At 36.3% G+C, this 144,179-nt stretch overlaps 3 protein-coding genes and 1 long non-coding RNA gene across 5 annotated transcripts in view; 1 reads left to right on the plus strand and 3 right to left on the minus strand.

Moving 5' to 3' along the window:
* Positions 1–6,357: 6,357 nt before the first annotated feature.
* LOC123540913 (uncharacterized) lies at positions 6,358–85,818 on the minus strand. Its single transcript, XM_053525809.1, has 30 exons — positions 85,712–85,818; positions 79,274–79,318; positions 72,770–72,865; positions 72,080–72,176; positions 70,794–70,846; positions 70,165–70,261; positions 68,377–68,493; positions 67,876–67,967; positions 65,263–65,414; positions 63,870–63,997; positions 63,454–63,559; positions 62,823–62,980; positions 61,855–61,943; positions 61,327–61,464; positions 58,726–58,777; positions 54,165–54,311; positions 23,940–24,019; positions 22,380–22,476; positions 21,542–21,594; positions 20,884–20,980; positions 20,380–20,496; positions 17,870–17,961; positions 16,066–16,217; positions 14,606–14,733; positions 14,199–14,304; positions 13,585–13,742; positions 12,732–12,820; positions 12,214–12,351; positions 9,158–9,320; positions 6,358–8,371 (listed from the first exon to the last, which is right to left on the minus strand). The coding sequence occupies exons 3-30, from the start codon at positions 72,841–72,843 to the stop codon at positions 8,288–8,290; spliced, it is 3,054 nt and encodes a 1,017-aa protein (XP_053381784.1). The 5' UTR covers positions 72,844–72,865; positions 79,274–79,318; positions 85,712–85,818; the 3' UTR covers positions 6,358–8,287.
* LOC128549533 (uncharacterized) lies at positions 47,289–51,323 on the minus strand. The gene is made up of 2 exons (XR_008367782.1): positions 51,250–51,323; positions 47,289–50,469 (listed from the first exon to the last, which is right to left on the minus strand). It is a non-coding gene; the product is annotated as an uncharacterized LOC128549533 (long non-coding RNA).
* Positions 85,819–109,589: 23,771 nt separating the features above from the next.
* On the minus strand, positions 109,590–114,701 carry LOC123543272 (perlucin-like protein). Its single transcript, XM_053526394.1, has 5 exons — positions 114,360–114,701; positions 113,982–114,079; positions 113,181–113,274; positions 110,648–110,888; positions 109,590–109,937 (listed from the first exon to the last, which is right to left on the minus strand). Exons 1-5 carry the CDS (start codon positions 114,553–114,555, stop codon positions 109,877–109,879), a joined length of 690 nt encoding a protein of 229 aa, XP_053382369.1. The 5' UTR covers positions 114,556–114,701; the 3' UTR covers positions 109,590–109,876.
* A 19,325-nt stretch (positions 114,702–134,026) lies between these two features.
* LOC123543270 (adenosine deaminase-like) overlaps positions 134,027–144,179 on the plus strand; it is a 16,353-nt gene continuing 6,200 nt past the window's right edge. For both annotated transcript variants that reach the window (XM_053526395.1, XM_053526396.1), the window contains exons 1-5: positions 134,027–134,063; positions 136,785–136,913; positions 140,276–140,532; positions 142,750–142,880; positions 143,485–143,556. In XM_053526395.1, coding sequence (XP_053382370.1) covers positions 136,795–136,913; positions 140,276–140,532; positions 142,750–142,880; positions 143,485–143,556 — 579 coding nt within the window. In that variant the 5' untranslated portion in view covers positions 134,027–134,063; positions 136,785–136,794. The remainder of the gene's footprint in view (positions 134,064–136,784; positions 136,914–140,275; positions 140,533–142,749; positions 142,881–143,484; positions 143,557–144,179) is intronic.

Raw genomic sequence — 144,179 nt, forward strand, 5'->3', positions numbered from 1 at the left:
AGCCAGGGTGGCTGTACATGTATGCACAAAACACACAGAGTAGTGAATGATTGTATAACTAAGATACCCATAGTGGAATGTACATGTATGTATACCCAGGATAATTTTCCTGTATAACTAGGATACCCATTTTATCTGTATCTGTATCAAGGCTACCTATTGTTGTCTATATGTATAGCCAGGTTTTCCCTAGATGTCTGTATGTTAAGCGAGTAGAGTGGCATGTCTGTATACCCTCGATACCGATAGTGGTATCAATATTAGGCTCGGATGGGATGGAGTGTCTGTAAACAAATGATACCAAAAATGGCCGGACTATCTATCACTTATACACAGTTTGCCTGTCTTTATCCTAAGAACATCCATAATGGCATGTATGAAAAGCCAAGTTTGTCTGCCGATATGCTAAAGATATACATGTTTGCCTTCTCTATACCGCTAGATACATTTAGTGCCCAGTCGTTATACCAAGTATACTATTGATGCCAATTTAAGCTATCCTGTCTGTAAACCCAATGTATGTTTTAAATAGTATATTGTTTAATTATCCGTCAAAACACTGCAAAACCTTACATAAAACCTTTTGTACATTCTCCAGTATATTAGAAAAACTGAACATACTGACCTCTTGACGGCCATTGTGAAAAGTGGCTGTCTTATTGGTTGTCTGAGATGGTGTCAACCTAATTTAAAATAGTAATGTTTTTCAATCACAATGCTGTGCTAAACTACATAAAACAACTATGTAAACTCTATAACGTATGCAAGAAACCTTAACATATTGTCATTAGGCAGCCATTTTGAAAAATGAGCGCCATTTTGGTTATCTGAGGTTGCCTACATGGCGTATGGTCTTATAATCAATTGTATTTTTCAATCTTAATATTGGAATAAATTACATTAAAACTTATGTAAACGTTCATATATATGCATTCTTTTGAACATACTTACCTTTGATGTTTGTTTTGGTCGCCATTTTGAAAAAATGGCAGCCATGTTGGCTGTGTGACATAGGTTTACAGTTTGAAATAACCGGCAGATATCTACCTAATACAAAAGAATTACCTTGCTTTTGTGAAAACAACTACGCAATTATGCTAAAGATAACTGTTGGTCAGAAGTCAACTCAACCCATCCACTTCTAGCAGTATCTACACATAAAACACATACGATAGCGATATAAACATTTGCGTTTATCATGAATAGAGTATCCCACATATCATTTGTTACCTTTCTGTTTTTCAAATCATGAAAATTATATATAAAACAATAAATATTGTACAGCTGTACATACATGCCAATTTTTATCGTAATTTTGTACGATTTTGTCGCTTACATATATATTAGTTAATATGCAAATGAGCTAATTTGCATATAGTGATTTTATTTCATAGTTAAATTGATTGGCTTCAATTAAATACCATTTTTGCTCACTTATGTCATCAAAATGGCAAAGATATGATGCCATATAAATGAAATTAGTAAACTGCACTTAATGACCTTTGAACTAATTTCTTGACCTTAATTTGACCTTAGAATTGTGACTACTTATATCATATACTTCACATATAACACATAAAACTTTCATCTTCACGAAATGCCTACGTAGGTGTTTTCCATCCACATATATGAAAATAATTGGTAAACTATAGAATGCAACTAAACAAAATAATAGCAGACTCGGTTTAATTGAGTCGGTTTATGAGAGGTAATGTAATGTGAAATACCCCTTACGCCCCAAGCACCGCCTTACGGGGAATTTATCACAGTGTAATTGAATGTACTTCATGATCCCAAACGACAAAAAAAATAACAACACTGAGTCCATCAAATGTCCTATCAGGCTCAAAGATTATTATAACTCTGAATTGAGCATTTCCAAGGACTTAGAGCCATTAGTGATTTTGTATTTCCTTTAGTGTGGATTGCCAATGGACTTGCACTGAGTTTTAAGGAAAGATATAAACTGACACATAGATCAGATCGTCAGACGTAATTGTACAACTTTACTAACAAACTGTCTTGTAGATTTGACTCCTGCAACAGAAGGGGGAAACTAATTATACAAAATCTCTAACAAATCCTGGAAACTCAAATGCCGTTAAGACTTTTGAAAAATATATAGACAAATTTAAAACATTTATAAAAAAAGTTTTGAAATACATTCTATGAATTAAGAATATGCACCAAATGAATTTGCGGAGAATACCTCTATTATAGAAACCTGGCTTGAACCAAGTAATCGCAAACACAATATGTTTGTGTTCCGTCTTCCACTACGTTTTGTAAATGGTAGTTGATATCGCGTAAGAACAGCATCTAGATAATATAAAAGTTGATGAGTCTGCAAATCGAATGTTCCACTTCAATGCGTGCAATTTAATGGAAGTCCAGATTGACCTACCAAAACTCCATATTGACACCACCTTCAGTATGTTGACCGACACTACATATTTTACGAAAACCATCCACTGCTTTTGGCAATGACCATCAGACACTCTAAAACCTGTTTTCAACATATTGAAATCACAGAGAAAGCTGATATGGTTATCTAATCAATCTGATATAATCAACTACTTTCAAATGCTGTACATAGATAGGGAGTTACCGACGCCTGTGTTGATGAAGTACAGTGTACATACTAGGTTGCAAAAGTTGAAAAAAAGTACACTAAACAAATTGCCCCTGTACTGAGGTATCATTGATGCGTTTTTTTTTTGCTCAAACACAATGCTGATGAAAACAGAAGTTTTGTTGTTTGAATCAAAGCATAATTTCAGGTAAATTGCTTACTTATCGAGGAAAGCCAGTGGCACAATCAACAATGAATGTTCAGTTACATGAACATAAAACAGCAGTTCAACTCTGTATGCAGGTATCTCTTATCATTTACCTGGTTATATCACAATTAGACTATTTCATGGTATTTATAACACCACAAAAAAGTTAGAAAACGGCAGCTCGCATTTAAACTAGGAGTACAATAGTAGAATTACTCCTGTATTGAAGGAGTCCCATTTGGCTACATGTGAGATGTGAAAGTAAAGTAAAAACAATTCTTATTCGAACCTGAAGGGTCCCTAGCCTATGCCAATAACATGCCAAAGTAGAGACCTTTGATCAAAAGGCACAGTGCAATTTATAATGCCAAACATTTGAACCTTGATATACGACAAATAGGGCAACCATCTTGTCACGTATTGACAGGATGAGCTTTTGTGATCACCCTTCGTCCGTCGTCCGTCCGTCGTCCGTCCACAATTTCCTTGTGAACACGATAGAGACCACATTTTGTATTTGATTTAAATCAAACTTGCACTCAATTTGTATGGGCATAATATCTCGGTTCCCTTCGAAAACTGGCCAGATCCTATCATGGGTTCCAGAGTTACGGCCCCTTAAAAGGCCAAAATTTTATATTTTTTGCTTGTGAACACAATAGAGACAACATTTTGCAATCAACTTTAGTCAAACTTGCACACAACTTGTATTGGCATAATATCTCGGTTCCTTTCGAAAATTGGCCAAATCCCATCATGGGTTCCAGAGTTTTGGCCCTTTAAGGGCCAAAATTTGCCATTTTTGGCTTGTGAACATGATAGAGACAACATTTTGTAATCAACTTTGATAAAACTTGCACACAACTTGTATTGGCATAATATCTTGGTTCTTTTTGAAAACTGGCCAGATCCCATCATAGAGTTCAGAGTTATGGCCCCTTAAAGGGCCAAAAGTTGCTATTTTTTGCTTGTGAACATTATAGAGACAACATTTTGCAATCAACTTTAATCAAACTTGCACACAACTTGTATTGGCATAATATCTAGGATTGTTTCGAAAACTGGCCAGATCTCATCATGGGTTCCAGAGTTATGGCCCCTTAAAGGTCCAAAATTTGCTGTTTTGGCTTTCGCAGCCATATAGAGACTTCATTTATTGTTTGATTTGATACAACTTGCAAAATATCTTCAACTACAATAAATCTTGGATTCCATGATGAATCTGTCAGATCCTATCATAGGTTCTGGAGTTAGTTTATATCTTATTACCACCCCTGATTTTAATCAAAATGAATTTATATCAGTAAGTACTTATAAGGCTCATTTAAAATTTCATTATTGTTATTAGTTGGACTCAGACAATCAGGGTCGATAACTATGGACTGATTTTATGTCAAATTACCTCCCTTTATTTCAAATTTAAATGGGTATACCTCCGTAACTAATGAAGATACCGATCTGAAATTTCATTTATGCCATCAGATGGACTTGGACAATCAGTGAAGATATATATTGACTGAATTAATGACAAATTACCTCCCTTTATTTTTTATGTAAATGAATACACCTAGCAGCTTCTAATGAGATTGGTTTGAAACGTTATTTATGCCTTCCATGGTTAGAAATTTCTACTTTTACTTACTTTTCTAATATATTGTTGTAAAGGCTTGTACTCTGTTTCTTCTACATGCATATACCAATACATGATTACCTCCCCTGATTTTAATAAAAATGGATTTATTTCAGTAAGTATTTATAGGACTCATTTGAAATTACATTAATGTAATTAGTTGGACTGAGACAATCAGGGTAGATAACTATGGACTTATTTTATGTCAAACTACCTCCCTTTGTTTCAAATAAAAATGGGTGTATCTCAGTAATGAAGATACTGATTTGAAATGTCATTCATGCCATCAGATGGACTCGGGCAATCATGGTAGATAACTTTTGACTGAATTTATGACAAATTACCTCCCTTTATTTTATGTAAATGAATATACCTCAGCAGCATCTAATGAAATTGGTTTTAAATGTTATTTAAGTTTCCAGGGTAAGGAAAAGTCATGCTAGTACAAAAATGCAGTATTTGAGCCTAGGACCCTAGCACTGTTATAAAAAAATGTTTACCCTGATGATATTTAAAGTGAATGCCTATGTGATCTATGTCAAAACTTGATCTTATCATTAAGAGCAATTGTACTCAGGTGAGCGATATAGGGCCATCATGGCCCTCTTGTTTTTTAATATGGTTTCATAACTCCATTCCTTGTATATAACAACTGTATAACAAATTATCCAGTCCAATTATAGATATAAAAAGTGTTTGGAATGTTGCATGAGGCGATGGGGTGAGACTAGTGTTCTTTGAATGAGGTTTGTCACTCTTGTTTGTTTTATTTGTTTGTGTCTTGGGCAGATATATGATGTCAGAGTCATTTTAACACATTCTGTAAGTATTTTTCGTAATGCGTTAGGATCAATATGTACGTGAAAAAGAATGTATACATGTAATCAAATTAACTGTATGTCTGCTAGTGATTTTATAGCAGTTGAATGCTATGTGTACATATCACTTTGATATCTTAGGTCTTTAAATTTATAAATTAAAACAAAATCATTTAAATTATCACAAAAACATGATAACATTTATAGAAATTTACTATGTGGTAGGAAAATTAGTGTATATTCATCTTTATTCATCTTTGAAGTGTGTCAGAAAAAAAAGTTATATAAAAGTATGTGGTGAAAACAAACAAAATTAAAACATAGATAAAAGTATTTTAGTCAGAGAATGATTTTTCTCTTAAATAAGTATTAGGACATGGCCGGATGTATCTTTTATTCTTAAGATATATTTTAATGTTTTTAGTACTGAGTCCTTACTTTGTAAGAGTCCTTCGAAATCAAATGTCAGGAAATGCTGCTTAATGCAGCGAAAACTACGTGTGCACCTAATGAAGAGAAAAAAAAACACAAAACATTTCATGTGAATCCATAAACATTAACAGTATCTGGAGTTATAAAACAATAAAGTACTAAGAAATGAAATAACAAAAACTTGATACGGAAACTAGATAATGAAATGATTTTGGAAGTTAGGAGCTTTTATTTACATACTTAAATAATGGGTTACATACATTTTCGGCAAATATTAAAATACTCTATTTGGCCAACTGTATGTATGGCCATATATATATATATATATTTCTGGTTTAGGGTCACAGTTGCCCAATTTGGAATATATGGCGACTTTTCCAACTTTTGATGGCTAAGAAACATCTCGGATGCCCCTTCATGCATTATTGTAGGCATGGCAAGGTACCTCGGCAGAACCACCGACCTTCCGTACACCAGCTGTATGACTTCTTAACAAAAAAGAAATATACCTTCAAGCAAGGTTTCAAATATACATTGTTTAATACAAGTCATCGACATTAATCAATTGGCCACGGAAACCCGCTAGAAAATATGAGTATTATTTATTGAACAAAATTCTAGATGTAGCCCATTCATCATCGGTACACCCTTAAAGAATATAAACAGATCGAAATAGATCTAGATCTAATACACAATATATATCTAATGGTTGTTTTCTTTTTAATATTAATCATACATATACAATATCAATGTTTATATTTACTATAAAATATGATCTAATTAAAATGATCAAAAACTCTCTTTTACATGTAATAAAAATACACAATCCCTTTTATTTTATATAACTGTTAATTTTCCCGAAATGATTCGTCAAAATACAAAAAAACATGTGCAAGAATACCATTAAAGCAAATTGTATAAAAGTACGTAAAACAAATCATATTTACAAAAAAGATGTATTCGACAAACTGAAAATAATATCTTACAAACTACAAATTATAAAAAAAATATTTAAACAAGAATGGTGTCTGCATGGTATGACACATGTCCCCTGAAACTACTTGACTAAAATTTCCATTTGAATTTGCTGGAAAATGTAGAAGGAGTTGAGTGCACAATGTATCTGACTGGTGTGGATGAAATACGGTTATGTCATAACTAAAACAAACAGATATGAAAGTCCCGACAACATCCACATGCCCACTTAATGTTGACAGTGTATATACCATATTTCATTTGGATTCAATTATACCATAATTCATTTGGATTCAATTATACCATATTTCATTTGGACTCAACAGACACTGTAGGAAATGATACAAAAGATACGATATAGTTTAAGTAAGTCCAAAAACGGGGCATAACTAAAGAATATAATAATCGGCTGTAAAAGTCCCGATTATATAGGCTACAATTGTTATATTGATCAGTCCAAAATCGGACCATAACTCAAGAAATAATGATTGGACATGAAGTCCTGCCATTATGCGCATGTCCGCTATATGTTTAGCAGGTTTTCTTTGAAATTGATATTAACTGTAGGACGAGTTGAATATATAAAAAAGTGTGTCGGACCAACTGAAGGACAGTCCAAACACTATGTATGTCTCTCTAAGGAAGATTGGGCGAACAGATAGCTTGTATTTCTTATATACATCTTTATGTAATATAATCCGTTGGATGATCATTTTAAGAAAAAAATCAAAAGTTCACCATCTACATTTTATAGGCCAAAATATAAAATTTCAAATCGATCATTATTAGGTTTTTGATCGAAATTCAATCAAACGAACAATGTTCTCTCAAGTCCAGAGCTCTAATCAATGGTCTAAGAAAGCAATACATTTACAAACCGCCTACATACGGTTATATACCATCGCCACCAGAATGGAAGTTTTCAATAAAGGATATTAAACCTTAAGAAGCGTAAATATTTTCTAAATACGTTTTAATTTACCTTTTAAGAACAATATAATTCTTTCGTGACAGCAAGGAAAGTGCATCAGCAATAGCTCTGGCTTAAAGTACATTTAGATAATCTCCCTTTTACACTTTGCAACAATTAAAGGAAAAACTCAAGAAACTTGACGTAATGATAGAGGACAGCTAAGGTACTTTGAAAACGCAACCCCTATCTTTTTTAAAAGAAACTTTTAAACACCGTTTATAAGAAAGAAATGCATTTTCTCATAATTATGCTCATCCAAAAATTGAAAACGACACAAAATTCATTCAAAAAAGTGCTTCCATCAGAATCAGATTCGGTAAGTAAGTTTTAATCACTTTAATGAATTCCTTTTACTTTTGGATGTCTTTGGAAAGTTCTATGGTTAACACAACTTGTATTTGTATCACTTCGGAAGTTTATCAGGGAGATGTTCTAATACTTTTTCAATAAAAACGATGAATTTATGTAGCGGAATATAATTTCTTTTTCGAGTTAACCCATCTAAGATGTATCCAGATCTTAATGACACAACGAGAGTGGTCATTTCATCATGGTAGGATCATGGTAGGATATGGTATTCAAAACGCCGACGATAATGTATTTACATGTTTGAGTTACTGTACTGTGTTACTTCAGGCTTATGTAATTGCTGCAACATATATGTAAAATGGAGCTGTATTTAATTCTTTGATCTCTTTTCCAATCGCACAAATACCGGTTTGGCTGGTTTACCTAGGTTAACATCGGACACAGGCATCGGAACCTATAAATAGTGTAAGTAAAATACATACGACTCAAGCTAAAAGAGAAAACATTTAAACTATATATACGTTTTCATGTTAAACAGAAAACGATTTATCTTTTAAAATGTGTGGATGATACAGGGATGAAACTAGTAAGGAACTTAAATCTTCTGACATACATGAAAATGATTTTTTTTCTCTTCTCTTCTTATTTATCAATGTTACAAGTTGTGATCATAGTGTTATGTACTTACTTAGGCTGAATATAAAAATATTTAACTAGAATCTAAAAGATGGATTAATTGCGACTTGTTCAAAATATGAGAGCAACCTAAAATTTGAAATAGATAAATTGCGACTTGGTCAAATATGTTAGCAACATAACCAAAATGCTAAAGAACGTAAAACGTTAACTATTTCATGTGAAAATTTCGTCAAGATCAAATCACGAACTGCACGGATTTTATCAAGTCAATGTCCAATACATCCAATTACATATTTCACAAAATATATATTACTTTGTATTCCCGTCGTGCCGAAAAAAAATAGATTCGACCCCAAAAGAGAATGGGTGTAAATGAAGCAGTGATTGCATACGGGAGGTACACACACGGATAGCCGTCAACACCGTAACTCTAATGTAAATGCATCAATGAGACGGAGATGTATCGAACAAGTAAATGGCGATAAAACACTTTAGACTAGGTTATGTTGGGAATTGTGTTGCCATAATTCATGAAATAATTTGAAAATGAAAGCTATCTTCGCAGAAATATATGTCAAATACAATATGTAGTAACGCATACTTGTAACTTATCTGTCCTGTGCAATCTGAATTTCTGCAGTAAAACTACAACAGTGGTCTTGACCTCCAGCAGGGCTAGCCTTTTCCCAATACAATTCCTTGGACCCTGACCAAATGGCATGTAAGCATACTGATTTATGTTGGCTTGGTTTTCAGGGGCAAACCTGTAAGAAAAATGAAAAGGCTTTCCTAATTAAAAACTATTCTCATCCTATTCTCATCTAATAGGTAACAATTATAGAAGGAAGTTATATGAATAGACACCAAAATATGATTTTCCAAAGAATTTAAACCAAAATCGGGAGCTGTATTTTGTGGGCCGGTCTTTTTTGGACAGTTCTATCTGTTTGTAAAGATTGACAGTCGAAGATTTATGGTACGATTTTTTTATATTTATAGAAAGGATCCTCATAGTTGTTTTTTTTGAGCTACTGTGAAATGAGCCGCGCCACGGGAAAACCAATATAGTGACTTTGCGACCAGCATGGATCCAGACCAGACTGCACATCCGCGCGGAATGGTCAGGATTCATGCTGTTCGCTAACGACTTCTATAATCAAAATGGGCTTTGAGAGCGAAAAGCATAGATCCTGACAAGACTGCGCGGATGCACATGCTGGTCTGGATCCATGCTGGTCGCAAACGCACTATGTTGGTTTTCTCATGGCTCGTCTCAAATGTAAAAACAATGTATAACTATGTATAAGGACTGAATGTTATTTTTTGTGTATACCATACACTTCTGGATAGCGCGATTCTCGGATTTGCCAAAAGTCCCCATGTGGGTTATACCCGTATGAACATAGAAGAAATTACATTCAACCCTTAATAATAAACGTTTAAATGCACTTTTTGTTCCATTGTAAAAATAATTAAAGTGAAGAGAAGGAGACTTCAATCCATTAATATAAATTACGTCATGACGTCTGAAAAGCAAGTAACAATATGGAAAGTTTCATTGTCTGTAGTGCAACATTATGTATCATTGAAATATTCTGTTGGATCGAGAAAGAATGGACAGAGTGTAGCTATACTGGTATTCAATTTCAAATCTTTTTTTTGTAATTTATATTTTATTTCCAGAGAAACTCCTTTTACATGTTCACGTAATATAGCATGAATCTTTCAGTAAATCGATAGCATGATATGTTGAATTACAAACAGATTACTGCACATAATACATAGTGACAAAGTCAGTGAATAACAACAACAACAGTCGTGAATATTCTATTGCCAGCAAAGATATCATCTAATATTATAGATATTCCTACTTATAGACAGAACAAGATAACTGAAGGGAGATAAAAGCTGTTATTAATGATACATACTTTCTGACTAAGTTGTTTCCCTTTGTAGGGCTGTGTTAAAAAGCTAAAAAATTAATATAACACAAAGTTTGTTATTTTTATTCTTTAAAGTTTTAAATTATCTTTATAGTAATATTTCTTCTTTTTAATAACAATTTAATCATGCCTTTACTAATTTACCTAACCCATTCTAAGACTATGTATTAAGAAAAATATTTTGCCAGTGGTCAGGTTATAAAGTACAGTGAATATCAGTATCTTCAGTTTGTTTAAGACAATAGAAATATTCACCGAGTTAAAGAGAGACAAAAAAAAAAAAAAAAAAAAAAACAGCAAAAGGTAACAGAATCTAGTTTGTAAGACAAGGTTGTTAGTTGATACTGTAATATCTTGAACACAATACAATAGGAGTACTCCAGGGAAAAAAAAAAAAAAAAAAATAGAAAGGAAAAGAAAATAGAAAGGCAAGGGGGTTTAGCGCGTGAGTCTTCTATCTGTGTGACCGGGTGTTTATTTGGAGGCAGTGGGCAACCTATTTTTAAACTGATACAAACAATATAGAAGCGCTTTAACTTTCAATCTTTTGATATAAGCGCATAAAAGGTAGAAAGAAGGAGCATTTATATAAATCTGGTATAATAGTAACCACAATAATATCTTTTCAAAGAATTTCTAATCTATCAATGGGAGGAAATGTCTCCATTGACTTTCGAAATTTTGTAACTTAAAAGTTTTAACTGTATTGTATTTATTTACTTTAAATAAGTATTTAATACATTTTTTCAGTCCTTCCAGGTTTGGCAAAGCATTTTTCATTTTACATGAATAAATATATGATTTACATGAGATAAGGACAAGGTTAAGTACATCTGGAAACAGTCTGTTACCAAATAAAATATCAGTATTTGTCCAGTTTGCACCTAATGTAATTGATGAACACTTACTTTGAATCCAATTTCTAACATTTAACCAGAATGTGGTTATAAATTGACATTCGTAAAACAGATGTAAAATAGTTTCTGAAGCTCTATGACAAAAGGAGCATTGGTTATCATGTACAATACCCATTTTGAAACAAAGATGATTAGTTCAATTTCAATTCTTGGTATTCAATTTCAACTCTGTTTTGGTAAAAATGAAAACGTATGACATGGTGCAGGCTAACATATCGATGTGGTAGCCGTAAAATTGCGTATTTCGGCTCTTGTAAGTGTTTCTGAGAAGTTTAATCAACATTTACCATTCAGCATGACAAACATATAAAGTAGGAGATACCCATGACATATTTCGTGAAAGATCACAAAACTTCCTTTTCAACAGTTATTTTTCATCTTGTTAAAATTTAACAGAAAATAAAAAGTGAATTCAAAACAGAACTGTTAATATTACAAGGTACAGCTACATTACCAAACACAGCTATTTAAGATACTCAGGTAGGGACATAATGAAAAATAAAACTGCAAAGAATTTTAATGTCTTTGTCTTCTACATCTGCCTATGTTTTCTTCATGAAAATACATTACTTGATTGAGACATCATGTTTTATAAGACTGACTGTATTAAGCAAATTTTATAAACTGACACTTAAATATTTATATGTTATTTAGACAATTCTAGCTATATTACAGCTTATAAAACAAAACATTTCACTCATACAAACAGATGAAGCAATAGCTTGAACATAAACTCCATATCCACGAGACTGATGGGTCATGGACTGGTTTTAGCACGGGTTTTATTGGATACCTACCTTTCTGGGTCATATTTATACGGATTTTCCCAATATTCCGGCATGTAATGCAGTGCCAGTATTGAAAACGTGCAATCCATCCCTTTCAGTATTTGTAAACCGTTTATTTTAACATCTTCCAAAGCCAAACGGTTGATCCTACAAAATAATCGACTGCAACTGTCAGTCCGCAAAAAAGACATATTTATATATCACGGAGTATGAAATATGAACAACCAACACTTACAGGTAGTTTTCTTAAATTCAATTTTAAATTTTGTTTTGAAAAAAACAAACAATGTTAACAAGAATCCTATAGCTCCACATTTGATGGCAAATCGCAGACGTTGAAATTGTGCAGCAATACTGTAACCCGAGCCGGGATCCTCGAAATACTGACCCGATACCTTATCAACTGAGCTTCTTGTTTGTGAAAGAGTAGTATATTTAAACCATCTAAACAGAAAATAGATGTCATAAAACCAATTAAACATTCATTAAATGAACGAGTTATTCATACATTGAACCATCAAACGAACCTTTGTGCTGGTGGATGCATTCTCAAAGTCTCGTATACAACCATGTCAAGGTACCTCAACTTGAATACATTGTCATACGTCGTCTCTGACTAAATAGACAACAACAAACATTTATTTTGTACCCTTTTTTCAAAATAAAATTGTCTCCGATTACATCACCGCCCTATATGAAAGAGATGATAAACAAAAGCAAATTGTTTTCAAAATATCATATTTGAGCACAGCCCTAAGCAACCAAGCTTTCAGTCGCTTTTAGGAAGTATTAACTTAAAAATGTAATTTGTAAATTAAATCGGAAACCCCTTAAAAGCGTTGAAAACGCAATGAACTATATTATACATGTATTATATCAGAAGTACTTTTAAGACATGACTTTTTATATTAAAAGTGATATGTAAGGGAAAATGTTGAATCGCATGTAACTTATGTGATTGTTTATTATTAGGATTGATATCAACTTTCAGTCACGTTCACCAACAATTCCTCAGGCTTCTGCAAACCTTATTGTACAAAAATGATGTGAATTATCCCTGAAATAAAATTGTTTGTTCCGATGCGAAGGAATTATATCACTAGAACGCAGTTTGAGAGATATAATAACACGCATCTGGACGACAATGATCGATTTCATTAAAGAGCAATTCACTGTTTGAGATACTTTTTTCAGTTTTAACACGACATAAAGGATTATTACCTACATTCTGAAATCAAACCATCAAATATTTGCCAGTCTATGTTCTTTTTCAATGTTCCGCTATGACTTTTGAACTTGTGACATTCTAACAATTATTTTGTTGCCTAGTAACAGTGAAATAAATCAAGCAGATCGTGTTAAAACAAATCCGTAACTTACTTCTCCAATTTCGGCGTCTATCTCCTCGATGAGTTTTTCCTGACATTCTGTATTAGTAACAAGATCATAAACGATCCAAGATAAAGTGGTCGCTGTTGTATCATATCCGGCTACCATAAATACAATAGAGTTTATTAAAACTTCTTCATCAGTCAAACCTAAAATTAAATAACAGATATGACAGAAATATGTAGGTATGCATGATTATAGTCATGTCTCCTTCCATGACTTTACGTTATAAATCGCCTTATGCTCATGAAATAAAAAACTAGATATCTAATTCAGCCCAAAATATGATACAAATAGTTACTTATAAACGACTAATGGAACAAGCAAATGCAAATTAAAATTACAATAAAAGGTGTTTCCGAAATGAAAACAGACTATATAAACCTAAACGTGTTCGTTGTCTGCATAACATTATGAAATCGAGTAGAATATTTCGCCAAGATTTAAGACAAATTCATGAAAGTCTTATTACTGTTTGAGTAGTTTTGACAAAGAAACGTTCAAAACATTGGTGCCAGCTGTGGAACACATTCCAGCTATAGGTTCAATGTCAAAATACTTTTTTTAACTTGACGATCGGCAAAAGTACAACCAAAGACTTTTACCTCTCTGTTTCATTCCTTCAAAAGTAGTTTCTTCAGTGTCAATCTCATTTTCACATAATTCCCCCTTATGTGTATTTATCAAAAGCTGAAGCAGATCCCGATGTTTCTGAAATTAATACGGGTTTAGGAAGAGCGTTGATACATGATAAGTCCGCCAGGTAAATTGGCAACCAGTTGGCAAATATTTAATTTGTGAAGTAACAATGTTGCAAGTGTGAGAACAACTTTACCACTGTAATGAATATGTCTCCTTAAAAATCAGGATTCGACCGGAAAGGTATTATGTGCTTTTCACATCTTACTCGTCTTCTTTTTATAGAATTACTTATGTAAGTGTGCAATTGTCTGCACTTGATGAATTTTTAAAACGGACAGAATAAATGTTATCAATATATATATATACTCACTGATTGAGCCTGTTTTCTGTCGGTGAATGCCTTTTTCATTGTTGACATGTAGAAATCAAACGCCTCGTTTGAAGCAATGTTTGTTTCTAGAAGTCTGCCAAATATGCTTGACAGATCGGGAAAGAACACTGAAATGATTAAAAAAAACTGTACAATATAGAAAATAACTAGTTGAATGCTTTAGAAAGCAGGGCAAAGGACCAAAGAGTAGCATAAGGAAACTGAAAATTCAAATCTTCAAGTTCTATACCGTGACATTTCCCCACCATTTTGAAAGTCGTCCTCGAATTTCAGCGTGTACTTTATAAATTTAAGCAATTACAGGCGAAGGAGACTAACCAGTGTATTTCCGTCAATTGTCACAGGATGAGAAAAATGTGCAGCCAGACCGGAACTCGAATCTGATGCCTCGGAATACCGTTCCAATGCTGTACCGACTGAGCTATGCGGTCACGTATACATTTTCTTCCCGGTCCAATATTCAACTTCTATACCGTGGCAATTCCGTATAAGGGACGAAAATTCTAACCGTTAATCGCAAATTTTAGTATGAATATTAACTGGATATCAAGAAAACTTTCACAATAACCACTTATTTATGTGAATATGTGGATGGCAGAAGTTGGCACTAACAAGACACTGATGCCAGTCAGATGCTTTTGGTTTCAAATGAAACTAACTAACGCGCTTTGAAGGATGAGTTAAATGGCAAAGGACGGACACGTATATTCTGTTATTTCTAAAATGTTAAAAAGTCAACAAAGTTTGACCCTTTTATAAATTATCAAATGTGAAAGGTAGAAATTGCATTTGGCATACCTCAGTGATTTTACTTGAAATGATATTGTTTCGCAATTTCGAAATATTGTGGACTATTATCAATTGAATAAGTTTGTTAAGTTTAACAGCTACACATATCCGGCGGTCCTAAACATTCAAGTAATCGGGGTTTGAAATCCTTCTATCAGCTCCGCGAATGAATTTTAGTATGAACAATAAATAAATGAACTTCCCTCCTACAAGCTGTAGATAGAATCCTCACAACGCAATATGACTGATTAGAACGCTACGGAGATTCTGGACATTACACTGTGTTTGGAAAGCCTCTTTTAGACAAGGGCAGGTACTATGTAACATACCAGAAGGTGTAACATACCAGAAGGTGTAACATACGAATTTATGGTGCAAAATGCATTAAATAAATGGTTTGTAAAATTAACCATTATGATTTTTTACAGCAAATAGAATTGAAAACCTTTGATGTTTCAACCAACATCGGTGGCATAAAAACAAAGATTTTAACTGAACTTAATGCCATATTAACATACATAATATTTTCATAAAAAGATGACAATTAGTTTTTTTTGCATCACTACTGTACGTTAAGTTTGTCGCTGTTATGTCTCGCTCTTAGATAATTTTATGGTGTGCAGTTAACGCAGATGTAATCTAAGGTATACTTTGTATAAGGAATAATGGATTCCTTAAGCCTCTGAATTCAAGAAATTCCCTGGCGTATTTGATTATGAGATTGTCAGGATCTTTCTGGGCGTCGACATCAAGACCAAAACCAGTACTGCATATTACATCCAATGTATAGCCGGACAAATTTCTGAAACAAATAAATGTGGTGCACAGTGAGAATGTTAAGGAGTATATACCATGTTTTTATGACCCCTATGTTACTTATGTTGCAAGTTCTATCCGACTAAAGTACTTGATCTTCTAAACGAAGATCTAAGAATGACCCATTCACATTCGTCCTCTGTATTTTTTGGATTTCCAATATTGCTGTTTTTATTTTCGCAAATCTATTTTTATTTGAACCAATCAGACGACTTGTTCGATGCAAAGGAGTAAGAAAAATGTGCATTCAGTCCAGGGCTCGAACCCGGGACCCATCGCTTACAGAGCAAGTTTCCGACCGACTGAGCTACCCAGCTGTCTTGCAAATTATGATTATCAACAAGGCAGTCTGAAAGACAGCTAAATCCCCCGCTACTGGTATGGATAGTGAAAAAGTAAACCTTTGACCTTGAGCTGTGACCTTGACCTTGGACCGACATGGTTGACCCATGAATTCTGCACATCGTCTAGATGAGGTGATCATTTGACCCAAGTTTCATAAAAATCCTAAAAGGGATTTGGGAGAAACAGAGCTCAAATCTTTGACATTGAGTTGTGACCTTGACCTTAAGTTGACATAGCTGACTCATGAGTTCTTGATGAGGTGATCATTTGACCCAAGTTTAATGTAAATCCTTCAAGGGGTTTAGGAGATACAGAATGAACAAAAAATGGAAGGCTCAAACTTTTGACCTTGAGTTGTGACCTTGACCTTGAGCCGACATGGCTGACTCATGAGTTCTGCACAGCGTCTTGATGAAGTGATCATTTAATCCAAGTTTCATAATTATCCTTCAAGAGGTTTAAGAGATACAGAGCGGACACGAAATGGTAGCCTCAAACCTCTGACCCTGAGTTGTGACCTTGACCTTGAGCCAACATGGCTGACTCATGGGTTCTGCACATCGTCTTGATGAGGTGATCGTTTGATTCAAGTTTCATGATTATCCTTCAAGGGGTTTAGGAGATACAGAGCGGACACGAAATGGAAGGCTCAAACATTTGACCTCGAGGTGTGACCTTGACCTTGAACCGACATGGCTGATTCATGGGTTCTGCATATCGTCTTGATGATGTGATCATTTGACCCAAGTTTCAAGAAAATCCTTCAAGGGGTTTAGGAGATACAGAGCGGACACAAAATGTTACGGAAGGACGGAAGGACAGAAGGACGGACGGACGGAAGGACGGACGGAGACCATTCCTATAACCCCCCACCACTTGTGGTGGAGGATTAAAAACCAAGGCTAAATATAGATTTTAAGGTTGCAAAGTGCTGTAAGTAAGCCTTTTGATTGGCTAATGGAAGGGTCGTCAGAACGAGGATATCAACAGCTCGTCTTCAGATCCTTAGCGTAGTGTAATAGGAAATGTACTTTAGTCAGATTGGTTGCAAGTTCAAATGCATTATAGCAAACTTTCCGGGAGGACATTAATCTTTGAACCTCGGAAATTGGCGGGATAAACGAATTTCAAGTTATCAACTGATCAATTTAAACGTAATTATCTTATTTAAAATGTCCCACTTAAAGAAAATTGTACTTTAATTCATGTATTCGTTCATGTAAACAGTTATATGATGAAAATATTAGATTTATTTATTAACGAAGCATATCGTCAGTAACAGACTATACTTACGGTACGATGTTAAAACCTTCTGGATTCTGGTCAGTCTTTTCAGATAACAATTCAAGCAGTGTCTTCATGCATTTATGGATGTAGGGTTTCATCTAGTAAATATAGATAAATACATAAAATACATGGAGCAACCTAAATCAGCTGCTTATTGCCTTTATAAGAAAAACTTTTTTTCTGTGATAGTCTCAATTTCATTTGTATAGTACCAGTAACATATCTGCATGAAAAATACCAAGCATCAGCTTGTTTAAATCAATTTTCCAGGTTTTATGGCATTTTCAGTAACGTGGGTCCCTGCGCCAATTTTCGTTCAAAATTGATGTCGCGACATAATTTTTAACCAGTTCTTCTAGCCAGAGCTAGTTTTTGCCCTATTTCATAAATTTTCACTATAATTTGCAAGCAAGTTACACACCAACACTTTGAAATATACCAAATGTCCCCTCTGAAAGGTATAGATGGGCAAAATTTAGAGTGTAAATGTGCATTTTTAAAAAAAAAAAATACAACCAAAACAGTGAAAATGTGATTTTTTGGGTTTTTATCAATTTTTGCAGCAAAATTTCAATGAAATGCTCATTTTTACCAAATTCTGACCAAACTAGTTCATTTATATCAATATCTGGACAAATCTCAATTTTTGCCCACATTTTCTTATAGGTCACAATTAGCTAAATAGTTTTCCCTATATATTCTATATAAAACTGACCTTTTATAAAGAGCTACCAAACATAGCTAGACCCATTTCAGAGAACAAATCCTTACCTCATTTTAAAGAGTTATGATAAAACTGATACAAAATGAAGAGATAAGTAGGGGTCATATATTTTCTAAGAGAGATTTCTCTGGTCACATTTGCTTACTGTAAACTGACATCAAAATCACACTGCTGTGACCTGGAAGTACTACTCATACTAAAATTGAGCTTCACTTCATCAAATACAACCTGATCTCCCATTTTTCCTACCAAAATGTCAAAAATACATCCACAATGAATTTTAAACAGAAACTAGCTTCAATTTAGACCTATGTTGCCATGCCAAGTGAAAAATTAGTGTTCAAATACTTGGCAACCATTACGTGACTAGACCAGATGGCTCCCACGCTGGTTTCTTTAGTTTAATTAAGCCTTGAGAGAGAGAGAGAGAGAGAGAGAGAGAGAGAGAGAGAGAGAGAGAGAGAGACCTATTGTGTTCAAAACTAGAATAAAATAAACAACAGATCACAGAGTGATCTTGGCACCAACCATTGAGCCATTTTTTGAAGACTAGCTCAAGGTCAAAATCAAAGGTCAAAGTTCATTTCGGTTAACAAAACTGTGCATAAGGTCCATGCATGTGGTCAAAATTTGAAAGCTGTAGCATGAGAATGTGAAAGTAGGTCACTAAATCAATTTCAAGGTCAATGTTCATTTTGGTACACAAAACTATGCACGTGCTTCAAATTTGAAGGCTAGTAGAGAAGTGTTAGAGAACCACTGGATGATGCAACATTATAAATATCAAAGTCTTAGACTTTGTGGTTTGGACAAGAAGGTTTTCAAAGTTTTTCCCTATATAAACCATATAACACCCCCACCCCCAACTCCAGGGCGGGTCATATTTGATCCAAGGGGAATAATTTGAACAATCTTAATACAGGACCACTAGATGATGTCACATACAAAATATCAAAGCCCTGTGGTTTTGGACAAGAAGTGTTTGATTTTTTCCCCTACATAAATCTATGTGAATTAAGAAAAAATAAACAAAGGGCCATTACTCACTCAAAAATTGTTGAACCAATCTGATTTTTAGGGGGACACAACTATGATACCAACAAATCATTCTGTCAAAAATGGTCAAAATCCCCCAGTAGTTTCTGTGAAGATGCGATAACGAGAAATTGTTAACGGACGGACGGACGACAAACCACGGACGCAGAGCGATTTGAATAGCCCACCCCAACCATCTGATGATGATGGGCTAAAAATGCTGAGGCCAATAGATTGATCATAACAGATTACTACCAGTTTCTCCATTAAAGGTCTATCGTCTAAAATCCTTCCGGCAACCAAGAGATATCAAGACAACAGTTACACTTGTGGTCGAAAAGAAGTCAGATTCTAGTAACAGGTAGGTATCTTTCTAATACAAGTTATCTTTCAATGATGCATCTCTTGATAGTATATAGAGTAAGGGATAGGAGAAACATGTTTTTATTATTGATATTAGTTTTAAAATCTTTGGCTGGATCAATAGTTTTCAGCTAAAATGTATTTTCCTACATTATAGAAAAAAATGTTAAATAACCTTAATGTATTTCACAACACAGGTTACAGTGTATTTTTGCTGGTAGAACTTGGAACATAAATTTAAAGCATCAAAATTCGGTTGAAATTACATCTTGCATGAACAAATGACGCATGCAAACGCATGTACTGGGCACGAAATCAAGAGCATAACATGTATAACAAAAAGAGTTGTTTTTCAAGTGATTGTTGACATTTCACGGAAAAGGGGCATAAACACCTCTCTTATCTTTCCAGTAGTGAAGGTTGGACTCAGAGTTGTCCGCAAGAATCTCCAATGTTCTCCACTGGCTACAGAGACAGCTGACCTCCATTTCTTTGTCACTTGAAAAAGGGCCTGAAATGTTTAAGAAAGTAGTCGTATCATGGAAATGGCTACATATACATATATGTGTATATCCTTGAAGTAGTAAACGCTGGATTGAAAAATGTTTTCAAAAATTTCTGCCTGTTACAAAGACGACTGATTTCTTTGTAATTTTTATTTAGAATTTTTTAGTCGTCTTGGCAAGGTTTCAGTCACATGTAGGTTTTTTTTCTGCTTATACAGATGGTCGAAAACCCTGGACGTCCAACGTAGCACTAAACCAGACTCAGATAGGTATAAGTGTAAGTCAGTGTAATAGCTTTAATGCTTGAAAGGGGTTTCAATCTCCTGGCAAAAGCTATTTACCTAGATTTAAAGCAAGTTATGATCTAGTGCTGGTATTCAAAATTTACTTACCACACGATCAGTAAACTTAGAAAAGTCCTTCACCATTATCTGTTTTATAATGTCTGTGTCACTTATAACGAGTGTTGGAATATTGCCAAGGTACAGCCTAGAGATGTATATATTAATCGCACTAAGAATAACTTTCTAATATGTGACAGAAGAACGGTATTCTATATGTAGCATTTATGGAGAGAAACATGACTTTCTGACCACCTTAATCCGTCTTTTTCAACAAAAATTTTGAACTGCAAATATTTTGCTATATTCGCATGTATACACATCGCCCAAGTACTTTTTTTGTACACATCGCCAAAGTACTGGCATGTACCCTCTAAAATGCCAGCTACAAGAGATATGTCCACACACAAGGGAAAAGGACTCTTTAATACATTGGAAAAAAAACGTCATTAGCTACAATCACAAATGATTTCCACTTCTTTAAAACTGCTCTCAAAGTAGCACGAAGGAAATATAAAATATAACCATCTTGCTATTTGAGTGATATGTATGCACCAATACATTTTGTACGCACCAATATATCTTGTACGCACCAATACATCTTGTACGCTCCAATATACCTAGAACGCACCAATTTATCTTGTACGCACCATTTTATTTACTCACAAACATACTAAATCAGTATCATTATTATCAAACAGTGTCTCACCCAAATATCTTTCCATTTTCTTTCACCATTTGATCATCAATATACCCAAAACCCTGTAAATGGTAATCATTCATTCACAAAATACATAGATTGCTTGAAATCTAGCAAACAAATATGTCTAAAATTGCTATCGTATATACCACGTACCAAATCTTACGTTGTTACCATTAGTAATATATTTTTGTACGGTGGTCATTTGCTTAAAAAGCGGTATACATTAAGGTCTAGTTTAGCGACGTCTTTTGATGTCGAATTTGTTATATCTTGTTTTTTGTATTTAATTGAATCGTGCTTTTTAATCTTACACTTCAGAAAATATACTGAACAACGACTGTGATTTAAAATCATTGAATCATTTGGAGGAAAATGATTCACTTTCAATAAGATATCAATCAAGGTTAACATAAAAATATGCAAAAAGCTGAAGCAGGCATATTTTATATTTCTTTTATCACTTTTCTGGAAATCATAAAATAATCTGTATTACGCTCTATCAAGTTATTTAAATTAATGCTTATGTACGATCAATATATCTTTCATTATAGGTCATCTAAAATTCGTGTTTTCTATAGTAATTTGAAATGTTCTTTTTTGTGTTTTCTTAAGTTCTTGCACTATTTAGTGTTATCTTAAACAGTTTTACCACAAATTTCGGACTAAATTTGCATTTCGCGTTTTAAGTGTGCCTGTTACAACTGCTGTGACAAACCAAAATCATTACAGAGATGATACCAGCTTATCTGTGCCTGTGTCTGTTTTATTGCCTGTACACAAGAGGACTTTTGGTTACTTATCAGCACGCAACGTGGATATATTGTACGATACACTCGTAACTTACCTTTTTTGAAAGTTCAAACATATCTCCCAAGAAGAATACCGTTGGCTTCGTGTGTATTCCAAGGCGCTTGAAGTAGCTTTGTTTGTACCATGTATAACTGAAATTACCAAGATAAGCATTTGTATATCGGTCTAATATCGGATGATCGATAGAAGCCCATTATGTAGTTGATACCGGCCATCAAAACTAATAGCCCTCTATCTCTTTGGAAAATATTGGACATCACATCTCTCCAAAACAAAAGGGAATATAAACAGCTCACATTTACACTCTTTGTAAAAAATATTAAACATCAAAGTTTACCTCGACATTCTAGGATGCAGTACTACACATCTCTTAGGCTAGGACAGTAAAGGTCTTTTAAAAACCGTCAGCAACACAAAACCACTGAAATCCATGTCCGTCCGATTTCATCTTGACTTGAAAAGTGATATATAATGCGTCCTTGGCAATTACCTATCAATAAATTGTACCAAGACCCTTGGCTAGAGGTCTATATGTTTAACTGACTGTACTTTGTGGGTATTGATGTCCAAGATGTATTAAAGATATCTGTTGTACCTACTTCACAGAGACGTGCTTTTAACATTTATATAATCATATAAAGTAAAACGGTGGTTTTTGGTTGCGGGTTTATCCCGCTACCAAAGTTAAAGTGTATTTCTGACAATCATAGCATCTTTACTTTATTCCGAATGACATCCAAAGGATGTTAATGTGCTACACAAAATAGTCCCATTCATGAACAATGCGGATGAATTATCAATGAACAAGCAGTTCTTATTCAACCTGTATCCACTTACACTGACCATTTAGATTATATAAGATCTATCAATGATAAGGTATTCCAGCTCATGGTTACATCACAAGCTGGGTCAGGTAGGGTTCATCTCAGATATGAGGCACATTAAACTTGTATTTGTTTCTCATTGATGTATATTCATGTAAGACTGGCATTTAAAAAGAAAATAAATCTATCAGATTTCCTGATACTTCTTTTTTCTCCCCATTCATATAGAACTGCTGACCTAACAATTCCAAGAAACTACAAGTAGTTACTATTTTCCCAGGTATATGAAATCGTGGTCATCCATGGGTCAAATTAGAAACTAGCCGCATCTTACATTTCTGTTTCCCACGATAAAAATAAACCAGTCCAAGAACATCAGTGCCGAATACGGCGTCTGCATTATGCGTCTGCATTAATATTCAAGACATAGGATTTGACCAGAGGTCAATGAATGTGTAATTGTCTCCTTACCAAATATGTAACCAAGGACCGAAGTTGTTCTGTAAATTGAAGCCCGCATCCTGCAACCGCAGTTTCGGAAAGCGGAGTTCAGGATTTCATTGTTATTTTCTGAGATACTCCCCATACTCAGTCTCCACTTAAGTTCGACCCCGGAATTCCCCAATTTCGTACGACGAGCCAGGGCGCCAAAATAAGTCTTTAAATAAGGCCAAATTAGCGTCGTAATAGATCTACTAAAACCCCGCAACCATCAGACATTTCAAGGCATTGATTACTTATAGCTATCACAAAACTAAAACATCTCTTACAGACAAACTGTTAACACAGTCACGATGATGCAAACTAGCCACATCGGCATGTTTATCATTCCCAGAATCTCCATCGCAGCCTATTGTTTTGCTGAACTGTAAAAATAAACAATGACATGACGGTTATAGACAAGGGTGTGAAAGTAATTAACAGTGGCATTTATTTATAAACGTATATAACAAATATTTGAGAGTAATCAATAATGACTTGAGAGTAATTAGCAATGAGATGGGAGTATTTAATCAATACCTTTCAGAGATTACTTTCTGCATTTATAATTATGTGCAAGGAAACTAATGATTGCTTATAATGCTAATAAAGCGATACAGTCTTAAAGCAAGTACTTTATAATTAATTATATTATTTGTAAATTATAATATTTCTCATATTAGAAAATAAATTGCAAGTAAGAAGAGAATATGTGTTGTTATCAATACATAGACACAAACAGAAAAGTTAATTGAAATTATTAAGTCCATCACCAACGACTTGAGACGTATAAACAATGACGCAAGAGTAACTGACAATGACCTGAACTGTATAACTATATATTTATCCAAGATTTTGGTAATTCAGGCGTTCCATAGTTATGATACGGGTTTATTAGCATGAAATATTTCATATAAGTGTTTATATGTATGCATAAGATAGCGTGCTTTTGAATCTAGACGGTTATTTGCTAAGAATATTAACAATTTTAATCGATTGATCACCCATACATTTCATTTTGATTTTCGGGTATTTAATTTAAATTCAAGAAACTAGTAATGAATTCTAATGAAGGGCATTTTCAAAAAGAGGAAAAAGTACAATGTTCATGCTATTTTTTTATCAAAATACTGCTTATGTTATGTATCAATTCTTTTAAAGATATAATATCTATTTCAAAAGGATAAGTGTTTGTACATCTAAATCATAAATGAGCTTTCAGACGGAAGAGAATATAACAGGAAATCCAGTTCCTATGTCAACGGATGAAGAAATTCCTCTTAAAAACGGACTGACCCAATCATTTTAGACGAAAGATAATTTCGCTTAAAAATCCATAAAATTGAGAACCCTGAAATTGACTGGTGGTACAAACTTATTTACATAAGATTTTTGAAAAATCTTCTTATAAATAACCAAAAATATTGTGCAGAAAGTTGTAAACTTTTTTGAAAAAAAAAATGCAGAAAAAATACATTCTTCTTTCTTTTTTACAAATTTATAACTTGCATTTTCATCCACTTTTTTATTTTTTGTGTCATATATACATTTTATGCCAAGCATGGTGGAAATGAACATGTTGAAAAATTTCACCCAGACTGTGGGCAAGTAGCTAGCTTTAAAGTAGACAAATTGAAATGACATCTGCACACTTTTGAAATAGCAATGTAGTCACCAAATCCTATATCTTGATATTAGGTTGAATAATTAATACTCGTTTGAGCAAAGCGAAATGAAAAATTATAACAAAATGGTTACGACATCGTTTTCAAGTCAACGTTTTACAACATTTCTGTCTTCGCTGGAAAATCTGTATTCAGACCTTTCAACTGTGTTTTCATAGGAGATTCCTCCTGGAGCTAATCAAATTTTATAAAACTATACATCATTTTTTCTCAAAACACAGATTCTTAGCAAAGAGGAAATTTGCTGAGATAACAGAAAGGGGTCATTATAACAGTACCTGGATCTGTGATTTTGTATTTGGCTCTCGTGGATTTCGCAAGGTCGGATAACACTCAGTGCATGCTAGCCTCGTGAGATCCGATCTGGTAAAATCCACGAGAACCGAATACAACGTTCCAGATCGAGCTATCATTCTAATGACTCAATTTCATATGACAGTAATAACTAAAATATTCAAATAAAAGCAAAGAACGTGTCACTGATTAGAGCCGATCTCGCACTAAATTCTATACCAATACTTTTTTCGTCACGTTTGCAAATAAGATTTTTCATAACACTTAGATCGTTAAAATAGTGCAGAGGCAAATTATACTTCTTGTGTTTCCGCATTTTCAACGGAATAATCAACAAAATGGATTCATACTTAAAATTTCTTTTTCCCGATGGATCCAGGCAAATATTACGGGAGAAAAATCATTATGAACGAGACAGTACGTGTACCGTTAATATACATAATATTATGAGGTTATTTAAGACTGTTAAATTACCTCTTTATTTCACACCAGAAAAAGATATATATGTAGAAAACAAAACTTCATACATTTCAACTCGCAAACAACAACACACATTAATCTATAATACGTTCTTCTCTGATATTAAACACATAGATTCTATTCATCTAGATCTAATCTCGGTGCAAAAAAATTCGTAGACAAATTTCGCGAAGTTTTTAACCGAAACCAAAATAATGGGACAGAAAACGTTCTAACTAATAAACTGAGTGCTTACACTAACATGTTTCGTTAAAAAATAAGACAGTAAACCGATTTATTAAAAAAAATGCTGCTGTCGCTTTATACAAGGGAAGTAATTCCAAATCTTCTTAAGGAATCGGAAGAGTTGTCCCGTCCAATATGAAAAAGATATGGATTTTTAGGAAAGGAGTCCATTATGAAAAAATATGGAGTTTGTGGATTATAGATTTTGGATGTCGTTATATATACTTAAGAAAATGTAACACACAGAACAATACTGGTTTCTATTGTATTGTCATGTGATAGAAGGAAAAGCTTCCAATTGGTTAAAATATAAAGGTGTGAAATAAACATTTTTATTTTTGAAATGGTGTGCTGTGTATTCTTGCGCATATTGGCATCAAGTATATGCGTCTTGTTTTTTCCATAAAAAAGATGCAATCCAATTCATAGCATGTTTTGCTGTAACAGTTTCAAATTCCAAGTACTGTCATCTATATCCGATTACTCGCTCACACCTCCTGTTAACGAGACCTTTGTCTCCGCAACCAACATATCCAAGGGCTTCTTCAGACGTTAATACATACAATGAAACCTTTACCTCGGTCACCCATATCATTCGGGCTTCTGCAGACGTTATTACATGCAAAAACGGTCTTCTCCATATTTATTAAAAAGTAGTGTTTGCGAAACCAACGAGAAGATTTACAGTGTGTAACATAACACTAAGCTAACATGATTAGTAAATCATTATAAATATCATAATCTACATTAAATCAGAAGTGTTACACATCTGCTTTAGAATTCACATTTATATAATTTCATAATTCACTTTAATGGAATATTAAATGCCATAAACAGCACAAGAGAACTTAACATTTTTGTAACTATTCGAACTAGACCTTGTTTACTTTTTCTCATTTGGTAAGAAGCAAATCAAAACAACTGTAGAGTGATAAGGTTGGCTTTTAAACAAATATTATTCTATCTGGCCCCAAGGGTAAGGTCTCTGTTGGCATGTCTTACGAGAATTGTCAAATTTGGAGGTCCCGGTGTAACGGTCAGTTTTTTCCCCAGTCAGTTTTTCCCCCCAATCGCAACGGTCAGTCCCCCACCCCCCTAGTCAATTTTTCCCCCCAGTCGCAACTGGTTACTCTTGATCATTCTTATGGGGGAAAAAACTAACTAGGCAATTCTTTCGCCCCTCATCAATTTTCCTGGCTAGTCAATTATTTCCCGTTAGTGAACTGGAACTGGTTATTCTTGGTTATTCTTAACTAGCCTGTTTTTCATTTCCGATAGTCGGTTTTCATTTAAATTTCATATAAAATAAGAAATATGTTTCATATTTTGTGTAAATTAAAGAGAAATGTTTTTAAATGAACTTATTTTAATTTCTGTTGTATTTTTTTATTTGCCTTTTTCCTGTTTCAATTTCTTCTAAGGTAAGGAAATTACTGCTGGTCACTTCTTTTCCCATGTAGCCAGTACTTGACCAGTAAGGTAGGGGAAGTAAATTGACCAGTCAGTTCTTTTCCCCCTAGCCTGTACTTGCTCTGTTAGGTGGGGGAAGAAATTGACCAGTCAGTTCTTTCCCCTCTAGCCAGTACTTGACCTGTCGGGTGGGGAAATGAAACTGACCAGTCAGTTCTTTCCCCTGACCTGTCAGGTAGGGGAAGAAATTTACTGGTCAGTTCTTTCCCCTCTAGCCAGTACTTGCTAGAAAGAACTGACCGTTTCTTCCCCCTCTAGCCAGTACTTCCTCTGTTAGGTGGGCGAAGAAAATGTCTGGTCAGTTCTTTCCCCCCTAGCCAGTACTTGACTTGTCGGGTTGGGAGACGAAATGGACCGGTCAGTTCTTTCCCCGCTAGCCAGTACTTGCTCTGTCAGGTGGGAGAAGAAATTGACTGGTCAGTTCTTTCCCCCCAGCAAGTACTTGACCTGTCACGGGGGTGGGGGGGGGGAGAAATTAACCAGTCAGTTCTTTCCCACCCACCCCCACTAGCCAGTACTTGACCTGCCGGGTGGGGAAATGAATTTGACCAGTCAGTTATTTCCCCCGTAGCCAGAACTTGACCTATCAGGAGGGAGAAAAAATAGACAAGTTAGTTATTTTCCCCCTAGCCAGTACTTGACCTGTCAGGTGGGGGAAGAAATTGACCAGTCAGTTCTTTCCCCCTAGCCAGTACTTGCTTTGTCAGGTGGGGAAAACATTGACTGGTCAGTTCTTTCAACCCTAGCCAGTTCTTGACCTGTCGGGTGGGGAGAAGAAATTGACCAGTCAGTTATTTCCTACCTAGCCAGTGCTTGACCTGTAAGGTGGGGGACGAAATTGACTAGTCATTTCTTTCCCCCTAGCCAGTAACTGACCTGTCAGGTGGGGGAAGAAATTGACCGGTCAGTTCTTTTCCCCCCACCCAAGCCAGAACTTGACCTTTCAGGTGGGAAGAAGAAATTGACCGGTCAGTTCTTTCCCCCCATCATATACTTGACCTATCAGGTGGGGGAAGAAATTTACTGGTCAGTTCTTCCCCCTCTAGGCAGTACTAGCTAGAAAGAACTGGCCGGTCAATTTTTTCCCCCTCTAGCCAGTACTTGCTCTGTTAGGTGGGCGAAGAAAATGTCTGGTCAGTTCTTTTCCCCCTAGCCAGTACTTGACCTGTCGGGTGGGGAGAAGAAATTGACCGGTCAGTTCTTTCCCCGCTAGCCAGTACTTGCTTTGTCAGGTGGGGGAAGAAACTGACCAGTCAGTTCTTTTCCCCCTAGCCAGTACTTGACCTGTCGGGTGGGGAGAAGAAATTGACCGGTCAGTTCTTTCCCCGCTAGCCAGTACTTGCTTTGTCAGGTGGGGGAAGAAACTGACCAGTCAGTTCTTTCCCCCCAGCAAGTACTTGACCTGTCAGGGGGGGTGGGGGGGGGGTGGAGAAATTAACCAGTCAGTTCTTTCCACCCTAGCCAGTACTTGACCTGTCGGGTGGGGAAATGAATTTGACCAGTCAGTTCTTTCCCCAACCCACCCCTAGCCAGTACTTGAACTATCAGGAGGGAGAAAAAATAGACAAGTTAGTTATTTCCCCACTAGCCAGTACTTGACCTGTCAGGTGGGGGAAGAAATTGACCGGTCAGTTTTTCCCCCTACCCAGTACTTGCTTTGTCAGGTGGGGGAAGAAACTGACCGGTCAGTTCTTTCCTCCTAGCCAGTTCTTGACCTGTCTGGTGGGGAGAAGAAATTGACCAGTCAGTTCTTTCCTCCCTAGCCAGTGCTTGACCTGTCAGGTGGGGAAGAAATTGACAAGTCAGTTCTTTCCCCCCTAGCCAGTACTTGACCTGCCAGGTGCGGAAGAAATTGACCAGTCAGTTCTTTCCCCCCTAGCCAGAACTTGACCTGTCAGGTGGGAAGAAGAAATTGACCAGTCAGTTCTTTCCTCCCTATCATATACTTGACCTGTCAGGTGGGGGAAGAAATTTACCTGTCACTTCTTTCCCCTCTAGGCAGTACTAGCTAGAAAGAACTGACCGGTCAATTTTTTTCCCCTCTAGCCAGTACTTGCTCTGTTAGGTGGGCGAAGAAAATGTCTGGTCAGTTCTTTTCCCCCTAGCCAGTACTTGACCTGTCGGGTGGGGAGAAGAAATTGACCGGTCAGTTCTTTCCCCGCTAGCCAGTACTTGCTTTGTCAGGTGGGGGAAGAAACTGACCAGTCAGTTCTTTCCCCCCAGCATGTACTTGACCTGTCAGGGGGGAAGAAATTAACCAGTCAGTTCTTTCCACCCTAGCCAGTACTTGACCTGTCGGGTGGGGAAATGAATTTGACCAGTCAGTTCTTCCCCCCCCCCTAGCCAGTACTTGAACTATCAGGAGGGAGAAAAAATAGACAAGTTAGTTATTTCCCCACTTGCCAGTACTTGACCTGTCAGGTGGGGGAAGAAATTAACCAGTCAGTTTTTCCCCCTACCCAGTACTTGCTTTGTCAGGTGGGGGAAGAAATTGACCGGTCAGTTCTTTCCCCCTAGCCAGTTCTTGACCTGTCTGGTGGGGAGAAGAAATTGACCAGTCAGTTCTTTCCTCCCTAGCCAGTGCTTGACCTGTCAGGTGGGGAAGAAATTGACAAGTCAGTTCTTTCCCTCCTAGCCAGTACTTGACCTGTCAGGTGCGGAAGAAATTGACCAGTCAGTTCTTTCCCCCCTAGCCAGAACTTGACCTGTCAGGTGGGAAGAAGAAATTGACCAGTCAGTTCTTTCCTCCCTATCATATACTTGACCTGTCAGGTGGGGGAAGAAATTTACCCGTCACTTCTTTCCCCTCTAGGCAGTACTTGATAGAAAGAACTGACCGGTCAATTTCTATCCCCTCTAGCCAGTACTTGCTCTGTTAGGTGGGCGAAGAAAATGCCTGGTCAGTTCTTTCTCCCCTAGCCAGTACTTGACCTGTCGGTGGGGAGAAGAAATTGAACGGTCAGTTCTTTCCCCGCTAGCCAGTACTTGACCTGTCAGGTGGGGGAAGAAATTGACTGGTCAGTTCTTTCCCCCCTAGCCAGTACTTGACCTGTCAGGTGGTGGAAGAAATTGACTGGTCAGTTCTTTCCCCCCTATCATATACTTGACCTGTTAGGTGGGGGAAGAAATTTACTGGTCAGTTCTTTCCCCTCTAGCCAGTACTTACTAGAAAGAACTGACCGTTTCTTCCCCCCTCTAGCCAGTACTTGCTCTGTTAGGTGGGCGAAGAAGATGTATTTGACCTTTCGGGTAGGGAGAAGAAATTGACCGGTCAGTTCTTTCCCCGCTAGCTAGTACTTGCTTCTGTTAGGTGGGAGAAGAAATTGACTGGTCAGTTCTTTCCCCCCCCCAGCTAGTACTTGACCTGTCGGGGGTGGAGGGGTGGGGGGTGGCGGGAGATATTAACCAGTCAGTTCTTTCCCCCCTAGCCAGTACTTGACCTGTCGGGTGAGGAAATGAATTTGACCAGTCAGTTCTTTCCCTCCTAGCCAGTACTTGCTTTGTCAGGTGGGGGAAGAAAATGACCAGTCAGTTCTTTCTCCCCTAGCCAGTACTTTACCTGTCAGGTGGGGTTAAGAAATTGACTGGTCAGTTCTTTCCCTCGTAGCCAGTACTTGACCTGTCAGGTGGGGGAAGAAATTGACTGGTCAGTTCTTTCCCCTCCTAAGCCATTACTTGCTCTGTTAGGTGGGGGAAAGAACTGACCGGTCAATTTCTTCCCCCACCTAATAGAGCAAGTAATGGCTAGGGGGAAAGAACTGATTGGTCAATTTCTTCCCCCACCTAACAGAGCAAGTACTGGCTAGGAGGGAAAGAACTGACTGGTCAAATTCATTTTGCCACTTGACAGGTCAAGTACTGGCTAGGGGAAAAAGAACTGACTGGTCAATTTCATTTCCCGACCCGACAGGTCAAGTACTGGCTAGGGGGGAAAGAACTGACCGGTCAATTTCTTCCCCCACCTAACAGAGCAAGTAATGGCTAGGGGGAAAGAACTGACTGGTCAATTTCTTTCCCCACCTAACAGAGCAAGTACTGGCTAGGGGGGAAGAACTGACTGGTCAATTTCATTTCGCCACTTGACAGGTCAAGTACTGGCTAGGGGAAAAAGAACTGACCGGTCAATTTCATTTCCCGACCCGACAGGTCAAGTACTAGGTAGGTGGGAAAGAACTGACCGGCCAATTTCTTCGCCAACCTGATAGGTCAAGTATATGCTAGGGGGAAAGAACCGACTGGTCAATTTCATTTCCCCACCGGATAGGTCAAGTACTGGCTAAGGGGGGGGGAAAGAACTGACTGGTTAAATTTCATTTCCCCACCCGACAGGTCAAGTACTGGCTGGGGGGGGGGGGAGAAAGAAATGACTAGTCAATTTCTTCCCCCACCTGACAGGTCAAGTATATGCTAGAGGGGAAAGAACTGACCGGTCAATTTCTTCCCCCACCTGATAGTTCTAATATACACTAGTGGGGAATGAACTGACTTGTCAATTTCTTCTCCCCATCCGATAGGTCAAGTACTGGCTAGGGGAGAAAGAACTGACTGGCCAATTTCTTCCCCCACCTGACAGGTCAAGTACTGGCTTGGGGGCAAAGAACTGACTAGTCAATTTCTTCCCCCACCTGACAGTTCAAGTATAATGCTAGGGGAGAAAGAACTGACCGGTCAATATTCTCCCCCACCTGATAGTTCAAGTATATGCTAGGGGGAAAGAACTGACCGGTCAATTTCTTCTCCCCACCCGACAGGTCAAGTACTGGCTAGGGGGGAAAGAACTGACCGGTCAATTTCTTCTCCCCACACCACAGTCAAGTACTATCTATATATAGGGGGGAAAGAACTGACTAGTCAATTTCTTCCCCCACCTGACAGGTCAAGTATATGCTAGGGGGGAAAGAACTGACCGGTCAATTTCTTCCCCCATCTGAAAGGTCAAGTATATGCTCGGGGGAAAGAACTGACTGGCCAATTTCTTCCCCCACATGATAGGTCAAGTATATGCTAGGGGGGAAAGAACTGACTGGTCAATTTCTTCCCCCACCTAACAGAGCAAGTACTGGCTAGGGGGTAAAGAACTGACTGGTCAATTTCTTCTCCTCATTCGACAGGTCAAGTACTGGCTGGGGGAAAAGAACTGACAGGCCAATTTCTTCCCCCACGTGACAGATCAAGTACTGGCTTAGGGGGAAAGAACTGACTAGTCAATTTCTTCCCCCACCTGACAGTTCAAGTATAATGCTAGGGGAGAAAGAACTGACCGGTCAGTTTTGTCAAGTATATGCTAGCGGGGAAAGAACTGACTAGTCAAATTTCTCCCCCCACCTGATAGGTCAAGTATACACTCAGTTCCAAAAGAAAGTGTGCACTTAGTTTTCTTTAATTTTTTCTCGGTTATTTTCATGAAAACTTATAATGTTTGGTACCAAAATTTAAATCAGTTCGTAAACAAATTTGTGTGCATTTTAGATTTTGATTTATACCTGAGAGTTAGTGTATGAAAAAATGAAACAAAAACGTCGGGGATTTTTTTTTTAAATATATAAAGTTAAAAAGTGCACACTTTCTTTTGGAACTGAGTATATGCAAGGGGGGAAAGAACTGACCAGTCAATTTCTTCTCCCCACCCGAGAGGTCATGTACTGGCTAGTGGGGGAAAGAACTGACCGGTCAATTTCTTCCCCCACCTGATATGTCAAGTATATGCAAGGGGGGAAAGAACTGACTAGTCAATTTCTTCCCCCACCTTTATGCTAGGGGGGAAAGAACTGGCTGGTCAATTTCTTCCCCAACCTGATAGGTCAAGTATATGCTAGGAGGGAAAGAATTGACTGGTCAATTTCTTCTCCCCACCCGACATGTCAAGTACTGTCTAGGGGGGAAAGAACCGACCGGCCAATTTCTTCCCCCATCTGACAGGTCAAGTACTGGCTTTGGGGGAAAGAACTGACAGGTCAATTTTTTTCCCCACCTGATAGGTCAAGTATATGCAAGGGGGAAAGAAGTGACCAGTCAATTTCTTCCCTGCACCTGACAGATATTAAATAGTAATGGCAATCAAACAGAAGTTAAAAAATTTGATTTGACAAAAAAAAAACATTGATTAAAGTTACAAAAAAAGAAACATATAGGTTTATTCAAATGAAAAACTAACTAGTCAGTTTCTTTCCCTAACAGAAAACTTATTCCAAGGGGTGGGGGTGGGGGGGGGAGTGAAACTGACTAGGGGAGGGGGTGGGGAAGAAACTGACTAGTCAGTTTTTTCCCCGGGGGAAAGAATTGACTAGTCAGTTTTTTCCCCGGGGAAAGAACTGACTGGGGGAAAAACTGGGCTGTTACACCGGGTTACATTCCACATCTCCACCCAAAATCAACACAAGTGACAGGCACGTGACAACTCTCAAAATTAAACTATACAATGTACTAGCACTTTTCGGCACAGTTAGAGTAGCCAAACGAAAAACAGTCTTATTAGGCTGCATAAAATATCCAATTTTAGCACGCCACACATTTATGTTCACTCCCATTCCGATTATTTAAAGTTAAAATTGTCCACGTGAAAAATAAGACGCCATGTTCATTCAAGGGACACAGCCTAAAACCTAAAACTTTATAGAGATAGTTATCATTGGAAATATAATTAAATTCAGAACAAGTGAAAAGATCCACGAGGATAAAGGTTCACATTATTAATTAGTACTTATAATAAGTAGAGAGAATTTATGCGAAATAATCACCACCACAATACACCAGAAAATTGGCAATGGATGTAAAAAAATAAAATAAAAAACATACCTGTTTTATTCCAATTTCGCTTGAATGTTGCAATATGTTCTGCCTACAATAGAATTAAACTATACTGAAATGTTACACTTTGTTCACGTGAAGCGCTTTTGAATCATCACGATAAAACGTAAACAGCGTTTACCACATTTATCGCATGAATATAAACTTGGTAAAACACCGATACACTGTTTTTAGGTCAAGGATTACACTGACTGCTTACAAATCAATACAACATCTTTACAGATATACATTAAGAAAATCGCCGAAATTGGTTGAAGTATAATCAAAATCATAATTATTATCAACAGTACGGGATAATACTTAAGTGTCATGAAATTATTAAACTTGGCAGAGTCTCTTAAGTTCTCTATATACCAGTAATATGTAACATATTTATTTCTCTACATCGACTTCTTGTAAGAGAAAAAAGTATTCTTATTATTCTTATTCTAATTTAATATCATTATAGTTCTTCTACTTTTTCTATTACAATTATCATCACCATATCAATACACAGTAATAATTACAATTAAAAATATAATAAGTAATGAACTTGTGTTATTGATGTTGTATTATGAGAAAAATATTCGCAAGTTTTAAAAGTAAGCCCACTACTCCGTGTTTGAATTTAGGTTTTATCAATGCGCTTTATATACAGTTAAGATAATATGGTGCAATGCAAACATGTTTTGCGTCATTGTGAATACAGTTCAGAATATGGCACATTACGATCGGTGTCATTTCTATGTATAGATATAACATATTATATCTGTCGAAAAAAGTTCGCAATTGAATAAAGTTCAGAAAATAGCCAATCATTAATTCTCATTTCGTACGTTTTAAGTGTAATAGATTAAGAAATAATTTAATTCGCTAAAAAGGAATTACCACACGGATTTGTGTCAAAATGGAAGTAGGGCATTACTGCATGTTATTATCTGTAAATAAAATGTAAAAAAGTAACTGTTTTTAGGGAATTGTTCATTTTTATATTTAGTGATTTAAAATAACCTTTTGGCTGATAATGGTCTGCACTGTTCGCTATTCAGTCAGTAAATTTTCAGTGAACACTCCTTTAGTGCCCAAATTGAATGATAGACAAGTCCATTTTAGAAATTTAGCAGGCTAATGGTTAATTTTGTTCCTATTTTGCACCCATCGAATCATTTCAGCCCTGACCTGTTCAAAGGCAGTACCCACCGAATGTTTGTGGCTGCATTTGTTTGGTTCTTGATTTACCAGGTTGAATTAATTGTATGTTACGAGTCCTGGGATTCCTTGAAATCGTTCCTTCTATTTATTGCCTTTATTGATGTGTATAAAATAGTTAAAAAAAATCTACTGCAAACGACTGCAACTTTGCTGAAATTGTGTAGTTGTGTATCTTGTAAATGTTTGGACTTAATATAGTTTTATCGCCGTAATATCAATCTATAAAACACTAAGGTAAATGCGAAATGACGTTAACATGTAGCAGGTAAATTATCTTAAACATGTCCACATAGGTAAATAACACAACACTGTTTATATTACAGGTAAACTACATATATTACCATATATGTTCACATGGTTGGTCTGGGTTAAGTTAATCACCACATTATCTTGTACATATTGTGGCGAAGAAGAGGTTACAGCATGAGAATAATTATGTTTCTATACACAGTGCCTGGGTAGCTCAAGTTCTGGAAGAGAGGTCCTAGAAGGTGAGAGATTAATGGTCGACATTGATCTATTCAACTACTTTGATCATACCTGGACAGTTTTCCACCTAGTTCGAGGCCCTGACATGCTTAGTACAGTACAAAAATGTGTAGGTAGATCTATGCATCCACTTTGCATTTTCAATATCTAAGAGTCAATAAAATTAGCGAGTAAACAATTTTTATATTTTGACAGATGGACAGACGTAGATACATAGTAACACAAGTCGAAATTGATTGTTACAATGTCAAGATTTCTACTACCAGTACGCTCCTTGAAATTTCAACACTGGTATCTCGAAATTTCGAGTAAGTATATCGCAGTTTCGAGTTCATAAACAAAACGCATATGGCATCAATGCTGTTCTATAGGTGACGGCTGGTGTTTGTATAAAATAGATTTGGCCTCACCAAATTAAAAGTTGTTCATCGGATTTGCCGCTCGTATATTTTCAGAAACACACATTTTTTTTTTTATTTTTTTTTTGTTTTTGGCTTGCGCTCCGCGCCCCATTGAAAAAAATCAATCCAAATTTTTTTGGTGCGCTACATTTTACGGACGTAAAAGTGTATAAATGCTTATAATTCCAGTCCCAAATTGTTCTCAAATGGATTTTAATCAAAATAAATACATACTACGCACACATCGTCTATCATAAATCATAACACTTATATTTAATTGCATTAAAGTTATTTCCCCTTTATGCAGTTACGCCATTTTCTTCAAATGTTTACCAAATTACATGCTACAATCAAAGCACTGAGAGTACTGATGGGTCGGGGCAATTCAGCTGTATTTATAGCATAGCAGAATAATCTCCAGGGTTCATACAGAAATCTGGGAACTGAATTCAAGGACTTTCCAAGGACAAATTGGCATTTTCCAGGACCTGTACCGCGCTCCAATTTTTGAGACTGTTACAGTTTTTCTTTGGTGTTGTTACTTTGAAACACATTTATCAAACTATTTAAACCATAAATATTATTCATAACTTTCGCCCATGGCACTTTTCAATATTTTTATTGCAAACTCGGCTTTGTGGACGTCTTTTTCTTTTCTGCACCATCTTTAATCCTTTAGCCAACTCAGTTTGAAACTGCACTTGCCATTTTGAAATCACTTGTCAGTAAATCACAACAGGAATCAGTAAATTTACTTTTCTACCATTCGATCGACATTTCAAGCACTTTTCAAGATGGAGCTCGTTTTCAAGCACTTTCCAAGGCCTGTGCGAACCCTAAGATTTATGCCAGAAATCGGTTTATGTCTGGCATTTCCAAGATTCATGCTAACCCTGTAGGTACAAATAAAAAACATACCAGTTCATAAACAGATTGTACTTTGTAGCTTTGAAATATGTCAAAATATTAAACACACAAACGAACACAAATTCAACATTATTGTATGAATCCTATTATACATAATGACTTTAACATATCTGTCTTTAGTAAATAGTATCAGTTTAGATTGTCAATTCAAAGAATTTTTGTATATTAAAGGTTAAACTCGCATATTTAATTTAAACAATTTTGCGATATGTGTACCTGATTTGGGAAAACCCAGTCCCAGGTCCCAGATTAAGACTATTCACTCGCCAGGGGTCCGTTTGTTTGTTTGTTGATTGATTGATTGATTTATTTCCTTTTTTGTGGGTTGTGGGGGGGGGGGGGGGGGGGGGGGGGGGGGTGGGTGGGGTTAACGTCGCACTGACACAATTATAGGTCATATGGCGACTTTCCAGCTTTGATGGTGGAGGAAGACCCCAGGTGCCCCTCCGTGCATTATTTCATCAAGAGCAGGCACCTGGGTAGAACCACCGGCCTTCTGTAAGCCAGCTGGATGGCTTCCTCACATGAAGAATTCAACGCCCCGATTGAGACTCGAACCCACATCGATGAGGGGCAAGTGATTTGAAGTCAGCGACCTTAACCACTCGGCCATGGAGGCCCCAGGGGTCCGTTTGTCATTACCAGACCCTAGCCTGCATGTAATGAAACTAATTCACAAGTAAGTTTACTTGCTGGCTGCACATAAATTCTATTTTCATAAGATGAAAACATATTTTACAAACAAAGTACGTGACTGATTTAAACATATTTTGCAAAGTACGTGGTTTGCAGTATAAAAACAAATTATACATGATATACGGACACATACAACCACCACTTTTTTAGTCAGTTTTGATAACAGATGAAAGTAATGTTTATCATCATGAAACGGTCTCAGCAAAAATGTGCAGCCTAGACCGGGACTCGAACCTTCAGCTTACCATGCCTACGCTCTTCTAATTGAGCTACAATGGCCGACCAGTACGAGCACCGCTACACACCTTTTCACTTATTGCAAGAAAATTGGCTCTCTTTGCTAATGTCTGGCGCAGACTATTAACCAAATTCAGATGCACACCCCAGTCAAACTGCTTTGTTCCGCATGGGCTCCAAGGGTGGACATCTCAGTAGAACATCCAAATGTAACAGTCTAAGGAAAAGTTGTGCAGCCTAGACCCGAACCTAGGACTTACGACTTAATGCGCCAACGCTCTACCAACTGAGCTACTTAGGACACCCGATAAAAGAACTTATACATATGTGAATGAATGACAAATCGCTTGTTCGTTTGACCATAAAATGTAGTGATAAAGATTTATAGGGTGTTAAATTCATGTTCTAGCTTTGACACAAAATACATGTGCAAAACTTTTTTTCTGCTACATATATTTGATTAATTTTAAATTCAATATGACTTGTTAATCTACAAGAAAAGGGAAGATTTCCGTAGCTACTTTAGAGATTATGCAGCCATACAATAAAAATAAAGACATTGAAATTTTAGTCCCATTCAGATACAGTGCTCTATAGTCAGTAGGCTCTTTGAAAAACAGTGTATAATGTCTGTGCACTTTCCAGTCTTAAAACTCTTTGAGATGTACATGCAACAAAATAAGCTAGGTTTAAAAAATGCAAGCATTCGAATTTGCAATTGTAAGTTACGGATTCAGGTGTAATCAAGTCACGACAAGTGTTGCTGAACGGCGAACGTTATACTTTACGAACCTTTTCTACTATAACTTTCGGTTTATCTCAACGGTTAGTTAATCCACATTCAAGCCAGCGTTCCAGCTCAAATACCGAATGCTCATTTATATCATTTGAGCGAAACTTCGCCCTTGGAATACGGTTTCCGTCAAGTTTTTATTTGGAATAGTTTCTCAGAAGCAATCGTGTTTGTTGTGTGTATCAACTTAATCAAGCGGTATACATGACATATATCGATGACGTCACTGGCGACTGCATTCTAAAAATAGCCGTTAATATAAAAATAGCCGTAAATAGTCCTGATGATACTCATGCGCTTTGTTATAGCTGCACTAATTTTTGTTATTTGCCGTTTTGCACTAAAAAGTGTAGTGGTTTTCATTTACCGTCTATTACTGTGAAATCATTTAATTTCGTCGGCACGAAATTTCGCGGTTTGGGCCAAAACGGCTGTTTCGTGGGGACGTAAATTCGTGGATTTTCATTAAAAAAAAAAAAATCATTATTTCCATAGGAATAGATCGATCTCCTAGCACTTCGGTCCTTACATGTGAAACCTACACGTGTCAAACAGCGCTACCATAGTTACCGAATTTGCAATCTACGCCGCGGGAGATTAGCGAGTGATCAAGTGCCAATTAACGACCGCGTTATCTATAATTATACGACCCCTTATTTGCAAAACTTTTATAAAGCTGTGAAATATTCAGTAAGAAAATTCGGCGCCAATTAAAAAGTGTCAAAACCGTAGCAACTTGCATTAGCATTCATAATCGAAACAAATATAAAGTTGATCACTTGATCGTGTTTTAAAAAAGAACTATTTATTGTATTACAAATGAAAACAAACTATAACAGAGATTTAAAAATGTTGTTTTTATTCCGTAGTACTAGTATAACCATAGTAATCCTTACATAAACTATTATAAACTGGTCCGATTTTTTTTCGCAAAATAAATAGCGCGTCTGCAGCTAAACTTACAAGCCGTTGAACTTGTGCATTTGTAATTTCCTGCCGAGAAACGTGTAATGTGAATTAAGTATTAATGCATCGGACGCAAATCTAGCATATAATATCTAAAGTTCCAAAGTCGTAATATTTCACTACATGTCAGTAAAAATAAAGGCTGGTGTATAAACATTGCACAGCGGGGCCGAAAAAAATAAATAACAGCCGTATAATAGTGCGGTTGGCACGTGGCGCTACGTCAAACTTTTATTTTTAGTATCTACTTTTACTTTGACAAGCATGTCATAAACAAACCATGGGTACATTTCTAAATAGAATAGTCGGTTTTGTTTCAACACATACCTATGTTTATCGTTGATGGAGCCTCCATAAACTACATGAAAGCTGCAGGTTAATACTGTCGCATGCAACCAACAACAGATTAGACCGAACGGCTGTTGTGTCTTTTTTTTTTTTGCGACTTTATCGTGGGCACAATTGTTCGTTGGGACTGAAATTCGTGGTTGAGCTCTACCACGAAATCCATGAAAATTAATCCCCCACGAATAATAATGATTTCACAGTATTCCATTGAGTCGGAGCAAAGCCCCGACCCAAAAATCGATTTATTTCATTGAAAACTGGATGAAGAAAAACATACTAATTTATTTGATAACATCAATCTACATTATTTTGGTAAGGGTAAATAATTATTGATGCATGTCACTTATCTGTTTTCTGTTTTTCCTGTCCAAATGATCAGCATTTGCATACGAAAGTTGGTGGGGTAAGGAATTTACATTATGAGTTGTTTTCAGAACAGTTTCGATTTTCAAATTTTCCAATCATTTAGTAGACTAACGTTAATACACGTTAATCTCCATTTCAGACCTTAATCATGTTAATTGAGACTTTGTTTCAACATATTTCATATGTTATGAAAGTTTAAAGTTAGAAAAAGAGCTGTACATAAGACATCATGCTCGACTTTTCTGAATCAGAGCTTTGCCAGTAAAATGGGGCATAATAGTCAGAAGCTTTGAAAGTACAGAGCTATTGGTCATTATATAAAACTTAATTAAAAACATTCTATGTTAAAAAGGGGTATAACTCTGTCTAGATTCAGACTTAAAGAATATTGTTTCTCCTAGAGTAGACTTTGACAGTAAATAACTGTTTTTAAGTTTCAAATCAGAAACTTTAATAGATCTAGTAACACTCACATAGATATTTGATGTATCAAAAACTTTGTAAAGTCAGCTAAGAATGCTACATTTTCATAGCAGTAAATATTCAAGTCACATATGTATGTGATAAGTATGGTGTAAGGTTATGCATTGTTGTTTATTACATATTTTGTAACAGCATTTTCAAAAGCATGCATAATTTGATTACAGTGTACTGTATGACAATGTTATTACCTTTTCTTCACGAGTTCGCTTTGTTGTGCGTCTGCAGGTCAGACTTTCTCAATCCCTGGGGACTTACTTTTAAATTTAAAAGGGCTATACATTCTATTTTAAGGTTTTTATTAGTCAGTCGAGAGCCAAATGAAGACAAATATATTTCGTCGCTCTTCGCTCGCTCCTGATTTTCTCAAAATAAAAAATAAAAATATTTAAATTATTTTTTCGCTCGCTGCCTCAATTTTTCCAGAAAAAAATCCGATGAACAACTTATCAATTTGGTGTGGCCTTTACAGTGAGATATGAAAACTACAAAATTCTATACCAATATTGTTTTCGGCACATTTGCAAATAAGATTTTATTCAAATCCGTTAGATCGTGAAAATAGTGTAGAGGTACTTCATACTTCTTGTGTTTCCGCATTTTCAACGGAATAGTCAACAATATCGATTCAGACATAAAATTCCTTTTAATGGATCCATGCAAGTATAACGGGGGAACAACAATATATTAAAGAGGCAATTCGTGTACTGTTAATAAACGTTTTTGTTTTTTTTTTGAAATGTTGAGCTGTGTATTCTTGCGCATATTGGCATCTAGTATCTGCGTCTTATTTCTTCAATTAAAAGATGCAGTTCAATTCATAGCATGTTTTGCTGTAATAGTTACAAATTCTAAGTAATGTCATCTTCCCGATAGACCATGTGCTTACTTGCTTATACACCCTGTTTACTCTCTTTCAAATCCAGCGTTAGGAAAAAAAGGACAGTTAAATTTTCGACAATAACCGTATGAATTAAATCAAATCTAACTTATGCGAATGGTGATTTGTAGGAATCAACGATTTTAGAAGTATCAGTAGGTAAGCTTTTATTTGATTTTCACAGGATTCATATTTCTCTTTGAAGCAGATCAAAGCATTCGTACTCCAAATACCTATGCGTACTCACATTAACTCACGCACAATGCATTTCTTGAAACTGCGTTCCCGTTTATGCAATTTTTATGTGATATACAAAAATACGGTAAATGTCATGTTTGAAATAATAATGGAATTGATCGTTACAAAATCATTTGGTTATATTGTTGATTTCTGTGCCACGGTTTATGAATATTTAAAACACGTTGACCGTCTCAGAAAAGGAAAGAAAAAACAACAACAACTGAATGATAATTTAGAGTAAATTAGCATTCTATACAAGAATAGCGACAATACACATTTGTTTAGAGTATTTATGTTTTCAGAAGCCCTTGTGACATGCTGACCGAGACGCTAATACACAATGAGACCTTTGTCTCCAAGTACCAATATATCCCTAGGGCTTCTGCAGACGTCAATACATAAAATGAGACTTTTGTCTCGGTCACCCACCTGTCCCTCGGGCTTCTGCAGACGTCAATACATACAACGAGACCTTTGTCTCGGTCACCCACTTATCCATAGGGCTTCTGCATACGTTAATACATACAACGAGACCTTTGTCTAGGTCACCCGCCTATCCTTTGGGCTTCTGCAGACGTTGATACATACAACGAGACCTTTGTCTCGATCACACACCTATCCGTCGGGCTTCTGCAGACGTTTATACATACAACGAGACCTTTGTCTCGGTCACCCACTTATCCGTCGGGCTTCTGCAGACGTTAATACATACAACAAGACCTTTGTCTCGGTCACCCACCTATCCGTTGGGTTTCTGCAGACGTTTATATAAACAACGAGACCTTTGTCTCGGAAACCCACTTATCCGTCGGGCTTCTGCAGACGTTTATACATACAACGAGACCTTTGTCTCGGTCACCCACATATCCGTCGGGCTTCTGCAGACGTTAATACATGTATCGAGGCCTTTGTCTCGGTCACTCACATATCCGTCGGGCTTCTGGAGACGTTAATACATACAACGAGACCTTTGTCTCGGTCACCCACCTATCCGTCGGGCTTCTGCAGACGTTTATACATACAACGGGACCTTTGTCTCGGTCACTCACATATCCCTCGGGCCTCTGCAAACGTTAATACATATATCGAGACCTTTGTCTCGGTCACTCACCTATCCGTCGGGCTTTTGCAGACGTTAATATATACAACGAGACCTTTGTCTCGGTCACTCACCTATCCGTCGGGCTTCTGCAGACGTTAATACATATATCGAGACCTTTGTCTCGGTCACTCACATATCCCTCGGGTCTCTGCAGACGTTAATACATACAACAAGACCTTTGTCTCGGTCACCCACCTATCCGTCGGGCTTTTGCAGACGTTAATACATACAACGAGACCTTTGTCTCGGTCACCCATATATCCCTCGGGCCTCTGCAGACGTTAATACATACAACGAGACCTTTGTCTCGGTCACTCACATATCCCTCGTTCTTCTGCATACCTAATACATGCAACGAGACCTTTGTCTCGGTAACTCACATATCCCTTGGGCTTCTGCATACGTTAATACATACAACGAGGCCTTTGTCTCGGTCACCAACCTATCCCTCGGGCTTCTGCAGACGTTAATTCATAAAATGAGACCTTTGTCTCGGTCACCCGCATATCCCTCGGGCTTCTGCATACTTTAATACATACAACGAGACCTTTGTATCGGTCACCAACCTATCCCTCGGGCTTCTGCAGACGTTAATACATACAACGAGACCTTTGTCGCGGTCACTCACATATCCCTCGGGCTTCTGCATACGTTAATGCATACAACCTGACCTTTGACTCGGTCACTCACATATCCCTCGGGCTTCTGCATACGTTAATGCATATATCGAGACCTTTGTCTCTTTCACCCGCATATCCCTCGGGTTTCTGCATACGTAAATACATACAACGAGACCTTTGTCTCGGTCACTCACATATCCCTCGTTCTTCTGCATACCTAATACATGCAACGAGACCTTTGTCTCGGTAACTCACATATCCCTTGGGCTTCTGCATACGTTAATACATACAACGAGGCCTTTGTCTCGGTCACCAACCTATCCCTCGGGCTTCTGCAGACGTTAATTCATAAAATGAGACCTTTGTCTCGGTCACCCGCATATCCCTCGGGCTTCTGCATACTTTAATACATACAACGAGACCTTTGTCTCGGTCACCAACCTATCCCTCGGGCTTCTGCAGACGTTAATACATACAACGAGACCTTTGTCGCGGTCACTCACATATCCCTCGGGCTTCTGCATACGTTAATGCATACAACCTGACCTTTGTCTCGGTCACTCACATATCCCTCGGGCTTCTGCATACGTTAATGCATATATCGAGACCTTTGTCTCTTTCACCCGCATATCCCTCGGGTTTCTGCATACGTTAATGCATATATCGAGACCTTTGTCTCTTTTACCCGCATATCCTTCGGGTTTCTGCATACGTAAATACATACAACGAGACCTTTGTCCCGGTCACTCACATATCCCTCGGGCTTCTGCATACTTTAATACATACAACGAGACCTTTGTCCCGGTCACTCACATATCCCTCGGGCTTCTGCATACTTTAATACATACAACGAGACGTTTGTCTCGGTAACTCACATATCCCTCGGCTTCTGCATACTTTAATACATACAACGAGACCTTTGTCTCGGTAACTCACATATCCCTCGGGCTTCTGCATACTTTAATACATACAACGAGACGTTTGTCTCGGTAACTCACATATCCCTCGGACTTCTGCATACTTTAATACATACAACGAGACCTTTGTCTCGGTAACTCACATATCCCTCGGGCTTCTGCAGACGTTAATACATACAACGAGACCTTTGTCTCGGTCACCAACCTATCCCTCGGGCTTTTGCAGACGGTAATTCATAAAACGAGACCTTTGTCTCGGTCACCCGCATATCCCTCGGTTTTCTGCATACTTTAATACATACGAGACCTTGGTCTCGGTCATCCACCTATCCCTCGGGCTACAGACGTTAATACATTCAACGAGAACTTTGTCTCGGTCACTCACATATCCATCGGGCTTCTGCATACGTTAATACATATATCGAGACCTTTGTCTCTTTCACCCACATATCCCTCGGGCTTCTGCAGACGTTAATACATACAACGAGAACTTTGTCTCGGTTACCCAAATATCCCTCGGGCTTCTGCATTCGTTAATACATACAACGAGACCTTTGTCTCGGTCACCCACTTATCCGTCGGGCTTCTGCAGACGTTAATACATACAACAAAACCTTTGTCTCGGTCACCCACCTATCCGTCGGGTTTCTGCAGACATTTATATAAACAACGAGACCTTTGTCTTGGTCACCCATATATCCCTCGGGCTTCTGCATACTTTAATACATACAACGAGACTTTTGTCTCGGTCACTCACACATCCCTCGGGCTTCTGCATACGTCAATACATACAACGAGACCTTTGTCTCGGTCACTCACATATCCCTCGGGCTTCTGCGTACGTTAATACATACAACGAGACCTTTGTCTCTGTTACCCACATATCCCTCGGGCTTCTGCATTCGTTAATACATACAACGAGAACTTTGTCTCGGTCACTCACATATCTTTCGGTCTTCTGTATACGTTAATACATATATCGAGACCTTTGTCTCTTTCACCTACATAAAATCTTCTCGGGTATTCCATATCAATCCAAAAATGCGAATCACTTTAAACCTTTTATAGCCGATGATAACAATACTCGGTAAAAGTTAGAAAATATTTTTTTTTTCAATCTTAGGTCCAATCATTCTCAAGTTATTATCCGGAAACGGTTTAACTATTCTGGTTCATTGTGACCTTGACCTTTGACCTCAAAATCAATAGGGGTCATCTGCTGGTCATGATCATCATCCCTATATAGTTTCGTGATCCTAGGCTCAGATATTTTCAATGTATCGTCCGGAAACAGTTTTATTGATCCGGGGAACTGTGACCTTGACCTTTAACATACTGACCTTAAAATCAATAGGAATCATCTACTGATCGTGACCAACCTTTCTATTAACTTTCATGATCTTAGGTCCAAGTGTTCTCAAGTTATCGTCCACAATCAAATTAACTGTTCAAGGTCACTGTGACCTTGACCTTTGACATACTGACCATAAAATCAATAGGAATCATTTGCTGATCATGACAAAACGCCCTATCAACTTTCATGATCCTAGGCCAAAGCGTTCTCAATTTATCATCCGGAACAGTGTAATTGTTCCAGGACACAGTGTCTTTGACCTTTGACCTACTATTCTTAAAATCTACAGGGGTCAATTGCTGATCATGACCAACCACCCTATCAACTTTCATGATCCTAGGCAAAAGTGTTCCTGAGTTATCATCCGAAAACGGTTTAACATTTCCGTGTCACAGTGACCTTGACCTTTGACCTATTAGCCTCAAAATCAATTGGAGTCATCTGTTGGTCATGACCAACCTTCTTTACAACTTTCATGATCCTAAATCCAAGCGTTCTTGAGTGATCATCCTGAAACTGATTGGTCTACGGACAAACCGAACGACAGACCGACCGAGACCGACCGACCGACATCTGCAAAATAATATACACCACCTATTTCGATGGGGGGTGGGGGGGGGGGGGAAAGCAAAATAACAACTTTATATGGAAATTTAATAACGAAATAGATCTGGTAAGTTAGAAGCTTTTATTTACATACTTAAATAAGGTGTCACATGTGATTTCGACAAAATCTAAGACAAAATATATTAATTTACTATATTTTGCCAACCGTATGTATAGACATAAATATATACTGTTTCTTGTTTAAGGTCACAGTGGCACAATTTTGATCATATGGCGATTTTCCCACCTGCTGATGGTTAAGAAACACCTCTGGAACCCGTCCGTGCACCGTTTCAGTCATGGAAAGGCACCTTGGCAGAACCACCGACCTTTCCGTATGGCAGCTGTAAGGCTTCCTAACAGATAAGAATTATGCCTGCAAAGCAAGGTTTCAAATATACATCGTGTCAGCGACATTAATCGAGACGTCACGGAAAACCGTTAGAAAAATGTATTCTGAAAATATGAGTAACTTTTATTGAAACTATTAAAATTCTAGATGTAGCCCATTCATCATCGGTACACCCTTACAAAGAACATCAGCAGATCGAAATAGATCTAATACACAATCCATATCAAATGATTGTTTTCTTTTTAATATTAATTATACATGTACAATATCAATGTTGATATTTACTATAAAATGTTATCTAACAGAAATGATAAAAAACTATCTTTTAGATGTTATAAAAACGTACAATCTTTTTTTTATTTAACTGTTTATTTTACCGAAATGTTTCAAATGTTGCAAATGTTACAAGAATACCATTAAAGCAAATTGTATAAAAGTACCTAATACAAATCATATTTACAGGAACAGGTGCATTCGACAAACTGAAAATAATATCTAACGAACTACAAATTATAAAAAATATTTAAACAAGAATGGTGTCTGCATGGTATGACACATGTCCCCTGAAAATACTTGACTCAAAGTTCCATTTGAATTTGTTGGAATATGTAGGAGTTGAGTGCACAAGTAGGAGGAGTTGAGTGCACAAGTAGGAGGAATTGAGTGCAAAAGTAGGAGGAGTTGAGTGCACAAGTAGGAGGAATTGAGTGCACAAGTAGGAGGAGTTGAGTGCACAAGTAGGAGGAGTTGAGTGCACAAGTAGGAGGAATTGAGTGCACAAGTAGGAGGAGTTGAGTGCACAATGTATATGACTGGTGTGGATGAAATACGGTTATATCATAACTAAAACAAACAGATATGGAAGTCCCGACAACATCCACATGCCCACTTAATGTTGACAGTGTATATACCATATTTCATTTGGATTCAACAGACACTGTAGGAAATGATACAAAAGATACGATATAGTTTAAGTAAGTCCAAAAAAGGGGCATAACTAAAGAATATAATAATCGGCTGTAAAAGTCCCGATTAGGCTACAGTTGTTATATGGATCAGTTCAAAATCGGACCATAACTCAAGAAATAATGATTGGACATAAAGTCCTGAAATTATGCGTATGTCCGCTTCATGTTGACTATGTTCAGCAGGTTTTCATTGAAATTGATATAAACTGTAGGATGATCTGAATATACAAAAAGTGTGTCGGACCAACTGAAGGACAGTCCAAACACTATGTATGTCTCATTAAGGAAGATGGGGCGAAAAAATAGCTTGTATTTCTTATGTACATCTTTATGCAGTATAACCCGTTAGATGATCATTTACTTAAACATTTTAAGTAAAAAATTAAATGTTCAGCATCTACATTTTATATAAAATTTCAAATCGATCATTACCAGGGTTTTTGATCATTGGTCAGTGTTAAACATATTCATCCTTATTAATTTGCGAAATTCAATCAAAGATAAAACAGTGATCAAGGTGCCGTTAGAACGAACAATGTTTTCTTGCACACCGGACTGGCGTTTCCGGTGATTTTACCCATGCCGGCAAAACCCATCTGGCACGCCCCATGCCAGATAACTCTCGTGCTGTTAATGAGAACTAGTGGTTCATGCACTGATAATATTTTGTTTATGTAAAATACGGAAAAAAACAGGTACCTTGATAGTTTCTCTCCGTTCCTTATAGTATATTTCTCGATTCAAAATACGTTAGTTTATAGTAAAAACATAACGTTACGCTACAAACGATAAAACTAATGTGGAACTTGGTTATTGTGCGTAACGCAGAACATCATGACGTCACTTCTGCTTACGGACGTTAATTTCCCGCGCTTTGTGTTCATTCTCTACTATAAGAAAAAGTACTAAAAAGAAAGTATTTCTATCTTTTGTAAAATACGGTTTGCAAGAAAAATAATCTGCTAGAATGAAATGCTAACATGTATACGATATGCAAGAAAAAATATCTGTCATGTGTTTACGAATCGGATGGAAATATCCGTCCCTCGGCCACCTGCGCATGGACAGTAATTCGGCAAGCCTCATTACCGCCCAATGCGCAGGTGCCCTCGGGACGGATATTTCTATCCGATTCTTAAACACATGACAGATGTTATTACTCTCAAGTCCAGAGCTCTAACCAATGGGCTAAGGAAGCAATGCATCTACAAACAGCCTAGATACGGTTATATACCATCGCCACCAGAATGGAAGTTTTCAATAAAGGATATAAAACCTTAAGAAGCGTAAATATTTCCTAATACGTTTTAATTTACTTTTTAAGAACAATATAATTATTTCGTGACAGCAAGGAAAGTGCATCAGCAATAGCTCTGGCTTAAAGTACATTTAGATAATCTCCCTTTTACACTTTGCAACAATTAAAGGAAAACTTAAGAAACTTGACCTAATGATAGAGGACAGATAAGGTACTTTGAAAACGCAACCCCTATCTTTTTTAAAAGAAACTTTTAAACACCGTTTATAAGAAATAAATGCATTTTCTCATAATTATGCTCATACAAAAATTCAAAACGACACAAAATTCATTCAAAAAAGTGCTTCCATCAGATTCGATAAGTAAATTTTAATCATTTAAATGAATCCCTTTACTTTTGGATGTCTTTGGAAAGTTCTATGGTTAACACTACCTGTATTTGTACAACGAGAGTGGTCATTTGATCATGATAGGATATGATATTCAAAACGCCGACGACAATGTATTTACATGTTTGAGTTACTGAACTGTGTTACTTCAGGCTTATGTAATTGCTGCAACATATATGTAAAATGGAGCTGTATTTAATTCTTTGATCTCTTTTCCAATCGCACAAATACCGGTTTGGCTGGTTTACCTAGGTTAACATCGGACACAGGCATCGGAACCTATAAATAGTGTAAGTAAAATACATACGACTCAAGCTAAAAGGGAAAACATTTAAACTATATCTACGTTTTCATGTAAAACAGAAAACGATTTATCTTTTAAAATGTGTGGATGATACAGGGATGAAACTAGTAAGGAACTTAAATCTTCTGACATACAAGAAAATGTTTTTTTTCTCTTCTCTTCTTATTTATCAATGTTACAAGTTGTGATCATAGTGTAATGTACTTACATAGGCTGAATATAAAAACATTTAACTAGAATCTAAAATATGGATTAATTGCGACTTGTTCAAAATATGAGAGCAACCTAAAATTTGAAATAGATAAATTGCGACTTGGTCAAAATATGTTAGCAACATAACAAAAATGCTAAAGGAACGTACAACATTAACTATTTCATGTGAAAATTCCGTCAAGATCAAATCACGAATTGCACGGATTTTATCAAGGCAATGCCCAACACATCCAATTTCAAATATTTCACAAAATATATATTTCCTTGTATTCCCGTCGTGCCGAAAAAAAAATAGATTCGGCCCCAAAAGAGAATGGGTGTAAATGAAGCAGTGATTGCATACGGGAGGCATACACACGGACATCCGTAAACACCGTAACTCTGATGTAAATGCATCAATGAGACGGAGATGTATCGAACAACTAAATGGCGATAAACACTTTAGTCTAGGTTATGTTGGGAATTGAGTTGCCATAATTCATGAAATAATTTGAAAATGAAAGCTATCTTCGCAGAAATATACAATATGTAGTAACGCATACTTGTAAATTATCTGTCCTGTGCAATCTGAATTTCTGCAGTAAAACTACAACAGTGGTCTTGACCTCCAGCAGGGCTAGACAATCATTTTATTATAATAGAACAAAGGGCCCGCGCACCTTAGGTTGTATTTGCAATTTTTACCTGAATTAAACATATTCTATATTATTGCTATATAGATCTTGAAATTTCGGACCACACTCCACAACGTTTACGCATTGAAGGTGATTAAGCCGGATTAATTGCTGCCCCACTGCCCCAATTACGAGGGGATTAAGCCGGATTAGGGATTATGTCGGCTTAGGGATTAAGTCGGATTAAAATGCCCCACTGCCCCAATGCCCCAATGCACCAATGCCCCAATGCCCCAATGCCCCGACTCTCCGAAACGCCTCGTTATATACTACTTAGAAGTATCAGTAGGTAAGTTTTTATTTGATTTTCACAGGATTCATATTTCTCTTTGAAGCAGATAAAAGCATTCGTACTCCAAATACCTATGCGTACTCAAATTAACTCGCGCACAATGCATTTCTTGAAACTGTGTTCCGGTTTATGCAACTTTAATGTGATATACAAAAATACGGTAAATGTCATGTTTGAAATAATAATGGAATTGATCGTTAAAAATCATTTGGTTATATTGTTGATTTTTGTGCCATGGTTTATGAATATTTAAAACACGTTGACCGTCTCAGAAAAGGAAAGAAAAAACAACAACAACTGAATGATAATTTAGCGTAAATTAGCGTTCTATACAAGAATACCGACAATACACATTTGTTTAGAGTATTTATGTTTTCAGAAGCCATTGTGACATACTGACCGAGACGCTAATACACAATGAGACCTTTGTCTCCAAGTACCCTATATCCCTAGGGCTTCTGCAGACGTCAATACATAAAACGAGACTTTTGTCTCGGTCACCCACCTTCCCTCAGGCTTCTGCAGACGTTAATACAATACAACGAGACCTTGGGCGGGTCACCCCACTTATCCATAGGCTTCTGCATACGTTAATACATACAACGAGACCTTTGCCTAGGTCACACCGCCTATCCCTTGGGCTTCTGCAGACGTTGATACATACAACGAGACCTTTGTCTCGGTCACCCACCTATCCGTCGGGCTTCTGCAGACGTTTATACATAGAACGAGACCTTTGTCTCGGTCACTCACATATCCCTCGGGCTTCTGCATACTTTAATACATACAACGAGGCCTTTGTCTCGGTCACCAACCTATCCCTCGGGCTTCTGCAGACGTTAATTCATAAAATGAGACCTTTGTCTCGGTCATCCGCATATCCCTCTGGCTTCTGCATACTTTAACATACAACGAGACCTTTGTCTCGGTCACCAACCTATTCCTCGGGCTTCTGCAGACGTTAATACATACAACGAGAACTTTGTCTCGGTCACTCACATATCCCTCGGGCTTCTGCATACGTTAATGCATACAATGAGAACTTTGTCTCTTTCACTCACATATCCCTCGGGCTTCTGCATACGTTAATGCATATATCGAAACCTTTGTCTCTTTCACCCGCATATCCCTCGGGTTTCTGCATACGTAAATACATACAACGAGACCTTTGTCCCGGTCACTCACATATCCCTCGGGCTACTGCATACTTTAATACATACAACGAGACCTTTGTCTCGGTCACCCACTTATCCGTCGGGCTTCTGCGGATGTTAATACATACAACGAGACCTTTGTCTCGGTCACCCACCTATCCGTCGGGTTTCTGCAGACGTTTATACATACATCGAGACCTTTGTCTGGGTCACCCACATATCCGTCGGGCTTCTGCAGACGTTAATACATATATCGAGACCTTTGTCTTGGTCACTCACATATCCGTCGGCGTCTGCAGACGTTAATACATACAACGAGACCTTTTGTCTCGGTCACCCACCTATCAGTCGGGCTTCTGCAGACGTTTATACATACAATGAGACCTTTTTCTCGCTCACTCACATATCCCTCGGACCTCTGCAGGCGTTAATACATATATCGAGACCTTGTGACACGGTCATTACACTCTATCCGTCGGGCTATTGCAGACATAATACCGTACAACGAGACTCTTTGTCTCAGTCACTCACCTATCCGTCGGACTCATGCCGACGTTAATACATATATCTAGAACCTTTGGTCTCGGACACTCACATATCCCTCCGGCCTCTGCAGACGTTAAAACATACAACGAAACCTTTGTCTCGTCACCCACCTATCCGTCGGGCAATTTGCAGACGTTAATACATACAACGAGAGCTTCGTCTCGGTCACCCATATACCTCGGCCTCTGCAACTTTAATACATACACAACTTTTTCTCGGTCCCTCGGTCTTCTGCATACCTCATCATGCACACGAGACCTTTGTCTCGGTAACACACATACCCTCGCTTCTGCAGACGTAATACATACAACGATCTTTGTCTCGGTCACACAACCCTATCCTCGGGCTTCTCTTGCAGTGTTTAATTCATAAATGAGACCTTTGTGTCCTCGGTCACCCCGCATATCCCCGGGGCTTTCTGCATACTATATACATACAAAACGAGACCTTTTGTCACGTACACCAACCTATTCCTTCCTCGGGCTTCTGCAAACGTTAATACATACAACGAGAACATTTGGACTCGGTCAATCACATATCCCTCGGGCTTACTGCATACGATAATGCATACAACGAAAACTAAACTGTTGTCTCCGTCACACACAAATCTCTCGGCTTCTGCATACGTTAATCAATATATCGAGACACATTGTCTCTTTACACCCGCATATCCCTCTGGTTTCTGCATACTAATTACATAACGAGACGTTAGTCCTCGGTACCTCACATACCCTCGGCTTTCGCATACATTAATACATACAAACAACGAGACCTTTGTCTCGGTAACTCACATATCCCTCGGGCTTCTGCAGAACGTTAATACATACAACGAGACCTTTAGTCTCGTCACCAACCTTCCCTCGGGCATTTGCAGCCGGTAATTCATAAAACGAGAACCTTTGTCTCGGTCCACTCTCCGCATATACCCTCGGGTTTTCCTGCATACAAATAAATGCATACGCAGACCTTTTCTCGGTCACGCCACCTATCCCCGGGCCTTCTGCTAGACGTAATACATTCAACGCGAACTTCGTCTCGGTCACTCCACATATCAATCGGTCTTCTGCATACGTTCAATACATATAATCGAAGACCTTTGTCTCTTTCACCCACAAATCCCTCAGGCTTCTGCAGACTTTCATACATACAACGAGAACTTTGTCATCCGGTTACCCAAATATCCTCGGCTTCTGCATTCGTTATGTTGTATTACAAAAACCCAAACGAGACTTGTCTCGGTCACCCACATATCCCCTCGGGCTTCTTCAGACGTATATAAACACAACGAGACCTTGTCCTCGGTCACCCATATATCCCTCGGGCTTCTGCATACTTTAATACATACAACAGACTTTTGACTCGGTCTCTCAACATCATCCTCGGGCTTCTGCGTACGATTAATGCCATAACAACGAGACCTGTCTCTGTAACCCACATATCCCTCGGGCTTCTGCATACGTTAATACTACAAAACGAGAAACTTTGTCTCGTCACTCACATATCTTTCGTCTTCTGTATACTTTAATACATATATCGAACCTTTGTCTCTTTCACCTACATAAAATCTTCTCGGTATTCAATATCCATCCAGAAATGGGAATACACTTTTAACGCATTTTTAATTAGCCCGTGATAACAATACTCGGTAAAAGTTAGAAATATTTTTTTTTTTCAATCTTTGATCCAATCATTCTCAAGTTATTAACCGTTTAACTATTCTGGTTCCTGTGACCATGACCTTTGCCTCAAAATCAATAGGGGTCATCTGCTAGTCATGATCAGCATCCTATATAGTTTCGTGATCCTAGGCTCAGATATTTTCAATGAATCGTCCGGCAACATTTTTATTTGAACCGGGAATTGTACCTTGACCTTTAACATACTGACCTTAAAATCAATAGGAACATCTACTGAATCGTGACCAACCTTTCTATTAACTTTCATGATTTCTTAGTTCCAAGTGTTCTCAAGTTATCGTCCACAATCAAATTAACTGTTCAAGTCCACTGTGACCTTCACCTTTGACATACTGACCATAAAATTAATAGGAATCATTTGCTGATCATTACAAAACGCCCTAATCTAACTTCATGATCCTAGGCCAAAGCGTTCTCAATTTATCATCCGGAACAGTGTAATTGTTCAGGACACATTGCTTTGAATTTTGACCTACTAATCTTAAAATCTAACTGGGTCCCAATTGCTGATCATGACCAACCCCCTATCAACTTTCCATGATCCTAGCAAAAGTGTTTCCTGAGTATCATCCGAAAACGGTTTAACATCCCGTTGTCACAAGGTGACCTTGACCTTTGACCTAAATACCCTCAAAATCATTGGATTCCATCTTTTGGTCATGAACCATCTTCTTTACAACTTCATATGATCCTAAATCTAAACGTTCATAGAGTGATCATCCAGAAATGATATGGTCTACGGACAAACCGAACGACAGATACCGACCGACCGACATCTGCAAAATAATATACACCACCTATATCGATGTGGGTGGGGGGGGGGGGGAAGGCAAAATAACAACTTTTATAATGGAAAATTAATAACGAAATGGATCAGGTAAGTAGTAACTTTAAATACAATACTTAAATAAGGTGTCCACATGTGATTTCGACAAACTCTCAGGTAAAATAAATTAATTTTTACTTATTTTGCCAACCGTATGTATAGACCATAAATATAAATTGTATCTTGTTTAAGGTCAACAGTGCACAATTTTGATCAAATTGTTATAAAAACGTACAATCTTTTTTATTAACTGTATATTTTACCCGAAATGATTCAAAATGTTGCAAATGTTACAAAGAATCACCATTAAAGCAAATTGTATAAAAGTACCTAATACAACTCATATTTACAAGAACAGATTGCATTCGACAAACTGAAAATAATATCTAACGAAAGTAACAAATTATAAAAAATATATTTAAACAAGAATGGTGTCTGCATGACATGTCTCCTGAAAATACTTGACTCAAAGTCCATTAGAATTTGTTGGAATATGTAGAGTAGGAGTGCACAAGTAGGAGGAGTTGAGTGCACAATCTATAATGACTAGTGTGGATAAAATACGGTTATGTCATAACTAAAACAAACAGATAAGAAAGTCCCGACAACACCACATGCCCACCTTAAATGTTAGAGAGTGTATATACCATATTTTCATTTGGAATCAACACGACACCGTAGGAAATGATACAAAAGATACGATACAAAAAAGGGGCCATAACTAAAGAATATAATAATCGGCTGTAAAAGTTCCCGATTATATAGGCTACAGTTTGTTATATGGATCATCAAAAATCGGAACCATAACTCAAGAAATAATGATTGGACATAACTCCTGAAGTTATGACGTATTCCTCATCATGTTGACTTGTTCAAGCAGGTTTTCTTTGAATTGATATCAACTTTAGGATGAGTTGAATATAACAAAAAGGAGTCGAACCAACTGAAGGACAGTCACAAACACTATGTATGTCTCATTAAAGGAAGATGGGGCGAATAAATCGCTTGTTATTTCTTATATACATCTTTACGCAATATAATCCTTTAGATGATCATTTTAAGTGAAAACTCAAAGTTCACGACATCTACATTTTATATAAAATTCAAATCGTATCATTATCAAGGTTTTAATTTTACTTTTTAAGAACAATATAATTCTTTCGTGACAGCAAGGAAAGTGCATCAGCAATAGCTCTGGCTTAAATACATTTAGATAATCTCCCTTTACACTTTGCAACAATTAAAGAAAACATAAGAAACAATTGACCTAATGAAAGAGGACAGTAAGGTACATTGAAAACGCAACCCCCTATCTAAATTTTTACAAGAAACTTATAAACACCGGGGGGGGGGGGGGGGGGGGGGGGGGGGTGATAAGAAACAAAATGCATTTTCTCAAAATTATGCGCATTCAAAATATAAAAATTGAAAACGAACACAAAATTAACAAAAAAGTGTTTCCAAATCAGAATCAGATCGAAGTAAGTATTTTATCACATAAATGAATTCCCTTACTTTATTGATTCCCTTTGGAAAATTCAATGGTAACCACAACCTGTATTAGTATCACTTTGGAAGATTAACAGGGAAGCTGTTCTAATACTTTTTTCAATTAAAACGATGAATTATGTACGGAAATATATTTCTTTTTCGAGTTAACCATCAAAGCATGTATCCAAATCTCAATGACACAACGAGAAGGTCATTTCTTTCATGTTGGAAATGGTATACAAACGCCGACGAACAAGTAATTACATGTCGATCACTTTTTCAGATTTTATTTAACTGTACAGTTTACTTTAGGCATATGTAGTTTGCTGCAACATATATGTAAAAAGGAGCTGTATTTAATTCTTTTGATCTCTTTTCAATCGCCACAAATACCGATTGGGCTGTTTACTAGACCAACATCGACACAGGCATCGGGACCTATAAATAATGTAAGTAAAATACAAACGCCTCAAGCTAAAAGAGAAAACACTTTCGTTTCAAGTAAAACAAAAAAAACGATATCAATTTTTTAAAATATGGATGATACAGGGATGACACTAGTAAGGAACAAAAATCTTCTGACATACTGAAAATGATTTTTTTTCTCTTCTCTTCTTCTTATCCAATGTTACAAGTTGTGATCCTAGTGTAATGTACTTACATAGTCTGAATATACAAACATTTAACAATAATCTAAAATATGGAAACAATATGGGCCCGACTTGTTCAAAATATGAGAGCAACTAAAATTAGAAATAGATAAATTGCGACTGTGGTCAAAATATGTTTAGCAACCATAAACCAAAATGCTAAAGAACGTACAACGTTAACTATTTCAAGTGAAAATTTCGTCAAGATCAAATCACAAATAGCACGGATTTTATCAAGTCAATGCCCAACACATCCAATTACAATTCACAAAATATAAATTATTTTGTATTCCCGTCGTGCCGAAAAAAATTAGATTCGGCCCCAAAAGAGAAGGGGTTTGTAAAGGAAGCAGTGATTGCATAAGGGAGGCACACACACGGATAGCCGTCAAAAACCGTAACTTAAATGTAAATGCATCTATGAGACGCAGATGTATCGAACAAGCAAATGGCGATAAAAACACTTGAAAACTAGGTTTATGTTGGGATTTGAGTTGACATAATTCATGAAATAATTTGAAAATAAAAGCTATCTTCGTAAAATATATGTCAAATACAATATTAGTAAACGCATACTTGTAACTTATCTGTCTTGTGCAATCTAAAATTTCTGCAGTAAAACTACAAAAAAGTGGCCTTGACCTCCAGCAGGCTAGCCTTTTCCCATACAATTCCTTGGGACCCTGACCAACGGCATGTAAGCATACTGATTTATGTTGGCTTGGTTTTTCAGGGCAAACCTGTAAGAAAAATGAAAAGGCTTTCCTTATTTAAAACTAACTATTCTCATCTAACAGGTAACAATAATAGAAGGAAGTTATATGAATAGACACCAGAATGTGATTTTTCAAAGAATTTAAATCAAAATCGGGAGCTGTATTTTGTGGGCCGGTCTTTTTTGGACAGTTCTATCTGTTTGTAAATATTGACAGTCGAAGATTTATGTTACGATTTTTTTTATATTTATGGAAAGGATCCTCATAGTTTTGTTGTTTTTGAGCTACTGTGAAATGAACCGTGCCATGGGGAAACCAATATAGTGACTTTGCGACCAGCATGGATCGAGACCAGCCTGCACATCCGCGCAGACTGGTCAGGATGCATGCTCTTCGCTTACGACCTCTCTAATCACAATGGGCTTTGAAAGCGAAAAGCATAGATCCTGACCAGACTGCGCGGATGCACATGCTGGTCTGGATCCATGCTGGTCGCAAACGCACTATTGTAGTGTAATGCTCAGGTGTTTTGTATTTTATTTCGGGTATTTCTTTCAGAAGTTTAAGATTTTAAAAATTATAGAAGATGAAAACTGTAACTTTCACAAACTGACAAGTCAGACAAGATTTGACAATCTTCAGTAGCTTAAGGCTTGTTGAACTTGTAGGTTTCCTTAAGTGATCGGGAAATTAGATAATGTGTCTGCTGTGTTTTCCTGTATAATCCTTATAAACTCAATACACTCTGTGATCAGGAGAGACTGCCCAGCGGTAAGGGACTTGTTCCCACTCTCATGAGCTGAAACTTAATAAGCATTGTTAAGAGCTAGTTTGAAATATATTTATAATTAAGAAATGTTGCTAAATAGATCAGTAAACAGAACTGAATTAGAAAGCTTATTTAACATTTATTATATCTGTGAAATTAGACTGAATATTCATAAGTAATCGTGCATTGCTGTCGTAGAAAATAAATGTTAGAACTGTTGTAATGTGTTGTGTTCAAGACAAGCTTCAGGTACAACGTGCTACGTTATACTATGTAGGTTTTCCAATGGCTCGTCTCAAATGTAAAAACAATGTATAACTATTTATAAGGACTGAATGTTATTTTTTGTGTATACCATAACCATACACTTCTGATTAGTTTGTATTAGTTTTGTGTTTTAATTTTTCATGAATTTTGTAAATTCATGAAGTTGCCTGGCCGGTGGGTTGGCGTTTTTCTTGAATATTGAAAATTATTATGCTGTTTGAATTGTCTAACAGTATGTCTTGAAACTCTTTTGATTATATATTGATAATATTATAAATAATATCATATTGATATATATGGACGTGATCTAGTTAATCCTAATTTAATTATAATTAATTTGATTTGAGTTTGTTTCTCTTAGATCTTTATTATATTCATAAGATAAAAATTTTATGAATACGTAATTTAGCGTATTTTATTGTTTACATTAAAATCGGTTAATTATGTGGAACATCAAAATTTTTCTTCAGTCAAAATCAAGCAGCCCTATTGTTGTGTCAATAATTTTGGTTGGTCAACGGATTCTTTAATTCTTGAATTGATTGGTCATTTTGAATTTTGTTTTCTTTGTTTTGATAGGTTATAGATAAGTAAATATATAGGTATTTTTGAATTGGCGCTTCATTCTATTTTTTCTATTAGTCTGGTCACATCGAAATTAGTTTTTTGAAATATACAAATTATCTACATCCCGTATATCCGACATGTACGTGAAATATACGTAGTTGTATACGAAGCATATACGGGAAATATACGTCCCGTATTTTTGAAATATACAGATTATCTACATCCCGTATATCCGGCATATACGTGAAATATACGGAGTCGTATACGAAGAATGTACGGGAAATATACGTCCCGTATTTTCGAAATATACATATTGTTTCAATCCCGTATTTCCAGAATATACAGAAAATATACGGGGTTGTATACGAAACATATACGGGAAATATACGTCCCGTAATTTCCAAATACACAAAATATTTATATCCCGTATTTCCGGAATATACTGGAAATATACGGGGTTTGTATACGAAACATATACGGGAAATATTCATCCCGTATTTTCTAAATATACGACTTAATTTTCCCCGTACACCAGACATATACGGGAAATATACGCTGCTGTATACGAACAGAATTACCCTTTTTAAAATTCCCGTATTTTAGTAATATACGGAGTACCGTATATCAAGAATTCCGTATTTCATAGTATACGGAAATCCGTATTTTATTAGTATACGGACTTTCAAATATACGAGCCCCGTACACGCCCGTATTTTAGGTTTCCCGTATTTTTTCCCGTATATGGGTAATATACGGAATCCCGTACACTCCCGTATATTAACCCTTTTTTCACAGTGTGAATAGCGCGATTCTCGGATTTGCCAAAAGTCCCCATGTGGGTTATACCCGTATGAACGCAGAAGAAATTATATTCAGTCCTTAATTATAAACGTTAAATGCACTTTTTGTTCCATTGTAAAAATAATTAAAGTGAAGAGAAGGAAACTTCAATCCAATAATAAATATATACCTTTCTGGGTCATATTTGTATGGGTTTTCCCAATATTCCGGCATATAATGCAGTGCCAGTATTGAAAACGTGCAATCCATCCCTTTCAGTATTTGTAAACCGTTTATTTTAACATCTTCCAAAGCCAAACGGTTGATCCTACAAAATAATCGACCTCAACTGTATCAGTCCGCAAAAAAGACATATATATATATATATATCTCACGGAGTATGAAAAATGAACAACCAACACTTACAGGTAGTTTTCTTAAATTCAATTTTAAATTTTGTTTTGGAAAAAAAACAATGTTAACAAGAATCCTATAGCTCCACGTTTGATGGCAAATTGCACACGTTGAAACTGTGCAGCAATACTGTAACCCGAGCCAGGATCCTCGAAATACTGACACGATACTTTACCAACTGAGCTTCTTGTTTGTGAAAGAGTAGTATATTATTATCATCTAAATAGAAAATAAGTGTCATTAAACCGATTAAACATTTATTAAATGGAACGACTTATTCATACATTGGAACCATCAAACAAACCTTTGTGCTGGTGGATGCATTCTCAAAGTCTCGTTTACAACCATGTCAAGGTACCTCAACTTGAATACATTGTCATACGTCGTCTCTGACTAAATAGACAACAACAAACATTTATTTTGTACCTTTTTTTCGAAATAAAATTGTCTCCGATTACATCACCGTCTTATATGAAAGAGATGATAAACAAAAGCAAACTGTTTTCAAAATATCATATTTGAGCACAGCCCTAAACAACAAGCTTCCAGTCGCTTTTAGGAAGTATTCTAATACGACCAGCGATAAACTTACATACATGTACAGCAAAATCTATCTCGGATTATTCTGCAATAAACCACTCGCGTGCAATAACGTCATCCGATCCAGGTGCGTAGCACGGTCGTAAAAAGTGCATTTTTTTTCCAACACTGTTGATACTAGTATGTCGTGTTAGAATCGAAATAACAAGTTCCCAAGTGTGATTTATCGTAGAATAACCCTAGTTTTTCGTTCTTATGCCTACGGCCTTCGTGATATATTCTTACGCATAAGAACTCAAAACACGGGTTATTCTACGATAAACCACACTTGGGAACTTATTATTTCTTAATTAACTTAAAAATGTAATTTGTAAATTAAATCGGAAACCCCTTTAAAGCGTTGGAAACGCAATGAACATTATTATATTATATCAAAAGTACTTTTAAGACATGACTTTTAATATTAAAAGTGATAACATGCATCTGGACGACAATGATCGATTTCATTAAAGAGCAATTCACTGTTTGAGATACTTTTTTTTTCAATTCTAACACGACATAAAGGATTATTATTTACATTCTGAAGGACAACCATCAAATATCTGCCAGCCTATGTTCTTTTTCAATGTTCCGCTATGACGTTTGAACTTGTGACATTCTAACAATTATTTTGTTGCCTAGTAACAGTGAAATAAATCAAGCAGATCGTGTTAAAACAAATCCGTAACTTACTTCTCCAATTTCGGCGTCTATCTCCTCGATGAGTTTTTCCTGACATTCTGTATTAGTAACAAGATCATACACGATCCAAGATAAAGTGGTCGCTGTTGTATCATATCCAGCTACCATAAATATAATAGAGTTTAGTAAAACTTCTTCATCAGTCAAACCTAAAATTAAATAACAGATATGACAGAAATATGTAGGTATGCATGATTATATAGTCATGTCTCCTTCCATGACTTTACGTTATAAATCGCCTTATGCTCATGAAATAAAAAACTAGATATCTAATTCAGCCCAAAATATGATGCAAATAGTTACTTATAAACGACCTTAGACATCATATTAATGGAACAGCAAATGCAAATTAAAATTACAATAAAAGGTGTTTCCGAAATGAAAACAGACTATATAAACCTAAACTTGTTCGTTGTCTGCATAACATTATGAAATCGAGTAGAATATTTCGCCAAGATTTAAGACAAATTCATGAAAGTCTTATTACTGTTTGAGTAGTTTTGACAAAGTAACGTTCAAAACATTGGTGCCAGCTGTGGAACATATTCCAGCTATAGGTTCAATGTCAAAATACATTTTTTTTAACTTGACGATCGGCAAAAGTACAACCAAATACTTCTACCTCTCTGTTTCATTCCTTCAAAAGTAGTTTCTTCAGTGTCAATCTCATTTTCACCTAATTCCCCCTTGTGTGTATTTATCAAAAGCTGAAGAAGGTCCCGATGTTTCTGAAATTAATACGGTTATAGGAAGAGCGTTGATACATGATAAGTCCGCCACGTAATATGGTAACCAGTTGGCAAATATTTAATTTATAAAGTAACAATGTTGCAAGTGTCAGAACAAATAACTTTACCACTGTTATGTAAATGTAACAGTATCTCTTTAAATATCAGGATTCGGCAGGAATGGTATTACAGATTTTTTCACATCTTACTCGTCTTCTTTTTATAGAATTACTTATGTAAGTGTGCAATTGTCTGCGCTCGATGAATTTTTAAAACGGACAGAATAAATGTTATTCATATATATACTCACTGACTGAGCCTGTTTTCTGTCGGTGAATGCCTTTTTCATTGTTGACATGTAGAAATCAAACGCCTCGTTTGAAACAATGTTTGTTTCTAGAAGTCTGCCAAATATGCTTGACAGATCGGGAAAGAACACTGAAATGATTTTAAAAAAGCTGTACACTATAGAAAACAACTAGTTGAATGCTTTAGAAAGCAGGGCAAAGGACCAAAGAGTAGCGTAAGGAAACTGAAAATTCAAATCTGCCCGTTTCAATATTCAAGTTCTATACCGTGACACATTTCCCCATCATTTTGAAAGTCGTCCTTGAATTCCAGCGTGTACTTTATAAATTTAAGCAATTACAGGCGCCGGAGACTAATCAGTGTATTTCCGTCAATTGTCACAGGATGGGAAAAATGTGCAGTCAGACCGGAACACGAATCCAATGCAAATTATGGTACGAATATTTACTGGCTATCAAGAAAACTTTATGCGGATATGCGGATGGCAGAAGTTGTCATTAAAAACACTGACGCCAGTCAGATACTTTTCGTTTCAATTACCTCGAATGAAACTAATAAACGCGATTAAATGGCAAAGGATGAGCACGTATATTCTGTTATGTCTAAAATGTTTAAAAGTCAACAAAGTTTGACCCTTTTATAAATCATCAAACGTGAATGGTAGAAACTGCATTTGGTATACCTCAGTGATTTTACTTGAAATGATATTGTTTCACAATTTCGAAATATGAACTGTTAAGTTTATTAAGTTTAACATCTACACATATCCGGCGGTCCTAAACATTCAAATAATCGGGGTTTGAAATCCTTCTGTCAGCTCCGCAAAGGAATTTTAGTATGAACAATAAATAAATGAACTTCCTTCCTACAAACTGTTGATAGAATCCTCACAACGCAATATGACTGATTAGATCGCTATGGAGATTCTAGACATTCCACTGTGTTTAGAAAGCCTCTTGTAGACGTAGACAAGGGTAGATACAGTAATCGTGGGTTAAACACCATAAGGGCTCAGCAGTATATGGATACAGAAGGCTGATGAGCCCTTATGGCCCTTAACTGACACTATGTAACATACCGGAAGATGTAACATACGAATTTATGGTGCAAAATGCATTAAATAAATGGTTTGTAAATTTAACCATTATGATTATTTTTTACAGCAGATAGAACTGAAAACCTTTGATGTTTCACCCAACATCGGTGGCATAAAAACAAAGATTTTAACTGAGCTTAATGACATATTAACATACATTATATTTTCATAAAAAGATGTCAATCAGCTTTTTGTACCACTTATCGTACGTTAAATTTGTCGCTGTTATGTCTTGCTCTTAGATAAAATTATGGTGTGCAGTTTATTTAAAGTAACGCAAATGTAATCGAAGGTATACTTTGTACAAGGAATAATGGATTCCTTAAGCCTCTGAATTCAAGGAATTCCCTGGCGTATCTGATTATGAGATTATCAGGATCTTTCTGTGCGTCGACATCAAGACCAAAACCAGTACTGCATATTACATCCAACGTATAACCGGACAAATTTCTGAAACAGACGAATGTGGTACACAGTGAGAATGTTAAGAAATATATACCAAGTTTTTATTAATCCTACGTTAATAATGTTGCAAGTTCTATCTGACTAAAGCACTTGATCTTCTAAACGAAGATCTGAGAATGGCCCATTCACATTCCTCTTCTGTATATTTTGGATTTCCAATTTCGCAAATCTATTTTTATTTGAACAAATCAGGCGACGCGTTCGAATGTCAAAGAGTAAGAAAAATGTGCATTCAAACTAAGGCTCGAATCCGGGACCCCTCACCTACAGAGCAAATGTCCGACCGACTGAGCTACCCAGCTGTCTTGCAAATTATGATAAATGAATTTTAAATATCAAAAACCAAGACTAAATGTAGATTTTTAAGCTTACAAAATGCAAAGTAAGCCTTTTGATTGGCGAGTGGATGGGTCGTCAGAACGAGGATATCAATAGCTCGTCTTCAGATCCTTAGCGTAGCGTAATAGGAGATGTACTTTAGCCAGACTGGTTGCAAGCAGGGTTGTAGTAATGCTAATGCTAATGGTAATGCATTAGTAATGCATTCCTTTTTTCAAATAATGCCAAGTAATGATTAATGCCACAATTTTAGCATTGAAAATAATGATAATTTAATACCAAAGTAAGTAATGCTAATGCTAATGCTTAGCATTACATAGTACTTAGGCATTATTTTTTGTATCACTGGAAAAAAATAATACACATGTATGCTGTTATTTATACAGGTTATAGCAGTTCTCTAATAGATTTTTGTTTGATTTTAATAAACTGTCTGATGGTATAATTGTCTATTGTTCAATGTACACCTGAAAGATTTTGAAAAATACATTTAAAACCTTGGACAACTCGAAAGTGCATATTTATAATAGCCATAGAAGTGTGACATAATTAGATTTGTCACCCAAAATATCAAACAAAATCTATTATCTTTTGACACCTTTTTATCAATTAACACTATGCCACTGATAGTGATGTTAAGACCTGTTTTGCTAGCTTTTACGTGTCATGTTAAATTAGGCTGTTTGGGGGGATTAAACAGGTACTTGACTTTCTCTAACAATTTAAATGCTCATGCATGCTGTTCTTCCAACATTAGGTGTTTTTATTTTTTTATAATGTTATGGTAAAAGAAACAAGAGCATCTGATTTTTTTTTGTGTAATAGAAATATTGTCCTACCCATGATTTTCTAAGTCTAAAAAGGGCCATCATTCTTGCAAAAAGCAGGATAGAGTTATGTTTCTTGATGTACAGTGTCCACTTATGATGGTGTAAAAATGTTGCAAGTTTTAAAGCAATAGCTTCGATAGTTTATGAGAAAAGTTGACTTAAACATAATACTCAACCAAGAAAATGATTTTCTAAGTCCAAAAGGGGCAATAATTATTGCAAAAAGCAGGATGGAGTTATGTTGCTTGCTGTACAGGGTCAGCTTATGATGGTGAACAAGTGTTGCAAGTTTCAAAGCAATAGCTTTGATAGTTTAAGAGAAAAAGTTGACCTAAACATAAAACTTAACCAAGAAATCTGATGTTGTCTAAGTCCAAAATGGGCCATAAATCTTGCAAAAAGCAGGATGGAGTTATGTTTCTTTCTGTACAGGGTCAGCTTATGATGGTGAACAAGTATTCCAAGTTTCAAAGCAATAGCTTTGACAGTTTAGGAGAAAAGCTGACCTAAACATAAAACTTAACCAAGATAACTGATTTTCTAAGCCCAAAAGGGGCAATAAATCTTGCAAAAAGCAAGATGGAGTTATGTTTCTTGATTTACAGGGTCTGCTTATGATGGTGAACAAGTATTCCAAGTTTCAAAGCAATAGCTTTGATAGTTTAGGAGAAAAATTGACCTAAACATAAAACTTAACCAAGAAATCTGATATTTTCTAAGTACAAAAGGGGCCATAAATCTTGCAAATGTAGACGACCTAGACCTAGGAAAACTAAAATGATTTAATGAAAAACAGTGTATGTGATAATAACATGAAATGATTCTCAAAAAGTAATGCTAATGCTAATGCTAATGCACCCTATGTAATGCTAATTTAATGCATTATTTTGATAAAAATGAGTAATGCCAATGCTAATTTACTGCCAACTTTTTCCAAGTAATGCTAATTTAATGCATTACTTTTGCATGTAATTATTAACAACCCTGGTTGCAAGTTCAATGCATTATAACAACATTTTAGGGAGGACACTTATCTTTGTACCTCGAGGATTGGCGGGATAAACGAATTTCAAATTATCATCTGATCAATATACTAACAGTGAACAATTTAAACATATTTATCTCATTAAAAATGTCCCACTTAAAGAAAACTGTTGTTTCATTCATGTATTCGTTTGTGGATAAATATTTTCGAGACAAGCAGTTCATGGATATATGATGAAAATTTTAGATTTATTCATTAAGGAAGCTTATCGTCAGTAACAGACTATACTTACGGTACGATGTTAAAACCTTCTGGATTCTGATCAGTCTTTTCAGATAACAATTCCAGCAGTGTCTTCATGCATTTATGGATGTAGGGTTTCATCTAGTAAATATAAATAAATACATGAAGCAACCTAAATCAGCTGCTTAATGCCGAGAGAGAGAGATCCCTATTGTTTTCAAAACTAGAACAAGATAAACAGGAGATCACAGAGTAATCTTGGCACCAACCATTGAGCCATTTTTTGAATGTTCCAAATTTCAAGACTATCTCAAGGTCAAAATTAAAGGTCAAAGTTCATTTCGGTTAACAAAACTGTGCATATGGCCCATGCATAAGGTGAAAATCTGAAAGCTGTAGCATGAGAATGTAAAAGTAGGTCACTAGATCAATTTCAAGGTCAAAGTACAAAACTATGCATGTGTTTCAAATTCAAGAGCATAACATGTATAACAAAAAGAGTTGTTTTTCAAGTGATTGTAGACATTTCACGGAAAAAGGGCATAAACACCTCTCTTATCTTTCCAGTAGTGAAGGTTGGACTCAGAGTTGTCCTCAAGAATCTCCAATGTTCTCCACTGGCTACGGAGACAGCTGATTTCCATTTCTTCGTCACTTGAACAAGCGACTGAAATGTTTTAAAAAATGGTCGTATCAGAGAAATGGCTACATACATATATATATAGATACAGTCAGATAGAACTTGCAACATATATATATATATATATATATATATATATATATGCTTGAAGTAGTAAAGGCTGGATTTAATAATGTTTTCAAGAATTTCTACCTGTTACAAAGACGACTGATTTCTTTGTAACTGTTATTCATAATTTTTTAGTCGTCTTGGCAAGGTTTCAGTCACATGTAGGTTTTTTTCTGCTTATACAGATGGTCGAGAAACCCTGGACGTCCAACGTAGCACTAAACCAGACTCAGATAGGTACGGAATCCTGTTGGGATCATTTTAAATGTCACCGTCGCGTTTGCGGGGTCGACACACGACAACGCGAAGTGACATAGCGACATTACGAAGTGACACCCGACAATCGCAAACGACGTCGACAATCCCAAACGACAACGTCGCGATATCCACTTTGAAATGTCGCCTTTCAAAAGCACGATATATCGCGATGTCACTTCGCGTTGTCGAGCGTCGTATCGCAATGTGATCTTGTTGCAAAGGACAAATCAATATCTAGAATTTGACCTATGACCTTGACCCCTAGCCGACCTTGTCCGAACCGGACGTGGCCTCTTTTCTCTAGGTACTGACTTGTACTTTGCAACAAGGCATTATTTATCAAAATCGGACATCAGGTTATGAAGATGTGGCTTCTCAGACAAGGACCACCCCTCTATTTAATATATGTACATAGTATGCATATTTTCACGAAAACTGATACATTTTGAGACGGTCGGAAACCGTCGGCGGTAAAATTATGCAAGTTACATAGCCGTTTAGACAATGTTTGAATTTAATTTATAAAAGTTATTTGATTAAAATATCTTTTGTTTGGAACATTTTCAATTATTTGAAGTTAATGAAAAACACCATTCTCGCATACCAGAGGTCTACCGTGGTTCCCCGGATGAACCTCTGATGGATGAGAATGGAAAAACACGGACGTACGGAAAAGTACGGAAATATTTTACCTTTTCACCGGTAGACGGGCGACATGCGATACGACATTATGAAAATGCCGCTTCGTATTGTCGAGTGTCACTTCGCGTGTCGTGTATCGTTTGAAATTGTCGCGCGTTGACCCTCACCCAAACCCGCGACACGCGACATACGATACGACAATAAGAAAATGTCGCTTCGCGTTGTCGAGCGTCGTTTGTGATTATCGCATTTCGTTTGAAAATGTCGCCGTCGCGTTTGCATGGTCGACACACGACAACGCGAAGTGACATCGCGACAATACGAGGTGACATAGCGACAATGCGATACGACGCTCGACAACGGGAAGTGACATCGCGATATATCGTGCTTTTGAAAGGTGACATTTCAAAGTGGATATCGCGACATTGTCGTTTGGGATTGTCGCTGTCGTTTGCGATTGTCGGGTGTCACTTCGTAATGTCGCTATGTCACTTCGCGTTGTCGTGTGTCGACCCCACAAACGCGACGGCGACATTATAAATGGCCCCAACAGGATTCCGTAGATAGGTATCGGTGTAAGTCAGTGTAATAGCTTTAATGCTTGAAAGGGGTTTATATCTCCTGGCAAAAGCTATTTATCTAGATTTAAAGCAAGTTATGATCTAGTGCTGATATTCAAAATTTACTTACCACACGATCAGTAAACTTAGAAAAATCTTTCACCATTATCTGTTTTATAATGTCTGTGTCACTTATAACGAGTGTTGGAATATTGCCAAGGTACAACCTAGAGATGTATATATTAAAATCGCACTAAGTATAATTTTCTAGTATGTGACAGAAGTACGGTATTCTATATGTAGCATTTATAGAGAAAAACATGACTTTCTGACCACCTTAATTCGTCTTTTTGAACAAAAATTATGACCTGCAAATATTTTGCTATATTCGCATATATACATATGACGCAAGTACTTTTTCTGCGCTGGCATGTGCCCTCTAAAATATCAGCTAAAAGAGATATGCCCAAACACTGGGGAAAAGGACTCCTTAAAACATTGATAAAACGTCATTAGCTACAATCACAAATAATTTCCATTTCTTTAAAACTGCTCTCAAAGTAGCACGAAGGAAATATAAAATATAAGCATCCTGCTATTTGATTGATATGTATGCATCATACATTTTGTACGCACCAACAGAATTTATATCTTGTACGCTCCAATATACCTAGAACGCACCAATTTATCTTGAACGCAACATTTTATTTACTCACAAACATACTAAATCAGTATCATTATTATCAAACAGTGTCTCACCCAAATATCTTTCCATTTTCTTTCACCATTTGATCATCAATATACCCAAAACCCTGTAAATGGTAATCATTCATTCACAAAATACATAGACTGCTTAGAATCTAGCAAACAAATACGTTTAAAATTGCTATCGTATATATCACGTACCAAATCTTACGTTGTTACCATTTATATTTTTGTACGGTGGTCATTTGCTTAAAAAAGCGGTATACATTGCGGTCTAGTTTAGCGACGTCTTTTGATGTCGAATTTGTTATTATATCTTTTTTTTGTATTTAAGTGAATCGTGTTTTTTAATCTTACACTTCAGAAAATATACTGAACAACGACTGTGATTTAAAATAATTGAATCATTTGGAGGAAACTGATTCACTTTCAATAAGATATCAATCAAGATTAACATAAAAATATGCAAACAGCTGAAGCAGGCAAATTTTATATTTCTTTTATCACATTTCTTGAAATCAAGAAATAATAAAATTACGCTTTATCAAGTTATTTAAATTAATGCTTTAATATGTACGATCAATAATTATAGGTCATATAAAATTCGTGTTTTCTACAATAATTTGAAATGTTCTTTTTTTGTGTTTTCTTAAGTTCTTGCACTATTTAGTGTTATCTTAAACAGTTTTACCGCAAATTTCGGACTAAATTTGCATTTCGCGTTTTAAGCGTGCCTGTTAAAATTGCTGTAACAAACCAAAATTATTTAAGTGATGATACCTGCTTATCTGTGCCTGTGTCTGTTTTATTGCCGGTACACGAAAGGACTTTTGGCTACTTATCAGCACGCAACGCAGATATGCTGTACGATATTCTCGTTTATTACATACCTAAAATTATTTTCCATTGGGTTTCAATGGATTGCGATCGTGCAATATTTTTCCATATCATGACGTGGGACGCTTTCATTTGGACGTGGAATGTTTTCTTAACGTTGTAATAGAAAGAACCGCGTGACGTCCATGGCGTCCATGCGCAAGTTGCGACAACAAGTTGACGTCATTTTTGCGGAAAATATTTATGCGCGTCAGTTTGATTGTTTATTAAATTTTCGAAAAAATTCTTTTATATTTTTCTTTGTCTTTTGTTACAAAACGATAATTTAGACATAAAATAATTATTTGATTGTGGGTATGTAATAAAAAGGTTATCAACTTTGTATGTGGATATATGCACTCGTTCTTTCGCGGATAATATTGCGCTCCTAAAGTCGCGCAATATTACCGCTGCAGAACTCGTGCGTATATCCACATACAAAGTAAATAACCTGTAAAGCTTACCTTTTTTGAAAGTTCAAACATATCTCCCAAGAAGAAAACGGTTGGCTTCGTGTGTATTCCAAGGCGCTTGAAGTAGCTTTGTTTGTACCATGTATAGCTGAAATTACCCAGAAAAGCACTTGTATATCGGTCCAATATCAAATGATCGATACATGTTATGATAGAAGCCCATCATATAGTTGATACCGGCCATCAAAACTCATAGTCCTCTATCTCTTTGGAAAATATTCGACATCATAATTCTCCAAAACAATACGGAATATAAACGGCTCACATTTACACTCTTTGTAAAAATATTAAACATCAATGTTTACCTCGACATTCTAGGACGCAATACTACACAACTCCAAGGCTGAGTAGTATTGGTCTTATATCCGATATCATCTTGATTTAAAATGTGATATATAATGCGTCATTGGCCAAAACCCATCAATTAATTGTACCAAGACTTGTGCTAAGAGGTCTGTTTATAAAAGCTATTCATAGGTTTACTTACGAAACTACGTCATGTGATAATTTTCTTTAAAAATATGTGATAATTTTTCTTTTTGTTTTGTTTTTGTTTAATAAACTCTACTTTGTGGGTATTGATGTTCAAGATGTCTTAAGATATTAGTTGTATCTACTTTACAGAGACGTGCTTGCATCATTTATATAATCATATAAAGTAAAACGAAAAACATATCTTACAGACAAACTGTCATCACAGTCATGATGATGCAAACTAGCCAAGTCGGCAAGTTTACCATTCCCAGAATCTCCATTGCAGCCTAATGTTGAGCTGAACTGTAAATAAACAATGACATGACAGTTAAAGACAAGGGTCAGGAAGTAATTAACAATGATATTTATTTATAAGAGTATATAATAAATATTTGCGAGTAATCAATGATGGGAGTATTTAATCAATGCTTGAGAGTATTCAATTATGATTTGAAAGTAATCAACAATGTCAATGCGGAAAAACTTAATTGCAAGTGTTATTACCACCGTGAAAACTAGCGCTATATTCATTTTACTTAGTATCTCCCGTTTGGAATGTAAACTTACTGATTCTCATTATATTCTGCCTTGAAATGTTTATTTACAATACCACAGTCATGTTTTGTCAGAAAAAAAGACTGTTTTAAATGGACAGAAAATATGATAAACTACACGCCATGTACCCGGATAATCTTAACTCTGTTCAGCGACCCTAACTCAGTGCCAACATGGCGGATGTAATGCCGATACAACTTTGTTGTCTGTGTAATTACGATGTATAAAGGAATTTTCTGTTGTTATATCCATCTCCATTGATCAAGTATATATCTATTTCAAAATGTATCATGTTAAATATATCAATCATTGTGTTTTCAGGTGGAAAAACGACGAACAAGGCAACTTTTTCAATGAAAACTTTTACAAAAAATCTTTAAAAATACTTCTATGCTTTTAGTGCCTCGACTATTTTGTTGTTTGAAAGGAAAGATATACTGCTTTATAGGCCCGTTTACACTATGTTGTTAACCCACTACATGTTAACACAATACATGTTCAAATGTACTGACAGCGAGAAAAGGGATAAAAACCTAACTTTGATTTGATAAAAACCGAACTCCGTTTACATGAGGAAAAGATAAAAACCTAACTTACACGAAATTGCGTGACGGATAAACACCTAACTGACTAGTATTCTATAGAAATGAATGAGTTGACATGTACATGGTCTGATTATTGTAAACATTACTTTATAAGCGGTATTGTCTTCAAACTTTGTCATTAATTTTACAAGATGTTATATGTATGTCCACTACAGTCAAATATTTTTTTCATAATTTTAATATTATGCAAATAGCAATGTTTGGAAAAATCTGGATAAACTCTCAAAAAAAAAAACTCAGTAAAAAAGTCAAAATTATTATATTTATATAAGTAATTATTTAATACCACCGATGTTCGAAGTTCTGTAGTCCCCAACCCTCTCTCCCTCCATCTCTCTCTCTCTCACACACACACACACACACACACACACACACACACACACACACTGTTTCAGAATAATTGTGTTTGTTTCAAATCTTGTATATCGTATAGTGTAAGAGATTTTTGGGGGCAATGCCCCCAGATTTAACAAACCGTCTTTCAATTTTCTTGTCGAGCTTATGACCAACCTGACAACACAGAAAACAAGTTCCAAAGTATTTACCAAACATAACTTTAATATTGCATTTAGCAATTATATTTTTGATCCAGATATGATTAAATAGATCTACACATTTTATATTTACAACAGTATCTGAAGAAAACTAAACTGCACTATAAAAATAAATTATAATAGATCTACTTAAGCGTAAGAATAATAAAGACGCTTGATTAGATCACGTGATCGATTCTGAAACCGACACTTGTTTTGATCATGTGACCTATTCTGAAATCCAATAACTAGTTTCAATACGCTCAAAAAATGTGTTCTTGATTCTGCGTGAAAATAGCAACTACTAAGGAATTGCAACGCCACTGATAAGCCGATAGATTATTGACTTTTTCATCGCTCTGCCTCGACACCGTTGTGGATGTGTATTATCAAAGAGCTATAAAAATAATACTTCTTTGGTATTATGGAGAAACTTTAGCAGTTTGCGGCGATCACTACCGTTTATCAGTAGGCGAATCTATAAATATGCGGCAACATCCTATAGATCCCGATTCCGATCTGTTAAAATATCTTTTCCGTGCAGGTGTTATTTCTAAAATATTATTTCAGAAAATACAGTGCTGAAATGAAATACTTTTCACATGTCTAAGAAAATATTTTCAAGAGATATGTTATTTATAAAAATTAATGCTATATAAAAATAATAATAATAAAAAAAAAATAAAAAACGGTGTTTTACTTGAAATAGAATACTGGGTAGAAAAAATTCATTACTTATTCGTCAGTTTGAATTTATGACTTATTTGGTTGGGAAATTAATTTGACAGTTTGATCTTTTATAATTATCATATTATCTAATCTTATAATCGGCAGTAGTTTTTTTCTCTCATTGTTTGAATTCGTAAAATCAACTATGAACAGATTACTTCTGTTTTACACCAACTATTAAGAACATTTTAAAGCTTAAAGGCATATTTATACACTTAGTCGGACCGTCCTTATTCGTGATTGTATATTACGTATAATTATATATTTTGATTTCGAAATCAGCTGTAAATCATTAATCAAAATGTCTTGTCCACACAAGTTGCATAAAAATGAATTGAATTTCAAATAGTTACTAAAATTTAATACACAATTGCACGGTGCATATCCATATCGGCGGACTCTTTGCGAAATATGCTTTATCGGCGGTTTCTTGCGTCGGCACCGGCGATTCTTTGCTATAAACAGGTTGGCAGTTATAAAAAGTCAGATATACACACCAAATTAATTAAGCTATAATGTTTCCAGATAGTCATTAGCATAGAGCTTCTCTGTGCATAAAAAAAACACACACACACAAAAAAAAACTGGTATGCAGAGAGACCGCCGGTGCCACGACAAAACCAAAAGTAAGGGGTTTTGAAAAATTCCATTTAGATTTCGGCATATTTATCTTTATTATTTGGAAGAATATTGATAAATGAATACAAATAGTGCGCTTATATCAAAGCAAAAACTGGTTAAAGACTGTGGAAAAAGTCGAGCTAGTGTTCCATGCCAGTACACCATCAACAAATTTCATCGAGTTGCGAGCAAAATCACTGATAATTAAAAAGTAAACACTACAAAACATAGAAAAGACAGTCTAATGTTCCGTGCTCTACTTATTTTTGAGCAGCATACCTATGATCATGGATGGCAGCTCGATTTTTCGCCTCCCATACCAACCTGGGCACTGTTTATAGCAAAAAATAGCCGGTGCAAAGAAGCCGCCGATATAGCAGATTTCGCAAAAAAGTCCGTCGATATGGATATGCACTGTGAATTGGAGAGAGCATCCTGAATATACATGTCATCTAGGGAAGGTTTGAGTCCATAGAGATGTTGTCAAAAGTTATGGCATCAGAATCTTGCAGGCATGGCATGCAATAATTTCAATAGTAACAACCACGCCACCGCAAATCAGGGGAAATATTTTTTTTTTACTTGTACCAGAAATCCGACCCCACTAAAGGGCCAATAGAAACGCGCTTATTCTGGAAAAGCACAGCATTTCCCAAACTGAACATGCGCCCGATTCTTTAGTCTAAAGATCAGAACATTATGTATATGACGTGTTTAACATATAATGTTCGGGAAATCCTTGAAAAAGAATCGAAGAAAAAATTCATTCCCAGATTTTTATATAAAAAAAAACGCCATATACGTTGATCAAACTGGTATTTATCTGCAGGAAAATTATCGTTTAACGCAAAGAGTGCGCTAAGTACTGTTAAAATTGCGCGTACATATACGTATTTTATCATTTTTCAGACCGAGTAATTTTTGCTATGGGAGGTAATCCGCCATTCCGCGATGATAACTTGCCGCATGTGCCCGTTATATTTTGGCCTCATTTTCTTGGTAATTATCCCTGAAGATGTACATTTATGTTACCAGTTTAATGTATTTCATCTGTCTGAGGGTGCAAATGGTTTCTGATGGTGATATTCGAAGGCAGAAACACCAGAAATCTTGTTCTTTTTCCACGGGCGTTTCGTATCCTAATTTACTCGAACCTAACTGTATACGCCAGTTCGGTAGGTTCATTGATATGACGAATCATGGTTTTCATAGTGTTTAATGTATTTCTTATATTATGATATTGATAGTTTGAAATACAGGTGTATACTAAATAACCTAAAGTTGAAACAGACAATGTTATTTTGATCAACAAACATAACAAACATTATGAATAATAATAGCATCATATATCATGTATGTTTTTAAGAAAACAGTTGCTGAATATTAGCAATAGTTGGAATGGAAAAAAGGTAGATCTATAAAAATATTTTTTACAGGTATTTATGTGTTAACTTATGACGACCTCTTATTAAAATGATGTTTATTTGTAACAAAAAACATTCCTGACTATTTTAATTGTAAGTATTGTACACATTAGAAAACATAGCCTAGTGTTCTTCAATGTCAGTTCAAGGAAATCCTGTTCCTTTAAACTTTCACATATTGGAATATTTTGACTTTCTTTCCAAACTTTCATAAAGTGTTACAAAGTTAGCCTGTTTCTGTTAGACTGTCAAGAAGACATGATGTCAGGACATAGAGTGCAAACAGAAGTATTGAAGAAATTGAAAAACATTGTATAGCTTTATCTTTTACATTTTATCAAACCTGGCAATGAAAGGTTTTTGTTTGTCGATGAACAACTGCTATTGAACAAGACTAGATTTTTTATCTTTACCTTTTGAACAAAATATAGAAGTGTATTGAACACAAAATTAATAAATTTCCCTGACATGAATGGGTTACATCAAGTCTTGAAACTGCAAAGCATTGCCCCCATCAGTCCTCCCAGTACTTTGATTATAGAGGGCTAATGGAATATTTTTGATATTGTTTAAATTGGATTAGATGTATGATTAATTATTAAATATGATCTTTTTCAGACGGTAAATAGGGAAGAAAAGTGTGTATGTGTGTGGTGTGGTGGGGGAATGATGCAGGGGTGTGGGTATCCTTACATTTTTCACTTGTCCACGGACACTTAAAAACCCATTTGTCCATAGTCAAATTTCACTTGCTCTGATTTGTAATATTAAACCTTCATGAAAGCGCAAACAGACTGGAGATCGAGGACATTATTTAGGATAATAAAATAGAAAAGCATATCTCAGTAACAGTGGTAAAAAATAAGCTGTTGAAATCTTTGCCTTTTAACGTTTATAAAAGTCTGAAATCGCGTAAGCAGTGTTCGGGATCTTATCCGACGTTAAATAAATCTTCTTGTATCTAAATCTTCTCTGATATTTTATCATAGTCACCGAGTTACAGTATGCGCAAGACCTAGTCAAAGAACCCATTATCTTTATCACCTCTATACACTTGAAGCAAAACACAATTTAAATGATATTTTATGTTTTCTCATTTTATACCTGAAAAAGTATGCTTGTACGCGGACACACAGAATGAAAAATGCACTTGTCCGCCGGCAAAAAATCACGAGTCGGATAAGTTGGACATAGGAATCCCACATCCCTGCAGGGGTGGGTAGATCAAAGAACTTCGAGCATCAACAGTCCATAAAAAAGGACAGACGAACAGCCGTTTTCGTTTGGTTAGGTGTTTATCCATTCTAAGTTCGTATTTATCCAGCACTGATTCCTATACCAGTTAGAAATTATCCGAAAATTTAAACCTACCTCATAATTAATACAATTTTTAAGCTATAAAATCAGTTTCAAACTTTGATACTGTTAAACATTGTCAAAGAGATATTTATGGAACTAATACATTTAATAAGTAAGGTCTGACTGCAATTTATGGTACTTTAAAACAGTTAGAAACATAAAACATGTTCATTTTGGAGACTTTTTGAGTACATTTTAATGAATTCCAGCCACATAATGTGACATTTCGATTGAAATATTTAGTACACAAAACATGTCATCAATACAGGATAATATGACTATCAGAAGTTTTACGCTAACATTGCATACTCACATAAAAACATGAAAAAAGACAAGGAAATTAACTACATACATCGTCTTTCTGTCTGCCATGTTGGCACTGAGTTAGGGTCGCTGAACAGAGTTAAGATTATCCGGGTACATGGCGTGTAAACTAGGTGACCCCCTATTGGCAAAAGTTACCCCCTATTGGTGAATCGGACAGGTTTAATTATTTATCATAACTTCAGACATAAAAGATAGATTCAAATAAATCAAACATTTAAATGAATGTGAGCAATAGTTTTAAGTATTATCTGTATATTCACCAACCCAATAACATAAATACGATAAGTGTCTGCTTTCTACACAACACATTCGTACTGGTTCAACATTTGCATATATCTCACTGGAAGTTAACTGGATCTCAAGGAAAAACTAAGTTTATAGAGATACTTTTCATTAGAAATATAATTCAGAACAAGTGAAAAGATCCACGAGGATAAAAGTTCAAATTATTAATTATTTCTGAAGTAGAGAGAATTTATGCGAAATTATCACCTCCAAAATACACCAGAAAATTGGCACTGGATCTAAAAAAACAACAAGAACAACAACAAATCATACCTGTTTTATTCCAAACCCGCTTGAATGTTGCAATATATGTTCTGCCTAAAATAGAATGAAACTAATGTATATCGAAATGTTACTTTTTGTTCACGTGAAGCGCTTTTGAATGTTTACGATAAATCTTGAACAACATTTACTTCTTTTATCGCATGCATATAAGCTTGGTAGAATACCAATATGTGTGCAGTGTTATTTCGTTAGCTTTTTAGGTCAAGGATTACACTGACTGCTGACAAATCAATACAGCAGAAGACACGTTACTATATCTGAAAACAGTTTTACAGCCGAAATAGGTTGAAGCTTAATTACAATCATATTATCATCTATGGCATGTCAAACGTTGCTAAGTAATATATGTAAATAAATTTTATATGTATGTTATTATACCTGTATGTTTGTTATTGTTATTCAATGTCTTGTCATTCATATTCTAAAAGTCATATTTTCATTCTATATTTCGTTATTCTTATTGTATCTTTGATATTGTTATTCAATGTCGTATCATTCATATTCTAAGTCTTACCATTGTTATTGTATATGTCGTTATTCTTATTGTATGTTTGATATTCTTATGGTAAAAGTCATTATTGTTATTCTATATTTCGTTATTCTTATTGTATGTTTGATATTGTTATTCAATGTCGTGCCATTCATATTCTAAGTAATATACCCAGCCAGCATGACTATATCGGCCCGATATAGGTATAATGTCGGAATGTCGGCAAAATGTCACAATGTAGGGCCGACGTCGGGCCGCTGTGAGTGAGTGAGTTAGGTTTTACGGCGAATCGACACAAAATGATCATATATCGCCGAGATCGGACCGTTGAACTGCCGCAAAATATTAAATCGGTAGACCGACATCAATCAGTTTAACTATTTCCTAAGTCGGATTGACATCGAGCCGATATTGGATTCTCTAATATAGCTATGTTTTTCAAAATATTATTGATAAACGTGAAAAAGTAATCTAATTGTTTATGTATGCTAATTCATTAAACAAATATGATGTATACCAGAATAAATCAAACTAGATTCCAAGCAAAATTTGTAGACGGGATATATTTATCAAAATTTTATATGTAATAAAGGGAGGTTATAATTAAGATGCATTTTTATTTTATGTAGAATGCCGCCATAGAAATATTTATATTTACAAAAAATGAAAATATAAATATGTTTAAAATTCTAACTGAATAATTTTAATAGTGTTAAAAATATACAGAAACATTGAGTAACTGTCTAAAACATGTAGTATATAGTTGTGAAAAATATTATATCAATAAAATTAAATAACCACCATACACATGATGAGAAACACACCTGTTCTCAAGTAAATTACTCTGAGAATTTATGGTGTATATTTGAAGAAAACTTAGACGAGGCATTGCGTGTCACACTATTTCGCGACAACGATATGATCTGCCAATATCGGGCCGATTATCATTTTGATGTTGGCCAAATTTCGTTTGCGAATGACGAACCGATGTCATTATGATGTTGGCCCGATATCGTTTGCCGACGTCGGGGACATCATTCCTATTTGCAGCCGAAATTGAAGCCGATATCGGGCCGTTATAGACAACGGCGTCGGTTTGATATCGGACCGATATATAATACTGGCTGGGTACCATTGTCATTGTATATGTCGTTATTCTTATTGTATGTTCGATATTCCTATGGTAAAAGTCATCATTTTGTTCAATATCTGACAATTCTATTTACAAAACGTGTCACTGATCATTTTGAATAGGACAAGTATATACGTGCTGGGGAAAATATTTCATGGTGGACCTGTGAATTCTTTACTTGTGTGTGAAACAGGTCTCATAAGCGTAAATACGACTAGCTTCTATTGATTATAAAACATACCGTACGATTTGTTGTGAATTAACTGTTGTTGTACTTTTAGTAGTTCAACCGCCACCCTTGTTTAAGAGCAACATTTAAAAAACACGTTTTTTTTTTTCATCCTCAAGGTTATAACACACTAAATAGCCACCACTATATATTCTATATAAAATGACAAGTTTTCACAACGCTGCAATACACACCTAGACCCATTTTAAATTTCTTTAGCTTACATTTTCTTGTAGATCAACATTAATACTGTAAAATATCCAAAGTAAAGTAGGGGTCATGTTTGATGCAAGAAAAATATTTCTGGTCAAACGGACACACCGTAATTTTTACACTGAAATGACAATCACAATTTAGGGTAGGGTGTATGAATAAATTTCACATGTTAAATCAGTTTGGAGTCTTTTTTCAACATGCAAATGCTACCAGTATGTCAAGTATAGGCATGCAATATGATTTCAACCAATATATAGCAATGATTTCAAGGAAAATCCTTCTTACAGCAAAAAAAACTGAGAACTATTTGAATCCGCCATTATGCGACTACCATTTTTTCATAGGTGCTCAGGCTATTTAGTGTCTGTATGCCTATAAGGAAATATGAATTTTTTTTTTCAGCTTTTTTGCTCTCTATGTGAAGTTTCATCTATATTCAGCTTATAAAACAAGTTTCAGCCCAAACAAACCAGTAGTTTTCTCAAAATCACTATTTTTGTACAGCCATCATTTTGTCCAAAGACTGCGGTTTAAGCCGTTAAATTTGGCTGAATCACATATAGTCATTAAACGCTGTTTTTTTCAAAAAACCCGTAAGATATTACATCAAATATACCACCAGCAAGTGCGGAATAGACAACCACACTGAAAAAAACTTATAATTATGCAACTGTGATAAAATATAGAACAAAATTAGTGTTTAGTAAATTTTTTTTTGTTAAAAAAAAGCTTATTTTTCAGTAAAAAATGGGAAAATTGTCTTTTTTTTCATCTCAAATGCAACAATACTGCATATTTTTGCATTCTATAGCTAAAGTCATATCTCATGGCCATGGTATTCACGTTCTCTCCAACTATTCATGTCAAAATGTAACTAAAAAGGTGTTGATACTGCACACCTGGTCTCTGCTCAAATGGAATGAAATGGTATCTAAGGATATTACTAAAGATCTTCAGATTTCACACCACACAGGTGATGGAGATTCTAAAGGTCATTCTGATGTAGACAAAGGTCAAGGAACTAAAACTGTGCACTTGAAAGATGTGAGGCACCTAGCAAATTCTCTAAAAAAGCAAATTAACCGGGCACCATTTAGTGACAAAATGTTCCGTGGTAAACAGAAGTCTAATCTAAAAACAGATTTGCTCTATCTATTAAATCTAGGTGTGTTTCAGAGCTATCAAGTGCACATAAGAAGTACAAAAGCAATTTGAAAGTAATAAAACACAAAATGCCTAATATAATTTCAGAAATAGTACTATGTTTCAAAGGTTACTGTGGTACCTCATGTTCTAAATACAGCTTGGTTTGTTCTGGCAACTACAGAAAAGCAAAAAACTATATGATAGACAATGTCAGGCTTAAAATGACTGATGATGATGAGACTTTACTCAGGAAATGTATTGAAATTCTCCTTGGTCCAGAAAGCATAGAAAAAACTAAATTTTTAACATCTACACAGAAATGTGAAGCAGTGAACAGATCCTACAATGCATGCTTGCCCAAAAATGTTACATTTCTCCGCAAACTGCCATGGCCGTATCCATGGCCAGATTCTAAGACTAAATCATGGGCTTGCTGACACTGTTATCCTTAAAGCTAGGGTAAATGGTGTAAAACTGTCACATGGCACTTCTGTTATCAGACACCTTTTAAGAACAGAGTACTACGACAAGTTGCGTAAAACTACTAGGTACATATCGCGAGCAAGACGCAGTCGTTTGCATCACGCCAGTATAGGTACAAATTACATACAGATTTACACTATTCAAAGGGTCTCACTGACCCCAAGCCTGACTTTTCTAGCACCCCACACCTAAAAGATCATGCTTATGCATAGAGTGTGATATTAGGATGAAATAAAGATGGTTATAAGTAAAATTATTGTGCTGCCTTGCAGCCAGCTGAGCCGGCACTGCACACATATAACAAGTTATATTAACCGCACAAATGTAAATAAGCCTTGTATAAGTTGTGTATATAATAGTGCTATATTTATCAAAAATATTATACAAAAATAGTAAACTACTGTATACCATAGAATACAGTCCTTGAAAGAAAACTCCCTAAACTTATGGCCTGAGCATTGGTCCCCACATTTCTGCTCAAATGTTCCGGGTTCACACAAAGAGAAAAATGGCATATATGCGACACGTGTAGGCCTTCGGGTATTTTAAAAATATTTCTAGTGGCCTGACACATAAGTCTGTGCACATAATATTGTTTTCTGACAGTTTCTCCAGGCAGTTTTGTGGTTATTTTTCCATAGCTAGGATTTTTATTTACTGTCGTACAACCAAGCCATTTCCGACACCCTTTTTCCCCCACCGGTATAGAATTATCATTTATTTTTTGCTTAATTCTTTCAAAAATCAATTGTCTGGTTGATGTGCAATGTTTACAAATTTTTTTTTATTTGCAGACGACAGAAAATTTTAGTAATTCTACCGGGTGACAATTCTTATAGGTTATAACACACTAAATAGCCACCACTATATATTCTATATAAAATGACAAGTTTTCACAATGCTGCAATACACACCTAGACACATTTTAAATTTCTTTAGCTTACATTTTCTTGTAGATCAACATTAATACTGTAAAAATATCCAAAGAAAAGTAGGGGTCATGTTTGATGCAAGAAAAATATTTCTGGTCAAACGGACACACCGTAATTTTTACACTGAAATGACAATCACAATTTAGGGTAGGGGTGTATGAATAAATTTCACATGTTAAATCAGTTTGGAGTCTTTTTTCAACATGCAAATGCTACCAGTATGTCAAGTATAGGCATGCAATATGATTTCAACCAATATATAGCAATGATTTTAGTGTCTGTATGCCTCAAGTAATAAGTAAGTAGACTCGCCCAGTTTAATCAATCTAGACGCATACATAGAGCGCTTTACTTCACCCGATTTACATTCGGAACATTTTCACGCGTTTCGGGCTTTATCGTATGTTTAACATGGGATTTTTGAACCGTCCAAAGATGTTGGAAATGTTTGTCTCATTGTTTATTTTTTTTTAATAAAAATGTTACTGCTTTCATTTTCTACCACTTTTTTTCCACCCTTGCCTGAAAAAACAGTAATGAGTTTGTACACTGTTCAGACAATTGTGCTCTGTTGAAATTTAACCAAACACAAGTTTACCTGCATAAACAGAAAGCGTGATATGTCACCATGCGCGGATCCAGAGGGGGGGGGGGGGGGGGGGGACCGGGGATCCGGACCCCCTCTGGAAAATCTTTAAAAAAGGAAAGAAGACAAGAAGGAAAGAAACTGTTTTTCGAAAAAGGCAACAATAGGACTGCATGTAAAGTATATGCGACTGCTGCTACATACGACCCCGATATAATTCATATTATTTATCTAAAAGAAACTAAGAATTTTACCTTCAAGAAAGCTTGATTTTTGTCATTTTTCCCAAAATTAACAGGTTAGTCCATAAAACTGCCCCAGAATGCAAAAAATGAAGTGCTAAATTTCAAAATTTCCAGGGCCGGGGGCAGGGGATCGGACCCCCTCTGAGAAAATTGGCTGTGTCCGTGCATGGTCACTATACCTGTCCAGTACTGGACATTATGGTAAACGCTTCTTTCCTGCACAAATGACAATTTCGCAACTTCTGTCCGGTTTGTACAAATTTCTGGCCGCGATAAACCATTTGACTTGTTCTTATTCTATGTTATGTGATTGTATAATTTGTATAGCGCCGCTGTGCTATTTATATCGCGACGAGAAATCCCACATACAATAAGAATATCAAGCTTACTAAACAATACTGAATAAACAACAACAATAACGTCTTTTACAATAAGAATATCAACATACAAAGAATAACGACATATAGAATAACAATGGTAACACTTAGAATATGAATGACACGACATTGAATAACAATAACAAACATACAATAATAATAACATACATATATAATTTAGCAACGTTTGACATGCCATATTTTTTCATCAGTACGGGATATTACTTGATTGTCTTTTTCCAATGAATATTAAACTTGGCATAGTCTTGCATTTCAGCCCTAAAGAAGTTGGTTATTTTCATTAAGAAATCTCATATGATATCATTTGGTGAAATATATCGAAATTTGTACTTTATAGATTTATTTCTCTCAGTCGACTTCTAATATGAGATAAATATTCTTATTAACATCATTTTGATGACAGTTTTTTACCTTTATTATTACAAATGTACAATTATCATCACTATATCAATATGCAATAATAATTTATAATAAAAATATTATCATAATGATGAAAAATAACAATAATAAGTAATGAACTTAATTAAGTTATATTATGAGGAAAATTCACAAATTTTAAACAATCTTACCGTCCTATACTCCGTGCCTGAATTAAGGTTTTAGGTTTTATCGATGCAGTTTATAAACAACTACTTACAGATAATAATGTGCAATGCGAAACATGTAATATGTGTCATTGTGAATACAGTTCAGAAAATGGCACATGACGATCTGTCATTTCTATATTTAGATGTATGTTTGTTTTGGGTTTAACGCTGTTTTTCAACAGTATTTCAGTCATATAACGGCGGGCATTTAACCTAACCGGTGTTCCTGGATTCTGTACCAGTACAAACCTGTTCTCCGCACTTAACTGCCAACTTCCTAACATGAATCAGAGGTGGATAACATGATTTCAGACACAATGTCGTTTATCAAATAGTCACGGAGAACATACGCCCCGCCCGAAGATCGAACTCACGACTTCGCGATCCGTAGATCGACGTTCTACCTACTGAGCTAAGCGGGCGGGCTTGTGTGTCTGCTGAAGAAGTTGTTATTTTTTGTTTTGTTTTGGATTTAACGTCGCACCGACACATGATAGGTCATATGGCGACTTTCCAGCTTTAATGGTGGAGGAAGACCCCAGGTGCCCCTTCGTACATTATTTCATCACAAGCGGGCACCTGGGTAGAACCACCGACCTTCCGTAAGCCAGCTGAAGAAGTTGTTATAAATAAAATTCAGAAAATGGCATATCATTATCTCCATTTTCGTATGAGTGTTTCGACGTTTACTAAAAATTTAATGGATTAAGAAATAATTTAAGTCGATAGAAAGAAATAACCACACGGAATTATGTCAAAATGAAAGTACTTTTGCATGTTGTTATCTGTAAATAAAATGTAAAACAAAGTAATTAACTTTAGGGGACTGTTCATTTTTGTACAGGAAAGGAGTAAATTCATTTAGACCAACCCATACCAAGGCGGTACCCCTCGAAATTGTATGTTTATGAATGTCTGTGTTTGCTTGCGTTTTATATAAATATACAAGAGTCTTTTTGTTTTTTACATAACACGCCTTCTATTGCCATTGCGTATGTTAGGGTTTCACCTAGCGGGGATAATATGTATTCACACTGCTCTCCCTCTCTGACTATGGAACATAGTGGGGGAAAGGGTGAGGTTAGGTGTGACATAAACCGGTTTAAGCTCCCCAGTGGTTGTTTTACTACTGACCGTACCAATGCGGTGCTCCACTAAGTTCCTTTATGTGTTCGTTTTGTCCTAGTGTGTTTGCTTTGTATGAGAGTGTATGTTGGTGTGTTTGCTTTGTGTGAGTGCACGTGCAAGTGCCTGCGTCTTTATAACACTGAGGTTGATGCAAAATGACGTAAATATATGTGTACGTGAAATTAGCCAGAGCAGCCAGAGTAGTCAGTGTTCAGCCAGAGTTTAGCCAGAGTAGCCAGAGTTTAGCCGGAGTTCAGCCAGAGTTTAGCCAGAGAAGTCAGAACTCTGGTTTCCCTGGCTAGCCAGAGTAGCCAGAGTTCAGCCAGAGTAGCCAGAGTTCAGCAAGAGTAGTCAGAACTCTGGTTAGTTAGCAAGAGTAGCCAGAGTTCATCCAGTATCTAGAACTCTGGTTACCCTGGCTGGCCAGAGTAGCCAGAATTTAACCAGGGTAGGCAGAGTTCTAGATTTTTAACATGTTCTGGCTACTCTGGTCAGCCAAAGTAGCCACAGTAGCCCGAGTCACCAGGATATCATTTGCTCTGGTTACTCTGGCTGTTTCTAACAGAGTAGCCAGAGTTTAGCCAGAGTAGCTAGAGTTTCTAGGATTTTAACATGTTCTGGCTACTCCGGTAACCAGGTACCATGTTCGCAAAATATTTTCAGTCTAAGCTAAGTTTAATTATGAAACTTAATATGTCATTTCTATCTTAATAGCATATTTATTTTCAGGTACATGCGTCTTTTTTATTTTCAATTTGGTGCCATTTTTAACAGAAGGAATATGAGACAATACACTGGGAATAAAATATGCCATGAATAAGATCCAGAATGGGTCAATGCAAAACAAAAGACCATGACAGCCAGGTCGCACTGCACTAAATCACAGTCCAGTGTGGTATGGCATACAGCCGTATAAGTACTGAAGATCCAGGATGGATCGGTGTCGCTTCGTCGTATCTACCCTCGTGGGAGGCAGGCTACTTTGTAAAATTACAGCTTATATATACGATGTCCGACTTTCTACGGAATTACCCTATAAAAAACATACTTAAGCATTATTTACAATGTATATAAACAAACAGCCTTTGCATATATCCGTTTATTTTTTATTTAATTATTATTTTTGAAAGTGTCATTTTCTGATTCGTGTTACTCTTAACTTTGTTCGGAAATCATGCCGTCATTCTGTTTCTTTGTTGTTATTGTTGTTGTTATTTTATTTGATATTTTTAGGCTTGTTTTAAAGGTTTTCAGTCTACCAGAAATATATAGACCTGTTCGCTTTAATTTTTATGAATTTCAGCCTTCATATACCACACACACAACACGCAACAGGTCTATCTTTTTATTTACATTATAATTATATACAACAGTTAGTGCAACCTAATCATGTATAATATGATTTTTATGAAAAAGGGTCATACATTTTAAAAATGGCTGTAGTTTACACTTTTTCTGTATTTTCTCTGGCTGTTCTGGCAAGCCAGAGTAACCAGAACCCGCGCGCATTTCCTGGTTATTCTGGCCAGTCAGAGTAGCCAGACTGTGAAACAGGCTGTCCTGGTCAGCCACAGTAACCAAAGTTCTGATTACTCTGGCTACTCTGGCAACAGGTTTTACTATATTTTATTTGGCTATTTTTGATTACCAGGGTAGCTAGTACCAATGGCCATCTCGGAAATTCTGGCCGTTCTGGCTAGCCAGAGGAGCCAGAGCAAATGAAATCATGGTCACTCTGACTACTTTGGCGTAAATACATACAACGAGATTTTTCCCTGGTCAACCACTTTTGCATAACGTTAATACATCCAACGAGAACTTATTACGGTCAACCACTTTTGCATGAAACGTTAATACATACAACGAAAAATTTTCCCGGTCAACCACTTTTACATACGTTTATACATACAACGAAAACTTTTCCCGGTCAACCACTTTTACAGACGTTTATACATACAACGAAAACTTTTCCCGGTCAACCACTTTTACATACGTTTATACATACAACGAAAACCTTTCCCGGTCAACCACTTTTACATACGTTAATACATACAACGAGAACTTTGTATCAGTCACCCACTTCTGCATGCGTTTATACATACAACGAGAACTTTGTTTCGGTCACCAACTTCTGTGTATGTTAACACATACAACGAGATCTTGTCCCGGTCAACAAATTTTGCATACGTTAATGCATACAAAACATGTATTTCCCCTTTTTATTGAAAAGTAGTGTTTGTGAAACAAGTCATAATTTCTTTCGAATAGATTTACACAGTGTGTAATATGAAACTAAGCTTACCTGATTAGTAAATCATTATAAATATCGTAATCTACATTAAAACCGAAATGTAACCCATCTGCTTAGACATTTATATTATTTCAAATAGAAACTCAGTTAAATGGAATATTAAATGCCATAAACAGCAAAGAAAATTTCACAGAAGTACTAGACCTAGTTTACATAGACTAGACCCAGTTTACATAGACCTAGTTTACATAGACTAGACCTAGTTTACATAGAAGTGAATTTAAAACAAGTGTAGACTAATAACATTGGCTTTGAAAAAAAAAATGCCGTTTCTGCAAAGACGTTTTTACTAAGTAAATGACTGCTTCAGTGCTGATAAAATATATATATATAAAGTTAAAATGCCATATACATGCACATGCACATTCAACAGTAAGTCCACCAACACAATAAGATTAGCTTCGATACGGCTTTAAATACACACTCGAATTGCACAAAACATTCGCACTGTCTAACATTTGCATAATGTCTCACAAATCAGCAGTGACACTGTAGTCTTTTAAACAGATTGGGACCAGAGAAGCCTCATATTTAACAGTACTAAATTTATAGAGAACGTTTGCATAAAGGGAGATAATTGAATTCAGAACAGTTGAAGATCCGCGAGGATACAAGCTCGCATAATAGATTATTATAAAAGTAGAGAGAATTTATGCAAACTAATCACCAGCACAATACACAAGACCAATTACGGCAAATTAGTTTAAAAAATCATACCTGTTTTATTCCAATCCCGCTTGAATGTTTAAATATATTCTGCCAACAACCCCTTCAGTTTATGAATCCATATTAAAAGCTTTTAAATCACCACGATACAACGTGAATTTCAACCTGACCTTATTTATCGCATATCAGCTTGATAGAACACCAACAGTGTTATTTCGACAACAACACAGAGATAGTTTAATTAAGGTCAGTTATTACTCCCGTCAAATCAATGAAACAGAAGACACTTTTGTATCTTCGGAAAAATTGAAGTCGTGTATTATCACATTCATATTATCCCCAAATTCACTTGAATTTTATCATTTTTATCCAAAATAATCCGATGTGTTCAATAGAGCAGTCACATAATATCATCCATAAACAAGAGATCACAGAGTGATCTTGGCGCCCACCAATGTGCCATTTTTGAGTGTTCCAAATTTCAAGACTTACTGACTAGCTCAAGGTCAAATTTCATTTCCATACACAACACTGTGCATGTGGTCCAAATTCGAAAGCTGTAGCTTGAGAAATGTGAAAGTAGGTCACTAGGTCAATCTTAAGGTCAAGGTTAATTTCGGTACACAAAACCATGCAAGTGGTCCAAATTTGAAGGCTGTAGCTTGAGAAATGTAAAAGTAGGTCACTAGGTCAAAATCAAGGTCAAATTCTATTTTGGAATACAAAACTATGCATGTGGTCCAAATTTGAAGCCTGTACCTTCAAAAATGTGAAATAGGTCACTAGGTCAATGTGAAGGTCAAAGTTTTTTTCGGTACACAAAACTATGCATGTGGTCCAAATTTGAAGGCTGTAGCTTGAGAAATGTGAAAGTAGGTCACTAGGTCAAAATCAATGTCAAATTTCATTTTGAAACACGGAACTATGCATATGGTCCAAATTTGACGTCTGTACCTTCAAAAATGTGAAAGTAGGTCACTAGGTCAAAATTAAGGTCAAAGTTTTTTCCAGTGCACAAAACTATGCATGTGGTCCAAATTTGAAGGCTGTAGCTACAGAAATGTGAAAGTAGGTCACTAGGTCAAAATCAAGGTCAACTCATGTCAAGGTTCATCTTGCCACTCAAAAATATACATGTGGTTCAAATTTGAAGGCTGTAGCTACAGAAATGTGAAAGTAGGTCACTATGTCAAAATCAAGGTCAACTCATGTCAAGGTTCATCTTGCCACTCAAAAATATACATGTGGTCCAAATTTGAATGTTGTAGTTATTGACAAGAACATTTTAAAAGCTTTTCCCTATATAAGTCTATATGAACCATGTGACCATCGGGGCGGGGCCATTTTTGACCCTAGGGGGATAATTTGAACAAACTTGGTAGACAACCACTAGATGATGCTACATTACAAGTATCAAAGCCCTAGGCTTTGTGGTTTGGACAAGAAGATTTTCAAAGTTTTTCCTTATATAAGTCTATGTAAACCATATGACCCCCAGGGCGGGGCCATAATTGACCCTAGGGGTATAATTTGAACAATGTTAGTTGAAGACCACTAGATGATGTCACATACAAAATATCAAAGCTCTAGGCCCTGTGGTTTTGGACAAGAGGTTATTCAAAGGTTTTCCCTATATAAGTCTATATAAACCATGTGACCCCCAGGGCGGGGCCATATTTGACCCGAGAGAAATAATTTGAATCATCTTGGTAGAGGACCACTAGATAATGCTTCAAACCCTAATATCAAAGCCCTAGGCTCTGAGGTTTTGGACAAGAAGGTTTTCAAAGCTTTTCCCTATATAAATCTATGTAAAATATAGAAATAAACAAAGGGCCATAACTCACTCATAAATTGTTGAACCAGTCTGATTTTCAGGGGGACACAACTAGGGTACCAATACATCATTCTGACAAAGTTTGGTCAAAATCCCCCCAGTAGTTTCTGAGGAGATGCGATAACGAGAAATTGTTAACGGACGGACGGACGGACGGAATGACGGACGGACGGACCACGGATGCAGAGTGATTTTAATAGCCCACCATCTGATGATGGTGGGCTAAAAATGCCAAAGCCCTAGTCTTTGTGGTTTGGACCAGAAAATTTTCAAAGTTTTTCCCTATATAAGTCTATGTAAACCATGTGACCCCCGGGGCGGGGTCATATTTGACCCTAGGGGGATAATTTGAACAATCTTAGCAGAAGACCACTAAATGATGTCACAAACAAAATATCAAAGCCCTAGGCCCTGTGGTTTTGAACAAGAGGTTTTTCAAAGTTTTTCCCTATACAAGTCTATATAAACCATGTGATCCCCGGGGCGGGGCCATATTAGACCCAAGGGAAAAAATTTGAATCATCTTGGTAGAGGACCACTAGATGATGCTTCATACCAAATATCAAAGCCCTAGGCTCTGTGGTTTTGGACAAGAATATTTTCAAAGTTTTTCCCTATATAAATCTATGTAAATTATAGAAATAAACAAAGGGCCATAACTCATTCAAAAATTGTTAAACCAGTCTGATTTTCAGGGGGACACAACTAGGGTACCAATACATCATTCTGACAAAGTTTGGTCAAAATCCCCCTGGTAGTTTCTGAGGAGATGCGATAACGAGAAATTGTTAACGGAAGGACGGACGGAATGACGGACGGACGGACGGACGGACGGAAGGACGACGGACCACGGACGCAGAGTGATTTGAATAGCCCACCATCTGATGATGGTGGGCTAATGAAATATATCTTAATTTCTTCTTTCAGTGTATATTTCAAAAACAAAGTAAATTCGAACAATATCTGTATATAATTATATCAGATTTATTTCTCTCAGACGATTATATGATATCATTGATATTTTTGTGATCATCATTTTCACTTTATATTGTAAGATTTTTATTACTACAATTGTTATCATGATAATCTCAACAACAACAACAACAACAACAACAACAATAATAATAATAACTGCAATAATATTAATAATAATGATTAAACTTAATGAAGTTATAAACTTATTGATGTAATATTAAATGGAAAATATTCCCATGTATTAAAACTATTTATCTTGTATAAAAGTGATTACCTTGCCAATCTCAAGTCCGTATTAAATTTGGATGTATGCTTATCGATGCAGTTTATATACATCTTGCGGGTAATGTCGTGTGAAATGCAAACAAATCTGTTATGCGTCATTGTGAATACAGGTCAGAAAATGGCATATCGCGATCTATCGTTTCTATGTGTTTAGATTACAGCTTATTAATAAAGTTCAGAAAATGGTACATCATTATCTCTTTTTCTACGTTAACTAAAATATGTAAATTGTAATGGATTAAGAAATAATTTAATTCTTTGAACGGAATCATATAAAAATGAAAGTACTTTTGTATGCTATTTTATGTAAAACAAAGCTCACTTCAGGGACGTGTTCATTTTTAAACTTGGTGTTTTAATTTTGCTCCTATTTTGTAGCCATTGAATCGTTTTAGCCTCGGCAAATGCTGCTGACCTGTTCTAAGGCAGTACCAACCATATGTCTGTAGCCGTGTTTGTTGGGTTCTTGATCTAACCGGTTGAATTCTACTGTTCTGGTCAAGCAGAACAATATAATTTCAAACGACAGCAACTTTGCTGAATTTGAAAAGTATGTATTTTATAAACGTTTGGACTAAATATAATGTTGTCGACGAAATATCAGTCTATAAAGCATTGAGGTAAATGCGAAATGACGTTTACATGTACCAGGTAAATTATCTTAACCTTTAGCCTGCTGGTGGCAAGTGATTCAGCCTTTGCGACCAGTGCAGACCAAGATCAGCCTGCACGCCCGTGAACACCCCTTTGAATAATAAATGGTACTGTCCAAATTTAATCAGGGTAAGGCTTAACATGTCCTCCTCATAGGTAAATAAAATATTACTGATCATATTACTGGTAAAAAACACATTGTATCATCGTTTATCTGCAGTGTCATTACAACTGTTAACTTCTTCAACTGAGGAAGAGGCGTGGCTATAAGCTGTACTCTAACTTAGATAGAGAACATGTCTTAGGTCCCGCCTACATATGCGATACACATGTGCGATACTGTAGGGAAATGTTGAACTTCGTGAAACCGTTCTCTACTTCAATTAGCGTACGCTTGTCACGTGATAGTACCAAGTTAACTAGTAGCCAATTAGTGGACCACGATACAAAACACAAAACGTAGGGACCACCTGATTAATGAGGTTATTCCCGTGACCCCCACTCTTTCTACTACTTACCATATACGTTACCATATACGTTCACATGGTTGGTTTGGGTTAAGATATCATCACGACATTACCTTATAAGTGAATATTGTGGCGAAAAATATTGTAGCGAAGAAAAGGTGGCAAACTGACATTGGCCTAGGATATTAATATTAGCATAATTACGTTTCTACTGCTGACTTTGCGTACACTGGCACGGGGAGGAAGGGAAAAAGGGGAAGGTATGTTGAATTATAATACTCTCACAATAGCTAGTCATGAGTATGATTCATATATAAGGATAATGAATAGCCAGTTCTAGGTGATTGACCCTGACAATAACAAGCAATATTTTGTGTAAGTTTTATAAAATAAGATATAGATCTAGGCATTGTAACTGAAAATACAAATTTCAAGTAGGAGCTATCTATATTAAATATATGTGTAGTTAACTGCATCAAAATACAAGGACTGAAAAAATTATTAAAATATCATTTCTTGAAAAAGAGTTATTTGAGCTGAAAAATATGATCCCGGATGAAATATTTGGAAAAAAAGGAGACAACTCCGCAAAGACTTTATGATAGGCTTAGGTGACAATTGACCAAGAACCTCATGCAAACTATGCACTTTTTACCTCTAATCATGAAAAAAGCATGCATACTTGCCACATGGATTAGCAACCTGAATACAAAACTATGTAAAGATCAAATAGTTGATTGCCCTGGAGAAAGTAGGACATTTTTTTGTGGTGAAATTTGTCAACAAACAGACAATTTTTTTTACAAAGTCAAAACCCACAGAATTTCAGGCTACTGCTGGAAAGAGAACAATCTCAACTACCCATACATATGCGGAAAGTATGGGAAAAATATCTAGCAATATGAGAAAATCGAAGAAATCAATTTCAAGACGGTTAAATGCATAACTGTGTAATCATACATGGCATTTATCATAGATAGGTTACTTTTCCTTTGCACTGATATAACATGGGCAGGATTAGGACTAAGAAACGGTGTTCACTCAACAATTTCACTGTATAAACGGATTGTTTCCCTTCTGTAAAGAAGGCTTAGGGTAAGTCTCTAATAGATCTAAATCATCATAATAAGTCGCTATTCAAAGTTATTTTGTAGTCTTCAGGTTGTGTTTAGGTGCAAGTTTTGAACCGTAGTCGTGACAGGACAAATATTGACTCACGTCCTGGCATGAAGGACATTTATTCTGACATTTTATTGATAAGCAGTCAAAATAGGCCAACGTGCCCAAATATAAACCTGCTGACAGTATAGATATCTGTTTATATCTATGTTTATCTATGAATCAGTATTAAGGAAAGTAGTATGTGATTTTATTTATATTTCAAGTTTCGAGAGAAAATTCTAACTTTCAAGTTCATATCTCGTAATTTCGAGTTATTACAATACCTAGATGTATCTATAGGTCCTGGCTAGAATTAGGCACGATATTGTAGTTTTCGGGTAGTGGTAGGGTCAGGACTGAACAGTGACCATGTATTGAATTAATGAATTTATTTCTACCCACTTTGAGTCCACAAGGTAAGAGAATATAGATATAGCATGCGTTAACGGATGATACGGAGTACGATACAAATCGGGTGCCTTGGTAGCTCTAGATCTGGAAGAGAGGGCTTAGAAGGTGAGAGAGCAGTGTTCGACATTGGTCTACTTCATTTCTTTGATCATATCTGGAAAGTTTTCCACCTAGTTCGAGCCCCTGTCACCGGAAAAGGTTCATATCTTTGATGCAGTTCTGAAATCTAGGGTTGCTTTAAAGACGAGGGTAGGTATTTTAGTTCAAGCGCCTATATGCTTAGTACAGTACAGTACAAAATGTGTAGAAAGATACATCAACATTACATTTTTAATGTAAATAAACAAGTTTTATATATTTACTGATATTTTGTAGATAAAAAAGCAAGATACGTAGTAACATGAGTCGAAATTTATTGTTACAATGTCGAAATTTCGAACTACGCAACTCAAAATTTTAACGTTCGTATCTCGAAATTTCGAATGCTTGTACCACAGTTTCGAGTTCATAAACAAGAATGAACATGACACTAATGCTGTTCTTTAGGTGAAGAAGGGTGTTAGTGTATAATAAATATATATTCTAACATAAAACTGCTGTTCTTGTCACTTTTCGGGGGTGTTTTAACAGGAGAGAAAACGTGTGTTAACAGAGAGATTCTCGCGCTCGCGAGCACCATTTTATATATGCGCGTTCCGTGGCAAAGCGTTAACGCCATTCGGCCCCAAAACGGATAATTCAAAACGAAATTACGTCAACGTAAAAAACAACTCAGACATTCCCGCGCATTTCGTGGAAAATTAATGACGTTGAGAGACATTGTATCCATTTATCAGTTTTACGCGTTTTATGCTAGAATAGCGTTAGCGCATGTTCATTTCATGTTATAACATTTGCAGAATCCCTCGGGATTCTGCAGATGTTAGAACACGAAAAAACATGCGTTATCCCTACAATGATACTTTTTGCTCTCGAAAAACTAGCGGCGCGACGAATAGATGAATTTACCATTTTGATACCTAAAAGAGACTGGATAGGTTTTTTTTATTTTGGTGGGGCGGGGGGGGGGGGGGGGGGGGAAAGCAGAAGGCGACTGTTAAAGTATCTTTTTTTCCGGTTTACGTTCTTATTCTATAAAAACTACACATGGTATATTGTCGGAAGAGCAGCGCAAACTTTGTTTACCGCAATTCTTTAGATACACACATGTTTTAAATAATAACGTTTATAAAATTATAATCAGAATAAGTCTAGTGAAATGTTCCTAAAAACATTTAGTATTGGTTAAAAAGTTAGTTTCTTGGCATATTGTTTGTTTTTATGCTGTCATAATGACCGCCAAAAATAAAAACGGTCGCTAATGAAAATTAGGTATAGGCTAAGTAATTAATTTCCCAATCGTGACATCGTTATACTGTATACTATGAACATATTGATGTACAACGTTTTCTTTTTTCTTTTTTTTTCTTAACAGATTTGTAAAATAAATGAGGGAAAAATTATAATTTGTTTTAGAAGTAGACACAACGTACCGTTTATTGTGCTTTGTAAGCAAAGATTAACCCTATGTTAAAGGAGCTGAATACAACTGAATTCTTACAGGAAGCTTGCAAATACGAAAACATGCTTCTTGTCCAAGCCGTCTTTTCATCAGATAATATAAGACATGTGTCATAATTGCGACCACACCAGCAAAGAGTTATACATAGCATTACAGCTGTTTTGCTAACGAGACAATATCTGTTTGTGACAAACTGCACACAAATAGTCTTAAAATACGATGCTCTTCAAACACCACACAATATTTGCATTTTGTTACAAGTGTATATTGAAACTCTTGAAAAGTCCATGCAGGTGCGGATCACATGTTGTTTTAGTTACATGAGTTTTTGAATGATTGGCCTGGTCTTTGACAACATATTACATTTTCATTTAGAGAATTCCGCTCTCTTGACGTAAATGTTTTCAAACAGGGAAATTATACTGGCATCATATGTACACGTGTTATGCACAGGTGATGATAAGCTACTGAATAAATCATGATTCCTGACTTATAAGTATTTCGTGTCCAAAACATCAATCGTGCTTCGATAAACTACTCCTGGTTAATAGGCAAAAAGTCTGAAATATAAGAGGCATAAGCTTGAGTGTAAAGACCAAAACTCAAAGAAATCAGAATTCTGCCAGAAGAAAATGGTGATTCTGCATTTTCCTTAAAAGGCATATTAGACCCAGTCTGTATCCGAAAACATGATAAGTTACTACATCAAATTTATGTAAATAAAATACCAAGTTTATGTGTATGACTAGTTAGGGATTTTTCTAGACCTCTAAAAAGGGCAGGGTGCTGCTAAAAAGGGGCAGGGTGCATTTAGCGCATTGTGTACCTTTGTCTACGAAAATCATAAGGTAGATTTCCATATTTTTTGTCATAATGTCTACATTGTAAGGTACTACAGAAAGATTTGCAATGAATCTGAAAAAACATTAATACCTGTTTGTCTATATAACATGCTTATCATTTATAAATACATGAAGTTTGTTTTATGTTTGCATACATTATTTTTGTCTGGAAAGTTTTCTTGATTAGAAATATACCATAAACGGCATAAAGATACTTTTGAATAATTTAATAACTCTGGTGCAAATCTGTCATTAATTTTACACATTCATTATATTACTGAACGTACCTTTGATACTCGTGTAAAAATGCACAATTTTTTTACTCCGAATCATGGGTGCATATTATACAAAGGTGTAGACAATTTTCTAACTACAAATTTAACAAAATAACTTTGTTTACGATTTTCGCCATTTTGGTAAAGGGAAACTACTCTACGCGCTGACTGTCTATGCTAAATTCTGAGATTGCCGTTACGTTCTGTAAAAGAGCCAGTGGTTTGTTTTCTTTTAAACAAAATTGAATATCATAGAAATTTAATAGTATTTTGATGAAATAAATATAACAAAAACATAGTTATTCTGATAGGCAGTGATACTAATTAAAGATCGACTGTTATCTTCAACCGAGATCAAACTGTGAACAACAAAATTGACACGAGGTGCCACGCTAATTGTCGATAATTACCGGCCATTAATCGGCATTTAATAAGCAGCAGACTTTGTTTTAAGATGTTTTTTTCTCCTTTTTAATCTGTTTTGCAGTTTGCTTTAATTGCTGACCTATCTAATTGTTGTTTGTTACGATTCGGTCGGTCGTCGTCTGCATACCGATACTGCATACATGCCTCGGGCAAATACACAGCACCTGTGTATAGTCGGTGCATGTCATAACCGTATAGATTGACAATTATCTGGGATGGTATTTTGACAGATGATTGATGAGCAGTTCGTTTAGAAATACCTAATTAATGGTCAAAGGGGTGGTGGTTTAGCAAAGGGGCGCTGAACAAAGGCAAACGGGCGGCGATTTCGGGCAGAAGGGCGGCGCTAAAAATGGGCAGGGCGCTGCGCCCTGCTATTCCGCTCTAGAAAAATCCCTACTAGTACTATACACTAGTTTTAAAATAGTACACACTGTATACATGCATCGTTAAACAATGCATAAATGTGTACAGCCGCTAAAATAGTACACACTGTATACATGCATCGTTAAACAATGCATAAATGTGTACAGCCGCTAAAATAGTACACACTGTATACATGCATCGTTAAACAATGCATAAATGTGTACAGCCGCTAAAATAGTACACACTGTATACATGCATCGTTAAACAATGCATAAATGTGTACAGCCGCTAAAAAGAACTCAGCTTTTTTAAGAATCGACTGTTACTGCTTGACATGTGATTATGTAGTAAGCTCTACACAAAATCTACACACAAATAATGTATATATTTAGCCAAGTTAGATACATTCGGTGGGGATTTGCTACATTTGTAGTGAATACCGAAAGATGAAATATTTTAGTTAAAAATGGCGATTGGCTATCTTAAAATAAGTTAACACGAAAGGATCTTTCATAGTATTCATCTACTTTGACATACATAAGGAATTATATAAAGAAAACACACACAGAACGAATGGCATAGATAAAGTCAGCATACTTAGATTGACCAGGTCATCCTATAGAACAACTGTTTTACTGATTTTATTCCTGCAACTGAAGAGGGAAGACAAAATGTAATAAAATCTTAGAACAAGTCTTGTAAACATGATACTGAAATGACTTTAAAAATTGTGTTGGCAAATCACACTGGCCATAGCTTTATCAGATCAAGTGGTTCCAACGTTGTTTGAGCGGTGAATTTTACGCCGATCAGATGGAGAAATATGGCCGATACTACAAATTTCCGGTATTGTAAGTATGATTTAAAGGAATTTCTACCCGTTAAATAAGCAATCAAATGAAAACGATGGGTGCACCTGGAGCGCAAATGTATCTATGTTTTAGCACATGTGTCTATTTAGCTGAGATTTGTGCCGTTTATTCAAGCACTTCTGTACAGTCCGACGGGGGAAGGAGATTTTTGACAGTTTTTGAAAATATCGCCTCAAATAAAGTGTTTATTGGGAGCAAGTAACTGTTAAAACACTTTTTATGTAAAGGGCTATCTCTTAAAACAAAGCGTGTGTATTTTCATAGAATTATTCAGGCTTGTTTCTGAACAATCGGCCGAAAACCTAATGCAACGCCGTTTCGAGTGGGTCGCCATGCAACGCAATCAAGTGGATACCGTTCTGTGTCTTACTTGATTAGTCTCATCCGTCTTAAAAACAGTCATTAAAGCCTAACAATGAATAAATTTAGAGAGTTTTATATCATTATAATGATCCCGCCATTTCTAATATCTTGTACTAAATATATATAATACATTTTATGCTCGCTTAACATTTAACATATTTTTGCGTACATTGTCAAAAAAACATCAACACAAAAACATAAAGCAAGGACGAACATCGAACAATAACATTAAGTAAATAATAGTAATAATTCGTAAAAACAAGAACCAGTTTAAGGATATTTATCTCCTCCACGAATGGTACTGAACAGCATGCCAAAAGCGGGTTGACTCTTTAAATCAGTATAGTTACAGCGGGTTATTTTTTAGTCCCTTGAAACCAATACATTGCGATTTTATTACTGATTTGTTGTGCATTTAAGCTGTTCATACAAAATAAATAAAGTTTGGTTCATAATAAAAGTATTGATCAGTTGTTTGTACATATTTTCATTCATATTCCCGGTGTAGCGTTCATTTATTTTCAGAGAGATAAATCACAGAGAATGTTAAAACTGGCCAGGGAAAAGACAAGATTTTATTTGTCCTCCATAAAACAGAAACAACGTAGTAAACCTCTATGGCCGCCTTTCAAAAACAAAAATACAAATGAAATACAGACACCAATGAAAGGAGATAAACGGACTTGCAATACTAAGAGAGACGTGGCTTCTAGAGCGGAATTCAATATAAGTTTTAAGTAGCTTGTTTTCCAATCCATTCGATTAAAAATTCCTTTGTTTGTTTGTACTATCTTGATTGATGTATGTCTTTTTATCAAATTTTGTTAATTTAAATATAGTACTCATGTTTGTATATATAATTTGTGGAAATAAATATAGTTTAAACTTAGAGAGACGTGTTACAGTTGTACTATTTAACTGTCTCCAACAAAACGTTTTTTTTCATTGATGTCTGTATTTCATTTGCATTTTCATTTTTAAACGGCGACCATAGAGTTTTATTACATCGTTTCTGTTTTATGGAGGACAAATAAAATCATGCTTTTCCCTACCCAATTTTAACGGTCTCTGCGATTTATCTCTCTGAAAGTAAATGGACGTTTCACAAGAAATATGAATGAAAATATATACAAACAACTGATCAATACTTTTATCATGGACCAAATTTTATTTATTTTGTATGAACAGCTTAAATGCACAACAAATCTGTAATGAAATCGCAATGTATTGGTTTTAAGGGACTAAAAGTAACCAACTATAACTATACAGATTTAAAGAGTCAACCCGCTTTTGACATGCTGTTCAGTACCATTCGTGGGGGAGATAAATATCCGTGAACTGGTTCTTGTTTTAACGAACTAATACTATTATTTACTTAATGATATTGTTCGATGTTCATCCTTGCTTTATGTTTTTGTGTTGATGATGTTTGACAATGTACGCAAAAATCTGTTAAATGTTAAGCGAGCATGAAAATGTATAAGTACAATTTATTAGAAATGGCGGGATCATTATGGTGATATAAAACTCTCCAAATTAATTTATTCATTGTTAGGCTTTGAAAATAATGACTGTTTTTAAGACGGATAAGACTTCGCAAGTAAGACACAGAACGGTATCCACTTGATTGCGTTGCATAGCGACCCACTCGAAACGGCGTTGCATTAGGTTTTCGGCCGATTGTTCAGAAACAACCCTGAATAATTCTATGAAAATACACACGCTTTGTTTTAAGAGATAGCCCTTTACATAAAAAGTGTTTTAACAGTTACTTGCTCCCAATAAACACTATATTTGAGGCGATATTTTCAAAAACTGTCAAAAATCTCCTTCCCCCGTCGGACTGTACAGAAGTGTTTGAATAAACGGCACAAATCTCAGCTAAATAGACACATGTGCTAAAACATAGATACATTTGCGCTCCAGGTGCACCCATCGTTTTCATTTGATTGCTTATTTAACGGGTAGAAATTCCTTTAAATCATACTTACAATACCGAAATTTGTAGTATCGGCCATATTTCTCCATCTGATCGGCGTAAAATTCACCGCTCAAACAACGTTGGAACCACTTGATCTGATAAAGCTATGGCCAGTGTGCAAATCCGTAACAATGATAACAAAATTTACAATTACATTTTCCACTGATAAAGGTAATGTACAAAATATGTTCAACGATTGGAAAACGACAATATGCATGTATACCCAGCCTCACACTCTATTCACAGATATTTGAAACGATAGTTGATACTCTGGGGCTGCAGTTTGCATATAAAAGAATTCACTCAATTGAGTCTTCTTAATGGTTTAAAATAAATCTGTCAATCTTTATCCAAATCTGGATATTGAAATACAGTTTCGCAATTTACGCAGTTTACCAATATTAGATACTAGAAAAAAGTTACGTTTCGCGTGAGAAAACTTGAAATATTTGCAATGTGTGGTAGATGCATTTATCAAAAACCTTTTAAAATGCGGATTCATGCATTAAATTAAACATTGAAGAAGATTAACAAAAAGCTAGTTGCACACGGTTCGAATATGCGATTTGTGTAGTAGTTAGGGTTAGGTAATTAAGAGTTTAGATGCAGTTAACCAAACAGACACACTGTAAGGTCCCTTTGGCGATACACAATATGAGATATTGGCCGTTGAACAAAGAATGACAAAGTGATTCAGTGACACAACTATTTTAAAACGTAAATATATATCTAATGTTACTGTTGATTGTACAGAGTCTGGTTTTTCAAAATAATTCATTTTGTTATTATCGTTGTTTCAAAGCTGCTTAGCAATTCAATGAAACATCTGCGAAACAGATATTAAACAATTTTAAAGTCATGGATAAACGTATAAATGAATACTAGCTAATACGGCCAGAGTGATCGAGCTACTGAATCACACTCTTTCCAGGGTAAAGTTACATAGGAATCAATATAGATACAAAAAATGGTTACATTCCTCAAATATCCTGGACTGTTCTAGTTGCAACCTTAGACACTGTCACGATCCCTGCCTGTAAAGGCATGAGCGGTTTGATAAACTTTGACTTTTTTAATATGTTATACAAATATGGCAAATCAAATACATTTACGCTGGAATATAGCAAGCCGATTTTTTTTCAACATTTTCAAGGGGAAGCCCCTAAAGCCCGATCCACTGCGGAGATGGAGACCTTCTCCCTCACCTACCCCATACTCGCAGCAGCTTTGCTCATCCAGGTACGCCCCTGGTTGAGGGATTGATAGTCTTCATTTGTGGGTTGAATAAATTGTATGTTGCTTGTGTCCTGGGATACTTTCAGTGTTTTGAGGACATACTCGAGTTTGTAAATTGTATATAAAAGATGCTGTGTAACGTGCAAGTCAAACAGTAAAAAGTGATGTTCAAACAACGTTCGTATTTTATAAAAGTCTGACTAAATATAAGTTTAACATTGAAAGGTTAAACACTGATGTAAATTCGAAATGGCGTTACGTATACGAGTGACTTGTCTTTAATATGTTAGATAAAATGACATATTACTAAATATATCAACATTACAAATAATATACTCATTACCATACAAGGGTTAAATTTCCACCACAACATTACCTTATAATGTGACATTTCATTGACTGGTGAAATAACGACTCAGCATAAAAATGATAACGTACATTTTACAACAAGGTCAACATGCTCAAAAATAAACCTAGCTAAAATGAACCAGCGATTATAGATCTACTTTTATTTATCTATGAATCATTTATATGATGACAACTCATGTAAAATTACAGCATAAATATGAGCACTTCATACAATTAAACGCAGTGTGAAAATGATGTTATATCCTTTATTTTAGTACTTTGGAGTGAAGCCAATTTTAAATAAATTCATTATGCATCAAAATGATACTGAATCTGCTAACACGATCCGATTCATTTTCCTATTAAACAAAGAAGGCTGGGAACAGTGAATTATTAAACAACAATTCACTGTTCTGACGTCACAATTATTACGTCATAGTGTCAAGCGGCGTAGTGGCGCGCTGGAAAAGACACTGTATGCTGTCACGTGACCTGGTGTACGGCGAGAAAAAGTTAAGATGGCGGACATGGATATTAAAGAAAGGTAGGCTCCTTGTTTGTTCACTGATTTCTCTGTTAATATTTCCTTTTCTGGAGAATGTTTTATCGTATAACACGGCACTGACATTTGTCTTTCATTGGTTGTATACCATTACCTCAGACGACATCTCAATTTTCTAGACTTTGCCCTTGAATGCAACAAAAAAAAAAACAACAAAAAAACGGAAAATAAATCTAAGCGAGGAGAGACTCGGTTTTTCAAATTTTCCATCACTTTCCTGTGCGATTTCTGCCAGTTTATAAAGTAGACATAGACTATGTTTGTTTGTTTTGTTTTGGGTTTAACGCCGTTTTTCAACAGTATTTCAGTCATGTAATGGCGGGCAGTTAACCTAACCAGTGTTCCTGGATTCTGTACCAGTACAAACCTGTTCTCCGCAAGTAACTGCCAACTTCCCCACATGAATTATCAGAGGTGGAGGACTAATGATTTCAGACACAATGTCGTTTATCAAATAGTCACGGAGAACATACGCCCCACCCGAGGATCGAACTCGTGACCCCGCGGTCCGTAGACCAACGCTCTTACCTACTGAGCTAAGCGGGCGGGCTACATAGACTATGTACATGTACATAGATAAAACGTGTGTATCAGCCAGTTCCCAGAAAGCCGCATATTTCTTAAAAAGAACTACTTGTTTTAAAATTTGCCAAGTGGACGGTCAGAAGGCCGAGGTTATTCTGTCGGTGTACGGAAAACGACGGCCAAAAGTGTACTGTAGGAAGACAAAAATTCAAAGATTTTGCTATGAAATGGTGTACGGAAGAAGACAAAATCCTGACACGATCCTTTATTGACTATATTTCGACATTAGTGCTGCCAATTTTTAATGTTTTCAAAACAACAGAATTTTAAAGATTATTGAAAACCTATGTTTCTGTATTTAGCTCATTTGACTCAGAATCGTCTTGGATGATAAATATATTGGCATATAATCTAATAGATCTATTCTTACATACGTTTTCTTTAAACGATTTTAATTTGTAGGGAAGGAAAGTACAGAGGGATTCTAACCTTGTAGTGTTTTTTTACCTGAACATTTGAGCTCACTTATGTCATAATTATGTGAATCCTTCATGCAAATACAGTTGTTTTTTAATACTTAACACGATTTTAAAGTATGACATGCTGCATTTTTAGAAGAAACTTTGGAGTCGCCATTTGAGAAGTTATTTATGATCGGCATTTGAAATGTATTTTGACGTATCGGCTAAGACAAGACAGTTATAGCCTATTGTTATATGTATCAGTCAGGAAAATATCAAAACCGAACCTGATCTTTGAAATTGCCTACCTCTACCCCATTGTAAATCTTACGTCATTTTTAGGCAAATGCCAGCCAAAAATAAGGGTGATTTTTTTTTACAAAAAATAGAATCTATTTTGTTAAATGGTAAATTTTTATTATTTAGCGTTAATTTTTCGCAAAACTTTTGTTAAAATGAAATGCTCGAATAAACATTTTTTTTCAAAATGGCGGATATCATGAAAAAAAAAACAAAAAAAAAACAACAAAAACGCTCGTACAAACTTAAGAAAATCAACACAGACATAATAGAGATAAAAAAAGTGGCTTTTAGTGCCTATTGATGCAAAATGAAATTCAGTATTTTTAACAGAGAAAATACACTCACAACAATAAAAATTATAAAGTATTGATTTTGTAGGTATGCCACTAAAGATTAAAGAGCTCAAAACTCTTTTGCAAATCAAGTTTGGCTACCTAATATAAAAGTTGTAACGGAAAATGTGAGTATATACATGCGTTATGTTGTTTTTAATGTTATTAGGTGTATGCTCTGACTGCAAAAACAGAACCCTTATTCATGCAATACCTTTCACACTTTTGTGTTACGGTTTATGTTATCTGTGCCTTTAGCTGTTTTGGCAGTTTTAAATTTAGTGATGTTTTCTGTGAATATTTTGACCAGTATTTACTCTAAATTCGGCCTTTATTAAATTATGACAATGTTTCTGGAAGAACTATTCACAAAACTGGCGGAAGTATTCATTCAGAGTCCGTGATTCGAACCATAACACAGCTTGTGTTAGGCTTATTTATGACTGGAATCTTATTTACTTAAAATATGACAGAATCACAATCAAATTGATAACAAATTACTATGCAGGCATCTGTTTTTTACATACAGTGATAAATTGATAAATCGAAAGAAAATTGTAGCTTGTATATTCATTTGTTCAAGTTACTGTTATCTCTCAATACTTTGCTTCCCAACAAATTAAGGTCCCCCAAAGCAAGTGCATGAAAGAATATATCTATCAGATTATATGCAGATATTAAACAACATTCAAATGAGCTAAAAACAGAAACATTCATTCTAATTTTTAATAATCAATAAAATTCTGTACGGTTTAGAGTGACTGGAGAATTCTTTGGAAACACATTGAAAATTGGCAGCACTAATCGAAAAATAGACCACATTAATCCTTCTAAGTTCTAGGGTAAGGCAGCTGGTTATCATGTCAGGAATTTATCTTCTTTCCGTACATCATTTTGTAGCGAAATCTCTGATTTTTTGTCTGCTTACCGTACACTTTTGGTCGTCGTCTAAACGTACACCGACAGAATAACCTCGGTCTTCCGGCCGTACACTTGGCAAATTTTAAAACAAATATTTTTTAGGAAATATGCGGTTTTCATTGCCTGTGTGTACTTCATAATTTGGCAGAAATCGTGGAAGAAAGGGATGGAAAATTCGAAAAACCGAGTCTCTCCTCGCTTAAATTTATTTTCCGTTGTTTTTGTTGCATTCAGGCGCAAAGTCTATAAATTCAAACCGTTGTCGGAGGTAATGGTATACAACCAATGAAAGATAAATGTCAGTGCCGTGTTATACAACAAAACATTCTCCCCTAAAGAAAATATTAACAGAGAAATCAATGAACAAACGAGGGGCCTACCTTTCCCCAATATCCACGTCCGCCATCTTGCATTTTTCTCGCCGTACACCAGGTCACGTGACAGCATACAGTGAAAGAACCCGATTGAAAACAGGCAAATATTTAATGCATGCCTACAAGGGTTCACTTTAAAGTCCGTGATAACGTGTTAGAATCGAATAATACATCTCATTTAGTGATTTGCTCTTGAATAAATCACTGTTTGTCATTCAGATGCGTAGCAACGCCCTCGTGATATAATTCTTTCGCATCTGAACTCCAGTCAGTGATTTATTCAGCGACAAATCACCGATGAGATATATTATTTCTTAAACAATTTATGAAAAGTATTTATAATGTACCCCCCCCCCCCCCCACCCTCCCTCCAAAAGTTGGAAGGGGGTATACTGGTTTCAAGATGTCTGTCTGTAAGGGGGCTTTTTTGTTACTATACTACATGTATAACATTGAGTCTGCATATGCAAAATTGTGCCCGTCTGATCTCCCAAATCCTAAAACACAATTTAATGAAACTTCACACAAGTGATCAGGAACAACAGAAGTTGTGCATGGGGCATATATAAGGTTTATTCAGAAAGAAAAATAGAGAGGTACGGGATTTATTTTTTTTTGTGTAACTATTCTATATACATAAAGCCTTCATATGCAAACTTGTGCCTGTCTGATCTCCCGAACTCTTGAACACAATTTAATGAAACTTCACATAAGTGATCAGTTACATAAATATTATGCAGAGAATATTATGCAGAGTTATGGGACTTTGTTTTTTTGTTACTATGCTTTATACATAGAAGTCTGAAATCTTTTGCGCGCCAAATTGTCCGAAGCATTGCATACAAATTTAATGAAACTTCACTATATATTGACGTAAGTGCTTACAAATCTTTGTATTGGACTATGTGAAAATGGGACACCAACTAGTCTGGAAAAAACAGGTAAGTTTTTTTTGACACATCCGACGTCATTACAATTGTGTTGAATTTGACTTGAACAGACTGAAAACGTAAACAGATAAGATGGAATTTAGACAGAGCTTATTTTTTACGATCGCTAAAGTTCTGCCATAAATGAGTTCAAGATATCTGTGCTATTTTTTAACGAAATATTTGATATCTTCATATGAAACAGTATATATGTGTTAGTATTATATCATGATATCTAAATAAATCAGATTCAGTTTATCTCACTCTATCTCTCTGATCAGACTGTACTAGTAGAGGATGAATTTCACGCCCTGTGTGGCTGCGTCTGCTGTATGTTAGGCGCCTTTGAGCGTGTTAATCAGGAAAAGGGCGCTATATAAATCTGTTTTTTTAATATTTATAATAATTAAAAAATTCCAAATGTATTAACACTATTTCTAAGTATTACGTGATGGCCCCTGAGCTGTATGAAGATGATCTGCTTGGAGTATATGCATATAAAACGCTTCAATTAATTTTCTAACTCAAATTTGTCTCGATTTCAGTTGGACAGATAATGAACCGTGGCACAACATGTCAAGTGCCAAATCGTCTATGGGAAATATTCAGTCCAGAGTCGCACTTTAATTGAAGGAACCATTGCTCCCGATACCATTAGAATTCAATTTTTAAACATATATAATAATCATTACTTTGTCAGCAATACGTATAAAGATCACTACTGCCATTCTAAACTAAGCATATGGCTCTCCTTTTTTCATATCCTTTTGAACTAGGGTGCACGCCAATGTAAATTTAGGTGTAAGTATTTGTGAAGACCAAAATGACACATTTATAGTTTGTAACCTTTTAGGATTCAATATTTAATGAACAGCCCAGATACACGATTCTCCATAGCTGATGGTATTCTTACAGGAGTTATTGAAAGCATCCGAGAAAATTGTTCCGTGCCATCTATGAACTAGACTATTTTGGTCTTTTTAGAATCAGAAACAACGATCGTTCTATTTATTTTGCGTGAGAAAAGGGAGACTACTATCTGGTTCTGGCCGAACAACGTTATAATGCATTTTCCCCCTGTGTGCTTGCTCTTGAAATTTCATTCGCAGGTCAGCCATTTTTTTCATCGCAGTCTTTTAGGACCGGGTGAAAGACCAGGTTAGCTTCTGATAATACACGTTGTATCTTTGGCAGCAATACATAGCCGTGGACGCTGGAAATCAGTCGCATCCAAATCTTACATTAAGATGGAATAAAAGAAAAGCAAATGATAATTCTTGACTCAAAATCAAGTGTAATTATTGCTTTTTAATCACTTCTTATTTGGCGGGTTTCATAAGATAAGTGCATCAAAGACAGCAAAATGAGAACTTTCCTCCGTACAAAGCGTCTTCTGTCAGTTCTATTTACAATTTTTGTTGTTGCTTTTTTGTGTATAAAAGCAGTGTACAAAGTGTTTAGAGAGAAAAGTCACTGAGAACTGACGGCAGACGCTTTGTTTAATGTATACAAGACAACATATGTTGATTTATATTTGAAACTGTTTCTGTCAATCTTTAAAGGTAATGATATTGTTTATTGCCGTAATACATTCATGAGTATAGACGGCTGAGCTGCTTTTTGAGACGTAGGGTGCCTGCAAACAAGAAAAATGCATATTAGTACAACTGCTGGTTCCCCATTCTTTAGCGTAAAAATCCAAAGCGGTTTTTGATTTACGCAGTAAAGAGTTTTCAACTGAAAGACCTGAAAAAAACAACTCTTTGGATTTTTAAGGCGACCCGAACATATACTGACTAAAGGTTAGGGTTAGGTTAACCTAGACCTCTAAAACTACGCCTATACAAGAAACTATTTGGACTCTTTGGACACCTCTTTGGACACTTTCCGTGAAAAACTCTTTGGATTTTTAAGCCGACCTTCCCCATTTCATCACCGTCTTATGTCTGTAATTCAGAACGGGAACTCTTATATTTATAGCAATTTCTAATCCCGCTGTTATATATACAGATGGTCCTTTCGGCAAAGTGTCACTATAGCCTATGCTTACGAAAGAGTAGAGAGAAGATTACCATTTTAAAACCTATATGTAAATTTCAGGCTCTATACTTTGATAAAACGTGTGCTGGCTCCGACTTCAATTATTGTCATTCAGAACAGCGGCACTGGTGCAGTTTGGAGCCCGTGTTACAGATTATATACAGACAAGGATTATATTTCTAAAATGAAATAAAAGCTTCAATTCTTTTATATACAACCCTTTATTTTGAAATATATTTTTACTTCCTTTACATAAACATGATTTTGTTTGATTGATAATAACTTTATAGATGTTCTATAAACTACCTTTTCTCGCATAATGGTCTTCTTAGCGAAGTACATGGTACATCTATCCACTTGTACTGAAGAAGGTGACCAAATGCAGCGCAATCTTCACCTTTTCCAGCGTCCTGTGGCTCAGTACCACCCCATCCTAAATACGGAACTTCTGTACCATCGTCTGTACCATCGCCTGTTCCATCGTCTGTAAACTCCCAGACACCTTCAGTTTCATCATCATTTATGCCGAGCCAATAATCTGCATCTTCTGGAATCGAAAAAAGAAAGCCCTTCATGTGTTTGATACATTGTCGGTGTATAAGTAATTAAGTTACATGAAAAAGAACACCCTTCGTGTGTGGGATACATTGGATACACTGGCGGTGTACAAGTTATATGAAAAAGAACACCTTTCATGTGTGGGATACAGTATTGGTGTACAAGTTATATAAAAAAGAACACCCTTCGTGTGTAGGATACATTGGCGGTGTACAAGTATATCTGCCTGCCAGCTTAGCTCAGTACGGAGAGCGAAGATCTATGGTTTGCGGTCGTGGGTTCGATACCCGGGCGGGGCGTATGTTCTCTGTGACTATTTGATAAAAGACATTTTGTCGTCCTCCGTCTCTGTTTTAAGTGGGGAAGTTGGCAGTTACTTGCGAAGAACAGGTTTGTACTGGTACAGAATCCAGGAACCCTAGTTAGGTTCACTGTCCGTCGTTACATATTACTGTTGAAAAAGGCGTTAAACCAAAAAGGAGACTTAACAAAACATTTTATATCAATGAGTTTATTCTAATTTCTAGACTTAACTTATTAACATTTTCTAGTTTTGCAAAAGAAAGGTTGGACTGGCATGATTTCTCATTTCAATATATAAAAATAAAATCTATAAAAAAGGAAACTTCCGGTCGAACAAAAGGTTATCACGCAGTCAGGTATCAGGTAGCACGTCTGGTCGGAAACTGACCCCAAAGTTATATATGTCAGTTAGTTCGTCCAGTCGGACGGAAATTTGCCGCGCAGTTATAGGTGTAAGGTAGTGCGCTCAAAAAACTGACCTTACAGTTTAGGTGTATGGTAGTCCTTCCAGTCGAACAGAAACTGACTTTGCAGTAACAGTTGCCAGACAGTGCGTCAAGCCGTACAGAAACTAACCTCTCAGTTAGAGGTGTCGGGTAGTACGTCCAGATGGACCGAAACTAACCTCGTAGTTTAAGGTGTCGGGCAGTGCCTCAAGTACAGAAACTGACATCCTAATTAAATGCGTCCGGTAGTGCGTCGAGAAGGAGAGAAACTGGACTTGCAGTTTAAGGTGTCAGGTAGACAGAAACTGGAATCCCAGATTTAGAAGTCAGGTAGAAAGAAACTGGACTTGCAGTTCAGGTAAAGAGAAACTGGACTCGCAGTGTTAGGTGTTAGGTAGTGAGTCCACCCACACATAATCTGACCTCTCAGTTATAGGTGTCAGGTATAGTGAAACTGGACTCGCAGTTTTAAGTAGGTAGTGCGTTTAGCCGGACAGAAACTGACCTGGAAGATATAGTGTTAGGTAATGACTTCAGTTGGAAAGAAACTGACATTAGGCTGGCAGTGATAGGTGACAGGTAGTGTGTCCAGACGAGAGACGAGCAGAAACTGGCCTTGCAGTTAAGGGTGTCATGAAGTGCGTCAAGCCGGCCAGTAACTGGCATCTTAGTTTTATGTTTATGGTTATAAGTCGAAATGAACAGATGCTGGTCACGCATTTATAGGTGTCAAATAGTTTTTCTAAATAGACAAAAATTTTCCGCCGAGTCATATGTGTCAATTGCAACTCCAGACAAAAAAAATCGCTTCAAAGTTGAAGGTGTCAAGTAGTGCGTTGGGAAGGAGAGAAACTGGTTTCGCAGTAATATGTGTCAGATAGTGATAGCAGTCTAGCCAAAAAGAAACTTATCTCGCAGTTATAGGTGTCAGATAGTGCGTCTAGCCAAAAAGAAACTGATCTAGCATATATGGGCGTCAGGTAGTGCGTCAACACGGAGAGAAACCTGCTTTGCAGTTATAGGTGTCTGCTAGTGCATTTCTGGCCTCGTAGGGTCAAATTGTATGTCTAGAATGAGAGAAATTTGCGGAGGAGTTATATGTTTCAGGTAGTAACACAAAGAAACTGGCCTCGAAGTTTTAGGTGTCAAGTAGTTCGCCCAGTAGGGCGTTGCTTCACAGTTGAAGGTGTCAGGCAGGTAGTCCTGACGAACAGAATCTGGACTCGAAGATATAGGAGTCAGTTAGTGCGTCAAGTGGGACAGAAACTGGACTGGCAGTTATATGTGTAAGGTAGTGCCTCCAGCCGGACATAAACTGGACTCTCAGTTATAGGTGTCAGACAGTGCGTCAAACGGGACAGAAAATGGCGTGGAAGTGATAGGTACAAGTCATTGCGAATATAGACACGTAATTTTTGTGAAATGTCACAGTTCTCTTTCAAGTTTTCTTTTACATTTTGAATATCTTTAATTCTTTAGATCTAACTTACCTTGACCATGAAATATAATATACATTTAAGATGCAACGTTACCATGAAGATGCTGATCCATAAACGTTTTGAGGAAGACATCTTCTCTGGCATTTTCCACGCGAACCATGTACGCAGCATTCCGAATACAGTATTCCTACAAATCGAGGAAGAAAATTGAAATGTATCTAAATTAATTGCTTTAAACGCCCATCAATGAAAACGTTTATACCCGTCCAATTTATACTACCTGTAATTTATTTGTGTTTGAAGAATTTTAGTATTTTTTTTTCAGAATTATAATGCTGAAGCATATCAGTTATGTTTGAAAATAATGTTAAAAATGCAGGTTAAGAGTTAAAACATATCTTTTTATTTCTGCTTTATAGTTAATAAGCAGGAGAAATATTCTTTCATACAGATAAACTTGATGTATATTTGTAATTCTTAAATTAACATTTGCCAATCAAATATCTAAATAATTTTATTTTCCAAAAATGACTATGCAAAGCAAATACATTAGCGTTTATAAAGTCTCTCCAAGTTAAAAAAGTAAAGACTGGACTTTTAGATTTTTCCTTTCACTTTTAATTTTGAATAATCATGCGTGTTTATATTTTTTGCAAGCATTTGCATGCATACTGTAAATCACTATTTTCGCGAGTGTTTTAATTTTCAGTATTCGCTGACTGTCCGTATTGCCTAATATATATATACTTGCGAAAATGTTATTATTGTTACAAAATGAAAATGTTTATCTCAAGAGTTGGACACATATCGTGGAGAGCTTACCACGTTAACCAATGATATTTCTAGATATATAAAAAATTCAACCTCGCAAAAACATGCATTTACGCTAGGTACCTTAGCCGCTTCAAATGCGATACTGTTTGGTCCAAACAAATAACATGATCCCTTATATGCCAGCCAACCATCGGGACAACTCGTTGTCATATCCACACCTGTATTTGACATATCAAATGTTATCAAATTATGGTCGTCAAATGTTATCAATTTCGTATTTTGTGTAAAGAGCAAAGTGAATGTTTGCAATTTTTATCTTATTTGGTCATACATTTTTTAAACATTTTTAAGCCTTTTCTTTGAATTATTCTAAATGCATGTATTACTATTTTATACAATTACACGTTACGTTTTTTAGAACAGTCGATTTCTAACAAAAAAGTATGGCTTATCTAAGAAAATTACAAGAACTAAATCAGTAAGATAGTACGAATTTACCTTTCTTTCCTTCAAACTCGTCAAATCTCTTCTGAAGTTTAGCCAGTTGAGTTTCCAAGTCCACCATTTTCTTTAACATTTCATAGTCGTAGTCAAACCTGGACAAAGTTATTCCAGGCTCCATATCGTCTAGAATTGATTGCTCACTTAAAGTAAACGTACCAGACAGTATAAACAGGGCGTATACAAGTTTCATGTTTTAGTTCTAATTTCAAAATGATTTTTGTCAAATTAAAAGTGTATATATGTCTAAACAAGACAATCCTCAACCCGAAAAAGGTACTTAAATCTATATGAAAAGTTATTTATTTTCCTGATTCACTTCGATAACAAAACATAGATGTAGATGTGGCTTAGATAACTTCCCTTTAACTTCCTCTTCAATACTGAATGGGTACCATAAACCGGACATATTTGCGTGTTGTTAATTTCTTTATTTCATGATTTGTTGTCTCTAGTCAATACAATGCATGAAAGCAATTGTTCTTGCAATGGGGTACTAGTATATTTTAATTCTTCAGGTTGAGTATTATAAACAGCTGTCTGTAAGTTTAGTACTAGTGAACCACATGGGTTTGCGAAAGTAAACAATCACGAATATGATTCATTTTATTGTACTTTACCTGTTTTCAAGCTGTATTGCTTCACTCACCACTTTTGAACAAATAAAAATATGGTATTTACACTGTAGACAGATCTGACGATAATTTTGTTTTCTCAAAACGGTTATCTCGAAACATCTTGCTAGGTTAATACACCGCACATCTTGACTAAGGCGTAAAAAAAATGTTTGTTTCCGGTATCCCGACCTACCCTAAAGTTTTTGCCCGGCCCTAAATGATTTTATAGCCTTGGAGAATTTTTTTTCTCAACTTTTTAACAAAAAAGGCGGTGAAAAATGACAGAGACCGACAAAAAATCGGAAGATAGAATGAGTAATAATTTGTAGGATTCTTTACGTCAAACGGTCGGACGATATAGACAGACCAGGACGGTATCTATCTAAGGGTGTCGCCCGGTAGATGTAAACTTTTTTACGCGACGGATTACAATCTAATACAAGGTATTTAACGGATGGTCAACGCCAGGAAATCGGACGTATCATGTTTCTTCGTGTTTTAACATCTGCAGAATACCGAGGTACTGGTTGGTGTCAGCGCCAGGTAGGGCGAGGGTTCCCACGTTTCCCGAATTATTATCATAAATTTTGACAATTTTAGCTACCTTTGACGAGTATTGAAAAAAAATGTTTTTAACGTTTTTCCGCCATCATGCCACCGATGTGAACAGGTGGCCATATCCTTCACGTGAAAATTATTCATATGTTTTTTGGCCGTTTACTCACTGGATCTAAAATAGTTCTTTCAGAAAATGTGACTATAATAACATATACATGTGTCGGTACACGTCAGAAGGCTATAATGTAAGTCTATGGGAAGATTCATTGACTGTCTCATCCCCATATAGAGCCCTATAGAGCGGCTGGCGGATTAACATTCACGTGCCGTGATCAGGTTTGTATATATTTTTCAATCTAAAAGGTCAGGGCCCAGTTGTTCGAAACTTTAACAGTTGATTAAGCTAACAGTCGATTAACTTTTAAAGTAATATTTCGACATTTTAGAAAACTTAGAAAAACAAATGTATGACTTAAGGATTATGACGGCTGAAACGTCTTCACAGTAAAATTAAAACAACTTACTAGTATTTCCCACCAAGACTAGTATTTTGAATCAAAATTTAACAGGCGATTAGTTTAACAGTCTGTTAAAGTTTCGAACAACTGGGCCCAGAACTATTTTATCAGATTCTTTTTATATCTCAGCATGTCTAGCAATAACCGTTTCTGGGACAACTAAGGAAAAGCTTTAAAAAACATAGTAAAATGGGGACAGTGGTACTGAGTGTTGAACGGTTACGGTTATGGCATAAAGAGAGTAAACTGCCAAAGGGTTGGCGCCTGTAGATCAGCATTTAAGTTACATCACCGGGTATTAGCAGAAGATATGCCTGGAAATGGAGCTAATTATTATACCCCAGAAATAAGCCATATACGTACGTTACAACATAGCCTTTTTTTTCTTGGCATTCTCACTTTGAGGATCATTCAGCAAATTCCAACAGACAACACTACTACCGCTTAGGCTATTTTACGCGGACGCATACACCAGCCTGTCTGCTTCCACGTCGAGACTTCTGAACGCATTCGTATGTGTGATTCTGATTTTTAACAGAAGTATTAGATCTATACATGTAACGTTATTGTTTCAGAATGCTTCATTTCCGGATACGTGAGATGACCGAATGCTATTTAAAAGCTGATTCTCGTACAACTGGTAGCTATTTTTCGTTTAGTTATACGATCTTTGATCTTCTGAATTTTCTTGTGTATTTCAGATTGTCGCTGAAGGGACCATATAAAATTATCAACTTTACATTTAGATCTACATGATTTATGCGGAATCGAGCAAAGCAGTTTCTCGCATAGATGAAAGATGGAGTTTCCAGGGCAATTGTTGACGCTATGAACTACTCTGTGTACACGACCTGTGAAGTTTCCTGTGTATGTTATATTCTTTAGTAAGCTTCTGCGTAGAGATTTATTTGTTGCCTCCACCTTTTGTGTGTTAGATCTAGTAGATCTATTAAGTTTTGTCTGGTAACGTGGGGTCTTCCAGTCTGTACTCTATGCAGTCGAGTTATGTACACTCACTAGCTACATTTGAGTTTATTGTAGATTTTGGTAAGTAGAGGTAGCTCTAATTGTTTTGTAACCACCACTTATCACTACCCAACACACAGTAGACGCTAGATTCTAATATGCTTTCCTCTGTTAAAACACTCTCACGCTAGAATGACGTCACGTTTAAAAGTGCGATGACGTCAAAGTTTTGTTGCGCCCAAGAAAGAGCGCTTCTATATTTTATAGATATTGTTGCAGTACAGGGTCCATTTTTTTAGAATCACATGGCTTTTGGTCATCTTTTGAATGAAATCTGTGTTTGGCAAGAAGTTTATTGAAAGTAACGTATACATTGATTTGGTGTTGTTCTGTCATGTTCTCTGCAACAATATATATTGCTTGGGTTGCTGGTTGGTATTGCGTCTTACCTACTCCCGAATACAAATTATTATTATACATGCCATCTGCCTGGACAGGCACCTCTTGCTCAGAGCGTCCTTTATATTTTTTTTTATCATCTTGTCTGACAATCATGTCCTCTACATTAGCTGCTTGTATGTATTTTGTGCCGTGTGGCGACCGTAAAAAGTCTCCCGGTACATTCAATCAGGGATGTTATATTTCGATCTTCTCAGATCGTTCAGCACGACTTTTAGTCGTGTTATTGGTACTGTTTAGTTTCTCAGCATGACCATTTCGGCCTTGGTGGTTCCAATACTCCCGCTTTCATTTGGGTATTGTATAAGACTGTGACTCAATGCAGACTTGGAGCGCCGGTATAAATTACAGACTCCGCAGAAGACCGCTCCAACTCTGTAATGAGTTACATCGATTGTATAATCACCTCTTGGATATGGTGCCTGCTTTTTAATTTTGTCTTTTGGCAGTTCCAGTGATATGTAGGCTCCATAACCTCAGATCCCCTTTCTAAATTCCAGTTTGTTTAGTTCTGCCCATTGTTTTCTCGTTTAGGGCTAACCCATTATTTTATCTGGGGACCATATGCCGCTTTTCATGGACGTACACGCTAGTGTATCATTGAAGGCTCCATGTGCACCGCCATATGAACACATCTGCGAATGTCTCTAAATTTGTTTTTGTTCTTTTTTGTACTTTTAGCATGTGTAAATGTTGAGTTCTGCTCAACCCTGGGCTAGCGGGTATGAATGGTAGTATAACTTTCCACTACCGTCCATAAACAGGCTCAATCAAATCGAGTCTGCAACATTTTCATTTTTGTCGTGTTGAGCGGCCTGTGGAGTTTCCACTTTTTACAAACATTAGCTGCATACTTTTGCATACCGCTACACGATGGGGCAGGGATATTACTTGCAACACACATTTTCTAAAACTATTAGGACTAATGAGTGTATTTGCAGTTGAATCTTTACGCCCTGGTTTGCCTGTTTCTATATCTTCATACAGGTTATACATCTTTAAGCTGTTCAGGCATCGACTGCAGATGACAAACTGTAACCCAGCAAACTCCACGTTGCTCTTCACAGCTTGGATCAAACTGAAGGTTACCATCACAGCTCGGACTCGTGTGCAGATACTCTCTGGTTACAGCATTTACCACCTCCCATAGTGTGCAGATACTTTCTGGTCACAGCATTTACCACCCCCCATAGTGTGCAGATGCTCTGGTCACAGCATTTACCACCTCCCATAGTGTGCAGATGCTCTCTGGTCACAGCATTTACCACCTCCCATAGCGTGCAGATGCTCTCTGGTCGCAGCATTTACCACCTCCCATAGCGTGCAGATACTCTCTGGTCACAGTATTTACCACCTCCCATAGCGTGCAGATGCTCTCTGGTCACAGCATTTACCACCTCACATAGCGTGCAGATACTCTCTGGTCACAGCACTTACCACCTCCCATCTCCCATAGCGTGCAGATACTCTCTGGTCACAGCATTTACCACCTCCCATAGCGTGCAGATACTCTCTGGTCACAGCATTTACCACCTCCCATAGCGTGCAGATACTCCCTCCCATAGCGTGCAGATACTCTCTGGTCATAACATTTACCACCTACCATAGCGTGCAGATGTTCTCTGGTCACAGCATTAACCACCTCCCATAGCGTGCAGATACTCTCTGGTCACAGTATTTACCACCTCCCATAGCGTGCAGATTCTCTCTGGTCACAGCATTTACCACCTCCCATAGCGTGCAGAGACTCTCTGGTCACAGCATTTACCACCTCCCATAGTGTGCAGATGCTCTCTGGTCACAGCATTTACCACCTCCCATAGCGTGCAGATACTCTCTGGTCACAGCACTTACCACCTCCCAAAGTTTTCTCGGATGGAGAAGCTTGTGACACTCCGAGTTGGCACTGTAACGAATAACAAGGGGAACAACTCATTTTATGACCACTTTACCCGGAGGAGTTACCTCCCTTAGCAAAGTGACTTCTCTTCTTTGAATTAATCGATTACTTTTAATATCTCCAAAATGAAGAAGAAAAAATTAAAGTGCGTTGTATAGAATTTCTGTATTATGCTACAAAATGTCACCCGCGATATACAGCCTATGTCTGTGTTATGTATGCACACTGAAAATAAATCAAAGGTCCATTTATATACATGTGATTTCTTCATGGTTGCTATGTTGTACTGCCATAGCATATGGTCTATTTTGTGTAATGCAGCAATCCAGAAAGACAGAGCAAATAATTTCTCACAATTAAAAGATTATTCCCTACGATATTTTATGCATATACGTGGTAAAAATCCATGCAAAATTATAATAAATCCTTAATTTATAAGAAACAACTTTTAAGTATTTCGTGTCCATTAATGCAGTGTCAATTCCGGAAGTTTTGGTAGGACTTCATAGCACTTTTACTGGGGATTGGCTGGGGATCGCTCGCTAACCATCTTTTCTCAATTGCTCCTTTTGAAATTGTTTCCAGTGTCATGAATGAAGATTTAATTGTCTGTATGAAATAAAGAAGGAACTAAATTAATATACTGTGGCCAGAGAGGGGCTAAAGGGGCTTAAGGGGATATCACTTCCTAGGAGAACCCTGATAAAGCCTCCAGCTCGTCTGAACTATGTGTTGTTGGAGCGATGTTCACATAAAAATATAACAGCGAAAGCCATGACACCTGGTTGTCCCAGAAGTGTGAAAACTCTGGCCCAAAGGCAAAGTTGTCACGGCGATGAGGATCTACATGGTGCAGCTCAGTGCTGTACCCAAAGTAAATCAGGCAACTGACCCGCTAGTTGCTACATTTACGAACTAAATCAAAACTCGAGAATTAAAGATGACCCCTTTAACCGCTCTCCATGTGCCGTCCTTTTTTTTTAGTTACTTTCCTTACGTCTACTGATTGGTAATTGTCCAAATTCGCTTAATCAAATCTAACGTGGGAAGACATAGAAAACCTCAAGAAGATGTTGATCTTGGCAATTAAGTTTATTGACTCAGGGTTATGAAACAGTAAAGGGATATTACACATGTGAAGTTACGCACATAGCTAGACCAGAGTTATGGTCCTTGACCGTATAAAATATACTTTAACTTAAGAAAATTTTATCACCTCCACGAGAAGTACAGGTAACGGCCTAATCTGCATCTCCCACCACTTGTGCATTTTACTCCAGGAACACCCGTGTGTATGTGTTTGTAAAAATTAGCACAAGAATAAAAAATCAGCTCTGGGCATAGCATTTGAAAAATAATTTTAAAAAACCGCATTAACAGCCCGTGAATCGCCTTATTTGTATTAATACATGCCCGGATCCAATGAAAAAAATAAACGTTTTATTGAAGAAAATGATTCAGTGAAAAACTCGTTATCTTTTCAATATATGAGTAAAAGACGTTTTTGATAATTTACATCTACAGAAGCCCGAAAGATCTTTGCGTTGTCAATTCCTGACATCCGGACAGGACAGGTCATGTACATATCCCGAAGTAAGCATAATGCTCCTTGGGTGGGGGTAGGTGGTGTTATGCCATGTGCCCTTTATCTTTGAGGATGCACTATGTTTGAGGATATGCCAAAACTTAATTGGAAAATGTTTTATATTATGATAGTTTTAGACATTTAGTTTAAACGTTTAATGTTGAAATTATTCATACGTGCAGATAAAGGTGTTGATATGGCGAGGAATTGTTTTTTTTTCTATTTGCAATATGTGAGGTAAAAATGATGAAATGTCTTCTATTTGAATTGCCAGACCTGAAAAACACTTTTCATTCCACATGTATACATATTTTTAGCGTCGGTATTTTATGACTCGTTTATATCGTTCAGAATGGACGATTGTGAATATATTCAATATGTTAAAACGATGCATAATGTTTTGGCTCACCTGAACCACAGGTTTAGAGGAGCTATAAGTATAGGTGGACGGTCCGGTGTGGGCAGTCCTGTTTCCGGTGTCCACAATTTACATAAACATCTTCTTCTCTGAAACTACTGGTCAGAATAACACTAAATTTTGTCTGGAGCATCCTTGAAAAGCCCTCTCTCAAAACTCAATTTTTGTATGGGGGCATTTGGTTCCTTTTAAGGGCCGCTAGAGCTAATATGAAATAAGGCACTGCCTCAATCGGGAATCGATCCGACTCCAACTCGGTCGTGTCTATTTACCAAGGACTGAGAGGAAATTCGTATCACAATGAGTGAGGTGGCTCCGCCTACTCGTCTGGTGGGCGGTATAATCATATTTGTAGATATTCTTACTTGATGGGAAGATGATAACTAAATCTACCGAAACGATGGAAATACTTGAACGAGTACGAACTACCGAAACGGTATCGGAAAATAAAAGCACGGAGAGGACTGTTTAATTATGTGAGAAGTGTATGTTTATGCAGAGACTGTAAAAGAATTTTGATAACAGAACTGAGTGTTATATTTCAGTTTTACTTAATTCAATATTTAATGGTTCGATTCAAAAATGTTGAATCTTTGTGTGTTCGAAGGAGATACGGTGCCCTGAGTTTTGAGTCGACAAGTGCTATAGAAAATGCATGATTCATTATCAGGATGCGTTCTTGAAAAAGTGAACTTATCATCATGGTTGTGTTCTAATTTGACTAAGGGTCAAACAAGTATCTTGTAATTGGAAGTTACCATCCCAATGACTGAGGGTCAAATTTTGTGTTATGAAGGTTACCATCCCAAGGACTGGGAGTCAAAATATGTATATCGTCCTCTGAAGTTACTATCCAAAGGACTGAGCTTCAAAATATGTATATTGTCTTCTGGAGTTACCATCCCAAGCACTGGAGGTCAAAATATGTGTATTGACCTTCGAAGTTACCGGAATAAGATTAGTGTCTTCTGAAGTTACCATCCCAAGGATTGAGGGTGAAAATATAATTATACAAAACATTGAGGGTCAAAATATCTTTATTGTCTTCTGAAGTTTCCATCCTAAGCACTGAGGGTAAAAATATGTATATTGTCCTCTGAAGTTACTATTCAAAGGACTGAGGTATCCAAAGGACTGATATCTATATTGTCTTCTGAAGTTTCCATTTTAAGCACTGAGGGTAAAAATATGTATATTGTCTTCTGGAGTTACCACCAAGAGTCAAAAAATGTGTATTTGCCTCTGAAGTTACGTGTACCAGAATATGTTTATTGTCTTCTGAAGTTACCATCCCAAGGATTGAAGGTCTATATATATATATATATATACCTCTGAAGCTACAATCCAAAGCATTGAGGGTCAAAATATCTATGTTGTCTTCTGAAGTTTCCATCCGAAGCACTGAGGGTCAAAATATGTATATTGACCTCTAAAGTTACCATCGCAAGCACTGAGGGTCAAAATATGTATATTGTCTTCTGAAGTTACCATCCCAAGGACTGAGGTTCAAAATATGTGTACTGACCTCTGAAGTTAACATCCCAAACATTGAGTGTCAAAATATGCATATTGACTTCTGAAGTTCCCACCCCAAGAAATGAGGGTCAAAATATATATATTTACCTCTGAAGCTACCATCCGAAGCATTAAGGGTCAATATATGTATATTGTCTTCAAAAGTTACCATCCCTAGTACTGATGGCCAAAATATATGTATTGACCTCTGAAGTTACCATCCCGAGCACTGAGTGTCAAAATATTTATATTGTCTTCTGAAGTTACCATCCCAAGCACTGAGGGTCAATATATATATATTGACCATGAAGTTATTATCCGAATGACTGAGGGTCAAAGTACGTATACTGTCTATTAAGGTTAACATCCCAAGCACTGAGGGTCATTATATATATTGACCATGAAGTTACCAACCCAAGCATTTAGGGTCAAAATATGTACATTGTCTTGAGAAGTTACCAACCCAAGCATTGAGGGTCAATAAATATATATTGTCTTCAAAAGTTACCAACCCAAGCATTGAGGGTCAAAATATGTTTATTGTCATCAAAATTTACCAACGCAAGCATCAAGGGTCAAAATATTTACATTGTCTTCTGGAGTTACCAACCCAAGCATTGAGGGTCAAAATATGTATATTGACTTCTGAAGTTACCATCCCAAGCACTGAGTTACCAACCCAAGCTCAATTTGAGGGTGAAAATATGCATATTAACGTCTGAAGTTACGATCCAAAGAACTGAGTTTAAAAATATGTATACTGACCTCTGAAGTTACCATCCCATGCACTGAGGTTCAAAATATGTATATTGAATTCTGAAGTTACGATCCAAAGGACTGTGGGTCAAAATATGTATATTGTCTTCTGTAGTTACCATCCAAAGCATTGAGGGTCAATAAAATATGAATATTGACCTCTGAAGTTACCATCCCAAGCACTGAGGGTTAAAATATGTTTATTGTCTTCTGAAGTTACCATCCCAAGCATCGAGGGTCAAAATATGTTTATTGTCTTCTGAAGTTACCATCCCAATGACTGATGGTCAAAATATGTATATTGACCATGAAGTTACAATCCCAAGCACTGAGGGTCAAAAAATGTATATTGTTCTCTAAAGTTACCAACCCAAGCATTGAAGGTCAAGATATGTACATTGTCATAAAAATTTACCAACACAAGCATTGAAGGTCAAAGTATGTACATTGTCTTCAAAAGTTACTATCCCAGGCATTGAGGGTCAAAATATGTATATTGAACACTGAAGTTACCATCCCAAGCACTGAGGGTCAATAAAATGTATATTCTCTTCTGAGGTTACCATCCCAAGCACTGAGGGTCAAAATATGTATATTAACTTCAGAAGTTACGATCCAAAGGACTTAGGGTCATAATATATATATTGACCAAGAAGTTACAATCCCAAGCACTGACTGTCAAAATATGTATATTGTCTTCTGAAGTTACCATGCCAAGTACTGAGGGTCAAAAAATGTATATTGTCTTCAAAATTTACCAACCCAAGCGTTGAGGGTCAAAATATGTATATTGACCTCTGAACTTACCATCCCAAGCATTGAGGGTCAAAATATGTATATTAACTTCTGAAGCTATGATCCAAAGGACTGAGTGTCAAAATATATATATTGACCATGAAGTAACCATCCCAAACACTGAGTGTCAAAATATGTATATTAACTTCTGAAGTTATGATCCAAAGGACTGGAGGTCAAAATATATATATTGACCATGAAGTAACCATCCCAAGCACTGAGTGTCAAAATATGTATATTGACCTCTACAGTTACAATCCTAAGCACTGAGGTTCAAAATATGTATATTTACTTCTGAAGTTAAGATCCAAAGGACTGAGGGTCAGTATATATATATTGACCATGAAGTTATCATCCCAAGCACTGAGGGTCAAAATATGTATATTAACTTCTGAAGTTATGATCCAAAGGACTGAGGGTCAAAATATATATATTGACCATGAAGTTATCATCCCAAGCACTGAGGGTCAAAATATGTATATTAACTTCTGAAGTTATGATCCAAAGGACTGAGGGTCAAAATATATATATTGACCATGAAGTAACCATCCCAAGCACTGAGTGTCAAAATATGTATATTAACTTCTGAAGTTATGATCCAAAGGACTGAGAGTCAAAATATATATATTGACCATGAAGTAACCATCCAAAGCACTGAGTGTCAAAATATGTATATTGACTTCTACAGTTACAATCCTAAGCACTGAGGTTCAAAATATGTATATTTACTTCTGAAGTTAAGATCCAAAGGACTGAGGGTCAGTATATATATATTGACCATGAAGTTATCATCCCAATGACTGAGGGTCAAAATATGTATATTGTCCATTGAAGTTAACATCCCACTTAGGGTTAAAATGTGTTTATTGTCTTTTGTAGTTACCATCCCAAGCACTGAGGGTCAAAATATGTATATTGTCTTCAAAAGTTACCAACCCAGAGGTATTGAGCGTCATAATATGTATATTGACCTCTCAAGTTACCATACCAAGCACTGAGGTTCAAGATATATACATGAACTCTGAAGTTACGATCCCAAGGACTGAGGGTCAAAAAATGTATATTGTCTTCAAGTGTTACTAACGCAAGCTTTGAGGGTCAAAATATGTACATTATATATGACTACATTGGAAAAATAAACCGTTTGCAATGCTTTACTTTTTCCTACATAACTATATAGTGGTGTGAATTCGTAAACCTTTCTGCGGACGAGCATCTTTAACTGTCCTACTGAGAACTACACAAGTCAGATCTACCAGGAAGAAAAAGAACACATGCTTAAAGACATTTATAACTTTATTATTGTATGTATTTCAATTTTTTTTTATATATATATAGGCATGTAATATGGTGAAATTAGACATACTAGCATCTCTGGAATGTAAGAAATGATGCACACTTGTGCCATTACTATCAATCAGGGACACTTGCTTCGGCTGGAATTTCAGAGAATACACAGCATGTGACATGTAGTTAAGACAGTACAGTTATAGGACAAGGGTAGAGAGGGAATTTCTCCTAGATTGCTAAAATGATGCATGTAATTAATATTAGCCCCCAAGTCAATAAAATGGACATTTAAACTCAGCAGTGGGGCTATAAATTACAACAGTGGTCAAATCTGGACAATGTGTGAAATGATAAGAAGGAATGTGTAAAACATGTAAAACCACAACATTGTGATACCATACAGTATAAAATGGCATAGCTCATGAATTTAAAACAACTCTGATCAAGACTCAGTAAAGTCATTAAAAAAATGAAACAAAAACTTGAGAATTAAAATATATTTAACATGTAAACTAAAAAAATTGAAGTAGACAGTCATACAGAAAAGTACTTGTAGCTTAAAACTTTTTATATAGATTCAAGTGTAACTCAGATACTAAATCAATCATTTTTAAGCTCTGAAATTACGAAATACGGAAACATGTAACTGTAATTACTTAAACAAGTCATTTTTGTTATAAGTGTGCACAGTTAACAAACTGATTTTAACATTAGAACACATAAAAGGAAGTGTCTAAGGGTACGGATCCATACCTCTACACAATCCTGTTTTGGGTTTTCTAGGGGTACGGACCTCCATTTTTTTTTAGAGATTCGGGGTTACTTACATAGATTTTGTTGAAAATGAAATAACAAGTAAGAATTAACCAGTGTTCAATTAAAACTTGGATCTAAATGGTTTACAGATACCAGCGTTCACCTGATTTTTTACCTTCTCTTTCAAAAGCTAAATAACAAAGGAACTCCAAATTAATACACTGTTCCATGCTGATTATAAACTGTTGATAACAGATTAATGTCAAAAAAAGGGCTAAACTGGGCTAAAGTCCTTGTCCTAGTTACGATATCTTGCCTACATAATTACGTAGACTATGATGGTAAACAAGTGGTCAAAGTTTCAAAGCCATATGACAAACAGTTTAGGCAAAATATGGACTATTATAAAACAAATAAACTGATTTCCAAGTCCAAAAAATGCCATAACTCAGCCAAAATAGTTGACAGAGTAATGTACTCTTGCCTACATATTGAAATCATGATGATATTAAATAAGTGTTCAAACTTTCAAAGCCACGTGCCAAATAGTTTTGACAAAACGCTGACTTGTCCGAAAAACTGAACCGATTTCCAAGTTCAAAAAGGGCCATAATACAGCCAAAATAGTTGTCAGATTTATGTACTCTTGCCTACAGATGGAAATCATGATGATAAGCAAATGTTCAATGTTTAAATAAGTGTTCAAACTTTCAAAGCCACGTGTCAAATAATTTTGACAAAACATGGACTTGTACAAAAACTGAATCAATTTCCAAGTCAAAAAAGGGCCAAAATTCAGCCAAAATATTTGTCAGAGTTATGTACTCTTGTCTACAGATAGAGTTGCTATGATAAACAGGTGATAAAAGTTTCAAAGCCATATGTCAAACACGTTACACAAAATATGAACTGGTACGAAAAACTTAATCAAGAATTTCAAGTCAAAAGGGGCCATAATTCAGCCAAAGTCCTTGATGGAGCTATGTACTCGTGCCTATATCTGGACATGGTGATGGTAAACAAGTGTTGAAAGTTTCAAAGCTTTATCTCAAAAGACTTTGTCAAAATAGGGACTGTTTTGAACAATTTAACCAAGGTTGACGCCGACGCCAACGCCGACGCTGAGGTGAGTAGGATAGGTCTACTTATTCTTCGAATAGTCGAGCTAATAGGCATAATAATATGCACCTATTTATTTGTTATTTAGGAAGAGATAATAATAATAGACAAGGAACTGATTGTTTAATAATCCATTAACCGTCATTAAGTAAAAGAAACTGTTTGTGAAACCGTCCCTTGTATCTCGTAACGGCTACCAAATGTGTGGGAAACATAAATACAATACGGGTTAATTATCATTAAAAATAGTTTTTTCACAACATATTTAACATTATTTTGTTTAATCTTTATATTTTTTTCTGCCAGTTCTAATCCTCGTGACTTATTTGGTGATTTATTTGGTGTTTCTCGGTTATTTACGTTTTGAAAGACAGGGTGAATATTGTTATCTGTAAACCATTAAAGTTTAAGGTGAATACTGATGAAGTCTTATTTGTTATTTCATTTTCAACAAAATTTGAAATGTAAATAATCCTTAATCTCTAAAAAACAGAGGTTCCTACCCTTAGAAAACCCCTTACAGGCTTGTCTAAAGGTACGGAGCATAGGTATTATGAATTATTGTCAGGTAGAGTCAACAAAAAGTAATATTCTGTATTAGTAAATTCAGAAGACCTTTAAATATTGTACATAATGTTAAAATATAGATTGAATATTAAAGTACTTATGTTACTTTTTCACTAAATATGCATGCAGTTTTATAGAAAAAAGGGGAAATATATATGTGTACATTAGCATATTTAATTTTGAAAAGAGGCAGTGCGAAACTATATTACTATTATACACTGGCCATGCATTCTCTTTCCAGGGTTTTAGTCTGCAGCATTGACGAATTAAACAACGGAAAGGTTACAAAATGCTCCAAGATGCACCATTTTACATTTAGAAATTAACTAAGAATGTAAAATTTTTCCAGGGGAGCATGCCCCCTAAACGCTATAACAATGGCTTACATTTCCATTTTGGCCATGCTACACTGACACAGGTTTACTTTCTCTGAGGTACAGTAGTTGCCCCCGACCAACACTTCATTAGGAGAAAATTTAACGTCATGATATACACCAAAAATGCACCACTTTGTATCTATAATGTAAGAATTCTACAGGGAGCATGCTCCCAAACCCTCCTAGGACAGTGTCTTACACTTCCATTTTGGCCTAGCTACGCCCATTAATTATGAATTTCGTCAGATAGCACCATATTTTGCATTTAGAATGTAAAAATTTTCCGGGGGAGCATGACTGCCCCCCTCCCCAACCAAACACCCTAGAACTGTGGCTGACACTTCCATTTTGGCCCTGCTACGCACTTGACACTGGTGTACTTTATATAAGGTACAGTAGTTCCCCTAGGTCTACACTTTATGAAAAAGTTTAAAGGTCCAGTTACACACACACAAAAATGCACCGCTTTGCCTCTATGATGTCCAATTTTTCCCGAACCCTATAGGACAGTGGCTTACACTTCCATTTTGGCCTAGTTAAACCCGAGAATTATGAAATTTGCAAAAATACACCATTTTGCATCTAATTTGTGCAATTTTTACGTGGGAGCATGCCCCAGAACTCACAGGACAGTGACATACACTTCCATTTTAGCCTAGCAACGCCCCTGAATTATGAACTTCACCAAAACACATCATGTCTTATCTAGAATGTATTTTTTCAGGGGTAACATCGCCCCATCCCCCTTAGAACAGTGACTCATACTTCCATTATGGCCCAGCTACGCCTTTGACACTGGTGTACTTTCTAAATTGTACAATAGCTCCCCCGGGTCTACACTTCATTTTGAAAATGAAAAACATAAAAGTCCAGATATAAACAAAAAAGCACCATTTTACATCTATAATATGAAAAATTTATGTGGAAGCATGCCATACCGTCCTTGGACAGTGACCTACAATTCCATTTTAGCCTAACTACGCCCCTGGATTATAACTTTCAAGCTTTAGGTCTTGTGATTCAAAGTTGCATTCATATTATAGTATTATGAAATATTGCCATTTACAATGTATATTATATTTTATCACAAGTTACAGTATAAAATGATTACATTGTTTATTCATAATTTCATTATGTAAAACAGTTTCAATAAAGATTTTTAATAAAACACTTCTCAAAATAAAACAACTATTGGGTTATCACATTCATTCTTGTTGTGAGACACAAACTTTAACATTGACTAAAGTTTTACAATCATTGAACATGTTCTAAAATTCTCAAACCACCATTAGAACAGATTCAAAGCTTATCAAATTGGTCAGTGCCATTAATTCACATTACCTGATTCTTAATGGGACATCATGCTGACAAGACAACAAGCCTGAAAGTTCCAAATCAAAATTGATTCTCCAGCTACCCCTTGTCCTATAACTGAGTATGATTTTTGAGAATTGATTCTTCTGGACAATATAGCTCATGAAGCAACGAGATCCGTCTTTAAACAGACAAAAAATGTTGTCTAAAATATATGTATAATACCTTTCACATTATATCATTTCAAAAATCCTTAAAGAACATCAATATTATTTTATAAAATGTATAGTCTAAATAATGAGACCTCTTGCTCTAGTAGACCAATTTTACATTATGATATTTTACATTGTCTACGTAAAGGAGGGGGTATCAGCCTATCAAAAAAAAAAAAAAAACAACATATGAGCCGTGCCACGGGAAAACCAACATAGTGGGTATGCGACCAGCATGGATCCAGACCAGCCTGCGCATCCGCGCAGTCTGGTCAGGATCCATGCTGTTCGCTAATAGTTTCTCCAATTCCAATAGGCTTTAAAAGCGAACAGCATGGAGCCTGACCAGACTGCGCGGATGCGCAGGCTGGTCTGGATCCATGCTGGTCGCATACCCACTATGTTGGTTTTCTCGTGGCACGGCTCATATAATGATATTCAAGTCAGTACAATTACAATCACAAAATGAATTGACAAACACTTTTTAATTATCATTTTTAATGTTTCTTCCTTCAAAATATTTGACAATGAATTCTAAGGTGATCAGTTAAAATATATAATTTGTTTAAAAATGAGTTATTAATTAGAATACTGTTATAATAAATACATCTGAAAAAAAAATAGCCATATCTGAAATTGACAAATTTTTTAACCAGCATTCTTTCTTCAAACATTTCCAAAAGAATTAAATTATTTGGTTAAGCTTAAATTTTTTGTCAAGATTCTACAAAAATACACAATTAACTTTTATTTCTTTAACAGCATTTCAATGTATTTACTTTACCATAAACAGTAGATTGGGAGACATAAATAGCAAAGTAATGTCAATATTCTTTTAGAATGTCAGTACAAACAGCCACAGTGCATCAAACAGAAGGACAAACAGGTCTAGGTGGAAATCAATAAAGCACTCTGTCTGAGGCTAGGCATAGAACAAGATAGAACTTTCATAATACTATAAAATAAATACCTTACAGAACGTGGAACAATAAATAACTGTACATGTATGTTATACATGCATTTTATATATCAGTTTCTTGTCAGTAGTATATGCACTGAATAATAAAAATAAGCAGAATTACATATTTTGAGTCCATCTTTCATGGCTTGTATCATGGATGCATTCTGGACCGCCAAACACTCTTTTTCTGCATCATGGTAATTGGCTCCAGTAACGCTCTGGAATAAGACACACAAGGCCTCCTTGAACAAAACTTTTTCACAATATAGTCCAGCTAAACTGTAATAGATCAAGGGAGTAATTTTTAGTAAAAAACTTCAATTCATATACATATGAATATGCAAGAAAACTACGACAATCAGTCATTTACTTAAACAGCAAACTTAACTTTCATTTGCTGTGTTATTTTAAACAAGCTGGGCTAGAACTGTCAAAGAATGACAATTTCTATCCCCATAACACATCCTGTCATTGTGGTCTTTGGGGTGGAAGGATAGCTCAGTGGTTTGCACATTGGCCTTCCAATCCTGAGGTCAGGGGTTCGATCCCCGGCACCTACTCGGGAATTTTCAGAAACGCTTTTCACTGTTTCCCACCCAAGTAGAAGTGTACTCGCCAGGAACCCAGGCAATCCTTGCGTGTATCAGTGCTATACACTGGGCACGTCAAAGAACCAGGCTGTCTATTCGGAACGAGCTAGGCTAAGTTAGCTTCACAAGCCTGTATCTGATTTCTGATCTCTCTGTCGTGGGGGCTTTATCTCACTCTGTCTCTCTAGTCAGATCGCTCTGTGTTTGCACTAGTAGAGGATGAATTATGCGTACTGTGTGGCTGCATTAGAACTATGTAAAGCACCTTTGAATGTGAAATTGATCATGAAAAGGGCGCTATAGAAATCTGGTGTAATAGTAATAATAATAATTGTCACAGGAATATGCCGATGTCAAAGCTGAACCATGAAAATCAAGACTGAACTGACAGGGTCTCTTTCAAATTATTTCGAAATGAAAACTGAAATTATATGATCAATCTTTATGACAAAATAAATCAACTCACATTTCAGATTTATGTACATATATTTCGTCAGTCCCGATTATGTGATTTTAACTCTTAACTGTCGTATCTGTTTACATATATTACCATTTAAGCAACTGAAATCCAGATTATTAGTAAATTGCTACTTTTGACAGAATCTATATTTAGTCTTTTTGTGAACATTAAAACACTGTTTTTGTGACCAATGTTTTTATGAACAAGAGGGTCTTGGAGGCCCTGTACCGCTAACCTGAGTTAAAATCATTCATATATAGCACGAAAAGAATACCGGTACTATTGCCTAAAGAAGTCTATGTAAAATTTGTGAACTCCCATACGGGACCATTTTCACCCAAGGAGCATAAGATGAACTAGACAATACTACACACCAAATATGAAATGCCTACCTCTTGTTGTTTCAGACAATAAAGCTTTTAAAGTTTTTCCTCTCTAAGTCTTGTAACCCCCACCACCATCCCCAGGTGCGGTTAATGTTCAACCTACAGGCATAATTTTAACAATGTACCTGTATGTAGAGGACCACTCAAATATGAAAGGCCTAGAGTCCTTGTGGTTTCAGACAAGAAGATTTATGGAAGTTTTCACTTAAAAAAAATCTATATTTAACATCTGTGACCTAGTTGTACAATGAACTGGAACAATTTGAAATCGTTGAAAAAGGACCACCCGAGGCTCACTTCTATGAAGTTTGGTCAAAATCCGACCAGTGGTATAGAGGATATCATTTAAAGAAACTGTTGACGGACGCACTGACGGATGGACCCTGAACGATCACAATAGCTCACTTTGATCGCTTTGTGCTCAGGTGAGCTAAAAATAAGAAAAAAATTGAACAGACGAGTTTCTAACCGGGGCAGTCACAGTAACAAAATGTACGCCCAAGGCTCTACTTGCCGAGTTTCACAGTCATACACACAAAACATTTATCTATAAAAGTACCAGTCACTTTATCCCTTGGTTACAATAAAAAGAGTACTTACTGAAAGTTTTCTTCAAAGGCTTTTTTCAATTTTTTGTCTATTAACGCAACAATATATTCTTCCCTCAGATATGCTCCCCTGGAATTGATGAAGAATTACAGTGAAAGATTGTGGCCACAAGTGCATAAACAAAGCACTTATATTACTAGTATTGAGCCAATGACCTTGTTTTTAAACCTAGATAACATAGACAGATGAGACAAAAATAAATATGAACTGATTGAATGAAATTATCAATAATTTTAATGTTCTATGTTTTGGTCAGATTTGGCCAAGTCTTAGGCGATTATCTCATCCGCCGGTGATTAGACGTATGAAAGGGGCGGAGCGAAAATGCGGGGTCACAACGGAAAGGCGGGAAATCCTCAATCATTGGGAACGTTTCATACCTCAGTCCTTGGGAATTAGACTTTTCCCTCCAACTCATCCCGTAAGATTTGAAAAGAACTCTCTAATGACAGCATCGATTCCGTATCATTTCGGAATAAAAATAACACTGCCCATCGTTGTACTAATGTGCAAGACGTTGCGGTTCGGACAAGTTATGTGGATAGTATATCTCATTCTTTATATATCGTATGTTACCGTAGAGGGATCGATCCAGATTTTCGTCGCTGCTTCGCGACGAAAAATCCGTAGGATCGACTCCCTTATAATAATAGTAAATTAAAAAGGTTTTGAACGAGTTTTTCTCATTAACCGCATGCTAGACCTTCAAACTTGTTATGTAGCATTTTAAAGATTTTTCTTCAAATGGGGGCGCTTGATGGATCTTCATCAAACTTAGTCTGTAGCATCACTGTAAGATCCTCTCAAATTTTTTATCACATGTAGGCACCTGGCTTCTTTCAAAAGCCGCTATAGCAAGAACTAGAAAAACCTTGAATTAAAATTTCTCATGAACAATCAAACTTAGTCTGTAGCATCACTATAGGTCTTTAGACGGTTCCGTGCGGCCTGAAACTGTCATAGATATAGCAAAGTAAGTTATACTTTATCATTGAAAGACGAAGTAGTGCAGACGGCACTTTGGAAAGTAAAACAACTGTGGTTTTTAGCTCACCTAAGCACGAAGTTCACAAGGTGAGTTATTTTGCTCACCGTGCGTCCGTCGTCGTCCGTCATCATGCCTCTCCCGTCGTCCATCGTCAACAATTTGACCGTGTACCCTCTAAAAGTCACAGTTTTGGTCCAATCTTAATAAAACTTTATCAGAAAGTTACCCTCAAATAAAGTCTCGGAGGATATCGTTACTGGGTCATCTGAGATCTACAGTTAGGTCACTACGTCAATTAATAGGAACTCTAGAGGCAATGTTTCTACCTCATCTTATAGAATGTTTGTCTTGCAAATATCCAAGATCTTGAGCTAGGTTACTATGTCAAATCGTACAAAAACCTTGTTAACACTCTAGTTGGCACATTTTCTACTATATTGTCATAAATCTTTGTCATGCCTCTCCGAAGCATAGGTCAGATTCAAAATTGGATCACAAAAAGCTCAAAAACTAGGTCACTAGATCAAATCATAGAACAATTGTTTTAACACTGTATAGAAGCCATATTTTCTACTTGATCTCCATAAAACTTTGTCAGTATGTTTGTTTATTAATTCTAGGTCGTTTTAAACTGGGTCACCTTAGGCCAAAAACTAGACCACTAGGACAGTTAATAAAAACGTTCAAAACACTCACTCTGGAGAATAAATTTTTCATTTGGTTTTCGTGAATACTTGTGAAATTGTTTTTCCCTATAAAATCTAGGTCAAGTTCAAACTGGGTTTCCCGAGATCTTAAACTAGAAATCCTTATTAGCACTAAAGAGGTCACATTTTCTACTAGATCATGGTAACTCTTTGTCAGAATGTTTGTTTATATGAATTTTTGGTCAAGTTTAAAAGTCCTGTAGTCAAAAACTAGGTCAAAAAGTCAAATCACAGAAAATCCTTGTTAACAGGCTAGAGACCACATTTTTTACACGAGAATCATTAATTCTTATTTTAAATGAAGGTCACTTTTAAAACTGATTCACATGTTGTCAAAAACTGTCACTAGGTCAATTCAAACATGTCACAGAAAAACTTAGCATTGAGGGGACCACATGTTCTACATGATCTTAATTAAATCTAGTCAGAATGTTTGCATCACAAGTTTAAAACTTGGACAACTGAGGTCAGAACTAGTCCAATAGGTTAAATCGTAGAAACACACTGTTAACACTCGAAACCAGCTATGTCAAAATGTTTGCTTTATAATTAAAGTTCACTTTTGCATGTTCAACAAGACCTTCATTCAGCCGTGACGGAATAGTTTCCTCTATCAAATCCAGGTCAAGCTCAGAACTGGGATACCTGAGGTCAAAAACTAGGTCACTAAATTAATTTTGATCTTCCCAAAAATTGTCAAAATGTTTTTCTCCTTGAAATCTGACGTCTTTAACTAAGTCACCAGGTCAAATCTTAGAAAAACCTTGCATTAATGAGACCAAATTTTATACTTGAGTGTCGGAAGTTTTGTCTCTTTGAAAAATAGGTCAAGTTTAATATTAGCATACCCGAAGTAAAAAACTAGGTCACTAGGTTAAGTCATAGAAAAACCTAGTTAACACTCTAGAGGCCACAGTTTTTACTTGATCTTCGTAAAAACTTGTCAGAGTGTTTGTCTCTTTGAAATCAAAGTCGGATTTGAAACTAGATTATCTTGGCACAATACTATGTCACTAGACCAAATTAAGCAAAAGGCCACATTTTCTGTCTCATCTTAATATTACTTACTCAAACTGTTTGTCTCTTTAAAATATAGGTTAAATTTATATGTTGGTCATGTTGGTGAAAAACTAGGCCACAGGTCAAATAATTGAAAAACCTTGTTAATGATCTTTATGATTTACGTAGAATATGATCAGAATGTTTGTCTCTTTGTTGGAAAAATGGCATCCAAAGGGTGTAGTCACTATTTCATGTATGCCTACAGTGTTTCTAAAATGCATATAGTTGATACTTAATAAATCTTGTCAGAGAACTCTGGCTCAGTTTCAAAATAATTGCACAGATATTTTCCATGTGTGACCCGTTACGAAAATTGTACAAGCAAACTGTGAAACTCAGGTTAGCGATATAAAGCCATCATGACCCACTTGTCATTCTAAAGATGTCTTTAGTCACAGAAACGTCTTTAAAGCCAGGTGTCTCTTTTTACAGGTGGTTTTAGTACAGGTTAGACTATGTTTTCGCGAGATATCAAAATTTCATGATGTGATATAGGGTAATATTTAATGTCGAATATAATGAACTTTGCTGAGATTTTGAAGTAAGCAATACGTTTTTCACACCTCTACCCGCTGCTGGAATCTCCTCAAAACATCCTAGCAATTAATGATTGAACATATATATCCGTATTTACAAAGGATGAGTATACTGAGGCCAAACATAGTTATTTGGCACGTTGATCCCTGAACGTTATAATGGTGGAGCTATGAAAAAGCTAAACAAGGGTATATATACTATACATAAAGTACAATAAAAAAGATTATGGTAGTGCATTAATTTCGCCTTTTCACAAAAAAAACCAACCTTATCACAAAATTGTCTCAAATCTTAGAAGAGATAATTTTAGAACTTACATATGATAAGCTATTTAGATGGCTGGAGGAATTATGGAAGGGAAGCCATCTGTTTGTATTAATGTTTCATTGTAATATTACAGAGAACGAGGGATGCTGGACTCGCTACCTCATAAAACTGTGGAGGAGCTCAACCGAGATGTGATCTTAGTAGAACCTAGTAGTCTGGAGAGACTTCTCACCTCATTTGGATACTTCATGCCAATCATCAGGTAAAAATAATGTAATGGATTACAAAGCCTGCATGCAAGATATCCATCCAGCTGGATAACCGTTGGTCTAGTGGTAACACGCTTGACTATAAATCCAGAGGTCCGGGTTTCGAATCCCCGTCCAGGCACTGGAAATTTCTGAGATGCTCTTGAGTGTCTCCAACCTAACTAAGAGACCTGTAATGGTTCTTCCAAGGAAAGACGGCTTCGCGTGTATCGGTGCTATACACCGGGCACGTTAAAGAACCAGACTGTCTATTCGCAAAGAGCTAGGCTAAGTTAGCCGGACAAACCTGTATCTAAAAAGGAGTTCTCTGTATCTGTTCTGCAGGCTTTATCTCACTCTGTCCCTCTGGTCAGATCGCTCTGTGTCTGTAGAGGATGAATTTCGCACCCTGTGTGGCTGCGTTTGCTATATATAAAGCGCCTTTGAGCGTGTTCATCATGAAAAGGGCGCTTTATAAATCTGGTATAATAATAATAATAATAATAATAATAATGATAACGGAAGGTCATTGGTTCAACCCAGATGCCCATTGATACCGAAATAATTTTTCCACAGTTATGAGCTAGAAGGTCGCTATGGGACCTATATTCGTCAAAAAATGATTTTTTTAGTGCACGGTGACAGTTAACACTGAAGAATAAATAGTTAATAAATGAAGAAGTTACATCGGATAATTTCAAAAAGGTTATTTGAAATATGTTATCCGTGTCATAGGGCGGGAAACATTCAGTGCATCAATCGGTACAGTGTTGCGCTTTGTTTTGTGAACCGTGAATTTGTCATTCTATAGGTTTGTTTGAAGTGTGCATAACATAAAACATGAAGTTCACATAAAACAGTAATGATTGATCAAAAAGTTATTTCTGTTTTATGAACTTTTCAACAGTTTCATGTTACAAAGAAGCGAAATTATTGCCGCTCTGCATGGGCTATTACAAAGATTTGTTACTTATCAAGTACTTTTTGTTGGGGTTAACTTCGCACATATGTACAATTATGGGTCATATGGCGACTTTCCAGCTTTAATGGACTTTCCAGATTTAATGGCGGAGGAAGACCCCAGGTGTCCCTGCGTGCATTATTTCATCACGAGCGGACACCTGGGTAGAACCACCGACCTTCCATAAGCCAGCTGGATGACTACCTTACATGAAGAATTCAACGCCCCGAGTGAGGCTCGAACCCACATCGGTGAGGGGGACGTGTTTGAAGTCAGCGACCTTAACCACTCGACCACGGAGGCAAGTATTTTAAACTAAAGTTGCAACAGCGCTGTTGCTCTTAAAGCACACGGCAAGAAGGTTGTTAAAATCAAGTTTTTAGCTCACCAGAGCACAAAGTGCTCAAGGTGAGCTATTGTGATCGGTCATTGTCCGGCGTCCGTCGGCGTCCGTCGTCCGTCGTGCGTCAACATTTGCCTTGTGAACACTCTAGAGGCCACATTTTTGGCCCAATCTTTATGAAACTTGGTCAGAATGTTAGTCTTGATGATCTCTAGGTCAAGTTTTTGAAACTGTGTCATGTTGGGTCAAAAACTAGGTCAGTAGGCCAGATCAAAGGAAAAGCTTCTGAACACTCTGGAGGCCACATTTGTGATCCAATCTTTATGAATCTTGTTCAGAATGTTAGTCTTGATTATCTATAGGTCAAGTTCGAAACTGGGTCATGTGGGGTCAAAAACTAGGTCAGTAGGCCAGATCAAAGGAAAAGCTTGTGAACACCCCAGAGGCCACATTTGTGACCCAATCTTTATGAAACATGGTCAGAATGTTTGTCTTGATGATCTCTAGGTTAAGTTCGAAACTGCGTCATGTGGGGTCAAAAACTAGGCCAGTAGGCCAGATCAAAGGAAAAGCTTCTGAACACTCTAGAGGCCGCATTTGTGACCCAATCTTTATGAAACTTGGTCAGAATGTTTGTCTTGATGATCTCAATGTCAAGTTCGAAACTGGGTCATGTGGGGTCAAAAACACGGTCAGTAGGCCAGATCAAAGGAAAAGCTTGTGAACACCCCAGAGGCCACATTTGTGACCCAATCTTTATGAAACTTGGTCAGAATGTTTGTCTTGATGATCTCTAGGTTAAGTTCGAAACTGGGTCATGTGGGATCAAAAACTAGGCCAGTAGGCCAGATCAAAGGAAAAGCTTCTGAACACTCTAGAGGCCGCATTTGTGACCCAATCTTTATGAAACTTAGTCAGAATGTTTGTCTTGATGATCTCAAGGTCAGGTTCGAAACTGGGTCATGTGGGGTCAAAAACTAGGTCAGTAGGCCAGATTAAAGGAAAAGCTTGTTAACACTCTGAAGGTCACATTTGTGAATCAATCCTTATGAAACTTGGTCAGAATGTTTGTCTTGATGATCTCTAGGTCTTGTTCGAAACTGGGTCATATGGGGTCAAAAACTAGGTCAGTAGGCTAGATCAAAGGAAAAGCTTGTGAACACTCTAGAGGCCACATTTTTGACCCAATCTTTATGAAACTTGGTCAGAATGTTTGTCTTGATGACCTCTAGGTCAATTTTGAAACTGGGTCATGTTGGGTCAAAAACTAGGTCAGTAGGCCAGATCAAAGGAAAATCTTGTCAACACTCTTAGATACCACATTTCAAGTTTGAAACTCATTAGAATAAGTCAGAATGTTTTTCTTGATTATCTATAGGTCAAGTTTGAATCTGGGTCATGTGGGGTCAAAAGCTAGGTCAATAGGCCAGATCAAAGGAAAAGCTTGTGAACACTCTGGAGGCCACAGTTGTGACTCAATCTTTATGAAACTTGGTCAGAATGTTTGTCTTGATGATCTCTAGGTCCAGTTTTGATCTGGGTCATTTGGGGTCAAAAACTAGGTCACATGGTCAAATCAAAGGAAAAGTTTGTGAACACTCTAAAGGCAACAGTTGTGACTCAATCTATATGAAACTTGGTCAGAATGTTTGTCTTGATGATCTTTAGGTTGAATTCAAAACTGGGTCATTTGGGGTCAAAAACTAGGTCAGTAGGCCAGATAAACTCTGGTGAGCGATATAGGGCCATCATGGCCCTCTTGTTTTACATTAGCCAGAATAAGAAATGCTTATTCGAGATTTGTTCATTTTGTTTATATGATAGTTCCCTACATTATGTATACGAGGTGTAGGATCCCGTTTTTGCGACAGTTCCTTTTTTCTGTAGATAGTTCTGTTTGTGCGATAGTTCCAAATATGAGTTGTACCTCTGTTTATGTAAGTTTCTATTTATGCGACAGTTTTCTAGCTACATGAGATTTACTTTCACCCATGAATATGTATTTGGCTTTGTACTGGACGGATTACAAAAACAGTATTTTATCAAAAATAATTTACGTTTTTCTTTTCAAGTGGTTTCAAACGTGCAGTACAAAGGATTGCGTACGAGCTGTGTGAAGATTGTGCAAAACACCATATAAAGTACATGGAGGTCCGATATTCCCCTCATCTCTTCTCAAATTCCTTAAGTGATCCAGAATTCGCGCAGACGCCGGGTACGTTCACACCACATGACGTTGTTGAGACTGTTAACGAGGCTCTAGCACGAGGAATGAAAGACTTTGACATTAAAGTGAATACAATACTTTGCTGCATGACCAACAGACCAGGTGAGTGTCTAGCGGTTAAGTTGTCGATCGATCGGCCGAGAGTTTGTTACATAGGCTCTTTCCGTAATGTATACGGTTTATGACAACTTAATTATCTTATTAGATCAATGACAAGTGTAATAATTCTTTTAAGTTGACTCTGTGGTGATTCCAGTAAGTTTCAAGTGTTCTGCGAGCTAAAGTAATTAAGAATAAAGTTAAAAAATAGACATGACGGACCCTGCTTTCAGACAAACCGAGGGAAACCTCGATTTGTAAAGAACAGCAGTGGCGTATCGCTTTCAAACAAACAGATGGGAGCCTCGCATTCAAAATAAGATTCAGAGCTTTCTGCAGTGTTCACTCTCGAAAAATTAAGTAGAGTAAAGCGGAATTTCACCATTCAAATTGACATGAATTTCGCTTTCAAAAAGGAGAGCAGAACCTCGCTTTCAAACAAAGAAATAAACAAGGGTTTCTCGCTTTCAGACGAACCGCACATTCAGAGGTAAACCGTGCTTTCAAAACAAACATTGGCTGTAAAATTACATTCCAGTAATATTTTTGAAGCCGTGCATTGGAGATGTGAATCAACTATTATCCTTTCATATTCAAAAATAAACTGTGAAAAAAAATAACAAAAAGAAAAGAAAGAGAGTTGTTTGAAAAGTATAGACTTGTAAAGGAGACCACTAATCAAAGAGTTACAGGTTGGTTTCATCGCTTTCCAGGACAGACAATTGTTATTCATGACATATTGATCTCCAGTAAACTGCGACGTATATCATTCCTCATCTTCGCTAGTTTAATGTTCAATACTCGTGCAGTTATTTATACAAACCAAATAGCAAAATGTTTGATATGTAACTAAAGCCATTTAAAACTAAGAATATATCATTGTTAAAGTTATGTAGATGACTCCTATGTTTTTGGGGGGGGGGGGGGGGGTTCACTCGATCCAAGGTCACAGGAGCCTGAACATGGAAAACCCGTTTCCGATCTTAACTTGAGAACCACTTGACCCAGAATGTTAAAACTTCATAGGATGATTGGACAGTAAATGGCCCCTATTGATTTTGGGGTCACTCGATCAAAGGTCAAGGTCATAGAACAAGGAAAACCGTTTCAGAGGGATCAGAACATGGAAAACCTTTTTAAGTCCATAACTTTATAACCACTAGACCCAGAACGTTGAAACTTCGCTGTTCTTGGGCCCATTCTTTCAGAGGTCAAGGTCACAGGGGCCAGAACATCGAACCCAGTCAATAACTGGAGAACCATTTGACCGAGAATCTTCAAACTTCATAGGGTGATAGGGCTGAGTAGATAACCCCTATCGTTTTGGGGGTCATTCAATCAAAGGTCAAGGTCACAGGGGCCTCAACATGGAAAGCGTTACCGATCAATAACTTGAGAACCACTTGACCAAGAGTGTTGAAACATCATAGGATGATTTGACATGTACAGTAGATAATCCCTTTTGATTTAGTGGTCACTCGAACAGGTCAAGGTCACAGGGGCCAGAAAACGGAAAACCCTTTCCGATTTATAACTTGAGAACCACTTGACCCAGAACTTTGAATCTTCACAGGATAATTTGATATGCCTAGTAAGTGACCCCTATTGATCTTCGTGCCATTCTTTCACAGGTTAAGGTCACAGGGGCCAGAAGATGTTTCCAATCCATAACTTGAGAAACACTTTACCCAGAACGGTAAAACTTCATGGGATGATTGGACATGCCAAGTAGATGACCCCTATTGCATTTCAGTCACTAAGCCAACCATCAGTGTTTTTTTGACTTTCGTTTCTGTCCCCTGTTGACTTCTTGCCTATTACTACTATGCTCTGTGGGAGACATGTGCTTTTCTGCAAAAGCATCTTCTAGTTTTATAATCATTTCTGTTAGAAACTGACTTTTGACACCTATGAAATAGCATGAAAATGAAATAAATACAGTTTTTCAACAGACCAAGAGCACTGTTGCTGTTAAGTCAGTAAATTTTCAATGAAGATCATTTTGAACAATAAGTGATGCTGCCCAAATTGATGTGATGGTCCATTTTAGAAATTTAGCAGGGTAAAAGTTAACAAATACCTGTTAGTACATGACATTTAATAGTGAAGGCAGCTCTTAAGCCAAGATAGAAGATACATTTTGATGAGCACTGATAAAATATTTTAGTGAACGATATGCAAGGGATATTTTTAAACATGTATACCAAACTTTTCATTTAGATTGGTCGAAAGAGGTTGTGAATCTATGTAAATGGTATAAGTGTAAAGGTGTTGTGGGCATTGACCTGGCTGGTCAGGAGTTCGAGCCAGGCAAGCATTACGATGACTGCGAACACAAGCAAGCATTTCGGGTAAATACAAATAATTGGTTTATAAGAATCAAAGTTTCAGAGTCCTTAGTTCAACACATATATACCAAATATGTCATATACTCCGAAAGTTAATTTTGGTTAAAATAATTTGAGCCGTGCCATGAGAAAACCAACATAGTGGCTTTGCGACCAGCATGGATCCAGACCAGCCTGCGCATCCGCGCAGTCTGGTCAGGATCCATGCTGTTCGCTTTCAAAGCCTATTGCTATTAGAGAAACTGTTAGCGAACAGCATGGATCCTGACCAGACTGCGCGGATGCGCAGGCTGGTCTGGATCCATGCTGGTCGCAAAGCCACTATGTTGGTTTTATCATGGCACGGCTCATATAGATATATGTGATTTAGCAATTTTCACTTGTTTTAATTCTATGTTTCTGTCTATTGTTTGGCAACTATGTGGAAATGACTAGATTGTATATATTTATTAAATAAAAAGTAGTAATGATTCAATGGTTTGTACTGTGGTGACAACATATTTTTTTGTCAAAATAATTCTGCTAAACATAAATATTTATTATTGTGTTAAAAACATATGTTACCTCATGTTGTCTAAGCGCATTAAAAATGTCCCATTTGTTGCAGGAGGCCGCAAAATGGGGAATACGGCGAACAGTACATGCTGGGGAAATAGGCACATCAGAGGCAGTAAAAGAGGTTAGTTTAATATAAGTTTTATATATTATAGTTTTATATTACTCAGCACACTATGAAGATTTGTCTTTGCTATGAAACTGAACATAATTCCTGGTCAACTTTGACCTGTCTGATTCTTTATAGGGATTCTAATTGATTTCCTCAAAAGCATTTGAAATATTGATATCATATATAATTCTTAAGAACTATATTGGGTTTAATATCAGCTTAAGTTTTAAATATTTTTATGCTACAAGGCATTTATTTCAATGTTTGAAATGATCATCAAAAACATTTTAATGGAGTATTATAACCATTTTTAGACCCCATTTTTGAAGTGATTCTGCCTTTGCGACCGGTGCAGACCAAGATCAGCGGGCTGCATGTCTGTGCAGGCATGCAGGTTGAGCGTGGTCTGCACTGGTCGCTATTCAGTCAGTAAATTTTCAGTGAACACCTCTTTGAATAGTAAGTGGTACTGCCCATATTGAAAGATGAACCATTTTAGAAATTTAGCAGGGTAAAGGTTAAGACAGGTGGCTGTATAACAGTGGTAACTGCTAATAAAAGTTAAACTGTATATCAATAAATTGTGTATAGAATTTTGAATGCTTCACATTAAAATTGTGCGTTTGGTATCACTT

Source organism: Mercenaria mercenaria, chromosome 16, assembly GCF_021730395.1.
Source record: "Mercenaria mercenaria strain notata chromosome 16, MADL_Memer_1, whole genome shotgun sequence".
In the NCBI taxonomy this organism is placed as follows: Eukaryota; Metazoa; Mollusca; class Bivalvia; order Venerida; family Veneridae; genus Mercenaria; species Mercenaria mercenaria.

Bases quoted from the DNA above. Each gene is read 5' to 3' on its own strand.
- LOC123540913 (XM_053525809.1), bottom strand. From the start codon at position 72,843: ATGGAGATTCTGGGAATGGTAAACTTGCCGACTTGGCTAGTTTGCATC. The intron at 70,847-72,079 runs GTAAGCTTTACA...TACCATTTACAG, and splicing joins TGTTTGAACTTTCAAAAAAG to GGTTTTGGGTATATTGATGA. The intron at 13,743-14,198 runs GTAAAAGTCTTT...ATTTAATTTTAG, and splicing joins TGAAGGAATGAAACAGAGAG to GTTTGACTGATGAAGAAGTT.
- LOC123543272 (XM_053526394.1), bottom strand. From the start codon at position 114,555: ATGAAACTTGTATACGCCCTGTTTATACTGTCTGGTACGTTTACTTTA. The intron at 110,889-113,180 runs GTAACGTTGCAT...TTTCGATTCCAG, and splicing joins TATGGATCAGCATCTTCATG to AAGATGCAGATTATTGGCTC. The intron at 109,938-110,647 runs GTAGTTTATAGA...TCTTGTTTGCAG, and splicing joins AGACCATTATGCGAGAAAAG to GCACCCTACGTCTCAAAAAG.